The following is a 144,179-nucleotide window of genomic DNA, read 5'->3' on the forward strand; positions in this document are numbered from 1 at the left end:
CCACACTGCATGCACTTAACTGTTTATAGACATACACATTTTACTTATACATATAAGTAATGTTTATGAATTATATATATGGGCATACAACTTATATATGTGTGAATATAAGCCAACTTATTTATTGTAGTATCCAATATGGCTGGGGACCAGGGAAGATAGCCTATTAGTGTGGTTAAGGGCACAGACTGAAGCCCACTTTCTGGGTTCAAAACCCAGTTACAACAACTTGTAAGTTAGTGCGCTTCTTTGTACATCAGTTTTCCATATTTACAAAAATGAATAATAATATTCAGCTGGGGAGTGGTGTTCTTAGGAGGATTTATTGAGTTGATACTGGTAAATCGGTAAGAAAAATACTCCCAGCACAAGACAAGACAACCTGTTTGCTAATTAAATGTCAGCTAAGATCATTGACTTTGTCCAAGGTGCTGATGTTCTGAAGCTCTCAGTCCTGCTGGGCAGACAAGACTTGTGTGGCTTTGAAATGGCCCAACTCCCTCAGCTGAGTTTTTAGATAAAGCCAATGTTAAGGCCTATATCTAGATGTCCAGCAAAAGCTTCATGCACTCATTGGTGGGGCCTGTGGGAGTGACTGGATCATGGGGGTGTGGTACTAGATCATAGGTGTGTGACACTGGATTAGTCCACTGATTGCTTTTGCATAGTTCTGGGTCTGGATAATGGATTTACTGAAGAGGGAAGACCCACCCTGGTGTGAGGGTCACCAGCCAATAGTTTATAGCCTGGATGGGATAAAAAGAGAAAGTAAGAGGAAGTTTTGCTGCTTCCTTCCTGTCACGACATGAATTATTTCTCCTCTGTGATGCCTCTGTACCATTATCCTTATCCCAGAATCCAGCTATTGATTTAAACCTGTACAAACTGTGGAATAAAATAAATAATTCCACCTTCAACTTGTGGGTATTGGGTACTTTGTCCAAGCAATGAGAAAGTAACCAAGACAGTAAGGTGCTCCTGTGCCATGGTTCCCTTCCAACTCCAAAATTTAAGGAGATATCTGTGCATTTGTGGAGCTCGGGCACCTCCTCTTATCTCTGGCACTTCTTGGTCTGACTCTACCATTCATTTGACATGTCAGAGTTGCAGAATCTGAGTAGCCAGACCTCCAGTATCAGCCCCCACCCCATCTCTGCTCCCTGGTGAAAAGGCTTTGTGACTCTCAATTGACTATGAAAAATGATCTGGGGCTGGAAACTACAAGGAGAATTCAAAGATGCAAGAAGAAAACTGTTAGGGTCCAGGACATGGGTTTGGGGAGGGCAGCAGGCAGGTCTCCTGTTTCTTGGCTGATTGTCCAGGGTGCAGCTATTCTAGGCTTCTCCTCATCTGACTCTGAGTCTGTTGTCCCTGCAGCTGCAGCGGGGCTAGCTTCACCTAGCAGCTCTTCTCCACAGCAGAGTGCATGGATCTATGGCTTCATGTGTAGGCCACGGCCCTTCCTGAGACCTTCTCTGGGGATGAGGCTGGCCTCCTGGATTTCCTGCAACCAAACCCTTACACTCATGCCCTGCTGCCTTGACCCTGACCAGCCTTTCCCAGGCCCAAGACTGACAGAGCCAATATCTGACTAGCAGACACCAGAACCCAGTAGGTATGAGCTCTTTGAGGAGTCTCTGCACACATGCCGCTGTCTGCTCAGTCTCTGGGCTGAAGCCGAAGTCCAGGCCTGTGGAGGGAACATATCCTTTGATGGCAGGCTCTCTGGGGCTGACAGAGAAGCATATGCAGGGCAGCTGGGTCCTGCAGGAGTGATGCTCAGACAGGCTGCTCTTTGCTGAAGCTTAAACCTACTGCTCAGGTGGTCACTCAGACCCAGGGAGACTCAGACTGGCTATGCAGACCCACATTCAAGCCTCAGGACACCACTTAATGGAGGATGAGCAAAAGGGACAAAGGAACAGTTATTTTCCTAGCTGCATAAAACATCAGTAGCTGGGCTGCCTTTGAAATGAACAAAACTGAGTTGAGAGGAAGAGAAAATCAGTCTTCTTCACATAGCCAATATGGACCAAATAGAATAATGCACAATGTTAGCAGGTCCCATTCTGAATACAATGTTAATAAGTAATCTTGCCTGGGACTCGATCAGGTGGCGGTCACTCTTGTCATTCCCATTTCTACATGGTTAACTTGGCCAAAGGGAGGCTGAATAACTGCCTGTGGGGTGATGGTGCCAACATTTGGATTCAGGTGCTGCAGCTCCAGAGCGGTTACTGCTAAGTGTCCACTGCTTGGTTCATCTTCCTGCTAGTCACTCACAATGGTCATGTTCTTGCTTTTCAGAAACAAGGCCTCAGAAGTTTTACATAATTTGTCCAAGATTCTGTAGCAGTGGGTAGTGGAACTGAAGGGCTGGGAGTGTAGCTCAGCGGGAAGAGTGAGAGAGGGAAGGAGGCATGGAAGGTGCAAGAGAGGGAGGGAGGAGGGAAGGGAGCGAGGGAGGGAGGGAGGAACTCACCGGTTCTGTTCTAAATTCAAATATTTCACTCTCTAGTAAACCAAATATCTGCAAACCGGACTACATCTGTGATCCAGCCTACAACTTGTCTTAGAAATAAATTTTCTTTCTTGCTACTAAAACAGAATAGTTCTAACAGAGATCTTTACAGAAAAAGTGTGGATGCCCACAAGAAACCTATAATATGGATAAAAGCCAGCTGCTCCCCCTTCTATCAGTCAATGTCTGCCTGGTGAAGCAGTCTTTTTCCTCTTGGCATGAATCAGTTCATCAGCTCTGTGACAGCCCTTTCAGAGTGTCTTACAGAGTTAAAAACAGAAAGGACTTCATAAAATCACTTAGCCCAACATTCCCTTTTTACAGATAGGAAGGCCATGACTTTATTGATAACTTGTCCAATATGACTCAATCATAACATAGGAGTAGCTGGTCTCAAGTGGGTACTAGGGATGCAGAACTTTTCGATAGTTTTGACTCTTTACCTTAGAGATCCATCCAGACCAACTTGGACTGTCCTTCTATGTGACAAAGTGATCTTTCCTGATCCCTATAACTAGCTCCATCCAGATGAACTTGTCCGTACAACCCTGCTGTCCTTTCCTCCAGATCTGGGCCACTGTCAGGACTTGTCAGATCCGTAACCCTATTTTATTTCCAAAGGACGCTAAAAATAATAAGGAGAGTATTGACCCAGATGCTCAGTACTTGACTGTCCTTCAGCTGCTGTGTGACTTTCCATGGGTCACTTCTCAACTCCAGCCTCAAATACCACAATTGTCCAGTGGGCATTTCGCTTGTGATACTGCTGCCTCATGGGATTGTCTTCAGGACAGCAAGCAAGTTGTCCAGAGTGGGATGAGTTGAAATAAAGTCAGCATAACGCAGGTGATAGAAATGCAGAAACCAGCTGTACTGACACACTCGTGTAGTGTGGGCTGCAGGCAGAGACTAACGCCAGGTCCCACCAGAAGAGAAAGACCCCCAAAGCATCACAGTTGTTCCTTTGTATCCTTGAGGGACTGAGTCAGGGAACCCTCATGGATACTAACATCGGTGAATGTTCAAGCCCCTTGCATAAAATGCTGTGGCGTGGCATAGAACCTACTCACATCTCCCACACATACTTTAAGTTATACAGTTACCTGTCATACCCAATATAGTGTAAATGCTTTGTAAATAGTCTTCATACTGCACTGTTTAGAGAACAATGACAAGAAAAAGTCTGTATGTATTCAGCACAAACACATTGTCTTCTGGTATTTTCAACCTGCAGTAGGTAGAATCTGCAGATATTGACTCCCCAACTAAAGAGGACCAACTGTATATACCTGTGAGCTTTAAACATTTGGCCATCTGGTAGGTGTATTTCTCCTTTCCTCAGAAAAATTGGACATGGACTTATCTGAACAAAACTTTACACTGAACCTCAGAAGGGTCTGAAATGCTAGGAAGCTCCTCCCACGAATGTTCAGCTTTGATGGCTCCTAGTCCTTTGTTCAGATGAACGAAGTGAGCCCTAGAGAAAGTGGGTACTAGGGATGCATTTACCAGTGCCTTTGGGAAGCAGATATTGATGAAGCTGTGTAATTTCCTCTGCAGGACAGGATGTAATTAAATCTGGGAAAATTCAGAAGCCCACCGGGTGCTGCAAGTGAGACCCAAATTCACCGTGTTGCTCTGGCTTCTCTCACCACATTTGTCAATGTAGGGATAGGGAGGCAGCCAGGTTTGCTGGACCCATCCTCACCCCTAGAAGAGCTGCTTACCCTTCTGGCCAGCTCCAGACCCCACACTCTCAAGCACAGTGGAATACCAGAAACACAACTCCTTTCTGTGTGTACTGTAATACACCCAAGCTCCAGTGCTGCATTGAAATAAATGATTGGAGTGATACTACTTTCTCTGGGACGTCTGCCAAACCCCATATCATGGACCAAACCACTCCTTGTCCCTGGATCTTTGGCAAACATGTATTTGCCCCTCCCACTGCTGCACGCCAGGCTGGCTTTACGGTTGTCCAAAGAGAACTCAGAAGCCCAGAAGAGGAGGGACCTCAAAGGACCCGCAACATCTTTCCTTCACCTCCCTCCATCAGATCCAGGGGAACTTTCCTGCTGTCTGATTGTACATCTCCAAAACTTAGGGGTTCGCCACTTCCAGCAATGGTCCATTCTCTGTCTGGTCTAATCTTGATAGCTGACTCCCCAGACTTCCTACTTTGGCCTCCGTTCAGCCCTGGGGCCCAGCATCTATTTCCTGGAAGCTCTCAGAAACCTGAAGGACTAAATTGTTATTTTATATTTTACTAAGTTTTAAAAGAATTATTATTTTCCATGAAATATCAGACATCTATTTAAGACATCATGTTGACATCCTTCTACTCAGTGTCTAGTTATTTAGACACCTCTGCGAGAGTAGTGTCATCGTCCACCTGCTAACTTGTATTAAAAACAAGGCTCTGTCAGTTTACATCTTTCCCAAACCAGTACTGAGCTCCCAGGGCCTGAGTGGTACAATATCCCTCTTTCTAGAAAAATCCACCCATGCAGTAAATTGCACATCCAGTTCAATCCAACTGAAGGTCTTAGTCCCTTGAAAGTCAGCCCTAGAGATGAAAGAACAAATCAAAACTATGTAACTAAGCCTGCCATCCCTTGATATCCACTTTGTGATTAAATCAAAATACATGTCAGGCTGGTGGTGCAACTCAATCTCTAGCACCACACACACACACACACACACACACACACACACACACACACACAGGCAGTCAGTCTCAGAGCTAAGATTTCACATTTAACCCCCTATAGTCTCCAATTCCACAAGTGATTTTTTTTAAAAAAGGTATTTGGCTACCAAGCCGGCCACTATGACCAAAAGCTCTCCTTTGCTAGCTGGAAGCTGATAAACAAACCCACTTGTCTCGAGTAATTCACAGCATTTGGCTTTCATGGGAAGATGCATTCAAAACTCCATAACCAGATACATGGCACAGGAAATATCATTTATTATTGTTTACATTTATTTTTCCATGAAGAGAACAACTTTCAAAATAAATCCAAATCAGACAGTAGAGATTTGCAGGACTCTAGAATACCCATGGCACAGCGAGGACACAACTGAAATAGTCTGAATTTTCACAAAAGCGGAGAGACAGAGAGACACGGGCAGGCACCCTCACAATGTCTTCACAGTCCCCAGTACAGTCATGCTGTCTGCAGGCATGACAGAGTGTCACAGTCCAGTTCCACAAAGAGAAGGGCTCGCGTTATCTTCTTCATTCAAATACCAAGTATTTCTGGCATCAGCTGGAGAAATATATCAGAAAGAGGAACTACTGAATGCCTTTAAAAAAATCAAAGTTCTAGAGGCCAGAAATCTGATATTTCTAAGCAGTCTACCCATGGTTGAGGTTCATTTTGGAAAATCTTACAGCAAGTGATGTATTTTCTTCCTTGTAAATTTAGCACGAGAATACAGTCATAGAGACCCAAAAGGGGTTTTTTTTTTCCTTGCTTATTTGTTTTTAATTGGATAGGACCTTTCACTATCAGACCCAATCTCTGATTTTGCAGGCAAAGAACCTTGAGCCAAAAGGTGTAAAGCTCTTCTTCCCAGGCCACCCAGCTGCAGACCCAGGTGTGTGCAATTGTAAATGCTCTGCTTTTCCACCACACTGTATACCCTGTGTTCTTTCCCATTCTGTGCCTTTCAAATGAAATTAACAAACATATAAAAGGAGTCCAGTGGGATTCTTTACTAAGTGATGGCTTCTTTGGTAAGAATGCTTCAGTTTTTACACGCTCAAACATGGAAAACAGATCACATGGCAAGAGACAGGGTCCCATCTGGGTAAGAACCCCTCTTGAATTAAGGCAGATTAGGGAATTTTTTTCAGCAAGATATTTGGCAAGAGTTGGCAGCTCCCCTTTCCCTTTGTCTCATTTGCATTTAGAATAAAGAGTAACATGTAAATGCTAAATAACTAGACATTGAGTAGAAGGATATTAATATGGATGGTCTTAAACAGATACTTTACAATTCATGGAAAATAATAATTCTTTAAAAACCTAGTAAAATATCAAAAGTGTCAAGTGTCATATACAGTACACAGGAGTACCCTGGTCCTGGGTAACTTCTATTAAAAAAAGATTACAAAAAAGAAGTCAAGCATTACTTAGGATGAAGCACATAATCCTTCTCAATTACATGTAGGTGGAAAGGTGAACCCAGATACTCTCCCAGAACCTCTGTGAGAGTCTTCAAGGCTTTTCTGGGTAGCCCTATCTTCCCAGGAGACCTAGGATTGGAACCAGGAACCTCTCTATCTACCCCTAACTCAGGAGCCAACTTCACCACCAGGCAGCACCATGACATTGGTTTGATGTTCTTTCAGCTAGCACCACTCCTCAGATTAGCCCCTAGGACAATGCCTGCGGGCAGAAGGACAACATGCAAGTGACTAAGAAAAGAATAGCAGGCTATCTGTGATCTAATGCACATGGGCCTTTCTGATTGGGTGCTCAGATCAGCCACGTGGATTTAATTTCTCAGGACCCACTGTTCAAAGAGTGGTTATTTTCATTAAAAAAAGCATGTAGCAGCTAAACAATTTCCTGGCTGGAAACCAGCTAAGTAAAACTGAATGCCATTCTTTCCCCTCTTCCCTTTGTTCCAATATGTTGTTTTGGCTAAAACGTACTCCTTTGCTTTTGAGTGGATTGCTGTGTATTCTTTTTCTTATGACAGCCCAGGTGGGATTGACCATATGTTGAGAGTATTCCTGAATTCTATGGGCCAGAGCTGAGGTTATTCATGGAGTATTAACTCAGTTCCTTGAAGGTCAGTCCTTGAGCAACATGAACTGAAACGTCAGGTCTTAGTTTTCTCATCAGGGAAGTTGGGAAATAGGAGCCAGCCCTACTGTACTCGTCAGGCAGCTGGGAGGCAAAATGGTTAATATATCAGAAAGAGGAACTACTGAATGCCTTTAAAAAAATCAAAGTTCTAGAGGCCAGAAATCTGATATTTCTAAGCAGTCTACCCATGGTTGAGGTTCATTTTGGAAAATCTTACAGCAAGTGATGTATTTTCTTCCTTGTAAATTTAGCACGAGAATACAGTCATAGAGACCCAAAAGGGTTTTTTTTTTTCCTTGCTTATTTGTTTTTAATTGGATAGGACCTTTCACTATCAGACCCAATCTCTGATTTTGCAGGCAAAGAACCTTGAGCCAAAAGGTGTAAAGCTCTTCTTCCCAGGCCACCCAGCTGCAGACCCAGGTGTGTGCAATTGTAAATGCTCTGCTTTTCCACCACACTGTATACCCTGTGTTCTTTCCCATTCTGTGCCTTTCAAATGAAATTAACAAACATATAAAAGGAGTCCAGTGGGATTCTTTACTAAGTGATGGCTTCTTTGGTAAGAATGCTTCAGTTTTTACATGATCAAAGATGGAAAACAGATCACATGGCAAGAGACAGGGTCCCATCTGGGTAAGAACCCCTCTTGAATTAAGGCAGATTAGGGAATTTTTTTCAGCAAGATATTTGGCAAGAGTTGGCAGCTCCCCTTTCCCTTTGTCTCATTTGCATTTAGAATAAAGAGTAACATGTAAATGCTAAATAACTAGACATTGAGTAGAAGGATATTAATATGGATGGTCTTAAACAGATACTTTACAATTCATGGAAAATAATAATTCTTTAAAAACCTAGTAAAATATCAAAAGTGTCAAGTGTCATATACAGTACACAGGAGTACCCTGGTCCTGGGTAACTTCTATTAAAAAAAGATTACAAAAAAGAAGTCAAGCATTACTTAGGATGAAGCACATAATCCTTCTCAATTACATGTAGGTGGAAAGGTGAACCCAGATACTCTCCCAGAACCTCTGTGAGAGTCTTCAAGGCTTTTCTGGGTAGCCCTATCTTCCCAGGAGACCTAGGATTGGAACCAGGAACCTCTCTATCTACCCCTAACTCAGGAGCCAACTTCACCACCAGGCAGCACCATGACATTGGTTTGATGTTCTTTCAGCTAGCACCACTCCTCAGATTAGCCCCTAGGACAATGCCTGCGGGCAGAAGGACAACATGCAAGTGACTAAGAAAAGAATAGCAGGCTATCTGTGATCTAATGCACATGGGCCTTTCTGATTGGGTGCTCAGATCAGCCACGTGGATTTAATTTCTCAGGACCCACTGTTCAAAGAGTGGTTATTTTCATTAAAAAAAGCATGTAGCAGCTAAACAATTTCCTGGCTGGAAACCAGCTAAGTAAAACTGAATGCCATTCTTTCCCCTCTTCCCTTTGTTCCAATATGTTGTTTTGGCTAAAACGTACTCCTTTGCTTTTGAGTGGATTGCTGTGTATTCTTTTTCTTATGACAGCCCAGGTGGGATTGACCATATGTTGAGAGTATTCCTGAATTCTATGGGCCAGAGCTGAGGTTATTCATGGAGTATTAACTCAGTTCCTTGAAGGTCAGTCCTTGAGCAACATGAACTGAAACGTCAGGTCTTAGTTTTCTCATCAGGGAAGTTGGGAAATAGGAGCCAGCCCTACTGTACTCGTCAGGCAGCTGGGAGGCAAAATGGTGAAAGTGCTCTGTTTAGGAAAAAAAAAATCACAACACTTAGGAAGCAATTATCACTCATGGAAAGAGTCAAGGGGTCCAGACCAACACCTGACCCACTTCATTTGTGTGCAACTGTCCTCATCTTTCCCAAGGGCCCAACACATGTTCCACTTAGGAAATCTCAGGCCTTAAACTGGCCTTTGTTAAATGAAAGATAAAAAGACTGCTCATTTTCTCTCTTTATGATCTAAAGAATGACCTAAAGATCTTGACTCAGCAGAAAATCCCCAGGACACTCAGAGATAAGCCATCTCTCTCTCCAAATGGCTCCAACTCTCCCTCTTCTCACAGCAATCAAAGGGCTCACAGACATCCTGGCTTCAGCCACAGCACAATCTCAATGTGCCCCGCTACACTCCCAGTAAGTGAAGGGGCCTCATGTGCAACAGGGGCTCCCACAGTCAAAACAGGAATCCCAATGAGTGCATAAGAGACTCAAATCATAAGCAGAAATCTCCACTGAATCCCACCAGTTTTTCATATTACCAATCATTTCTCAGTGAACTGAAACTGAAACTAACCACCACTACTTGAGAGTTTTGTCAGAAGTAAACCTATGAATGTCCTAACTCCACCAACCTGGTTTCCTCCTGAGACTAATCTCTTAGTGACTGGGTTGTGCTTAGCCCTTGACAAGAGACAAAGGGAATGTTCAGGTCCACTCCCCAGCACTCAGGACCCCTGGTCTGTGCTGATCCCCAGGGAAGGATTGCCTGACGTCTGTGAACAGTAAATAGTCAGGACAGTTTGTCACCCACCTGGCCCCATAAGAGCAGCAGAGAGTCTTATGGTGTGGCTAGGTATTTGGCTTCCCCAAGTCTCTGTCTCATTTCCCCCAAGATCTCAGGAACCACCAAAGGGTTTTAAGGATCCCATGTGCCTCACGGGACTAGCATGTGGCTTCAGTATGCTTGGTTGGCCTCTCCCTCATGCAGATACTTTAGGGACCCTACTCACTCTGGTTCACCTACATTCTTTAGCTGACCTCTATGTCTCTGGACCATCTGAACACCAGAAACCAAAGAAACATTCTCAATCATACACAATAAATTCAGACCGCCATAGTGAAAACAATGAAGGTTTCTGCTCAGGGTTCCCAAAGCATCAATCTGCTGATTTCATTTTTGGGGCGAATAAATTGAAATTCCCAAAATGAGGTTCAGACACCAGAATGCTACTGAGGTGAACAAGAAATGGGGGAATCTATGAATCCCTGATCCATACATCCATACAACAAACTGAGCTGGACTTTTTGATGGAGTTTTGGTGTCTGATCTAGAGCCCATCTTCTCTCAGATTGGGTGAATTGAAGATTTCTTCTGTGGCCCAAAGTAGAAGTAAATGTGGTGGAGGATTCTAACTGAGCCAGGAATTTTAGCTTGGACGAAATCTCACCAATCAGTGTTCTCACAAGTCATTTTTACTGTTTACTACGCTCCTCCTCTCCCTCAGGGCTCACCAGTCCTTCACACTCACAGGCCCTAGGCCAGATGAACAGAGGCAAACAAAAATCATTGTCACTAAGTCATTTGTAATCAAGAAAATAAGAGAAGGTTGGAAAGGGCATCTTCCAAGACAGTGCCCAGGGTGGGAGTGAAGCAGAGGCCTTTGACCCGGACGTGGGCACGGTGGGTTCCTCCTCCTCGGGGTCAGACTCAGATAGCCAGCCAATGTTGCAGCTGCAGAGAAAGATGGCAAGGTCTCTATGACAGGGTTGTGGCAGGTGGGGGCCAAAGGCACAAAGTCTAGCTGGGTGGCAGGAAAAGAGGAGGCAGAACAAACAGTCCCATCCTTTCACAGCCCTTTGAGTACAAGCAGTCTGATGCTCCACTTGTCACTGGGCCCAGAAAGTGCAAAGCAGGAGGCATGGGTGGCCCTTGCTACACACCAAGAGCCTCTTCATTCCCAAATCCTGGTATTTTTAAGGGAAAAGAGGATAAGGGTATGGCCTAATTTGATGACACTCCATAGTGACAACTCACAGAGGCAGAGTAGAGTTGTAGGAGAAATTAGGCATTTAGTGACCCAGGACCAAGGAGCAAGGGCAGGAGAAGGCTGGGCACAGGCCCTTCTCCTCCTCCACTACAACACCACAGCCTACAGACATGCTTGGTTTTCTGGTTGTGGGGCCCTGCCTTGGGCACACAGCAGGGAGCTTCGAGGGACCACACCAAGCCCTGGACACTGCCCCAGTCATTAAAGTTGTACGAAAATGTTGGCGGGGTTCAGGAAAGAAAGGAACCCTTCTCCATTGTTGGTGGGAGTGCAGACTGGTGCAACCACTATGGAAGTCAATATGCAGATACCTCAAAAAACTAGGATTAGAGGCTCCATTTGACCCAGCCATCCCTCTGCTGGGTATCTTTCCAAAAGAATTAAAAGAATCATACCACAGTGATATAGGCACACCCATGTTTATAGTGGCACAGTTTGTAACAGCTAAAACTTGGAAGCAGCCCAGTTGCCCATCAGTTGGAAACTGGATAAAGAAAATGTGGGTTTTCTATAAAATGGAATACTACTCAGCCATAAAGAATGAGAAAGTAGATTCTCATTCATAGGTAAATGGGTACATTTTGAGGATATACTCCTGAGTGAAATAAATAAGCCACACATGTGTAAATAACAAATAGTTTCTCTGGTGTGAAAAACTAAAATAGTACTCAATATCCTAACGGGTTAATCAGCAATGTGAAACAGGAAGAAAAGGACTAAAGGTGTATGGACAGTGAAAAGGGTAGGGGAAGGGGAATAAGGGAAAGAAAAAATATGTGGGGTGAAGGGAGGGTGGGGACAAGGGGAAAAATGAGAAGAAAGACCTGTCATGTAAAGGTACAAGATCCCAGTAATGAATGTTGTACTGTCTACATAGAATGTCCCAATAAATTCAGTTAAATAAATAAAAAATAAAGGAAACAGGGCCAACCCTCAAAAAAAAAAAAAAAAGTTGTACTACCTGGAACTGCCTGATTTCCCTCTGGGCCACCAGGTGGTGCTCATTCTCCGGTGTGATGCCATAAGCCAGTCTCTGAGGAGGGAGAAGGAAGGGGCCTTAGTCTGGTTCTGGTTCTGGTTTCCCCCCCTCACGCCAGCTGACACCTGTGATTTGGTTTCCTGTTATTTGCTCCTGAAGCCCCACATAGATCCATGTAAGACACCCATCCCAGCCCACCCATGTTTGGGAAGCTGGTTGATGTATTTTGAATCACACATCCAATGACTGTTTCTCAAGCTGCCTATTGTGGTTGACACTGGCTGGCCCTGTGGACCCTGAGCTGAAGGAGCCCTGAAGTCTCTGTCTGGGGGAGCTGACAGCCGTGAAACGGACTGACACACAAATACACTGTAAACCAGTAAATGTTACAGTGAGAATGTGGAAGGGGCACCCAGCCCTGCAGGAGATCAGAGAAGGCTCCCCGGGGTATAGGGTGCCAGGCACTGTACTAAGTGCTTCCTTTTCCTTATCAAGGTACACGGCATTAGCTTCAGGTTACAGATATGGAAACTGAGGCTCAGTGGGATAGCAACTCAACTGACCGCCATGGGATGCCACCTCCCCTCCTGTCCGTCCCAGCCCCCCCAGCTCTGTGGCTGGCCCAGAGCTCACCTCCCGAAGGGAGCCCGGTGCGCTGAGGCACTTGTAGATGATGTAGCCAGGGACCAGGGCCATGGATGAGAGGGAAATGGCCCATCCGATCCAGTTGGCCCAGGCGGGGAAGACGTAGTCATCATAGGTGAGGGGTTTGAAGTTGATGATGCTGACCACCACCACGAACTAGTAGGAGGAAGAACAAAAGAGACAGGTGGTCAGGGGAAGAGAGGGAAGAAAGGAGAAGGAGGAGGAGAGAGAAGAGAGACAAGCAGAGCAAAGGGAGGAGGAAGTAAAAGGAGAGACAAGCAGAGAAAGGTAGAGAAATGAGAAGAAGTCAGTGAAACGGGTTATAGGGAAAGGACAAGGCGAGAAAGGACACAGAGAAAGAAGCCCACCATGGTACCAACCAACAGACTGAGCATCCCAGTGGTCCTGTCTACATGACCAGGTCTTCTAGACCCCAGTAACTCCCCCATTAAGAAGCCAATATTCCCACCCCACTCCATCCTGAACACACCCTGGACACAAGCTACAAACCAGGAGGAAGGCCGGGCTGAAGAACTTCCAGCACAGTCTCCAGTACAGTCCCGGCTTAAACCCCATCATCTGCTGGATGTCGTTGCTGAACCTGTCCACACCTGTACGCACAGAAAAGGCCCGTTATGGTGGCCCACACTGACTCAGGGCCCAAGACCCATGAGGTTCTGGCCCTAAGGTGGACATCAAGGCAGTGAGTGATCTGCTGGGACTTGGGAGACCTAGGGACTGGGCACTTAGCTGATTCAGAACAAGGAAGAGGACAATCTCAAGGGCAGTGTCACCCTTTATGTTTCACCCCAATTAACTTGTAAGAGGGAAATTAGTGTGAAGGAAGCTTGCCTCAGGCTACAGAGCCTGGTTGTCCTGGCTCAGAATTCCAGCTTTTCCTTCTTGCTCACTCTTTCTTGGAAAATGACAACACTGTATACACAGTCATTATTGTACTCACGTGTATGCACATGTAAAATCCTGACGGCAATCACAGAAGAGGTTAGGTTCTTACATTGCATCCCTTCCTAACCCTTCCCAAGGGAAAATAAAAAACCAAAAAATCCAGGGCTAACACTGATGTCTTAATGTCTTACGTGGGATAAGGGAGGTAAACAATTATTTTCTCAGTTCGGCTCTAGAATAAGTTTCAAAATACAGAATAGCCAGTTAAGTTTGAAATTCATATAAATATTGTAATGGGAAAACATTAACATAAGTATATCCCATGCAATATTTGGGACATACTTATACTTTAAAAAAACTATTCCTTTTTTATCTGAAATTCAAGTTTAACTGGGGGTCATGTATTTCGTTTGCTAGATCTGGCAACCATATGCTAGAATGATTTCCATGACTCGAAGACCTACAGATTCTTTTGGTCTCCTCACCAGAGGCTGACACTCAGCATCTTCAGAAGTGTTTGTAGCCTCCAACTAAAGGGAGTGTGTTTAAAGATGAGCAAAGGTTAAGCAGATTTATTCTCAGTAAGCAGACTGTCCACCTCTGCAGATCCAGGGGCTGCCCTGGGAACAGAGAGCCCTCTTGCATCTCCAGGTAAAGGGGCTCCATGAGCACTGGGGACCAAGGCTTTGCCACATACTCACGCACCATAAAACCAGGAAACTCCAATGGCTTCCATAAGCACCGCAAACAGGATGGAGGTGCCTGCTGCAAAGGTGTCCAGTAGAGTCAGGACGTAAATTCCACCCTGGGCCATGGAGAGAAAAGCCTTGAGGCCATCTTTCACTAGAACTGTTGCATCCACGACTCTTACCTGTTTCCTGTCCCACCTGTTCAGAACCATCTGAGAACTCAGGTGACAAAGTTTGGGTTGCATTCTAAGAGCTCTGGAAGCCCCTGGATCTAAAGGTAGATGTTTCAGCCTACACAGTAAGAAGAGTTTCAAAGGGATTTTTGCTTCCCCAAATCAAACAGTTAACAGGGCTGCCTAGAAATCTTCAGGCAAAGATGCAGAAGGAGATAGCCATGGGTCTACTCAGAGGGGAACAGGTCATACAATTGAGGATGATACCAGCCTTTCTTCCACAGATCTCCCCAGGCTCAACCTAACCCCAACCACCCCAGCTCCAACTCTGAAAATGCTTTAACTTTATTAAAATGTAGTCTGAGAAGTCCAACCCCTTCTCACCTTGGTTATGCAAAAGAGGGCCATAAGAAAGGTACTAAGTGTGACGCCCAATGTGAAGAGTTTCCGGTGACGCTTCAGGACTTGGAAGTCATCAGCCAGGCCTGTGATGACCGCTTCCATGCCTCCCATCTGGAGGGAACCAGGGAGATGTGAAGCCGAAATGAGGCTTTATCAAGTACTTGCTGAGGCCTGAGATTCAAGCACCCTGGATACTGCCTGATCCTTGCCTTTCTCCCCATCCTCTCTTCCCTTTTCTGCCCTGATCTCAACCTAACTGAGAAAGCATCTGGGAAGGTGAAGCGATAGGTGAACTCTGATATGTTCCTAGTAACAAGTACCTGCCTCCTGCTAATTCATTCAGCCTCCATGGGGGCCGATAGGTTACATAGAGTGAAGGGACATAGGTAACACATTTGAATGTAAATAGGACCTTTTGGAAACACATATCAAAGAAGCACCCTAAGACTTTTGCCTGTTTTTCTAATTATCAAGCAAAGTGGTCACCTCAAACCCAAGACGTTGAGTCTGAAAGGCTGTCACATATCACTGCTATGGGCATATACATTGCTTATGAACCACTGCTGTAGCAGACAAGAAGTGAGCATGCCCCACACTCCCCTCATCTATTAGACCATATTCATCCAACTAGGATCCTCTCCCAGGAGCCTGAAAGCAGCCTCAGAATCCTTCCCAACACACCAACACACTGATCTCTGTGGATCTAGCAATTGAAAGGCCAAGGCAGAGAGAGGAAATTATTGGACAGCCTTACCAAGAGACTTTTTCCAAACCTCCAATGGTAGACAGAGACATAAAAAAATGTCAAAAATTCTATGCTTACATATAGGTAAAATAATCTAAGAAACTAAGGAGGTTCAAAATATTTTTGTTGCTTATTGATGATGAACTCTAAATGAATGAGAAAGTGCCTAGTTAAAGAACAAGACACTATCTGTGTCCTCTCTGAATGTCTCTATCTGCAAGAGAACAGTGTTAGGCTGACTTATCTTAAATCCCTTCTGACTTTGATTTTCATGTTGCTACTGGGGTTACCATTAGTTCTTGACTTTGACTAGCTCTTATCTCTTTGCATTAAATAGGGCCTTTGAAAAAAGCTATTAACCAGGAGTCCAAATTGTGGGAAATTCAGGCTGAGTACGCAGTATGTGTGTGTTGGGGTGAAGGTTGGAACCAGGGGAGGGGAGGGGCTGTCCCAAGTGGAGTCACTCACTGAGCTGTCAAGACCCAGAGTCAGGAGCATGATGAAAAACAAGATGGCCCAGAATGTAGATCCTGACAGGGTAGAGATGGCTTCTGGATACAGGATGAACACGAGGCCAGCTCCTGTAAAAAACATCAAGGACCTCATGAATGGCTGGGACTGTTGATGAAAGCTGCAGATGAGAGAGGAGCATTCCAAGGCCCAATCAGCTCCCACCAACCCCCAGAACACTTTTGAGCACTGCCGACCAAGAGTCCACAGACGAAGCCAGTGAAGACTTATAGTTCACCTGTGCTCATGTTTCAATTATTAATGTCTTCTGAAGGACCTTGTATTAAAGGCTTAGACCCCAACTTGGCACTACTGGAAGGTGGTAAAAACTTTAAGAAGTAAGCCCTTGTAAGATGACTTCCAGTCATTGAGGATGTACCTCTGAAGGGGATAGTGAGATTCTGGCCCCTCTTTCTTCTTTCTCTTAAGTATTCCAGATATGAAATAAGAATTTATTCCACCTACAGTTTCCCCACCATAATGAGCTTGCTTGTTACAGGCCTAAAGCAACAAGGTTAATCCATTATGAACTGAAAACTCCAAAACTATGAGTCAGAATAAACCTTTTTTAAATAATATGTTTATCTCAATTTGATTATCCCAATACAGTGAAAGAAAGCTGAATAACACAATATGTACATGAAGGAGGTTGACCTCAAACAGCCAGTCAGCGAGCAGTATATAAGCTACATTCTAGATACCCCATCTCTTATATGCCATAAAAGGTCTACTCTGTTTCTCAAACACTTATGGTTCTGAGAGCCTATTAGAAGCAGTTGCTCCAAAGGTCTTGACTTCTTTGTGGCAACAGGAATCTAGAAAGCAGTGGAGAAGGCCACAGGTTCCAGAGTCAGACTACTGGGATTTGTACCCTGGCACCATTGCTCACCGAAAGGGTGACTTGGACCACAGACTTAGCCTGAGTCTGAGTTTTCTCACCTTTTTGTGGAATCTATTAACACTTGCCTCACAGCATTGGGAGAATTAAACAGAAGTGTCTTTCTATGGTTTGAATAGTTTGTCTCCACCAAAACTCACGTTGAGGCTTTGTCCCCAGTGTGGCAAAGTAGAGAGGGGATGGAGCTATACAGAGGCTACTAGGTTGTTAGAGGGATTAATTTTCTTACAAGAATGAGTTCTTGCTCACTAGAGATTGGATCGGTTACTGAAAGTGGGTTGTTATAAAGTGAGGCCACTCTATGTGCTTGGCCTCTCCTACACATAGCTATCCTCCTCCTTCTTTTCACTTATGACTTGAGCTGTATATTGCTCTCACCCTTCGTCAGGAACTCAGCACATGCTGGCACCATGCCCTTAGACTCCCAGAAGTGTGAACTAACAGAATCTCTTTCATGTATACATCACTTGGCCTCAGGTATTTTTCAGTAGCACCAGAAAATGGACTAAGATATATGATAACTGCTCATCACAGGTGCTAGTAGGAAAGGAACTCCAAAATCTTTTTCTCCAAGCCTGACACAGGGCCCAAGATTGCTTATTATTTTGAATGACAAGCCCCAAGGGAAAGCCCACCAACTGGGTAGTGCAGAAATGTCTGTGGTTAGCTTTTTTAGTCCCACACTCACAGAAGAGCTGTGCAGTCAGGAATTAGGTGCCTTTCCAAGCCTGTACTTCTCTGAGGCCAAAGTTCTGTGCCCACCTACCTTCAGTGGCAACATCCTCAATATTGACCTTGTGTTCATGAGCCATGTAACCAAGGATGGAGAAGATGGCAAACCCAGAGATGAAGCTGGTGACACAGTTGATGGTGCTGGTCAGCAAGGCATCTCTGGGGGAAAGAAATGATGCTGGTTTAAGTGTACCTGACTCCCACACCTGAAGCCTGCTCATGGATCACTGGTCTTCTACAGAAACTGCAGTTTAGACCCAGTATCGAATGTAATTGCTCTTTTCTCTTGCCTTGCCTCCACATGGACCCAGACCCATCATTACTGGACTAGAATCTGCTGGTGTGGGAAGTAGACGTATAGCTTATTGACACCAGAGACTAGGGTCAAACTCTTGTTAGAGAACTGAATCACTAGCCTTATTAGGCAAATTTTTCATGGCTCCTCAAGGCCTCCAATTCCTCAGCCTGCATTTAAAATCTTTGCTAAGATAACCTTCTGTCTGGGCTTATTTTTCATGACTTCCAGTGTAATTTCTTTGAATAAACAAATTCAGTCAACTTCCTGGTCCATAAACACCGTCTCTTTGCCTTTGTTCAAGCTGTTTCTCACCACTTATGTCATCCATTCCCTGCCTGCCTACTATAATCCTACCTGGTCTCCAAGATTTGCCACAAATACACCTCCATGCTCTTGCTGGTACCCTACCAAGGAGCTAGCCACCCTATGTCCTTACCTCCTAAAGCCTGACATACTTCATGCACCCACCGTATTCTTTCTTGTGTTAAAAACACAGATTTTGCCTTACCCCAAGGATGGAGTAATGAAGATGAGCTGAAAGTCCCCATCTCTGAAGCCCTCACAACCCTGGCCCTGCAGGAGGCAGCAGTAAGTGTTTATTAATCTGAGATGGAGCAAGTAGCCTGAGTCCCTGTTTGTCTTGAAGTTTTACCTCTGATAGAGCCACTTCTCACTAACCTGATTACTCTACCTCTGCCTGCTGCAGCATCCAGCGGACACTCAGGTGGCACCATATGCTCTGAAAGGCACACTGCGCACCTCTGTCCAAGCTATATAGCTTCATGATATCCTAACCATAGTGACCTCACCTTTCTCAGCTTGGCATCTTTGTGTTATGGTTTAGATGTAAAATGTCTCCCAAAAGTCTATGTTTGGAAATGGGGCCTGGTCAGAAAACATAGGTCACTGGTGGCATGATTTGGAAGGTTGTATTCTTGTCCACAGGTTCTACCTTCCCTTTCTGCTTCCTGGCTTCGATAAGGTGAACAGTTCTGCTCCATCATGCCCTTCTACCCTACAATTTCTGCCTAGGAGCCGCCTAACCATGGACTAAACCCCCTAAAACGGTAAGCTAAAGGCCTCCTGGGATGAATGATACTCATTAGAACCCCATAAGCCATTTCACAGTTAGAGAATGCCTGGAATTGTCCAAAAGAAGAAAATTTGATTTGGGCAAGGATAGTTGGCTTTCAGATCAGTCAGTGTCCTCTCTCCTATCTCCATAAGAGTCAGTCCTCAGGATTCAGTTTTCTATAATTCTGAAAGAAGCTTACCTATAACAATTGTTGTCAAATTTGTTGTAGCTGGCAAATGCAACCAAAACTCCAAATCCAGCCCCCAAGGAAAAAAATATCTGAGTTGCAGCATCAATCCACACCTACAAACAGCAGACAAATGCCATTAATCTCTTCTTCCTACATATTTGGACTATCCTAGTGCATGGGAAAGGTTTTAAGCTCTGGGGATACTTTGAGAACAAAGAACATGGTCTGAAGCAGAGATGGGTGGGCCTTCAGGGAACTCCCTTTCCCCACCAGACAGGATAGGGTCTCCGTAATATCTCCTAGCCTGAGATATTTATGAGTTCCCTGGAGGAACTCGCTGAGTCAATTTAATATCCCAATTTTCAAAGAAGGTAAATAAACTGAAAATTGTAGGCTGGAATGTTGTCTGGACAGTTCAAGAGTTTTGGAGAAAACTTTTACAGAAAAGGATAATGATTCATAGTAGACTACCAGCACACAGATAGTGGTTACTGTGGAAGAGCGTCCTGGGAAGCAATGAGATTTACTTGTTCCATCCTTTTGGTGATGAAAGCTCATGGTTGGAGGTCTGAAGACCTGAGCCACTCTCCAGCTTCTCTGTTTCATTAGTTATCCCTGGTCAGTTTCATCTCTCTGAAGCCTCAATTTCTTCATCTGCATGGTGGGTGGATAATTATACCACTCCAACTGAGAGCTGCAAATGATTTCTGTCATCTCCCAACTTGTATTATCCCAGGTTTTCTCAACGTTGCAAACATAATGAGAGGAACTTCTTGATAAGGGAAGATAGATCTATCCCTTGAGACTACACTAACCGTCTCATTTCTACACATTTGAACAACTGGGAGGAGCTAAATAAATGCAGAAAAAATAGAAGTATGCTGTTGTTTCACAAATCTGAAGACTGATTCGTGTCCTATGCTGTCATCTTTTTGACAGTTACTAGTGAAATAGGTTTTCTCTTGGTCATTGATCTATGACACAGTGATGCATTGGGATTAGAATTATGGGAGAGCACATTGGGGTGGATGTTTTCCTCCTAATCCTATGTTGTTCCTGCCTGCGAGTATCACTGTGGATTTAAATTAAATGTAAAGAACCCCTTGCGAATTGTGAGGAAAAAATGTTGAGGTTTTCTTCCTGAGGTGGACCTGGAAGAGGAGGCTAGACATAAGCCCAGTTTTTATTTGAAGATGTGATGGTCACTGCTTCCACTCTCACCCTGCCACATTGGATTCTGTTACCAAATTCACCTTTCTTCATTGAAATTTGGGCCTCTGGGCAGGATGGTGAGCTAGAGGAGGCTGCTGCATGACAAAGGTGTCATGCCCATGTCTCCCTGGTGGCTGAGGCTGCTCTTTACAATAAGGGTGAGCATGGGATGTTGACAAAGGCCAGGACTGAAGATTAACAAAGTAGAAATAAGACAAGAATGGCTGGTATGAGGTAATATGCCATGGGCACAAGACAGGAGTAAGTGCCAAGGACATCATGTCCCCTTCACAGGGTATGGCTCTCCTTGCAAAGGGTGGTTTGTGAAGGCCACTAAATGGAACCACAGAAGCCCAGACCATCAAAACCAAATGCGCTCATGGAGATTTTCAATCCAAATCTGCATGTATCTCATGGAGAAGCTCCTGCTCAGAGAAGGATCTTTTTCCAAGTCTAACTCCAAGTTTGTAACAAAGCTGGGGCTAGATTTTTCCAACATCAACCCCTACTGAGAACCCTCCCAGCACTCTGGCCCAAGGCTGGGTGGTCACCAGCACTGACTTACCGTGGCTTCCTTCAGACGGTAGAAGTCAATATGCAGGTAGGCGCTGATGCCATCGGAGGCACCGGGCAGCGTGATGCCATGGATCAGGAGCACAAACAGCACGAAGTAAGGCAGCGTGGCAGTGATCCACACCACCTGGGCAAAGCACAAGCTAGCTATGAGAGGCTCACTCTGACTGTGACTTAGCAGTAGTTAGAAGGGACCTTGAGGGGGAAAAAGGGTTCTTTCCTTGAAAGAATATTGTGCCCTCCCACCACGTTTCTTTACTCAGTGCACATGCCACAAGCTCCATCTCCAGGCCAGGTCCTGAGCCAGAGTCAGAGACAGAAAAGTCAGTAGACATGGGTACACTGTGGGGAGGCTCAAAACCAAATAAGCGAATCACTAGGTGAACAGTGTTGAGATGGAAGTGAAGGTCACAAAGATGCAGATGGCCCCTCCTCTGAAAAGTGCCTCCTGACCTCTCAAGTTGTTTCAGGGAGAACTAGTACACCCACCTTGTTGTTTTTCCCTTTCCCTGCAGTCCTGTATCCATTAAACCATTGGTATTGGCTGCTTCACCCATCTTTTCTTTTCCCAGTACTGGGGATTGAGCCCAAGATCATCATACTAAGATACATTCCTAACCCCTTTTCATTTTTTATTTTGAGACAAAGTCCTACTAATTTTCCCAGGTTGTGCTCAATCTTGTAATTCTCCCACCTCAGTCTCAAAGAGTGCTTAGATTTCAGGCATGCACAACTATGCATATTTTCTATGTATAACTCTTTCTCCTCTCCTTTCTCTTTTCTCTCTCTTTTTTCCTTTTCTTTACTTAATTACATACACCCCCTTAGCATTGCCCAAGAAACAGCAAAATCTTTGGTCACTGCCTATCTTGGTGTGAAAAAAAATAGATGATAGATAGATAGATAGATGATAGACAGATATAGATATTAAATAAAGATAGATAAAGACAGCATTTTTGTGATCCAAAACACAAAAAGGAAAAGATTATCCTCAGGAGTACTTTATCCAGTGCCTTGTCCAGGTTGGAGGAAAAGAGAAAGACAATAGGGACAGGGGAGTTTGTGTGGGATTTTCACTCTTCTTTATGCTCTGCCTACACATAGGAGCACTCTGGAAAAAGTTCTTGATAAGAATGTAAAGTGCATTGAGGCACTGCGGCATATACCTGTAAACCCTGCTACTCAGGAGCATGAGGAAGGATACCCAAAAGAGAAAGAGGAGGAGGGAGAGGAGGGAAAAAGAAGAAGAAGGAGAAAGAGGTGGGGGAGAAGAAAAAGAGGAAGTGAAGGAGGAGGAGGAAAAAAATTGAGGGGGTAGGAGGAAGAGGAAGGTAAACCTCAGTTCTCAGTCTAAAGTTTATGATTTAATTAGTGGAAAATGAAGCCTTAACATCAGTATTTTTCAAAAGCTCCTCTATTGACATCAACATACAACTGAGGTTAAAAACTTCATTATAAGCGGATACAGCTATGGGCAGCCTTATAGAATAAAGGAATGTACCCCAAATAGAAAACCACATCAGGGCCAGAGAAGCCAGACCCAAGGAAGACTCAGCTGAAGCACATCTTAAGGACAAGATGGTTTATCCCTACAATACTCTGGCACTGTGAAGTTCCAAGTGTTTTCACATAAACCCTGCAGGAAGAAATGGAAGTCTTGAAATACAACTGAGGGTAAATAAAGTTCTTTGTCAGCCTAGAAAGACATGGGCTCAACAAAAACTGAAATGTAGAAAATAGAGTCATATTTTCCATATTTATGTTTAAAGACTATCTTCTTTCCTTATTTATCATGAGCCCCTTAGAAGAAAATTCCACATTTTTTCAACTTAGCACTGATGGGTCCTTTAAAATGTGTGTTGAATGAATAATTGAACAGTTGCACAGATGAACAGTTGGGTTGTAGATAGATGAATGGATGACTGGTTGCATAGTCATGTTGGATGGTAGATAGGTGGTGAGTGGTTGAATGGATGGATGGACATGTGGATGAGTGGATGAATGACAAATTACAAGGTTACTGGGTGACTGAACTAGTTGGAGAATGAATGAACACATGTACAGGTGAATGTATGAGAAAATGGGTCAGCAAGTAAGTAGACACATCAGAGATGGTCACGTCTGGGATTTGAGGGAATCGAAGAAGTCTCCCCTTTCTATGTTATTCCATTGTCCCTCTATCACTCCCTTCTTCTATGAGGTCTTTGTGGACTGAGACTCTTGGCTTCATTTTTTTTAGGAAGGAAGGAAAAGGGAAGACAAACTTCCAATGACAAATAAGGAGAAAACCATTTCCTAGAAAGTGAAGCTGTTGCAGTCAAGGGGCCTCACACTGGTCTTAGAATCAATTTCCCAAACTGAGACAAAAGGATCTAAATCCTTGGCACAGACACAAAGAAGAGCTTTGAAATAGCCTCGTGATGAGTCCTAACTGTGGTCCCCTACAACTCATGTCAACAGTTGCAGTCCAGCTGCACTGCCCAGCCCAGCTGGCTGGGTGGGACCACGCTCCTCCCATCAAAAAACAACACCCCAGCCATGTCAAAGGAACCCTTCTTAAAGAGTCAAAGGAATCTCCCATGGGGCCTGAAGGGAGCCCTGCACAGCCCATGTGTGAGGTTCCAACATGGATTGACTTTCTCTGAGGAACATACCAGGACTTAATGGAGCTATGACTATAGTCAAGCATCAAGAAGGGGAAGTTTGTTTTTAGAGCTAAACCATTAAAGTCTTACTGAAGGCTCTCAGAATTGATGGCAGATGTGAGTTCAGCTGCCTAAGACCTTGTGTCAAATGTACGGCTCCTAGATCCTTGGGCCACAGCTCACTCAAGCTCATGCATACCCTACATGCACCCTGGGTGAAGACAAAGGACATTTGAGCTCTTTCATCTCAGGCCCCTCTGCTCTCAAAATTTCATCTTATGATGTATCTGTGGCCACAAGAACCCAGATTTGGCCCAGTTTTAAGCTTTACACACACAAAAAAGACGATGAATCAGACAAAGTTGGGCACTCCCATAATCCTAGCTACCTGAAGACTGTAGGAGGGGGGTTGCAATTTCAAGGCCAGCCTTGGCTGGAGATGTAGCTCAGTGGTAAAGCACTTGCAGAGTATGGACAAGCCCGTGGGTTCAGTATCCAGGGCTAGAGACAGACAGAGATGGAGACAGAGATAGATAATTAGAGCCAACACAGTAATGGGAAGACTTGACTAGAATCATGATTCAAATATGAAAGTGATGAAACTATCTATTAAATAGAACTCAGGTTTTCTTTGAATCAGTCTGGCTTTCCCTTTCCTCAATTCCACCAACTCTGCCAGGATTCAGAAACCTAGTTCCATCTATTCCCAGTCCCCTCAGATCCTAAAGGCTAGCAGTGAAAGGGCAGAGTTGTGATCCCAGCCAGCTTTGTTGTCTTCACTGATCTCCAGTCCGAGGGTGAGCCTGAGGTTTCCCTAAGTTGACTCCAGTATATAAACTGAGTGGGTGGCAAGTCTAGTGACTGGAAGGGCTCAGCATTGCAAATACTGAAGTGCTCAATAGGCCAGCATGGTTATCAGCAACCCCTTTCCCTGGCCCATACTGTACCCCAGCCCACTCCATTTCAGGGGCCTGTACATCTGCTTCTTCCTGAGCACAGCCTTTTCTTGCCAAAATGGGAAGTGTGTACATTTGCAAGTCATTTCAGGCTGGCTCTGGGGCTAAGGAAGTCTGCTAAGGAAAGCTTGGTATCCTGTTCCAGACACACTCCGGGAAGAAATAAGCAACACTTTTGGCTTTCTCATGAGAGAGTTTATGAAATCAACTCAAGAGAGGGTATAGCATTCCAGAAATACCCTCCTCATGGACTGCCTAGGGCCTCTTCCTGCTCAGCTGCCAGAACACTAGGGGTCTTACGCAAAATGTGGGTTGTGGCTTTAGTTAGCTCATGCAAGGGCACTCATATTACTCATTCTTCATGTTTCCACATGTGGGGACTCCCCTCGTGTAATATTCTAGTCCTGCCCCTTACAACACTCCTTTGGACCTCTCTGTAGCACTACTCAGCCTGCAGACTACTAATACTCTACTCTGGGAATGCAAAACTAGATGGAGTAGGTTTTATCCTTTTGCCAATGGTTGTGGGAGCTTTATCTTGGGTTGCAATATTAGGGTAGATGAGAGTAGGACATTCAGGACAGTAGGCCATATATCTGCAGTTTATACAGGTGGACTATGACTCACCTTGGGGCCTCTCCAGAGGCCAAGAGAACCCTGCTAACCAAGAGAGGCACAGAGAGGTACTAGCATTGTGGAATTATGCTAGTCTGGGGCTTCTACATTTCTGTGGCTTTGCTCACTCCATTCCTTCCACTGAGAACCTCTTCCTTCCTGCTTTTTTCAACCCACATCTGTCCTTACAGATCCAACACAAATGCCACCTTTTCCATAATCTTTGCTGACTGTCTCAGTCAAAAGAGCTTTATCCATTAATGTAGCATCTCATACCTTTTGACCATAACCCATGTTAAGGAATATTTTTTACCTCATATGAAACTGCACATAAACACATAGCCTGTCATAGCAAACATAATTCCACAAGACATCTCTCATGTTAATGTGTGTAATGTACTCTCATTAGTTAGCCTATTTAATTTTTAAAAATTGTGACAAATTGCTAAATTTACTTAATGATAGTTTAAAAGCCCACAGCTTATAGTTCTGTTAAGCTATAACCTGGCCATCTGATGTTAAATCATTCCCAAGGTAAAATTAAGTTTAAAATAAATGCAAGATATACAATAGCATTTAGAGCTTGTTACTATTGATCTTGATTTAAAAGGGGACATGCAGATATGTCTCTGAATAGAGACCCAAGACACTGGCTAATTCATAACCTGTCTGTAAGCAATGAAGAAAGCATTTATCTTATTCTTGTTTCACTCATATTAACATATAATTGGTGTCCATAATGTTTAAAAGTTGAACTGAATTCCAAAGAACACTTAATGTAGTTCCCCAAAGTTATTTATTTATTCTTCATCGATCTTTCAACAAATATTTGCTGCAGACTGACTATGTGCCAGCCTTTGGGAAGGCAGTGATCTTAGATTGGTTTTACTCTGCTCCAGAATCCCTCTAGTCCCTGATCTTTATTTTGTTTGGGTACTTTCCTAGGGCTCACACTGTATCTCCAACATACTACTAGGAATTCCATCTCTTACTCTTGACAGACTGTGTCCTCACTGTCTGCTGGTCCCCTGTGCCAATCTTTGTTCCCAAAGTCCAGTTAAAAACCAAGATTTGGCCCAGGCAATACCACACAAAGCAGAAGGACCACTCAGACGACCTTAGTCAACTCCTGGAATCATCACAGACAATAAAATGGTCGTTATTTACATCACTGCATTTTGGAGTGGTTTGCTACATAGCAATAGCTAATCAAAACACAGGAAAGCACAATTCCCAGATATATCTTCTTTAATACAGTCAAGTTCTAGGTCTCACAGGGCCCCAGTTGGTCATTGATCCCTGATGTCTCTTAGACTAAGAGTCAGTGGAGTTGTTTCTTTAAGGTACCTAACTCTGAAAGGTTGACTATTAGAGGGCAGTGTAGCCCAAGTTCAGAATTTCACCTTTCTACTGCTCTTCATAGGCCAACTGACCCTGTGTTTCTTTCTCTAAACTACTAGACCCTTGGTGATGCTCAGGACAATGTTCGAGGAAACACAAAACCACACCATCCATCTAGATATCTTCTGGGACATTCTCTTTTACTCAAAAATTTAGGGGAGAAGGATTTATTGATTTGAAAATAAAGTAAATGGTTATATTTCAAAATAAGCTGCAACATTTGTGCAAAGTTTTAGGCCAGAATTCAAAATATATCAAAGACATGTCAACAGTAACATTCGGATTTGGCTCAAGGCTCTTGTTCGTGCCCCATGCCCTGACCTTTGCTTTTCGTAGAGCTTAAAAGGAAACAAGTCCTGATCTACCTGCATCCACTCCTGCTTTCAGGGCAACTTAGACCTAGGAAAGGGAGGGGTTGTCATTTTAGAGGCAGAACCCAGGCTGACCCAGGCTCAGTACTTTCCTAATTGCAACTTGGCTTTTCAACAATGATATGGTTATAGCTAGAAAAATGTTTTCTTTTCAAGACCAACCTCCCCCAAAATAGAGAAAGTAAGAGGCATTACCTTCCCTGATGTCTTCACTCCTTTCCAGAGACTGAAATACAGGATGATAACGATGACCATCAGACAGAGTAGGAGCTGCCACTGGGGCAGGCCAATGTCATGAATCCCGCTGCTCTCATGAAGATGCAGGACACCACGCCTAATGAGAGGAGAGGGGAGGGGACCAGGGAAGGTGGTGTCAGGGTAGATGTTATGGTTTCTATCCAGAATGTCCAGCAAAACTCTCATGTACTGAACTTTGAGAAGGTGATGGGGTCGTGGAGGTGCTGAATTTATTAGTGGATTCATTGACAACTGAGAGTACTGTTGGAAGGTGGGGCCTGGTCTGAAGAGGAGGTCCACTGGGGGCCTGAGCCAGCAGCTATGTTTCTCCCTCCCTATGTCCTCCCTTTGCTCTCTTTCTTGGTCACCACGATGTGAGAATCTTTCCTCTACCATCACCGTGCATTTCTGCCTTGAAGCCAGCCAACCAGGGACTGTCCTAATGGGCCCAAATTAACCTCTCCTCTTTAAGGGTGTGTCTCACTGTGTCTCAACAAAAAAACGCATGACTAAGATGGAAGTCAAAGCCAAAAGAACACAGATGAGGCAGAAATTTAATTCCATTCATTTAAAGTGCTACAAAACTAAAGGTAAGATTAAACTTAAAGATTAGAAGTCAGAAAAGGTATAACCTGGGATGGGAAGTAAGGGTTACTGCCTAGAGGGGACCCAGGGGTTTTTCAATAGACTTGTCATGTTCTTATTCCTGATGTGGGTGTTGATCACATGTTTATGTTCAGTTGGTGACATTCAATGACCTGTTGCTTGATGACTTTACTTCTCTGAAATATTTTATCCTTGAAAAAATGTGGTGTTTTAAAATCAAGGCACCAAACCACAATAAACACCCTGGAAGTTTGAAAATATTAATGTCCTTCATACACTGTACAATGAGGGAATCATAAACATAATTGCAAGCAAAATGATCATTTACTAATTAGAAGCTAATCATTAAAGTCACTTAGGATGCAGGTCAAATAAGACTAATTGCTGAAACAGTACAGCAGGACCCAAGGAAGGGAGGTCCCTCCATGCTGACAAATCCATTCCCTTGAAAGATGAAGCAGGAAGAGTGGGGACGCCTTGCTTTGTGTGACATTTGTTATGCAACCAAATCATGCCCTTATCTCTGAGGGTTCCCCACTAGCTGACCCTCGGATACACTGCTGCAAACAGCCTTGCATCAGTGGGCTTAAATTCTTTGTCCTGAAGGAAACATTAAATTTAATTAAGAATAAAATGTGGCAAGGTTTGGGAGAGTCCAGGGAGCTTCAGGGGGTCCCCAAAGTGCATCCCTACCTTATTCTCCTCTCAGTCTTCCACCCTCACACTGTAGTTTGCTATCAATTGCCCAATGTCTTTAAAGGCTCAGCTCCAATGTCACCTCCTCCTAGGGGTATCCCTGGTCACCCTTGTTACAAATCTTTAGTCTTTTCAGTTCCTGGAGCTGCTGTAGCATCAGGTTATTTGTATGCATGGAGGATGGCGCCAAGATTTCCTCACAGACGCCAAAGTCTGTGGATGCTCAAGTCCCTTTTATAAAATAGCATTGTATTTTACACATATTCTTCTATGTACTTTAAATCATCTCTAGATTATTTATGATGCCTAATAGAAAGGGGATACTACACAAATTGTTGTTAAATTGCATCATTTAAAGGAAACTGTATCAATTGTCTGTACATGTTCAGTACAAATGTGATTTGTTTTAAAATATTTTCAATCACTGTGGCTGAATCCTGGAATGCTCACAGATATAAAGACAATGTTCTCTTGAGATGCAAAGGTAAATAAAGCACTCCCAGGTCCCCAGTGTTCAGCCAGGAATAGCAGCTGTACCTGTTAGCTCATAGCAGATTACTGGGTTAGAACCTAATTATTGTTTTTAGGACCCAGTTATTGGCTTAGGACCCCTAACTTTTCTTACAAGCCCCAACAATCCATTTTCTATAAAAGACGAGGCCACCTCAAGGAGAACTTCCAAGGAAAGGAGACAACTTCTTGCACACTCTCACTTCTTCCTTTAGCACCTCCTCCCAGACTCATGGTAAATGCCCAACATTGTGTTCGGGGCAGTTCTTTCATACTGCCCAGGGCAACCTTGCACTTTTCCATGCAGTAACTCAATTTATTTTATAGGTGTTCACCCTTGGCCTGAGGTCTGTTCAGAGGCTGATTGATAAATCCATACAGATGGGCTAGAGGCAAACAGTGATTTAATATATTGTCCTTCCCCAGAGTGATATCTTAATCCACAAGGATTTATTGATGGTAAAATGTTACACACTGCAATGGATAAGTCAGTTGACTCTCTCTCTCTCTCTCTCTCTCTCTCTCTCTCATCCATTCTTCTTCCTCCTCTTCCCCTTCTTTCCTTTCTCCTCCTCTTGTAAAGTACAAGTAAGGGGGTCAATATAATTTGAGGCCTTTCAACAAGAACAGTGCTCTCAACCCATACATTAGAATCACTTAGGGAGGGTTTAAAAATTACTAGTGTCAGAATAAGACTTTAAAAATGTTTTTTCATTAGAAAATTACTGCTATCTGCACCTCATTATCTATCAGTTAAATTGGAATTCTTGAGGAATGAGGCCTGGGTACCAGAATCCCGAATTTCCCAGGCGATGCTGAAGGACATCACTTGGACCTGAAGGGTCAGAAGCCAAATTAAATGAGAGATCTACTGGGGCAAAACACAGCTCATTCATTCACAAGAGATGTCTATTGTTTGTAAGAACATGAAGGAGAGTAGAAGAATGTGGCACAGAAGTGATTCAGGCTTTGGAGTCAGATAAACCTGATTCTCATTATGGCCCTGTGCTCAGAACCTGTGTGACCTTTAGTGCATTCTTGTGTGTGTGTGTGTGTGTGTGTGTGTGTGTGTGTGTGTGTGTGTGTCTGTTACTGAGGATTGAACCCAAGACCTTCACATTTAGCTACATCCCATCCCTTTCTCCCCCCACTCCCTATATGTTGAGACAAGAGCTTGCTAGATCACCAAGTCCCCCAGGCTGGGCTTGAACTTACTATCTCTCTGCCTCAGCCTCCCAGAGTGCAGGTTTAACAGGTACCTGCCACCATACCTGGCTTCCACAGACTTTCTGAACTCTACTCTGAGCCATGCAATGTGCAGAAGGCCGGTGATATGGCTGTGGACAAGTAGATGGTGGCAGAAGTCCACGTGGAGCTCCCAAGCAAGGCTTACGCAAACATCCCCCATCTCTGAGCCCTTTTCTACTTCAGTAAATGGCTCCCAAGAGGATTAAATGAGTGCGAGACACTGCAGGAACCTAAGAAACAGTCCACAAATGGCTACTGTAACTATCAGTATGACTGGATCCACACCTCAGCAGACATCAGCAAAGGAGCCAAGGAGTGGCAGCAAAGCTCAGCCTAGAGCGTCAGTCGGGAGGCTTGGCTGAGAAGGTGGCTGGAACTTTCTCTGCTGGCCTTTGGAAGAATAAGATGAGTTGATAGGGGTGTGTAGGTGAGAAGGAGGGAAAGGAGCATAAGAACACATGTGGAACGGTGAGCAAAGTTGTGTAGGTGATAGTGATCCAAGACAGAGGCTCCTCCCAAGAAAAGCCTCTGTCCACAGAGCCGCAAGCCAACTGTTGTGGCTTTGAACAGCTCACTGTGCCTCGTGGCCCCTGCAACTGGCCACTGTGCCTGGCCATCCTAATCCTATCTCTTGATCTGCTCCCCACTTTCCCCCAAACTCACTGTCCCTATCCTAGGCCCAACTCATACTCTCTCCCTCCAGGACAACTGAAAATTATCTCCCATCGCTCACCAACCCTGGTCTCTACCTCCTGCTGGCCTCCTTCAATCCACTCTTTGTACACTTGTATGGCAGCCCATCTGAAGTGTCACTGTAACTCTTCTGATCCCAAATCCTGTACCGACTCTTACCACCTAGAACAGTGGTTCTCAACAGGACAATCCTGCTCCCCAATATCCAGATAATTTTTGGGGGGCTATTATATATCTGGAGAGGAGGAAGATGGTGCTGGTACCTAGTGGGTAGAGGCCAAGGAGGCTGATAACATCCAAATACACAGGAAGTGCTCACCCTGCCCCAACTTCCCAACCCCAAATCAAAAGCATCAGGTTTGTGAAATTCTGGTCTACAGGACAAACGTAAGCCTTTCAGAATCTGAGGTCTGTCATAATCCACCTCCTGCCAAGTTTATCTCCGTTTTGCCACACCCTGTGCTTTTTTCCTGGCACTAGCAAGTCACTTTTCCACAATCATCCAATGCTCTCAGAGCTCTGGGGATGAGGACTTTCTGTTCCTGCAGCCTAGGACACATCCCAACCCAATTTGCCAGCCTGTAAAGCCCTGTCTTGCTAGTCTCAACTCAAAAATCACGCCTGACTTTGACCCTTCCCCAATTCCAATAAAGACAAGGAGGGAGGAAGAGGAAAGGAGAAGAAAAGAAAGAAGGGGAGGGGAGGGGAGAAAGGAGAGGGAAAGGAAGGAGCAGGGAGGAGAGGAGAGGAGTGGAGGGGAGGGAAGACTGTAGCTGGGTGTATCCAGAGATAGAGAACGTCTTGACTCCACCTGATGCTTAATTCTTCATCATCCCATGGTTTTATGTTCCAAGTATTAAGTATTTCACTGCTTTCAGTATTAAAATTATATAAAAATCACCAAATCACCCATGCTTACCCTAAACTTGCTAAAACGCCTCTGGTGACCAAACAGATGGCTGAAGAACACCCGCTTCAGTCTGGCTGACCCCACGTGCATTTGAAGGTCATTCCAGAGCGACAGTGGTTGTCTAGCTCTTCCCTCAGTGAAAAAATCCAGACTCTGCAGCTGATTGCCAGGAGAAGAAACGAGAATCCATTCTTCTAGGGGGCCCAAGCCAAGGGGTTTGACATAAGTAACTTGGGTTTGTTTCAGTTTTCCAGCAATTTAATGAAAATGAATCACCATTAAAGGAACTATCCAGACTTTCTGAAGCCTATGGGCCAAAAAGGCTCAATTTCTCACTTGTCATTGAAAAGCACAGAGAGTTAGTATGAGGGTAAAGGGAGACCTCTCTTCCTCACCAGGAGCTGGCATGGTATAGATGTTTTCTACTGAGAGACACATTTCCCCAAAAGTGTCTTTTTACAGATAAAGCCAGGGCCACAGTGTCTCTTCGGAGATGTGGGGCTCTTTGGCTTCCAGCCCAGAGCCTGGGGAGAACAGCAATTTTATTCTCTTGAATGATATGTTCACTCCGTCATCCTAAATGAGTACAAGATGGTAACAGAGTTGGCCAGGAGGTCTGGGGAAAGAAAAAATTATCTGATCTCCTGAGGGTTGGCACTGAGAGTCCTATTTTCTGGCTTCACAAGCTGAGCTGAGTGGTGTTTGAGAAAGAAACATTTAGACCAAAGAGCCACCTTTGACGTAAAAAAATGCAGAGGCAGCCCATGAGTTAGTGTTTTCCTCTATGAAGCACACAGGCAGGGCTGAGGTGTAAAAGATGTATGAGCAGATCTCCCATCACCTGCAGACACCACTGCACTCCTGTCTCCAGTACTGCCCCACCGGAGACTCTAACAGGATCGAGCAGATAGACAAGACAGGCTGCATATGTGGTACGAGCCTCGGGTCAGACAACGTGGATTCAGATCCTAGTTCTGCCACTTGCCTCAAACTCCACTGTCTTTTCATAAAGTGGGAGTAACTGCCACCTCCATGAACCACTGAGATTAAATGGTATTTGGATATGAAGAGTTCCTGGGTCCTGGTTCAGGGTAGCTATGAGATTGTAAGAGCAGGGGTGAGTTAAGGAGAGAAGAGAGGTCCACAGGGCAGGAGACTACAGAATTAACACTTCATTTTTTTCCCACTAAAATCTCCCAAGCCACTTCAGCCATGCACACACACAAAAAAAATGTTCTATTTTCCCACTACATTCTGCTCACAGGTGGGCGTGGAAGCAGTTTAGGCTACAATCAAAGTGACCGGGACCTCCAAACCAAACTCGCTTCTTCTTTCTGGATGTCTCTGCTAGAGTAGACATGCTGACCATAAAGATGTCAGAGCAGGAATCAGATACTAACTACACTAGAGGTGATAAAGCTATCTATTTGTAGTTTGATTTATAAGAACTGAGATTGCCAAGAGCCAAAGAAAAATCATGCTTTTTCCTGTCTAAGAGGACAAAGGGGAAAGTGTGAAACAAATCACATGGGTTAGTGGCCTCCTTCCACCTCCATCCTCACCATCTCCCGTCTCCCTATGTAAACCACACTCATAAAATAGGAAGCCTGAAATCTCCACCTGAAAGCTCTCCAACTTCCTGAGATCTTCTGAGGTCATGCTTCTTGGGAGAAGAGGAAAGAAGGCCCTTGATTTTCCATGACACTAGACTGTAGAAATGTCAACCTGACCCCTATGGGTATCTTCTTCTGAGACAGGGGAGTGCCATAGCGAAGACAAGGATCCTGAACACTGGCTCCATACAAATCCACATGTTCTTGTTGCACCCAGACGTGTGGGACCGAGTCTCTGGGGCAAAGGATCCAGGTAGTAGTGTGTTGTAAAGCCCTCTAGTTGATTCTAATGCACAGCCAAGATTGGAACCACTGGGCTAAGAGGTTGGGCCTTGCAACTGACTGCTTGGGTTCAAACTCACTTTGAATGTCATTTCTAACCTGGATGACCTTGCACAGGTCATTTACTGCTCTGTGCCCATTTCTTCATTCAAAAAATAAGAATAAGCTTGAGCCACCATGGTCATTTTTAAGAGGTAGTATAGAAATGTACTTTGCACAATAACTGGGACAAAAACTAAGCAATGGATAAATACAGGTTGAGACTCTGGCAACAACTCTCAATAACAACCATTTCTAGTACACAGCACAGCACATAAGTTAAGGGCACACGCTTTTCAGTTTTGCTGCCTGATGCAGCTGGGGCCAAAGTGAAGATAGTCAGTCCCCCATCTCCAGAATGAAAGCAGATGTTCACTTTCAGCAGCTTCATGAACAAGGGAAAGTGCTGTCTGGGTCCAAATCTTGTCTCTGCACAGAGTTAGCCACTTGGCCATGGGCTTTTCTGTCTGGTCAGTGAAGCCTCTTTGTGTGTGCAGGAAGGATAAGAGTTACAGAAACTTTAGTACATTGGTATGAGGCGTCAGTCAAAATGATTCATATGAAGAAGTTGGCAGACTGGTTAGCTGTTAATATGTCAGTAAAGAAGACAAGAATTAGTATGGTTACTTATACCAGATGTTCACTTTACATAACAGGATCCTTTGGGGAGTTAGAGAGGCATTTGAGCACAACTATGGGCTCATATAATTTTGCACTCGCCTTCTGGATGTCTATCGGAATCACAGATGGAGGCAAGTGGACATGCTGGGAAAGGACCCTATCCAAATTCTCCACGATGGCCCACTGAGGGTAGTTCCTGGATCCTAAGGACACTGATACTCCATGACTTAGGAGACACCGGACTTTACAGGGATCATTTTTAACCAAACAGAACCTCCTTGGTCCTGTTGCACTGAGGTGGCAAGAATAGAAATGATTGTAGGTTAGTTTCAAGCTCTAAATAATCAGGACTCATTTCTAGATCTTTGGCTTAGGGAATCCACAAGATGAAGCAGAGTGACCCTAAATCTTTTTCTCTTGCTCTACTTCTGTGCTTCCCCACAAAATAGAGACGGGTCACATGTCTATTGAGAGGTAAATGAATTGAAATAGAATACATTAAATCCTCAGTTCCTCAGTCACTAGCTGTATTTTGACTGCTGAATACCACACATGATGACTGACTACTGCATCAGACCATGCAAGTCTAGAATTTTTCTATCACCTCAGAAAATTTATTGGGAAATTTTGCTCTAGACCTGGAATCAGCAAAACACGCAGCCCCCTGGCCAAATCTGGGTTAAGGCCTATTCAGATATGCCATGTCAGCTAATGGCTTTTAGTATTTTAAGGGGTAAAATTAAACAAGATTATGTAACAAGGAACTATATAAGCAGAAAGGCCCCAACAATGTAGAACAGTGTGGGAACTTTTGCTCTAGATCATATATACCATGAAGATAAAGTTCCAGTGGGATTTATCTGCCCTTCCTCACAGTTTACGACCTGTACTTTGTACCTGGTTGCTAACATGTATATAGGGGTTGTTCAAGTGGGATTCATGTATATGTGAGTGATCAAGTGGATGTTGCATTTTCAGCACAGCACAAGGTAACTTTTTATACTGGGGTACTGGGCAATGAACAGAGGACCTTGCACTTGTGAGGCATGTGGTGGTACTACTGAGCTAAATCCCCAGCTACATGGTAAATATTTAAAATTGTTGGGGGCTAAGACTAATTTGACTATCTCCTTCCCCAAAGACAAAAGGACACAGTAATGTTGAGAGGACAGAAAGGGCAGCAAGTTAAATGAGGATGGTCATAAACACATACATACATATACATACATATATACATACATATACGTACATATATATACATATATATATGTAGTATATACACATATACTTATATATACACATATATATGAATTGTAATCAGCTAATATAGGAGGGATGATGGAAATAGAAATCATAAAAGATAAGCACTATTGTCTTGATTCTTGCCTGACACCATGTCCTTGACAAGATGCATTGAGAAAGGCACAGAATTTTCTCCATGCTCTTCTTGCTCAAAATGCATACCCTCAGTCTAATCATGAAAACACAACAGGCGAACTTGAATTGAGGGATATTTCACAGAATAACTGGTCAATATTCTTTAACAGTGTCAAGATCAGGAAACTCAAGGAAAGAGCAAAGAACTCTCTCAGACTGGAGGAGGCTAAGAAGACATGATCACTGCATACCAGAAGATGGCATTAGCAAGGAAATGGGGGAAATTCACAGGAGATCTGTAGTAGACTGCCTAATATGTATTATGTGAATGATAACTTCTAGCTTCCATAACTGTCCCCAGTTATATAAGGTGTCACCATTAGGGAAGTTGGGTGACAGGTAAGTGCACTATTGTTAAAACTTTTCTATGTATACAATCACCCCAACTTTTCCTTCCTTTCCTTAATTTTTAACAATTTTCTATCTTCCACCAACAGCTAGAGTCCCTCTCATATACATGCAACTCAAGCACTCTCACTAAGCTGCCTGCTTTAATTTTGCTCTCAAGATCCAACCACTTTCCTCCTGGAAGGCCTCGAGGGACAGCAGCAACAGGTAGGTCAGAAGATAACTCCAGGGTCCGGCTGACTTGGGTTTTACCTGTAACTCCCTAAACCTCTAGGTCTCCTTGGCTGACAGCATCAGTTCTTGTGTCACCACCTCTGATAGGCTTTCCTGCCCACCCAAGCTAAAGTCCCTTATCCTCCCATAATCAACTTCTCCCACACTCCTGGTTTTAGTTCCTTAAGGAAGCTTCCCTCTCCAAAGTGCCTGCTACTTTCTAAAGCGTGCATCTACTCTCTAACATCTGCTTGCTTCCTCATCTGTTTGCCAGGATATTAGCTGTCCACCTCTACCCTCCTGCCCCACACCAGAAGCTCCTTCAGCTTTTGTATCCTTGTCCTCTAACTGCACCTATATCATTATGAATGCTGACTAGTGAGCTACTTCCTTCTGGTTTTTCTTAGTGTTTGATTCAGATCTTGCCCAGGCCTCAGTGCATGCAACATGAGGAGTCCATGACTTACTCATAAAACTCTGCTGCCGGTGTGAACTTGTACTTGGAGTACTTGGTGTGGTTGCCCAGGGCGGAGCTGTTGAAGAGCTTGGGGTCAGTGCAGTTGGGGCTATTCCAGGTATGGCCACAGTCAGTCCATGGCAGGTTCAAAGTGAAAGAGGCAAAGAGGTAGTACAACGACCAGGCAATGATGGCATTGTAGTAGAAGCCAACGTAGAAGGCCATGAGGATCACAGCATAACCAACTCCTGTGTGGGGACACAGATGTGGCTCCCCTAAGGCCCAGCCCGAGAGCCACTTTCCCAGGGGAGTTGGCTCTAACAGCTGCACTCCCCAACACCTGCCCCCTCTTTTTCTGTAATAGAATGTCAGAGTTCCCTCATATTCCACAGGCACCTACCAGCCCTTTTCTTGAGGATTCTGTCTTGCTACTCCAGCCCTCTTTACCCACTTCTTGGGAGTTATACCCCAGGGAGCAGCTGTATCAGGAGTCGGAGTATCTGAACTCCCTCACCCCTTGTTCAGAAAACGTGGTGGAACATTTCACACTCCATCACATTCAGGGCGGAACTGACCCTATGATGTACCTCTTATGGGCTGCTTCTCCCTCCTTATCCCTGGAACCAGCTCCGCAAATAACTTGCTACATCTATGTTCTTGCCTCAAGATCTGCTTCCAAGGGAGTTCTAACCAAGAACTCCCTGATAAGAACTCATCCTCGTGTGCTCAGTGGGTCCCTCTCTCAACCACCTGCTTCATGGGCTGATATCTTACCTTTCTAAATGTACTGGCAGCCCCATTAGGATGAATTCTGTGGCTTCATCATAGAGAATACATTTATTTTTCTTCTCTGCCCAGTGTTGCTTTAAAGTGGTATCCTTAAGCGAGTTTTGGCCTGTGAGGTTTGGGTGAGGGTAATCACCCAAATCCTCTGTCTAATCATGGTACATGATGCGGGCCTGGCCAAACAGGGAGCCACTTCACTGTAGCCACTCTGATTGGTCAATAGATGAACATATGAGTCAAACCAAGCCAATGAGATTCTTCTCTGGGACCTTTAAAGAAGCCACAAATATAAAGTCGGATGTGGTGGGGCACACCTGTAATCCCAGCACTAGGGAGGCTGAGACAGGAGGATCACTGTGAGTTCTAGGTTAGTCTCAATTACATAGTGAGACTTTGCCAACCTCCCCCAAAAAGAAGCCATGAATATGTAATGTATTTTTGTTAAACACGGCCACTTTCTACAGATATGCTCTAAGACTCAAATCCAAGTAGACTCATCAGAGATCCCAGTTGCAAGCAACAAGCTGTGGATTTTATATTAGAAATTTCATGTGAGGCAGCTTTCTGCCTGAGCTCTAAAAGATCAAGCATCAGTTTATCATGCCTGCCATGGTGGCAAAAACAGAGTAGAAGGATGTGTGATGAGTACTTCTGCCACTTCTCTAAGTATTTCCTATGCGTAAAAATAGACTCTGGCCACACAGCTGGCAGAGCCTGGACCAGAGCCCAGGTTTTCAGACTTTCTATGTTAATACTATTCTGTTAACTCCAAATATTCCTTGGGTGATTTTGAATAGTGGATGCTCTCAACCTTATCAATACTTGTGAATCTCACAAGAGAGTTGGTCTGTCTTATATCTCACCTTTGGGACAGATTTTCTGGGCTCAACAAGGAAGGTGTTGGGCAAAACTTTTGACTTCCCCCAGGCTGGTTGTTTACCTTTGAAGAAAGGGCAGATCTTCCACACCGTGGCTGCCCCCTCCCGGTTGTACTGCCCCAGAGCCAGCTCCATGTAGAACAGAGGCATCCCAGCAATGATGAGAAACAGTGTATATGGGATCAGGAAGGCACCTGGGGGGGCACAAAGGCAGAGTGCGATCTGTGAGATTTCAGTGCTTCAGAGTACTTGATCAGTGTCCACAAGAGCTGCCAGGATCCCCATTCACCTGTTCACTTGGCCATTTCCCAGGGCATGTTTTATGCAGCTAAATAAAGTCATTTATAACAGTTACTACAAATCACAGCAGAAAAATAATATCAGTAGTAATTGTGGTCACAATAATGAGGTTCTGTAGTCAAATTAGTAAAGTCTAGGTTAAGCAAAGCTAAGTAGGTTTATTTCTGGCAGACTTTTCCAACGGAGCACAACAAGGGGTGTTCTAAGTGTAGCCTTTACCAAATTCACATAAACACAGACGCCTCTGAAATCACCCTGGGAATGTCAATTTAACCCAAACCTTTCCTTTTATAGGTAATAAGACTGAGTCCAGGGAAAGCCTAAAGTTACATATGATCAGGTTTCTACTTATGCTCATATTGATACCATTAGTTATCAATGGACTGCGTGGCTGGGACCTCACTGGATTCATCTCAGAGTCTCACAACAGCCCACAGATATAATATGCAGCCAGGGTCATTGTGACCCCTAGAGAATGGAGTGGCAGAGAAGAGCTAACTCTGCTTGGTGGTGTTACGGGTACATGACAGAAGCAGGATTCACATTCAGGTCTTCCAATCAGTGGACTTACCCCATTGCCAGCAAAGGCTAATGCACAGGGGACAGACGTTCAAGGCTCTGACAAGGGCAGATGGCCACATAGAGTATGGCAGAAACCCCATGGGTTCCTAGGCAATGGGCAGGAACTAATCTCTGGACAAATCCCTGGTGAAATTAAAAGTATCAGAGTTCTAGTGTCAGCTCTTGGTGTGACCTGGCAGCCTCGGGTTTACTTAGTGGATTCTGGCACTGCAAGGTGAAAAACTGCCATCTCAGTGTAGGCTGCAAACTGCCAGCTCCTTCTCCCACAAATCCTATTTTACAAGCAAGGAAACTGATATTTATAAAAGTCAAGTTGCTGTCCAAACAGTTCAGTGCCCAGTGTACAAGCCTGGATCTGCCTGAACCCCATGTACTTCTCCTCTTGGATGCATGGAGCCAGAAGGAGGAGTAGGAAGTAACATAATAAACAGTTTCTTAGGTCTGAAGACTAAAGTCACTGAGCCCAGGGAACAGGGGAAAGTCACAGTTCAAAAGTTGGCACTGGGGCTTGCTACTGGCTAGTGTTCTCCTCCACACAGCCAAGGAAGAGAAGCATACCATCTTCCAACTAGAGGTCTGGCATTGGCCCAAGTTCACAACTCGAAATCTCCAGGCAATGCTGCCAAGAAGCAGGTGAACTGCCCAATCTGAGAGCCATCTCCTCTCGGTGGCTGAAAGTCACAGTAACAATGAGGGGTCTGCCAGAGGCCTCAGGTCTCCCCCAGGAGTGGCTTTGATGTAGGCCAAACTGAGCTTCATTCCAGTGAACATAGATCACGAAGACTCAAGAACGATGGAATGGCCAAGTATGAATGGAAACCAGAAAACTGACCAGTAAAGAAAGTCATGGCTGCTTTATAATCCTTCTAAAAGATCATCAACAGCTGGCTGGCTCAAATCCTCTTGCAGAAAGAAACAAGGCAAAGCTGAAGAGTTAGAAATGGACTTCAGGTTAACTGAGGTCTGCCAAGAAGCAGCCTACAATAGCTCTGTGAGGCCACGGCTCATTGTAACCCTCCTAGAAGCCACTGCCTTGCTATGCTCAGGGCTGCCACATTTTTGTGTTCCTGATGCACTTCATGTGTGTGTGTGCCGCTGCAACCAGCCTCACACAAACCTGGGGGTCTGGGGGACCCAGAAGCCTTAAATTCTGTCTTGGATTTTGGCTGCTCTGGCTGTGTTGGTGCTGGGCTGACTGGCACAGCTGGAAAAACACAGGTAGGACACATTAAGTGAAAGGCTCAGTGCCAGGAAATGTACCACCCTACCCCCCAAAATATATACATTCACAAAATGCCTACCCTTGCAAGGGTACAGCTAAAGTTTGGTGCATCAACACTCACACAGTCCTACAAGGAGAAGTGCCCACTGTGAAAGAGATTCTGATTTGTTTTGGGTGGGTGGGGGGGATTTAGTTTAAAAAGAAGAAAAAAATCACTGTTACATGAGTGTAACTCAAAGTGCCAGACGTCATACCATTAAATCCCTACTAGCCACAGAGGGACTCTGAAATCTTCCATGCAAATGCCAAGCCCTCAGGAGGGAAGCCAGTGGCTCCTCAGATCATTCAAGTGGTCACCTGTATAAGTAAGAGAACCTCAGGAAAAGGGAGAGGGTGGGAAATCCACGGTAAGGAATGGAGTGGCCCAGGCCTGATGGGGAACTGGGGAAAGTAGAGGGAGTACAGTTAAGGAAGAGTGTGAGGTAAGAGAGGAGGGTCCCCTGAGGATAGTCTGTCGGGGATGAGATTTCTTGGGCTGTGAACTCTGGCCACACTCTGATATATCCAAGAAGTGGATATCTACAGAGTTGTTCCCTTGATGCCTATAGACCACTACAATCACTGACTAAAGAAAAGTTTGGTCAATGACTATAGTAGCCAAGTTTGTCCCCCTTCCTCTAAACCCTTAAGAACATAGTGAAGAGAGTGCAAGAGGGGATGAGACATCAGTCAGGACACAGCTGCCCACAGGGGCCCCCTGGAAGGGCTGGGGCAAGAGCACACAGGGAGGTCTACAGTCCTCATGTCAATATAGTTAGATCAAAAATCAAGCCACAGCTATTAACTAAAACACATTCTATCTTTCTACACTGACAGTGAGACCTTGATAATGGTTCTCTTATAAAGTTCAGGTTTGGCATTCTCAGTTCTTGGCTCTCTGGGCTGGAATCTGATTATTCAGAGTGAGTCCTCCTGAACTTGTCCTTCTTGCTCCCTCACCTCGGCTCCATCCAGCAATGTGAGAGGCCTTTTGGACATGCACGTGGATTTTCCCACATGTATCCATACATGTGTGAGCTGTCCACAGTCCCTGCAGACAAGCCCCCTGACTTCCCCTCAGAGTCAGGGTTGTACAGACATTAAGGAAGAATAACCGAGACCTGTCATGTAGAGGTACAAGATCCCAACAATGAATGTAACTGTACTGTATCCCTAAAATGCACCAATAAACTCAATTAAAGCTGAAAAAAAAAAAGAATAAACCAAGCAGGGAAGCCATGCAGACCTGGAATGGGGCTTGGGGCTGTCTGGACAGCGGGGTCCAGAGTCTGGATACTTGGAGCATCGCGTAGGTGGGAGGCAATGTTCTAGATAGGAAGGGGAGGAGGGCAGAGCTAGTAGGTTCTTTAAAGTCCAGGGCCCAGGATATGACCTCTTGTCTGGAGCCAAGCACAATCCCTCCTGATCCAAGTCCTGCTATTTACAACCAGGAGTCCTTACACAAATGTACCTTCTCGAAGCCTTAGCTAGCCCCACCTTTGTAAGTGAAGACAATAACACCTGAGCTACTGGTTTGGTGTGATAATTTGGAGGTAAAGACCAAGACACTGGTTTAGTGCTCTGTCAATGGAAATTGTACCCTGTCGTCACCCACAGGGCTGATGGGACACACCTTTATCAACTGGAGACAGCAAGTAAGGGCTCTCCATGTGACTAACAGTAGCCAGGCCCTTTGCAGGACACAGCCATACACACCAGCCAGAGGCTTAGCAATGCAGGCCTTGAGATGGTCCTTTGGACTCTTTATGTCCTTACCTCTAGCTATCCAAACAAGAATGTTGAGGACAAGCAAGAGCACAACAAAGGATACCCCAGGTCATTTCTAAAAGGGGCTCCCCTAGTACTATCCAGAACTCCCAGGGAGCATGAAGGACCTACTCCACTAGTTGGAGGGGAGTGCTCAGTCCTTAGCTCGATTCCTTAGGGTCTTTACTGAAGAAAGCCTCCTCACACAAGACAACATAGCAGCTGGCATCCAATGACTCATTACACCAGGGCATAAAGCCCAAGCCACTCACCTCAACTCTCCACAAGTCAGAGAGCCCATCTTAGCTTCAAAACCCCCTGTGGGGTTGACTGAGGCTGCCGAGCTGTCCATCCTCTAGTTACCTTTCCCTAAATCTGCTGGCTACCATTCCCTAAATCTCCCCTGCAGCTACACCTGCTTTTACCCTTCTAGTTTCCACTTTCTGCTTCTATCTATGGAGAACAAAATCAATGAGTCTTTCTTAAATAAATTATTTATGCCTTTGGCATCAGGGGAGGGTACCCCTCAGAATCATTGCCAGGCACAGCTGGGTTCCTACGGCCCTTTCTGCAGGAAAACTCTCTGCTCATTTAATAAACCAAGCCTAGATCATTTAAGTTTGGTGATACAGGGACTCTCTGCTGAGGGTAGGTAGGAAGGCTGAGTCACGTGGAACATGCTCTAGCTTTCTTGTGTCCCAGATTGATCTCCTTGGGACCCATGATGACTACTAAGGGCCCTGTTAACTGGCTTCAGAGTCCCTGTAACCTCAGCCCAAATGGGGTCTTTGCTACTTTCCCTGGACTTCATTGACTAGCTAGGACCATCTTCATAAACCCTCTACATTGCACAAATTCCTGGTGTCATGAGAAGGAATTCTACACAGAATGATGAAAACTGGCCTTTCTGGTTCAGAGAAGGACCACTCCCTCTTCTTCATCTTCATCTTCATCTCCTGCTAACTCTGCCTTAAATTTGAAACCTGGAAACAGGCTCAGAGAGGAAAAACACTCAATCTCCATTAAGGAAACCCAGCTCATCTAATGAGAACAGGGTAAAAGTCAAGGAAATTAGTGTTGGGGCTTCTTCTTCGGAGCAATTTTTTTCTGTCAAATTTGGACTTGATTCTAATAAATCTGCAATGTATTTAAAAGTTCTAGAAGACTGTCTTTTGCTCATCTCTGTATTCCTGGCATATGATAAGAATTTAGTAAAGGATTTTTAATTAAGTAAACAGATTCCAGAAGTGAGTTACATAGAGGACACAGCTAATGAAACCCCCAGGGCCATGTAGTTCAAGCTGGCCTCGAATTCACTAAGTAGTCCAGGCTGGCCTCTAACTCTCAGTGATCCTGCTGCCTCAACTTCTCAAATGTTGGTATTATAGGAGTGCACACCATACACAGATTTGTCTGTGTCCTAGTCCTTACTGAGGCAGTTGGGTTTAGAACCACAGGACATAATGCAGCATTTTTCCATATTAAATTATTTCTTGATGGCAATAGCCTCTCCAGATAGTTTTGGCTGGCTCAGTTAATAAGCCAAATCATGCTCACGACCCTCGATTGAGGTCCTAGATAAGTTCCTCATTATTACTGCAAAGGGGTGTGCAAACTCGTCAGCTGGAGCACCACGCCAGATGGCTGGCTCATTGTGCATCTAAGCTGAACAATGTGAGCTCTTTAAGCTCCAGAGCTGAAGACCCCCTGCAACCAGGCTGCATGTGAATACACTGAGTTGAGGAACGCCAGTTTTCTGTACCAGGCACCACCTCAATCCCAGATACTTTGACCAAGAGAGTCCCCAAAAGCTTAAGATTCTGAGCTTGTTTGAAGAAGGATGGAAAGTCAACTGGAAATTCAGAAGCACAGCATCTCGTGAGACCCATGGGAGTACCTGCAGCAGTGTGAACACCACTTTCCAGGTGAGAAATCCACAGTGAAATAAGGTTAGAATGTCTGCATATGGAACTAAGTCCTCTGCCATGCTCAGGCCTCAGGCTTAAGCAGGACAACTTTCCAGCCTTATTAATCTTCATCGATTTGTTCTCAGGATAAATTCTCCTCCCTACAAAATCAGGATATCATCCCACTTCTAGAGTTAGCAAGCAATCAAAATCATCAAACAATAGCAAAATTGTAGTATGAATACTTATTGAGCCCCTATTATGTTATATCATTTCAAAAACTTTGCATATATTATCTGGTTTTATCATACAGCATAAGAAGGTGCTGTGGCTTTTCTCTTTTTCTGTACAAAGAACCTGAGGCCCAGATCAAGGAAAGTGTATGATTCATCCAAGACCACATTTCTAGCAAATGTCAAACTTGAATTAAAACCCACTTCTGTCCAAAACTAAAAGCCACAAGGTACACTGCAGAGCAGTCAGCATATGTTTCCCAAAAAAGAAGGAGGAGGAAGAGAAGGAGAAGGAGAAGAGGGAGAAGAAGCTACATGCAGAACATAATCCACAGTGACCTCTTGTTTCTCAGAGAACCAGACATGGGCACCTGGTCCATTTGCTTGCTTCTCTCCAGGGACTAGCAAAGACCAACATCACAGGTTCAAAAGGAAAATACAACCTTAGATATAGCCAGTGCCTGAACTGTCTTCCCAAGGGGCCTCAGTACTTGGGAAGGTTCTGAACAAAGCCCTGAAATTTCTGAGGGAAGACTGCCCTCCCACAGCTTGTCATCCTAGCAGCTGGTCTTCGGGAAGATGTTCAGACAGGCTGCTCTTTCCCAGAAATTCATTTGGAAACATTAGCCAGGGGCCTAAACAATTGGCACCTTGATCTTTTCAAACACCTTCCAGTCTGGGCCAACACAGATAGTCAGACTTAGAGAGGTTTTGCTAATATTGGCATCAGGAGAGCACATAGGCTAGGAACTGTTAAATAACACGGTAGTAAAACTGGCATGGGTGTATCCCTAAACCAGGGCACTGGAGACAAATTAATTTGGGGAGTCATTTAAGCTTATGTCCCTCTCTACCAGGGAACTTGATGCTCAGAGAGGGACTGTATGATGCCCAAGGTTACACTGGCTGAGCTGAGATTCAAACTTATCTTTGGACTACTTCCACAATTGCAGGAATTCCAGGCCAACTTGTCCATCTCCAAAGCTGATTACAGAATTACTGAATGAGAATGTATTCACAAGGAATAGCCAGGGGGGCTTGGAAGAGATCAAGCCAACTTACCATCCCTGAGTAAGTTAGAAAAGGAGCTGCTTCATACTCTGAGAGGGAGGGCTACACTGCTCCCCCATGTCAGTCGCAGACATGATAACCAGAAATGGAAATTCACCAGGATAGCATCCTTACCCTTTAGCCTTGCATTCAAAGCCTATGGTAAGCAGCCTCAGAGTGTCTCTCTGCACCTATCTTCCCTGTCTTGCCCATCAGCCAATCTTCACCCCCATTCTGAGATGACTTCATATATTCTTGGCCTCAACACATGGCTGGAATACTGGCTCCCCTCCCAAAGCTGCCACATCCTTCCAGTTCACAGCAGCTGAACTCCAATCACACCAACCTCCCCTCAGTGTTTTCTAAGCCCCACCTTCCCACACCTTTACAGCATTTATCAACTTTCCCTTCTATTTCATGCATCATCTTAATGATGCTAATGAAAGCAATAGCCAGTTTCCCTAAGCCATACTCCATGCCAGGCTCACCCTGGGCATGAATATACTTAGTCCTTAACCATGATTTGAACAGCATCATTATTTCCATTTGACAGATGAGGAAACAAAGGCTTAAGGAGTTGCCCAAAGGCACACAGCAAAAAACTGGAACACAGAGTTCCACAGCCAAGATTCCTAACATCAAGGCTGCTGGGGACCCTACACACATGCTGCTTCACTTTACTAATTACCACCGTGTTTCTATTGTGTTTTCTGAATACAACAGTAAGACCATTTCATTAATCTAGTTCATCAACAGTGAAGTTTATTAGGCACCTTCTACCACATTCCTAGGACCCAGGCCTTATCTTAGGTATCAGAAATACAAGGATGAAAAAGATAGAGTCTCTGCCTTCAGTGTGACCCAGACTGCTTGGGAGAGACACACAAAGAGACAAAGTACTAAACAACTAAGGATAAGCCATTGCTAAACCAGCAAGCCTGGGAGAAGAAGTCAACCTCTCCTAAAAATTGGAACTTGTGACAAATTTTTTTTCCATTTTATTCCCTAAGTACTAGTTTCTCCCATACACAGCAAGTGTTCTACTGCTGTAGTGGCAATGGCCAAGTGAACACAGTGTCAGTGAAAGCCCTAGAATATCAATCTAGCTCATGTGTCAAACTGGCCATCTGGGGTGCTTTTAGTTTCAACAAACAGATATAACAATGGAAAGGAGTTATCCCAGCATGACAATGAGGACCTTTGGTGATTAAAGCTCCTGGCAGGCCAAAGTGTTGGTTCATACATCTAGCTGACATTCATGGAGCTGAGCATTATGCCTCACACTGAGCAGACCCAGATAAATATCCTGATTAATGATGGAGACGTCAGCTGTTCAGGGACACACAGTCTCGGACAATGGTCACTGAGGACATCCTGGGTGGAGTGTCCTAAGGTTTCTCAATCTGTCTTTCATTCATTATCTTCCTGCCTGCTAAAAATATAGAGAATCTGCATTTTCTCCTTCTTTAAGCCCTAAGGGATAGAATGCACAAATCTCCTGAGAAACCTCTGAGAAGATATGGCCCCCAATGTGAAAACAACGTCTTATCCTTGGATTCTATTTCTCTTTTCTCTACCCTTGATCATCCTAAAGCCGGACACAAGTGCTGAATATCAACAGCCACCAGGGATCAGATCCCAAGCCCCAACTTCTCCTAAAGTTCAGGACTCCTGGCCCAGATGCCTCTTCTTGCACCATCTGACAGTTGCAGACTTATCTCGGAAGGTGCCATAGGAGATCATGGACTCTCATCTGCCAACTCCAGACTAGAATTAGCTCCCTCAGAAGGAGAGCTAAGTATTTCCATATACAACATCCTTTGTTAAAAGCCACCTACTCTGCCTGCCCTCTCTTTGCCCATTCCAAAGCAAATGTCCAGAGTACACATGAACACAAGAGCCATGTGGCACAAGGTCATCAGCTTTACCTTTGCTCAGCTCCAAACTCTCACCCTCCCTACTACTGATCTCTCTCAAGTCCTGATCCATCACCACTGCCAGGCAGGGTGGCTCAGGGAAGAGAGAGGTTTCTGGAATTGGGTTAGTTTCTTCCTTTGGAAAGTTTTTCACTGTGTGCTCTGCAGAAGAATCCTGAGCTAATCATAACAACAGTAGCAGGACTGGGACTTCAGGGGCAAAGTCACTTAGGAAGGATCTAGAGCCTTGGGGGGCCCAAACCCAGAGATCTAGGGTTTAGGCTACAGGGCATCTGACTGCTGAGCTGTGTCTCTGGGGAATCTACCTTATTCTGCCCACTGGAGCTTAGGTGACTTGGAGGCTCTTGCTTCAATTTAGGTGGATAATCTAACCACCCAGCGGGAGTGAGAGAGCAGACTTCTCCATTGTATCCTGCAGACCACTCTCACATTTCACCCTGCAATGTGGCCAGAAGCTTCAGCCATTCCCCCATGCCTTCTGCCCCAAGGACCAGGCCAGTTCTTGGCATCTACTAATCCAATCCCACCTAGGCTGTGTATGCTGATTCCTGCGCCAAAACTACTGCCCCTTTAAGAGTGGCATTCTTTCCAACACTGGCTTCTCTTACTATGTGTCTGTGTTCCCAGGGCCTCTCCAGGTAACTTCCAGGAACCCAAGTCCCCTATCATCTCCTGGTCCTGCTCTCGGACACAGAATACTGGATTTGGGGTTACCTTGCCTCTGGTTGTCGCATCCTCTACACGTCAAGAACTCTTTGAATCTCTGCTTCCACTGCTGGGACCATCATAGATCAGAATTCCTCAACCAACTAGTTTCCGGATTCTATCCCTCCACCCAAGCACCTATCCCTGTCCAAGGTCCTGTCTCTATTTCTCTCTTTGCTGCCAACTCCAGTGTTTTGTTTTGTTTTCTCCGTGAGTTGTTTGTCCCTTGCCTCCTTGTTCTTCTCCCGTGCGTGTCCCTTCTCTCCTCCCAGCCCTGCGCTATCCGCTATCGGACAGGTGACCTCCCAAGTCCAAAGCCGTATCCTGACCCCACACTCACCGCCACCGTTCTTGTAGCAGAGGTAGGGGAAGCGCCACACGTTGGCCAGGTCCACCGCGAAGCCGACCACAGACAGCAGAAAGTCGATCTTCTTGCCCCAGGTCTCCCGGGGCTGCGCGTTCCCGTCCTGGGAAGCCAGGAGGCACTGGACGCCGTTGCGCTCCTTCACCACCAGCAGCTCAGCAGGTTTGCACCCCCGCAAGGGTTGCGAGGACTCCGGCTCCTCTCCGCTGTTCTCGGGTTGCACCTGCGGGCTCATCCGCGCCAGGAGAATGGGTGCGGCCGGCGAGAGGGACTTCATGGGTACTGGGCGGGGCACGTCGAAGCTCTGCTCGTATAAAAGGAAAAAAGGTTCTCACCGGGGGCTCCTGTCTGCCCGCGCCAACCGTGACCACCCAGGAGCACCGGGGGCATCGGGATCCCTGTGCGCTGAGAACTCAGTGTTAACCAGAAAGGGGAGCGTCTGTTGGGAAAATGTAGAAACAGAGGTTGTGACGCGAAGGACTGGGACAGGACTGGAAGTTGGGGACCGCCCATGAGCGCCGAATGGGTCGGACTGGAGACCCCGCGGCGCTCGCTATAGTTCACCATCGCTCTGCAGCTTCTAGACGTCTGGGCTTGGGCTCCCGAAGCTGAAGTTTCCCGGGGCAGTGACAGGACCCGGTGCTGCCAGCTTGCTGCCAGGCTCCACGGCTCGGGTTTGCTCTCCCTCCGACAGTCCACAGCAAGACTCTCACAGCTCTACTCTTCAACTTATAGGCGGTAGAGCTCTTGAAGTTCACCGGGTCCTCCCCGCCCACCTGGTCCCGAGACACTCACATGTCCTGCAGCTGGGGGATCCGGGCGCCGGGGCGATGCGGGCTGTGGGATGCGGGCCGGCCGAGCTCCCCCGCTTGTCACAGGGGCGCGGCTGGAGAAGCGCTGGAGGAGCTGGGCGGCCGACCGGACGCGGGCTGGCTATTCTGGCCGCACCGGGCGGGGGGCGGGCTGGTAATGTAGCCTTGGGGGTCGGGCTGGTAATGTAGCCTGTGCCCCAGGTAACGCGCCGATTGCATTAACCCAGCTCCCAGCCCGCTCGGTCTGGAGCCTGTTAGCGCTAATGGAGACTGACAGCGCAGCCGGGCATGGGCAGGGGCGGGGGCGCGGTGCGGGTTCCTGGGCGGCGGGGCAGGCTCCCAGGAACTTCAGGGACCCGGGGAACCCGGTGCTTGCTTTTGCTATCTATCCTGATCTGGAGTAGCACACAGCACTCCTACAGTCACCAGGAGCTGACTTCCGTCCAAAGGAACAGAGCCATAGATTCCCAGGATAGGATCCGCGTCCCATCACAGAGGGACTGCAAAAGCACTAGGGAAGCAGCAAGCCAGCTCTGTCGTTTGCTGTCATCAGGCCACTTACGCTACCTAATCAGAGTCCATCAACAAAATGGGAACGTTTTGCTGGGTTCCTAGAACTGCAATCTGATGCTCCCCCCAAGCCACCGGGCAGTTATTGTCTGTTTTGTTTTGTTTATCTGATTCGAGGTGCCCAAAGGTCACAGCCCAATATTTCCCTTCCACTTCTCTGTTATGAGCAGCTAGTAGAACGAGATTGTGACCCGTCCTAGGAGGCTGGGAACTGTCTATTTTGTTCCTTCACTCTTTCGTTTTTACATCCACCTCCTCTGTGGCGGGCTGTTGTCTGGAGTCCCACGTGTGGACAATACCTTTAGATAATCCTGACAACATAGTTTTCTTTCAGCTAGGGAGGACAGGGGAAAATAGGACACATAATAAATACACACATTACATGATAGCTGAGGAAGTAATCTGTGCCATAAGAAAAAAGGGAGGAGGGGATGGGGTTTCCATTTGAACAAGGGGTGAAAGAATTTGAAATGGTAACATTTAAATGTGCAAAAGCCTGGGTCACTTGGACTTAGTGGTTGTTAGCTCACTGGTTGCCTTATCCATTGATCATCCATCAGGCAGAGTCTGATGGCCTGCTGCATGCCAGTACAGAGCCACTAGTGAAGCTAAAGGGGTGCGTTCTGCCATCCAGGAGTGCCCAGTCCAGAGTGCGGAGTTGCACAGCTCTTTGCAGTCAGGTTGTGCCCACAGGAGCATGGGCGGGAGATCCAGATCAGCAGGTAAGGATGGAATGGGTAACAGTTTGTATAAGCTCAGCCACACTGATTTTTCTACCTTAATGTTTGCTATTCCCTCTGCCTGAGAAGTTCAGGTCTCGGTCCAGAGGTCCTTTCTTAACCTCTCTAATGTCAAATACACCTTCACTCTCTATCACACCACTCTAATTTATCCCTTCGTTACATCGCTAACCAAATTTACCTGTCTGTTTTGCATCTGTCCTTCTGCAGCATACGAGCTCTATGGGAGCAGAGACCTGACTGTCCTACCTGTCACTGTATTTCCAGCACCTGGCACATGCCAGGGCATCTATCAGTGATGAGATGAGTCAGCGAGTGAGTGGATGAAACATGAGGGTGTTTACAGCACTTTCATCAGTGGAACCAGCCTAACAGACGTCCTCGGAGTAGGATGCAGGAGGGAGAGGAAGGGAAACCTGGAGAAGGCTAAGTCTGTCTGGCCTTCTGGGGACCAGCAACCAGAGGTGGGATGCCAAGGAAAAGATGGAGCAGAGGTTTTAGAACAAGAACTGGAATGAATCAGAAGTTTCCATCCCTCTTCTTGGGATTATAGACCACAGCAAAAAGCCTGTGAGGAAAGAATGCATGGAATCATATTTCCATTTTTTCAGTTCAGGACACTGGTTCTAAAGGTTCAAGGGATCTGTCTGAGGTCTCATAGTTTGGAAGTGAAAGAACTGAAATGTGGACCCAGGTCTCCTTGCTCCGAGCATTTTCTCTCTTCACCAACTTATGGATGGAGACACACAGAACCTCTCTAGGAGTCATATTCCCTTCCTTCTACCCTATGTCCTGTCCAACTGGTCGTCATCAGGTCCTGGGAAGCCCACTTCTTAAATGACCTGTGAAGCTCCAGGATTCCCACCACACCCCACACAGAATGCCCATCACCTTTCCCTGCACCAGCATCCCCGCTGGCCATGCCACGTCCAGTCCAGTACCTTCCCAGAATGAATGCCAGCTTGCAGACCTCTTTTTTCAAGTCTGGCCACCTGACTTCTGTGCCTAAAACTCCTCTGGCACACACCAACACATCACTGTGATTTAATTAAGCCTGGATTTAAGGTGTTTTTTATTCTTTATGCCAACTTTTCTACAATGAGCATTTGATACTTATGCAAGCAGAAAATGTAGCCTATAGTTGTTAAAAATCCTCTAACCTTAAACACCTTCAGCATTACAGGCAAGAGTCTGCCTATCTATTCAACTACATATATTCATATTCTAATTCTTTTTTCATTTTCTCTAAACATCTTACCACCCCCAACATATGTTTTATTTTATAGCAATGTAGGAGATATTAAACTACTGGTAGTTCCCTGAACCTTATGCTTATACTTTTGCACACCAGTGGATTTTTGAACACACTCTTTCCATCTTTTTATCTACTTGGAAGACTCCCATTCATGTTCCCAAACCTACCATGTCACTTCCACTGTGCAGTCTTCCGTGATTACCACCTGTCAGGGCAGTCACATCCTCTTTTACACTCATTGTGTATTTTCCTGATACAGTTTTATGTATGACTTCCCTGCTAGGGACAAGAAGGGTGACTGATATATCCTGTCACACAGAAAGAACTCCAGAAATATATACAAAACAGAACTAGAAGAGGTATCATTCTTTGGTTGTGTTGGTTGTCTATGCTTGGGATTGTTTTATATTTGATTTCTCCAGAAGCAGAAACTGAAACAAAGATTTAAATGCAAGTAGTTTATTTAGGAATCCTTGAGAGCACTGGGAGAGAAGTGAGTGAGACAGGAAAGGTTAGGAAACTGGTAGATGGTTAATTAAGGAGCAGTCACTGCTGTGGGCAAGCAGCATGCACGATCCTAGGCAAAGAGCAAGGCTCAGCTGGGATCAATGGAGGGCAAGGAGGCAAAGTGTTTATACTTTAAAGCTATTCCTGAAGTGTCGGCTGTGTCACATCTGCAGCCTGCATGATATGGAGTGAGGATGTTCCATGAAAAAGGAGAAAGGCTTCCAGCAGAGTTTAGGGACTGACAGACAGCCTTTGGGTTGGGTCTGCACTGGCAGGCAGTGAGTGGTGAGGGTGTGGGCAGCACCTTGAAAGCATTTGCTACAAGAGCAAAGGGAGGCTTGTCTCCCCTTGACATGCAACCCAATAGAGAGCCAATCAGCACATCCTTGGAGTCCCCCTGTGACTTCAGAAATATCAGGGGATAAAGCAGTGAGGATACCAGGCTGGAGCTTAGCTGAACAGCAAGGCGTCTCTTCCATGTCCGGCCCAGACTCTCTGGCCACGGCTCCAAGAGCCATGGGGCCATGTGGCTTCTCTCGGTGCCCTGTATCCTGCCCCTGCAGGTGGCCTGAAGGCAAATGGTGGGCAGGAGACTAGAGCATTATCAGAGCTAACATGGTCTCTGGGGAAGCGTCATTTCCACTTACTGTGGCACTTGGTGACACAGGCCATGGGATGCAAGGCGAAGGCTGGTGCTGTTAGTCCAGCTCTGGCCACTTCTATGCAGACGCCAAGGCCTTGAAACACACAGGCTGGGCTGGGTCCTAAGGACACTATCAGAACCTGCTCCTCCATTGTACCAGTGGGAAACTTTAAAAAGACAAGTTTCTCTGTCTCTGTCTCTGTTTCTCTCTGTTCCTGTGTCTCTCTGCCTCTGCCCCCAACCAGTTCTTTTTTTTTTTTTTTTTTCTCCTGGGATAGAACCCAGGTCCTTCCGAGGCAGGCAGCAGTACCACTGAGGTAAATCCAAGGCCCACTCTCTCTCTGTTTTATTGCAGCTGACCTGCCCTGTGCTTATTAGTCATTGATCTAAGCTGTGCTATATTTACAAAAAATATAAAAATCCCTTCAACACCACCATGACCTGAAATCAGTCTCCTTCAGGACACTTTCCAGTAACATACCAGGTATCTGTGAAGCTTTGACCTACCCAGATTTGGCTCAGGCCTTAGAGTTTTGCTATGAATTTCCTAACCCAATTGACACCATTGAGTCACTGGCATTTTTATTTTATTTAATTTTTTTCAGTGAGTTTACTGGTACTTTTTAGGTATACAGTACAATTACTTTCATCATTGGGATCTTGTACTTTCACATGATCTATCTTGGTTCTTATTTTTTCCCCATAACCATGCCCTCCCTTCACCCCCTCCACCTTTCCCTATTTACAGACTTTGTTTCCATTTTTTTCCTTTTCTCATATTTTTTCCTTTCCCTTCTTTCCTTTCTCCTGTCCTTCCCACTTCCCTTACTCCTTAAGCCCTTTTCTTCCTAATTCACATTATACAATTTGAACCTTATTTACACTTTTAGTTTTTCACACCAGGGAAACTCTTTGGTATTTACAAGTTTGTCCTATTTATTTCTCTTAAGAGTATGGCTTCAATATGCATCCATTTAGCTATGAATGACTCTAATTTCTAATTCTTTTTTAAGAGAAGGAAAAAGTTATTGAGGGAAAGAAAGCATCTGTCTAAAAGAGTCAGAAGAGGGACCAAAAAGTGGGATACCTGCCCACCCCACTTCTCAAAGATGTTTTCATGCAGCCAAGCCATGTGGTGAGGCAGTTACAAAGTGGGACAAATCTATATGACCCAGTGGAAAATTACAAGGTGGACACGAGGTGGGGCAAAACTATGACCAACCAATAAGATTACAAGTACAGTCACCCAGGTAATATTGGTTAAATGAGGATCTTTTCTCATTCTTTATGACTGAGTAGGACTCCATTTAATAGAAAAATTACATCTTCTTCATCCAGTCTTTAGTTGAATGACACATGGGCTGTTTCCAAGTTTAGCTTTATTACAAACTGTGCCACTGTAAATACGGGTGTGCATATATTGCTATGGTATGATTCTTTTAATTCTTTTGGAAAGATACCCAGCAGGGGAATATCTGGATCAAATGGGACTTCTAGTCCTAGTTGTTTAAGGTATATCCATATTGATTTCCACAGTGGTTGCACCAGTCTGTGATCCCACCAACAATGGAGAAGGGTTCCTTTCTCCCCACAACCCTGCCAGCATTTGTTATTGGTTGATTTCTTGATAGCAGCCATTCTTTCTAGGGTGAGATGGAATCTCAGTGTTGTATTCATCTGCATCTCTCAAATAACCAGTGATGTTGAACATTTTTTCATATATTTGTTTGCTCCTTTTACTTCTTTGTCTGAGAAGTGTCTGTTCATTTCAGACGCTCATTTTTGAATTGGATCTTTCTATTTGGGTGGGTCTGATTCCATTCATTAGGAACAAAAAAGGTGAAGACACAACAGACCCAGGAGAAATCCAGAGGATCATCAATACCTACTTTGAGAACCTGTACTCTAATAAAATGGAAAACAAAGAAGAAATTGACAGATTTACCAAAGTTGAACAAAGAACATAAAAAACAATTCTAAATACCTCAATTGCAATCAGTGAAATTGAAAATGTAATTAAAAATTTACCAACAAACAAACTTCTTGGTTTCAAGTCACAGTATCTCCTGGGTTGGCCTCTCAGGGATGGTTTCTCCCAGCTCTCCCCTTGCCTTTCCAAGCCTGAGCTGTGCACAGCTTCCAGAAAGATCTTTTAGAAAAAGTTCAGATCCTATGACTCTCCTCAAAATTGCTCCTTTGTTGTTTAGAATAACACCCCAAGTCCCCCATGTCATATATAGATGAATAAGCAAGCATACCTTTTTGTAGACTTGTCACTCCAACCCCAGGTAAGGCCCATGGTCCCCAACAGAAGACAGATCAGGCAGGGATAGAGCTGCTAAGGGAGAGAAAGGAGTGGCTGATGGTATGGCTGACAAGACATCTGTGTCCTGACCTGGGATCTGCTATTTTCAGGCTCTGTGGTAATGGCCATGTCCCTCAGCAAGATGAGATGGACCATGAGATGAAAGACAGATAGACAACCTGTCAGAAGAGCCAGGGAAGAAGAGAAATGAAGCATCCAGACAGTCTCCAGGGAGGAAAGGAGCACCTTTCCTTACTCCTTAAGGCCCCAGATGCGAATTTGCCCTTACAGTAGGCATAAGGGTTACAGGGACAGAGGTCTCATACCTGGTTCATATTCCTTTCTAAGGCAGAGAGGGATTGTAGGCAGCCCACAGGAACTCACATGATCATCCTGCCATGAGGGCTCTGCCCACTTGAAAATAGCAGAATGAACAGAAGCTCAGAAACCATCATGCCTATTTGTCTTCTGTTAGAAGACCAGGTGATAATCAGATAGATAGATAATCATATGAAAAGTGGACACCTCTCACAGAAGCCTGCCTTCTCGGCATTTTAAAATTTGTTTTGAAATTTACCACATGTGGAGAAGTATATAAAAATGCATGAACAGCTCACATCCTAAATAATAATAATGATTATTATAGGCACTTATAATACCCCACCTGGCCCTCCATTCCTCACCGGCTCTCCCGTGTGCCATCTTCAGCATTCTGCTGCTTTCCTCTGCCTCTTCCAGCAGCTATCATGATTTTAATTTGCATTCCCTCATGCTGAACATCTTCTCACATGTTTGTAGATCATTTATGGTTCGATTTTTTTCTGTGAAATGATGAAACATATTGTTTGCACAATTTTCTAATGACTTATTTGTTCACCTCCAATTCCTGGGAGTTTACAAAATATGCTGGGTGCTAATCTGTATATTATGTTGCAAACATCTACTTGGTTGTGGTGTAAAGTTTTTTCTTTTTGCTTTATGATGATCTTGACAGCTTATTTATTTTATTATAATTTAATGCAATAACTTTCTTTTACTTTGTATATTTGTATATTTGTGCCCAGTGTAAGAAATTCTCTTCTGCCTGATATTTTCCAAAAATATATCTAAAAGTTTGTCAGTTTTGTCATTTATGTCTATGTGGCTCTAGTCCTCTAGGAGGTCATTTTTATATGGATTCTGCTTTGATTTTTAATGTGAATAACATAATCAATTGTTGTGATTAAGTAGTTAAGTGGTTTATATCTCTTCTCAGCAGAGGTTTCTCTACCTTTTTTTTTTTTTTTTTTTTTTTTTTTGGGGTACAACTTTTTTTTTTTTTTTGGTACTGGGGATCAAACTCCGGTCCTTGCACTTGCAAAGCAGGTACTGGAACCACTGAGCTAAATTCCCAGCCTCAGAGGTTTCTCTGTCTTAAACAAAGTCTCTTTGTGTGGTTGAGCTTTTCCTGGGCTCCCTATTCTACTCTATTGCTGTGCTTGCACCATAACATGTTTCTACTTTGCTTTTGCTAAGATTTCCTATCTGATGAAGCAATAATGTTCTTCAGGTCTTTTTCTTCTGAAATATCTCAACAATCCTCTTCTCTGCATATTTCAGAAGTAACTTGTAGAATTCCACAAATACTCCCATTAGAATTTCAATAGAAAATGTTTTAGCTTTTTAGATTAATTCAGGAGCAATTAATGTCTTCACTGCATTCAATGTTCTCATCCAAGGACAAAGTATATACCTTCATTTTTTTTGTCTTCCTTAATGTAAAATGCATTTTAATGCAGTTTTGAGGAATTTGCAGACTGTCACATGAAATTAATCTCAGAATCCTTTAAAAGTATTGTCCATAATTCCGGTGCCCTCTCGTCTAGTTCTTTCAGAAATATTTCCTAAGGACTTCACCAATAAAAGGTGAGCTCCATGCGATTTTTACCACCATCTTCTGACTGGAGTCATTGGCTTTCTGCTATTTGTTCCTGAGAAGCTTACCAAATTAAACTTTCTTTGTGGATTGGAAAGACAGAATGGTTCAGAGGTTAGAAACATGGATTTAGGTGCCACATTGCCCTGGCTTGACCACCAACTGCTTGTGGAATTTTAGCTAAGTTCCTGTATTTTTCTGTATGTTAGTTTTCTCATCGGTAAAATGGATAAAATGATGATGACGATGATGATGATGATGATGATGATGATGATGATGATGATGATGGTGCTTAGCTCATAGAATTACTGAAATGATTAAATGAGTGAATATATAGAAAGAATTTAAAACAATACCAATATAGTATACGAACTATTTGTTGCTGTGATTGTTATAATTTTTAATTCTTTTATATCTATGGGAAACCAGAATCTTTTCCAGGATTTTAAATTACTTTTACCTGGCTTCAGATTTCAAGACCAGGATAAAACAACAACTGTAGATTGGTATAAGAATTGTGTGTGGCTTTTGTTGTTTAAGAGAAAATGTTGTTATCAAAGTCTAGCATCACTACTTACTTGCTGGGTAACCTCCAGCTTCTGAGACTGTTTTTTCACCTGAAAATGGGGTTGGCTGTACCTATAACGGTAGTCAAAGGATCACATAAACCAACATGCTGTGGTGCCAGGAGTGATCGTATCCTCAAAGGATCAAATCCTCAAAGAATTGTACCACTTGCACAACTCACACCAGTCTAGCAGATTATTAAAAATGACAATTCCTGTGTCCCACTCCAGAAATTCAGATCCAGTGGGTTCGCTGGGGTGGAGAGGGGACAAGAACCTGCATGTTTGTGGAATGTTTATTGCTATTTTTTAAAAATCCAGTATTTGTGACATATATTTCATAACAACTATCCCAGGCTGAGAGTGGCTTTAATGATTTAATTCACACTTGCTTTGCCCAACCAAAATGCCTTCTTTCTGTAGCCCTGGTCTGGCAATGACTAGAGGAAAACACATGGCCATTTCTTGGCTGAGCTATCTTTTCTCTGGGAGTTGTGTCACCCTCTGAGTCATGGAAGAGAAAAAAACTGCTGTGTGTTTACTGTCTAAGGGATCATCTGGAGGTACCAGCAGCATCCGTAAGTTGGGTGGAGCTGGAGGCATGGGCTGCTCCCTCTTCAAGGTAATGGCACAGTGAGGCTGGGGGATGTTGCACTCAGTCTGAGCTGCTCCTCCTCTGTTCTCCTGCCCAGAACTCTGAATTGATAAACTGCTTAGTGACAGTGGCATAGGAAGTAGGCTATACTCTGTGGCCACACACAGAGAACATCTGGCCAAAGCATGTTATCCCCCTCCCCCGTATTTGCAGCCCCCAAGATCAAAGATGGATTGTCTTAAGGTAAAGGCACAGGACTAGAGAGCAGGGCTCTGGACAGTGGCTTGTTGATCTTCTTTATGGCAAGCATCATCATCTTTCCCTTGCAATTTCTTAATGGACCTCTAACTTCCTGGCCTTAACGTGACAAGAAGGCACAGTTGCTCTCAGGGTTGATATTAACTGTATTGGAGTTAAATATTGGCTCTCATTTTTACAAGTTGTGTCACTTGGGGCTGCTGTGTGCCTCAGTTTCTCACTTATAAAATGAGGCCCATAATAGAATCTATCTGATAGGGTAGTTCTAAGGTTTAAACCCATTAATGTACAAAGAGCACAAGCAGTATTTGGCACGTGATAAGTACACTGCGGACATATGAGAGGATGTGTGTAGCATAGACCTCAGTCCTTTATTTATTGGACAAATTGGTACTATAGTAGGTACTATGGCACCATGGTAGGCACTGTTTGATAGATATTATTCACTACTGATATTCTTACTGTGCATATTAAAGAATGGTGCCCAAAGTGGCCAGATGTCTTATCATGCGTTATAATCTAGTGGGGGCTCAGGAGGTGGGATTGGGACTCAGATCCAGGCTGGATCCAGTACACATATTTTGCCAGTTCTGTTCCAGAGTTTTGGTGGCTTACTTCTTGGTCTCCCTTCCCTCACCTGAGCTTCCCTTCTCAGCAGGTCCACTCAAGGTTTTGAGCTAGGAAACTTGAGGCCTCCTTGGATGCATTTCTGAATTCTAGCAGAGTCTCTCTCTTAGTGCCTTTTCTGCCTGGTCCCTCTCCTTGCAGAGATGGAGTTCTTCCCTCTCTAAGGCTCACTACCCATTCCCCAGCCCCTTTGGACCACCCTTCCTACCTTCAAACACTATTCTGTTTCACTTCATCCTCTACATATGTCCAGGGCTTCAATGTCTGGTGACATCTTCCCCTCCCTATTGTGTACCATGCTCCTCCCCTTTCTACAGGGAACTAGGTAGACCTCTCCAATTCACCACAACTCTGGAGGTGTCTGGGCCATATGACCCTAAGATATCAGAAACTGGCCCTGAGACTTGGTCCCAGGCTCTTCCCACATCCACATGTCCTCTCTATGGCGCATTCATCAGACTAAGAGACCACACCCTGAAGGAATGAGACACAGGAAGTGAGCTCTGAGAAGGAGGCTAAGAAGACCGGGACGCCCACCTGGGGTCTTTACAGTGACAAATGGAGAAGGGTCCAGGCTTGGCAGGATTTTTGGTGGTGACCAGAGGAGCTCATCATAAGCCACCCCCACTTCTTCCAAGGGTCATAGATACACCACTGACCTTCCAGGCACACCCTTCCTGCGTGGAGGCACAAAGGCAATTTAGTGGTTATGGATGGATGGAGCACTGAGTTGAAGTCAGGTTCAACACTCGGTCCCAACCATCATACAAAGTTATTCACTCCTGGGAGAGTCCTTCCTGCGTGGAGGCACAAAGGCAATTTAGTGGTTATGGATGGATGGAGCACTGAGTTGAAGTCAGGTTCAACACTCGGTCCCAACCATCATACAAAGTTATTCACTTCCCTGGGAGAGTGAGGACAGGCAGGTGGGAAAGGTCCTTGTGTCTCAGGAGAAGAATAAGGGGCAGATCCACTCAGAGGAAGATTCAGACGAATTCGGTGTAACTCAACAGTAACACCAGTACCCATAACACACTTCAGGGAGTCAGACTACAGCTCCATGTGGCACAGGAGAGAACTTTAAAGTTGTATCAGAGGTCACACAGGCTGCCCTCTGATAGTGCAAGTACTCTACTTCCAGAAGCTTCCAAGGTAAGCCTCAGAGTAACAAAACGTCACAGGAAGAGGACTGTGATTTGTTGGACCCACAACCCAGGGAAAGGAGCTAGAGGCAGAAGCTTTGGGAAGGAAAGAAGCTTTTCCTCAAGTTTTGCTAATAATTTACCTCTTCCCTTTCCTCCACTCTTCTCAAAGATGACCTCTCCAAATGCCCCTATCATAGAAGTGAAAACAATCAGAGGTTACAGGAGCCCTGCAGCTACTTCTTAGGGGCCATGGTTTAGGGCTGCACAGGCCCTTCCTTAACTCACAAATCTTTTAGAGATAAAGTTCAACCCTTTTTATTCTCTCTTTATGGAAGAAACAAGGCTCAGTTCAGAGTTAACATGCCTATGATTCTGTCACTTACTGATCACCATTTTCAACAGGGGGAAACCTGGCTCTTGGTCGGATTTCTCTGGCCAAGCATTGTCAAGCTAGAATTTCCTAGCCATTTTCTTATCCTTGCTTTTATTTGCAGTTACCATCTATTGGTAGCATGGGATCTTCATTTTAAATTTATTTCTTTCATTAGTTATTACTTTGAACCTAAATTTTAAAATTATGCAATATTGAAGACCTATATAAAATATAGAAATAATATAACAAACAGCCAACTAGTATAATAACATATATCAGACATATAGTATATAAAAATTAACATATATGACAGATTATTCTTAGGAAAAATCAACATTATATGCACATATAATATATATCTAATAACGTTAAATATACACTATGCATTCATATTAAATATATTATATGAATATACATAGATATATTAGATATATATCCATAAAGTATTATATAATGTGCATATCATTTGTGTGCATGTGCATATGTGTGCACACCTGCTTGCACGCACGTGTGTGTGATGGTTAAACTTCAATGCTGACCGGCCTGAGAGCCACGCAGAGGATTAGTAGAGCGTGTTTCTGAATGTCTGGTGTGTCATGGATCTGTGACCTTGGGTAACATGTCTGGTCCCTCACCCCTTCCTCCCTGGTACTACTCTGGAGTGCTGCCTGGAAGTCTCGAACTAAGCAGCATGCTCCACCACACCCTTCCACCATGATGTTCCTGCCTTCGAGCCAGCTGGCCAAGGACTGAATCCCCTGGAACTGTGAGCCAAATTAAACCTCTTCTCCTTTAAATTGTGTCAAGTATTGTGTCCCAGCACCAGGAAAGCTAATATTGTGTATAAGTCTCAATATACACACAGAGAAATGAATGAAGTCATTATGAGTATACAGTAAATTCATCCATGTAATGACAACTAGGCCACTCAAAACAATGACCGACCCCACAGAAGTTCTCTGTGTATCCTCCCAATCAACATCTTCTCTCTTCTGCTCAAAGGTAACCACTCTCTTGAGCTCTAATGGATGCATTTGTTCCTATCTAAACAAGAGAAAGCATTAGTTTTGTACGTTTACAGTTTGTACAAAGGTTGTCATTTTCCATGAATCCTTCTGCAAATGTTCTCGAGAGTTTATGTGTTGATACTTGAGTTTCCTTTTTAAAACAAGTGTATTTAATTAAGGAGTTGATTTAATTGAAAACATCGAGTGCATACCAGAACAAGTTGAGCAGAGTGCCAGAATTTAGGAAATCTTGCACTGAACTCTATTTTTCTCCCCTCTCACAGGTGTGCAAACTAAGGCCGGAGACGGTAAGAGTTGTGCACCAGGTCACTGTGTTCCTGGCACAACTGGGAAGAGGCTCCAGTAACAAGTGCCTAAGGCCAAAGATCTTTCCTATTATGTCATATTGGCAAGAAACATCTTCTACTTCATCCCATCCCACAGCCACAGATATCAGCTCCATTTCCTAGCCAAGATTAATTCATAACCTTGAACTACTGAAAGTAAACTGTTGAAACAATTGTTTTAGAATTAAGCCTGGAGTGAGGATGATACTGTCTTTGGGGATCCAGTCCCACCAAGACAGCTGTTCAGCCTTCAAAGTTATGACAAGTCTCCCACTCGGCAGCCCACCTCAGTGACCTATATTTTAATGTGTGCTATTAGATTATTGCTAATGAGACATCTTACAGATAAAAGAATTATGCTTGCTGCCCAGGCTATGGTCAAAGTACAATTGAATTAAAGGCTGAAATCGTTTAGGACTCTGCTAGACAACCTGTCCCCCAGGCGGGGCCTGAATGGAGATATTAAGCATTGGAAATTACACAGGAAAAATAAGTATAATTGATCTAAGGTAACTTCACTCGTCTAAATTAAATAATGTGATTGTTACAGGCAGAAAGGCTCGGGATGAGGAGCTGGGGGAAAAGGCTTGCTATCTACAAACAAAGTTATAAGTAAAAGCCCCAGGGAATTGACTTTTCCCTGATGAGCCAAACACCCTCCTGATGGCTTCTGAGAGTTGACTTGGGCATCAGCAGAAATGAGACCTAGTCTAAATGCAAAGAACCTGAGGTTTGCCATGCACTCCAACCATCTTTCTTGATGTCCCCTTCCCAATACCCAAGCCCACTCATGCCCCCAATCAGGATGCTTACACAGCTTCCTGAGGAGCAGAGAGTTACCTGCTGGTGGCTGGCCAGCAGCATCTGTGTAGCTTGTGTCTACCTTCCTAAATCCTGGCCTCTGGAATACCAAAGGTCAGTGCCATCCCACCCCCCTGGAACAAGCCTTCCCCTCACCTGCCATTATTTATCATCACACAACCATGCAAAGAATGCCAACCTCTGGCCAGTTCTTGAAGCGGAAACCCTGCATTTGCAGATCTTGGAAAGAGGAGTTCTGTCCCCAGAGAACTCCTTTCTGTCTCTGAGGTACTCCAAACGTGTACCGTACCAGCTCTTTCACTGAGTGTAGGTTATCTAAGGATATTTCTATGCCTGTTGTAGTTCATGGGATGGCAGGCACTAGCCTCAGACATATCCCAGGCAGGACAAGAATTGTGCACTTTCAGGTTGCAGACCTCTCATCTCCTCCATTCCACCCTCACTGAGACCTACCTAGGGCTCACTTGGCTTCTGTGTACCTTTCACATGGCAATTCAGCTGGCTACTTGTTAGGGTAAGAGATGGGGCTTCCCAACTATTCTTGCCCTTCCCCAGATACTACCTTTGTTAAAGCCCATAGATACGCTTTTGAAATGTCACTACCTTCTGGCTAAAGACCAACTAGAATGTGTAAATACTTCCTCTCAGCTGGGCCTGGTAGCACATGCCTAGAATCCCAGCTGCTTGGGAGGCTGAGATGAGAATCATAAGCTCTAGTCCAGCTTGGACAACTTAGCAAAACCCTGTCTCAAAATAAAATATAAAAAGGGCTAGGAGGTACCTAACTGGATTCAACCACCAGAACTGCAAAATCAAACAAACAAACCAATGTGTTCTCTCTCCTTCCATCATGTTTCTTTTCCTTTTCTTGCTTCTCTCCTACTGTCATTCCCTTCTTCCTTTCCTCCTTCCTTCCAAATATTTCCAGAGTAACTACTACGTATCAGGAACCATCCTATGAACTAGGACTACAGCAGTAAACAAGAAAACAGGATAGCTGAAGTGCCTTCTTAAACTCAAGCAGGGAGAAAAGTCTTCATAAGTACCTTGAAGAATATATCAGAATGGTGGGTTAGATTTGGAAAGCCTTAGAGAAGACCTTGGCCAGCTACTCAAGGACATCTTCTCCATGTCCTCTCAAGTTGAGAGACAAAAAGATAAGGAATGAGCCCTGCAGGGAGCCAGGAAGGATTATCTTAAGACTCAAGGATAGCACCATGGAGAGCCCTAGCTGGGTTGAAGGGGGATAGAGCTGCAAGCAAGGCAGTGCCCTGCACAGTGGTGAGTAAGAAAAGCGCACTGTAAAATTAACAGGTGACCATGGCCTGATTTTAAGATACATTTTGGTCACCCCAAGATTAAGGCCTTTCCCCTGAACACAGTGAGAAAACCACCAAGGGCTTTACAACTGTGCAGCATGATCAAGTTTGTACTTTGAGGGGTCTGGCTGGCCTCTGTGTGCAGTGGACAAAGTGTGGAGCAGGAGGCTCTGGAAGGGGCTGGGAGAGGTGAGGAAGAAGAAGAGGAAGAGAAAAATTGGTGAGAAAACACAAGGTAGGTGAATGCCATTCTGAAACCCACAGTACAGCGTCAGTCTGGGACATTTTCTGATTCTGAAAATCTGTACCAGAATGCCTAAAGACTAAATGAATGTGCTCTCTCTGACGTTTTTGGGATCAAACTCGGGTCCATGCACTTACAAGGTAGGTGGCAGAACCACTGAGCTAAATCCCCAGCCTCTCTCTCTGATGTTTTACTGAAACACTACCCTGTCTCAGAAACCTGTGTCGGACATGCTCTCCAGAAACTGTTTTGGGATTTCTCCCTCCAACATGGGATTTCTCCCTTAACTTTCTCCCTTGAACTTCAACAGGGTCCATTCAAAGGCTGCTTGCTGGCCCTTTGTAAACAGGACAGACACAGATCTTAATTATTGTTAAGCACAACCTCAAATCTCATCCATGTTTAATATGTGGGAATAGGAGAAATCCCTTTCCCGCCAAAGCTGGTTATGGACTTTGAGACACTTCTCCACATTAATCTCCAGAGACCATGTTTTCTAAAATACAAGCACAAGCTCTGACGTTTCCAGTATGAACTTATTTTTGTATTAATTCAAGAGACAGAATAACTTGACTCCTATATGCCTCAATCTTCCCCATTGTGCTTTGAGCTCCACCCACTCTCTGGGCCTCAGCTTTCCCTTTGGTGTTATGGGTGAGAGGGTCCCAGCATTCATTTCCATTTTGGCAAACAGTCTGTACCAAAAGGGGAGTGAGCAGATGAGGACTCATCAGCACCATAACCAAGAGCGATGGAGACTGATTCAGAGAGGGTGAGCCCCACCCTGCCCATCTCATTTAGGCCTGACAGGAAGAGGGCTGGGGCAGGAGAGTCTGATGCCACAAAGGACGCACATATCAATTGGTAATTACACCTTGCTGGCTTTTTTCAGATGTTTTAGCCACCTGGGGTCTGCAAAGCCTTTATTACTTTCCAATTGTCTTATTTTCCTGTTACCTTTATACTTTGAAATGAGTTCAGTGACTCAGCTGTTTGACTTCTTATTAATTTTAGGCTTCTACATGCTATCTGCTTGTTCCTGGTTTTCAGAAGCTTATCTTATATTTTAACTCTTTCCTGGCTACCACAAACTAAGCTGCTGTCAGTTACGTCCTGTACCTCTAATGTATCACTCGTCCCATTTCCCATGGTGAGAACTCCAGAGTCCCATTTCCAGATTAGAAAGACAAATCTGATGTTTCTTCACATTTTCTTCTAAAAAATCATGACCCCCCAATTAGAGCAGGTTAGTTTTACATCATAAGCCATTGCTATTTAAATAATCCACACAATTTTCTGGGGGTAGAAGTGATTTCAGAGTTCATCCATAGCAGCCCTCTTCTCCACCACATCAGCCTAAAATCATGGCTATTTAATATTTCCTTGAATTCCTCTGATGACACAGGGCTCACTACTTCCAAAGGCAAATGATTCCAACCTCAAACAACTTTGTGATGGTGATTCAATTCTTTAGGGTAACATCTGTGGGCCTTGTAGCTTCTACTTGCTGGTGGCCCTGGTTATAGCCCATGAATTCATACACAAGAAGTTGATACCTACCATAAATAGGTTGTTAAGTAGACTTAATGACTCTGTGGGTGTTTAAGGATGGGAATAACAGGTCTCTGCTCTACTCCGTCACCACCACCCATCCTGAATTATCTCTTCTCTGGGCCTCTCTGCTACTCAGGGTGCCTTCCTAAGGCATTGGTTCCAATTCGAAGCTCCAGCATTGCCTTTGGAATTCAGCAGCTGCCAGCAACATCAAAGGTAATTGCTTAAAAACCAGGGGGACACATCTCAAGCCTGCCTCAGTCATTGACTTTTTCTCAGGTTTCCTTGATTTGATTTGTATCTATTTCATCCCTGTGAAGTACAAACACTTCCCCCACTCCACTAGCCTGAGAGATCTGTTCCTTCTCTCTCACAGGGGATAGGACATAAGCATTCTGGATTACTTGGGAAGTTGCCCAAGGGTAAGACTCCTTAATTTCTGCCTACCTGCCTTTCTGCCTGGCCTCTGTGAGGTTTAATTTGCAATCCTCACCTTTGACATATCTCCCTCTTTGTACTAGCACTGTCCTGTGGCTGTGGTGCTGTGTCGAAAGAATCATCACTTTGACTTTACATCGGCATCTAGCATTCTCTGTGCTCATCCACCTCCTCAGTCATGCCTGAGCATCCACCTGAACTCCTACCTATGTGAGCACTAGCAGCTGTTTCATGAGAATGTCGGGCTCCTTTGGCCTTTTTTGTCTTTGCACTCTAAGGCACCCTACCTCTCCTTTCTTGTCTGTGAAACAAACACCCAACCTGCACGATCAGCTGCCATATCCCCTTTTCAAACTACATGGTGCTGACCTTTTCTCCACCAGGCTCCATTAGAGATTTTGTTTAATGTTTTCTTTTTCTTTTGCATCTTTTCCACAGAAAATAAGATGAGTAAAGCCTCAGACCTCAGCAGGGCTTACTATCTTAGGGATCTCAGATCTACATATATGGAACAAAAGAATACATGATTTGATAAAGTTATTTTATTGTTATTCTTAAAGGACTTTAAAAGCTTCAGTATGTGTTCACATTAATGGTGTCTTTCAATACCATCTAACTGTCAAGTGGAGAGACAAAGGACAAAAAGTGAGACAGGTAGGACAAACCAGAACCAAAATCCAGTGTGATGCTACTTGGGGAGGGATACAGCACATCACACAGCTGGGCCTGGTGTTGAGAGATTGTGAAGTCAGACCAGGACTGGCCCAGCTCAGCACATCCCGATTACCTGGAACATCCTGCTTTCAGTGACCCAGCACAAATGACATGTATCTGAGAGTCAGCTATGTTTTAAATGGGGGCCCAGAGCGACCTTGGAAACAGACGCATTGGGAAATCCAGGCCAGACATAGGGAGTCCTAGGTAACAAGTAGTTTCTCTACTTTTACAAGCTAAATATGGGACAGGGACAAATTCAAATGCAAATCAGCCAGTGGTTTCTTTGTGCTGCCAGAGGAGGAGGAAAGGATGTCGTGAAACTATGGTCTGTACCATTTGCAGTGTAGTAGTAGTTCCTGTAAGCCAAGGCTGGAGTTGGCATTGCTCCCTGAGCCTGGCCCACTCTGCTCTAAAAAGAAGTTTTTTGGTCATCCTTTTAAATCTTACAAATGGAAAGCAATCCACACCCATTCTTCTTGTGATGAAGCAGCAAAGCAACCCAAATGCAGATACAAATGGGAATATCTGGATAAGATCTTGCTCCAATAGACTGATTCTCCCCCTAAAAAGAACAGAAGTGATTACTTTTAGTACATGTTTTCTTTTTAGGTTTTTGCTTTCTACAGAAAATCAGAAAGATTTCCCATTCAGCAGCTTCTTCCCCCAACCCATGGTGTTAATAGTTTATTCCCTGTTGCACTAACAAAATATCAAAGATTAGGTATTTCTCTGAAAATTGAGATTTAGTTCGCTTTCAGTTTGGAGGATGACAGTTCAAAGAACAGGAAGCTCCATATTTTCTATCTCTGACAAGGGCCTCATGGTAGATGATGTCATGGCAGAAGTGGGTGTGAGAAAGAATCTCTACTGTTGGGCAAAGAGGCTCAGAAAGACAGAAGCAGCTGAGAATTTAGAAACCTGGGACAGGGGGTCAGAAAGAGAGTTGGCAGATGGTTAGCAGAATAGAGTTGTGAGGTGTGGCAGCATCCCTTGGGAATTACCAGAAAGACTAACCCCAAAGAATGACCCATGAGAAACATGGGTTTTTAATAGTTCCAGAAAATGAAATCTCTTGTGAGTGTATGGTGGTAGAGATCAAACCAAAGCTTTGTACATGTTAGGCAAATACTCTACCACTAAGATATATTCCTACTCTCATAACTGATATCATAGTTTGCTCTCCCAGCCTGTGATGAAGATTTAGGCACTGGCAGTTTTGTGTGCAAGGTGGCTCCAGGAAGCAGGAGTTAAGGAACAAGTTGAGCAAGCCAGAGAAGGAGAAAAGACCAAGATCAGCAGGTGTTAGAGGGTAGTGCTGTGAGCAGCAGGGGCTCACTTCTTCCGGTTCCTCAAGAGCCCTGTGTAAGGAGCACGATTCATCTTTGTCCCCAGAAGGATAGAAAGCAAGAGGTTTGTCGCTTGTTAGGGAGTTACAGATCCTAAGATCAGACTGTGCTCATTTCAAGGGGACTTGCAGCCTCTTAGAAGCCCTGAATGCAAAGCACAAAGGTGTGCTATACCCCTTTTGAGCAGTGTGTCATTTTGCAATAGGTGAGTCTGAGCCCTTGGAGAATTTTTCATGGTGGCTAACACAAAATTCAGAGGTGGGTGAGGCAGTCATGGTACCAGGCACCAAAGATACCTCTGCTGTTGGGTATAATAATGGGATGGTAGCTTGTGAAGAGCTGGAAGGTGCTGCCTGCTCCAACCCAAATTTTCTGTCACTGGTGAGAGCCTCATACTAGATGGTGTCATGGCAGAATTGGGTGGGAGAAGGAGTTTCTACTCTTGAGCAAAGAGGGAAGCAGAAAGAGGTAAACAGCTAAGAAATCAGGAACCTGGGACAAGCTCCCACCACACCCAGCAATGAGAACCTGAAAGGGGTGGTAGTAACTGCTCACTCCATCTTCTTCCATCCTCGGGGCTGGGCTGGAGGCACAGGTTAGGTCTGCAACCAAGAGCATGGTGACAGGCTAAGATCTTCCTGAAATGGCTCAAGTAGCCTGAAGCGTAAGGCATAGAGAAATTCTTCCTGAGCTGAGAGGCATAGGGTAGGGGAAACAAGGAATGATTAATAAGGTTTTTGTTTCTTCTCTCTCTCTCTCTCTTTTTTTTTTTTTTTTTTTTTTTTTTTTTTTTTTGTACCAAGCATCAAACTCAGGACTTTGCGCTTATGAGACAGGTGGCAGAACCACTGAGCTAAATACCTGGACCAAGGGTTTTGCTTTTAATCAGGGCAAGAAGAAGGAAGAATAAAATCTTGGTTGTAGAGAAAATTCTATTGGCTCAAAATCTTGGCTAAAGGTCATGAGTGGTCAGTTCTGCTGGGAATCTGCACCTATCACCACGTAGCACTTAAAAGCACTCAATACCTGGCATAAAGTCTCAAAACCTTGACCAAGCCACAAGTCTCCTTCACTGTCTTTCTAGTTGCTTCTCTCCCTCTCCCCTGTCCTCACATACCTCATTCCAGCCACAGCGTTTTCCCTAATTTTTCTACTCTGCTCAGGCCCATCTTATCCCTTGCTGGTACAGATCTTTCTCCTTCTTGATTGGAGTATTTTGCTTCCTTGGGTCTTAGTCCCAATTTCTCTGACTCTGCAGATTGGGTAAGAACCCCTGATACATGTCCCATTTGCAACCAGAAACTTTAGTCACAGACCATATCAACCATGTACCTGGTTAGAACAAGAGCTTTTAAAGGCCAATATAAGGTCTTGTTCACAACGTACTTCCAGCTGCTAAAACATTGCTGGCACCAACCTCTGGGGTTGACTGTCTGACGTGGCACTCAGAGTCTCACCAGGTCTGTTAAACAGTCAGGAGGGAATGGGGAAGGACCCCGCGGATTACACAGTTTAGCCTGCATGCTGCCCATGCCCTGAGAGAGTGAGGAGCACATGTTTCTCAAGTGGAGGCCTAAGGATCCATCCAGAAAGCTTCTGCTGAAGCTTGTTGCTCTATATTTGGAGACAAAACATTTACCAAAATATTGTTTGAGTTTCTTAAGGCTTTTCTAACAAAACACTACAAATCAGTGGCATAGAACAACAGAAATGTATTTTTTCAATTCTAAAGGCTGAAACTAAGGTGTCAGCACAGCCATTGTCCTCGAGGCCTGTAGGGAGCCTTTCCTCACCCCTTTCAGTTTCTGGGTTGAAGGCAGTCATTGGTACTCCTTGGCTCTTAACTGCACTGCTCAAATCTCTGTGCTCATTACCACATGGTTATCTTCTCCCTGTGAGTGTCTATGTTCAATGTTTTCTTTTCAGGACATAAATGTTATCAGATTAGGACCACCCTAATGGCCTCATCTGAAATGAATGAATTACATCTACAGAAACCTTATTTCCAAAAAGGCTACATTCTTGAAGTTATGGAGGCTAGGACTTCAATATATGATTTTGGGGGGACATAATTCAATCCATAGCAAATATCAAGATGTCTTTCACTTCTAGCCATTGCTACCTCCAAGCTGATGACCATAGGATGACTCCATAACAAAACCATCTGAGATGTTGCCATGCATGAGCCAAGGCCAATAGGGCTCCACAGCCTACTCCCACTTCGGTCCACCCAGAGCTCCTTTACCCTTAAGGGTAACTGTGGATAAAACAAGATGCTGACATGTCATCTGTGGCATTTCCTAATCTTGTTTAATCAGTATAATGTGGCTCTGGCAAAAATCTGCATGTATATCAGACCCATCAGTCCGATCTGTAAGTAGCCGGGTGATAGCAGTTCAGGTTCCTAGAAGTTATCATATAGTCTTTTTCTTCCCTAAAGAAATGTAAATGTTTTGAGCTGTTTCAAATGTGAAGCTTCTTGATGGTATTCCTCACTGGGCTGTTGAAAGACCCTGTAGCTCTGGGGATGTCCTATCTGGTGTGGTCTTTCCTTATGTGATACAAACAGCCTCAGACTACATCCATTCAATTCAGGTAATATGACATTTCATTTTTTTCTAGTACACTAGTTATTGGGCGGGGGAGGTGATTCCTTTTGGAATGGATTTATGAGTAGATCTTGAGGTTGAACAAAAAGCTATAATTTAATCTCCTTTCACTACAGGAGAGTGAAACTACTACTTTGATTCAAGCATAGAAAATAAACTTGATTTTACAAAATTTGGAGTTCTAGGTCACTTGCCCAAAGCAGTCCATTGAACAAAACTAAAAATCTTGCTTTCTCTGAAGAAGGCAATTTATCCTACTTGGGAGTTGTTAATAGGATGATGAACACCAAGAATATAGTAAGCACTCAGTACATCCCCCACACTGCCACTCAAGCACACCACAACAGGAGCTGCCATTTGACAATCCTTGGAATTAATTTGAAAGGATTCCTTCATTCTCTTTTTCCTTCACTGTCTTTTGGAGGTGGTTGGGGAAACGAGCATCCATCTCTCTCAGTGGGGCTTAGAAACTGCCTTAGCTAAGATCACTGACTTATCACTTGGGTCTTTGGATGCCCAGTGGGTAACTCAAAGCAGGATAAAGCTGTGCATCTCTGCCTTCATTTTCTATCTGTCTGCCTTATGAGTCAGATTTCTGCTCAACTCTTCATGTAGATAGCGAAATGTTTGTCTAAAACTGATAGTGCAGCATTTATTAGCTTTAAATTTATCCAACTTCTCTTATCCTCCTTCAAGACTGAGTGCACTAAGAGTAAATAAAGTATTATCAACATATTGTCAATTTCTAGCTTTTACAACATCCTGTACCAACCTCCCTGTAGTGGTGCCTAGAAGTCTCCAGACATTCTTCTAAACTTTCAAGGAGCCAGTGGAGCCTTGCCGACAGACCACCCTATGGTCACCTCACCTTCCCCAAGTAGGAGAGATTCTCCCATGGTGGGAACGAGGGCTGACTCTGAGCAGAAGCGATCATCTCATGGGAACCAGATTGTCTCTCAAGCAAAGACAGTGATAATGACTTCTCCAGATCCACCTCACAGAACCAGAACTGAGATAGTGATCAACCAGACCAGTCTGACCCAGACTGTTTAATTATGCATCCTCTCACACCCTACTCTATTAATTTACCCCAAAAGCTCATGTCAGTACCCCTGAGGATAAGGATAAGGAAACTTGTCTTCCCAATATGGCCATATTGATTACATTTCTTTCCTACCTCACCATTATTTTTCAGGGATCAAATGGCCAGACCTAATCTGTTAGGGCTTTGACCTTAGACTCCTGCAGCATTACTTCTGACTCTCTCCACATATCTTTAAAATGGGTGTCCCCACATATTTGAAGGATAGTCCAGGCAATATCTCTACTGAACTCACAGGTTTTTGGGATAAAAATATCACATTATACCTATCAGATATTCTATATTTCCCAAAGCTTAGATAATAATATCAACTTTAAGTGAAATATATTACATTGGCATAGAATGTTGCACTTAACAGAGTTTTCTCTTACTCACATTCTCAGTCTCTGTCTCCCCTTTCTGTCACATGCATGTTCACACACAGACACACACACACAGACATACACACACACACACACACACACACACACACATTTGGTCTGAAGTGACATTCATAACATTTCAGTAGGTGTATGTAGAAAAATTAATATTTGCATGTTACAGATGAGGAAACAGTCCCACGGGGATAAGAGTGTCACCAGGCCTAGCACTTTAGTATCTTGATGCCAACAGATAGTCCTTTCTCCTCACTACAAGTTGGTTAGAGGAAGGTAAACTGAAGCAAAACAGAGGCAAAAGATGGGGGCGGATTGAGAATCCAACCTGTTTCTTTCATTAGCCTCTTCTGGATGCAGGACCCATTCTCACTATGGTTAGACATCCCGGCCCCAAGCCTGGCCATTAAGCTCTCTAGGAATAAACAAGGCTTTTCCTCCCAACCATTAGAACATTCCACCTCCCCTGTCTGTCTTGGTGCCGGTGCCAGTGCAGGGTGCCCTGTGTCAGAGCTGTCAGTGCACTGGGGTTGGTGATCTCCACAGGAATTTATCCATAAAAGTATAAACAATGGCTCAGGAAGCGAAGGTCGTTGACTTGCTTAGGGCTGGTGAGGGGTGGCTCCATTCAAAGTCATTTTGCTCCTTCTGCCTGATACGGCTTCAGAGCCATCTCCTATCTCATCTTGTCTGATCTGTCCAAGGCCCTGCTTGGCAGACCAAACCATGATAATGATTTCCCTTTAGAGATATGGAAACAGAAGCTCAGAGACATTGGTCCTGCATGGTTGTGCTGTACAGATAGCCTAGGAGTTAGCAGGCCTGGATTCTGTACTACCTCTGTCTCCAGAATTGGGACCAAGGAGCCACTCTGCCTCCCAGATCCTTGGTTTCCTCATTTGTAAGAGTGTTATCTCTACTTTTCAGACACTGTTGGGGTCCAAAATTGTCTTTCTATGATACACTATTTAAGAACCACTAAAACAAAACTTTTTGTCTCTATCATGCCAATGAGCTACTCAATTAATGAAAGAAGGCAAAGCTTAAGCATATTTAAAGCTCTGGTTTAACCCAAGCTAGCAATCAAAATCACCCTCCAAAACCCTACTCTGAGGAGCAGGGAACCATAAAACATTCCACAAAGCCCACTCTCTGGTTCCTTTTTTCCTGAGCCATCCATGAACCCTGTTGAAATGAACTTGTTAATGATGTCCATGATGCAAGTATTGCAGGGAAATGATTGAAGAGAGACAGCCTTACCAGTGCTAAAGGCCACTTAACCACAGGTATTTGTTTATACATCACTTAAAGAAAAGCCAAGTCACTATTGGTGAATGTGACGGTACTTTCCTTTCTGGGTTTTCTGTATTTTTTTTTTTAACCAAGCTGTTTTCAGGTTGAGAGTATCTGGTTACTGAGTTACTTAGAAGTAGCATAGCATGAATAAGATGACATCTAAAAAACATGGCAGAATTTGGAGACAAAGGATATGTAATCTGTAAAGACAAAACCAATATGACATGATAGAGTTGAGGGACTACTGAACAAAAGTTGGGTCTTAGGGTAGTATTCTAGTCAGCTTTCTGTCTCGGACAAAAATACCTGAGATAGTCAATTTACAAGGAGGAAGGATTTATGTTAGCTCATGGCTTCTGAGACTTCAGTCCATGGTTACTTAGCCCTTTTACTTTTGGGAATGTGGTGAGGCCGAACATGGTGGCAGAAGCATAGAGGAAATCTATTCACCTTATGGTAACTAGAAAGCAGAGAGAGAGAGAGAGAAGTGGGAATGGGCCTCCAATATTCCCACCGAGGGCATAGCTCTAATGGCCTAAATTCCTTGCATTAGGCCCTACTTCCTAAGAGTTCATCCACCTCTCAATAAAAACAACTGAGACCAAGCTTTTAACATGCAGAACTTTGGGGAGCATGCCAGATCCAAACTGCAGCATGCAGTTTGAATATACTTTCTGAACAAACACTTTTTTTATTATCAGAAACCTGTTTCAACTTTCTAAACTTTCCTCTATTTATTTTATTTGCCCTTTGACCAGCCACTTGATTTCCTCCAGCCTATGAATCTCAAAGTAACTCCAAATACAATGAAAATTGATTTCAGCCCTATCCATTGCCTGTATTTACCCTTACAAGAAAATGGCTGTTTCTAACAAGTCCCCAAGCACAGAGATTTTGCTTCAATCATCTCAGTTTCATTTGGGATACCTTGTAGCTTGAAACAGTGATAAGGCAAAGGGCCCAAGAAATCTAGAAAATTTTGCAAGTTTACATTATGACCTTGTATGTGTATTTTAGTCAGTTTTCTGTCATTGTGACAAAATGCCTGAGGAAAACAAAGTAAAGGAGGAAAGATTAATTTGGCTCATAGTTTCAAAGTTCTCAATTTATATTCAATGATTTCTGTTGTTTCTGGGTCTGCAAAGCGTCAAAATATTACAGTGCAAGAATGTGGTGGAGGAAGACTGCTCACCTCTTGGTGGCCAGGAAACAAAGAGAGTGAGAGAGAGGAAGGAGATGGGCAAATGGTATACCCTTACAGGGCAGAGCCCCAGTGACCTACCTGCTCCAACTAGGCCCCACTTTCTAAAGTTTATCTTCATCTCCTAATATCTCTCCTAATATCCCATGAAGTTATGAACCTATCAATAGATTAGTCCCCAAAGTCTCTCCTCGGAATATTGCTACACTTGAAGGATGAGGTCTTGAACACATGAGTCTTTGTGAAGTATTGCAAATCCAAACCATTACAAAGTATATAAAATAAATTAAGAGAAAATTTCCATTATGGAGAAATAGATTGAATCCCACAGTAGTGATTTGAGCAACCATGCTGCAAGGGGTTCTAGCCTCTCCCAACTTCAGCTCCCTAAGTTTCTGATCCTAAATTTCAGCTGACCCACTTAAACATTCTTCACCAGGGACACCACAGTTATGTGCAATGATTCCTAAAGCTCTTATTAGGGAAATAATCTGAGAAACAGAGTCTTGGTGAATGTAGATGTCTAATCTTAATTGTCCAAGAGGTCTTTCCATTTCTGCTATTGGTACCTATCTTTCCACACTTAATAAAGTGATAACATGATAGGCTGAAGCTTAATATTCTTTAGGCTATTACTGGTATGTTGGTCCACCAAGTGTTCCTGTGGAGTGGGGTGGATAGAGATGGGAGGCACCATTTTCTTTCACTTACTCTAAGTTGCTAAGGACTGAGTATAATGCTGCCCTGTAACCCTTTCAAGTTCTAGAATGAGTAGATACAGACATCAGCTTTAAAGTAAATGGAGGGAATATGAAGAAGCTAATTTACACGTTACTTTAGGTTGTTCTCTAGTCATGGTGGGGCAGATAGAGTTTGGTAGCCCAAACCTGAAAGGATCAGACTTAGGAGAAGAACTAGAGAAAGGGATTCAGTACCCAAAAGGGTAATGGTAGATAGATCTCCAGTTCATAAAAAGCTTTTCTGACATCAGGATAAAAAGCACCACATCCTGAGGCATTAATTGCTTTAGGTTATCTTATTACTACCTTGTTAAAGCCAGTCATTTATTAATTTTTATGATTTTTCTGAGGAGATAAAATTTGTGTAATTATTAAAAAAAGAAAAGGTATAGATAAAAATCTAACAGTGAATTAAAATTGAATACTAAAAATAGTCACTTAATCTAAAAAAGGTAGAATAAATAAAACAAAATATAGTAAAATGATGCATCTAAATTCAACTAGCTCAGTAATTTCACTAAATACGAATGGACTAAATGCTCAAATTAAAAGACAGAAAATGTCAAACTAGATAAAAAAGCAAGACTCAATATGACATTTATAAAATATTATTTGATATCCAGAAGAAACATACTAGGACGGGCATGCCTATAATCTCAGCATTTAGGAGGCTGAGGCAGAACAGCCTGGGCTACATATGGTGAGTTCAAGGCCAGAATGAATTAATTACATGGTAAGACCCTGTCTTAAAAAAACAACCAACCAACCAATGAAACAAATACAACAACAAACCAATACAAGTAACATACTATAAGTACAAAGACACAAATAAGTTGAAAGTAAAAATGAAATAAAATTATAGTGTTCAACCAGCAAGCATTAGAAATCCAAAGTGTCCATATCAGCAGAAAAAGATAGACTGTGAGAAGAAAAGTGTTAAAGAGACAAAGAATGACATTTCTTAATGATAACAGGGTTAATCAATCAGAAATACATAATAATTGCAAATGCTTATTTACCTAATAATAGAACTTTAAAGTACATGAAACATCAAGGAAAATTAAAATACAAATCAGTAAATCCAAAATGATTGACTAAAATGTTCAAAACCCTCTTGAACAATATGAAATACAAAAAATTAGTAAGATGACAGAGGGCTTGGAAAACATTATCAACTACATTTAATTATCTGACTATGCACAACAACAGGGGAATATATATTGTTTTCCAGTGCAAATGTGAACTACTCAACAAGGAAAACATTTGCTCCACTATAAAAATATAAATGAACTTTAAAGATTAATATATTACAGAAAATTATGTACAATCACATGAAATTAAACTAGAAATCATTAAAACTAAAAAAATCTAGAAAAAGCCAAAATTGTATAAAATTAGGCAATATACTTCTACATGAGTCATGAGCCAAAGAGGGAACTACAGGAGAAATTAGAAAATATTTGAGGCTAAATGATAATGGCACAAAATTTGTGAGAAATAAATTATAAATTTAATTCCCCATGTAGGAACTATTAAATAAAATTTATGGGAGGTCACTTTTTGGGACTGAGCTTCTGCAGTAAGAGCCGATAGACAAAACCAAAATGACACAGCAAAATACAACTTTCAGGAAGCAAGAGAATCTTCAAATAGACCAGTTATTTCTAGAAACAGTGTATCACCGAAACCAATCAGAAAGGGCCCAGGCAGATACGATAATGAGGTTCCTTCTGCTTTAAACCCTTTCAGTGAAAGTTATCTGGAGTAACTTGATGTCAACTAATCTTTGTACTATTCTATTTCCTTGTTTCTGATCAAGCTACTTATACAAGCCAACTTTAGTTGTTCCCTACAGCAACTTTCTTGCCAAGGCTAATAAAGAATGAGAAAACATTTATTAATGTTAGGAATAAGAAAGAGGCTATATCGAAGGTTGTACAGATATTAAAAGGATAATATAGGAATATTATCAACAACATCACTGCAGTAAATTTGACATCAATGAAATCAACAAATTCTTTGAAAATCACAAGTCATAAAATTAAAAATAGTAATACCATCAAATATTAAGACCGCAGAGCAAAAAGGCCTTGTATCCACTGCTGATGAGAATGTAAATGGATATATATAGCTACTTTGGGAAAATATTTTGAAATTTCTCCTAAAGCTAAACCTATAGCTACTCAATGACCTAGCAATTATACTTCTAGATATTTCCTCAAAAAATACATAAAAGGCTTGTGCATGAATATTGTAAGCATCCTTATTCATCATAGTAAAATCTCAAAACAACTCACAAATCTAACATTAGGAGACTGGATAAACAAATTTAGGAGTATGCAATGGGATCTTATCAGTAACAGCATTCATCAATATAGATGAATCTTATATATATGCAAAAGAAACTGGACACCATAGAGTATATGTATGTATAAATTTTTAGAATTATCCAAGTTAACCTGTAGAAGTAGATTTAAAACAGTACTCATGTCTGTGATGATAGAGATTATTGAGTACAAATGAACTTGAATATGTTTTATATAGGAGAATGGTTTACCATGAATATAACCAGTTAGAGTTGTGAATTTCAATATGTATAAATTTTACTTAAAATAACTACAAAAATAACAAGTAAAAATGCATTGACTAGCTTTTCTTAATAGTCAGAAATTTTGTAGTATTCCTGTTTCTCTTTGTATTTCCATGTCACAAGTTTTTCTTAAAAATGTTTTTAAGAGTATTTATGATCATTCTATCATAAAACTCTGTATTTTTGTATATAATTCAGTTATACATTTTTTTAAGTTTCCAAGTTATAAAAGTTAAAAATAATTTATATTGAAACTGTTGAATTGGATGTATTATAACTTTTCATTGATACCGAATATAAAGGTAAACTTTCAATGGCATTGTATTTTTTAATGAGATGAACATGATTTCTTTTTAATTAGTTTATGTATCTGTTCATGAATACCACTTGTTGCTGAAAAGACTCAAGGTCCATCATCATTACTGTCCTTATTTTTATTTATATATATGTAAGCACTGGAAAACACTTTGACACATGTAAGAGATGGGAATGGGAAAATTTGTTGTAGAAAATTCTTTGAAGTATTTTCAAGTTATTGGTCAAAAATCATATGATTATTATTTGTAATAATGCACCACTTAACAAGTTGATTGGTTCTCCTTCCTCTTCCTCTCAAATTGTTGGAACAAGTAGAACCATCTGACTTACAAAAGTATTTGCTAAAGGAATCAATAAGCAGGGTAATGAGACACCCTACAGAATGGGAAGAATTTTTGCCAGCTGTTCCTAGGACAAAGGACTAAAATCTAGAATACGTAAGGAAATAAAAAATATTACACCACCCAAAATGAAAGAGCCAATCAAGACATGGGCAAGTTAAATGAACTGACATTTCACAGAGGAAGAAGTACAAACGGACAACAAATATGTATAAAAAAATGTGCAACATCTCTGGCCATAAGAGAAATGCAAATTAAAACATTAAGATTCTATTTTAAACCAGAAAGAATAGCAATCATCAATAAGTTAAAAAAAAATGCTGGTGAGGCTGTGGTAGAAAGGGAACCCTCGTACATTGTTGGTGGGAATGTAAACTGATATAATCATTATGGGAAATACTATGGAGGTTTCTCAAAGAACTAAAATTAGAAATTCTATATGACCTAGCTACCCTCCTTCTAGGTATCTTCCTCAAAGAGCTAGACATCACAGTACAGGTGATACATGCATATCAATGTTTATAGCAGCACAACTCATAATAGATAAGTCCTGGAAGCAGCCTGTATTCCCATCGACAGGTGACTGAATAAAGAAAATGTGGTGTTTATATGTAATGAAATACTACTCTGCTAGAAAGAAGAACAAACTTGAGACATCTGTGGGAAAATGGATGCACCCAGAAAATATAATGTTGAGTGAAATAAGTCATACACACGTTTAAATACCATATAATATCTCTCATTTGAGTAAGGCAAAGTACAAACGAAGAGCATACTAAAGGATGGGCAGGAGACAATGGAGTAGTGAGTCTCTCACACATGAGAAAGGGTTCAGGAGAGCGAGGGTGGGGGAGAAGGAGAAATCATTAGAATAAAGATATGCCATGTCCAAAAACCTAAAACCTTAGAGAATGACAATATTCTATGTCATAAAACTTGAGCTAAAATTAATAATCCCAACAAGAATGACAATAGGCAAAGGGGATTTAGAAAAGGAAGGGAGGTGGGAGGAGAGGACATGGGAAGGAAGGAAACGGAGATTAACAAAAGAAATGACCTGTGTTATGTACATGTACCCACTCCCCACAACGACTTTAAACCTCATGTAGTGCAAACATATACTAATAAAATGGGATAAGTAAATAAAAGTATCTGTTAGATAAATATTTCCCATTCCTATTCTCAGCACTTCAAATTGCTCCTCTGTTCTACCCTCAGAAAATTCTTACATCCCTGGTGGAAGGTTTAATCTTAAGGTTCCAAACAGTTGAAAGGTGTCTTTGTTTTCTGTAAAGTATAGGGGAAAAGCATCTTTCTTGTAGGCCCTTGAAGGCAAAACCAACTTATTTTTAGAGGTCACTCTCCCCCTTTACTTTCTTTGCCAACCAAAGTAGATTTCTCCTGGTTTCAAGAATAATTTTTCCCCCCTGGATGTCTTGTTCTACCTAAAGAATCATTCCCTTCTCCGTTCTTTGTTTAAATTATTACTATTCATCTTCCATGACTCACTAACAAAGAAAGGACTTCCTCACTCAATATTAGGTACAGTTTCCTTTCTGCATTGGTCCAAAGTATTTCTTCCATTTTTGGTAAACTTATCACGTGTATCATTACAAGTACTACAGGTTTATCCAAAGTGCTTGAGAAAAATTTTGAATTAATTTTCAGATTTTGAGATACTTGCTAATCAGATTTCTTGAGAATGAATAAAAGTCTAAACACCACATTCATTTGTCTCATATATACCTTATATCCATAGCCCAAAGGCAATTTTATACCATGTTTTTAGTGTGCTATATTCTGACTATGACCCATCACTGAGGTCAAATATTGACTTTTTCATTTGTGGCACCATGATGGCTTGCAAAAGGTTTCAAGTTTTGGAGCATTTTTGCTTTCAACTTTTTAGATTAAGGATGCTCAACTGTATTACTTTTTTTATTATTTAAAGAAAAATTTTTTTCTCATTCAGTTTATTGGTACATTTTAGGTGTACAGCACAGTTACATTCATCATTGGGATCTTGTACCTCTATCAACCATATTACCTTTTAAATATCTCTCTTCCTCATTAAACAATGTGCCCTGTGAGAATAAGGACAATTTGCTTTATTCAACATTCTATCCCTGGCATCTACAGTGATTGTTACTATATACTAAACAAATATTTATTAAATGAATTTAAATGAATGAAGAAGATAAGAAAAGTAAAGTAAAATCCTTCACTGGCCTCACTTCTATCTATTGGTCTCCTCTCTCCTAGTGTGAACTCACTCTGTATTACTACAATAATTGCAATGATTTTATAATAAGGTTTTATATCTGATGTGGCAAGTCTCCCCATATCAAATTTGGGTTTTTTCTTCAGAATTTCTTTCCTCCTCGTAGCCCTTTACACTTCTAAATACACTTTATAATCAGCTTTTTAGACTATGCTTATCAGTTCTATACACACATATAAATATTCACCACTTAACAGAAGGAGCTTTATTGAAATTGCCTGAGATTTATGAAATATTGAAAAGAAATGTAGATATTTATTATATGAAGTCAGACTACAAGTGTAATCAAACATTCCTATTTTTCCTCATATTCTTTAATGAATGTATTTTAATACTGTTTCATAATTTTTTCAATAAAGTTCTTGTGAATTTACTTTAGATTTACTCTCTGATATCTTTCTTTTAAACATTTCCTTTTCCAATAGTCGATGGCTAGGGTACAGAAATTAATTTATGCATAGAAGTCTTGCTAATTCTATTATTAATTCCAATAATACATTTGTCAATTCCCTTAAATTGTGCTGAAGCTTGTTCTTCCCACTCCTTGCTTTCACTCACCTTCACTGCAGTGGTGCTAGGAATACGGACAGTGGACTCTTGTCTTCTTCCTGATTTTAGAGGAATGTTTGCATAACTATGAATTTTTCCGGAAATTTATGGCAATCAAGTTAAAGAGGTTTGTTTCTATACCTAGATGGTAATGGTAAGAAAATAATTCTGTAAACTAGCTTTCCTGCATCTATTGCGATTGCTATGATTTAGATAAGTGTCCTCCAAAGCCCCCTCTGCTAACATTTTGTTCCTATCCATGGCACTATTGGGAGGTTGTGGAAAGTTTAAAACGGAGAGTCTGATGAAAGAAGTAAGGTCACTACAGTGTGCGTCAGAAGGGGACATGTGAATTTCAGCCCTTCCTTGTTCACTCTTTTTGCTGCTCGGCCACCATAGGTGAGCAGCTTCCTCCACACATACCCCTCACCAGGACACACTACCTAACTACAGCCCCAAAGGCAACTCAGTCAACTGACAATGGACTGGAACTTCCAAAGCTATGAGCAAAATAAACCTTTTCTCTTTTTAAATTGATCATCTCAGGTATTTTGTTCAATAACCGAAAGCTTTTTGTTTCCTAATGTATATCGGCAGATGAACGGCCCTATAGATGCCCATTTCCTATTTTCTTAGAACCTGTGAATATTCTACCTTATGAAGGAAAGGGAATTAATTTTGCAGATGAAATTAAAATTGCTAATCAGCTGTATTACCTGGGATTACCTAGGTGGACTTTTGAAAGCAGAAAAAGAAGGCAAAAAGATAGAATGATGTGTTATGAAAACAACGTGACTATCGTTGCAAACTTTGAAGATGAAGAAAGGAAGCCATAGCATGTAGTAACCTCTACAATATATAATCACAAGGAAATAAGAGTCTCTGATAAACCCTCAAGAAGAAAGGAATGCAGCCTTGCTGACAACTTAATTTTAGCTCAGTGACCTCCATAGTAAGAAATACTGTCCAGCCACCTAAGCTTCCAGTGATTTTCTATAGAGGCTACAGGAAACTAGTACAGTATTAGTTTAATTAGACAAAAATGTATTCTACTATTAAACTCTCCTTGATTTCCTAGGGCAAATACAATTTTATGATAAATTCATTTTCTTTATATATTTTTACTGTTTCTGATAATTCTATCTATACCCCTAAATGAAACAGAATAATCACAGGTCATTTTCATACTATCTTGTTGGGTTTTGATATCAAAGTTATTTTACTAGCCTCTGTTAAAACGTGTAAATACCGAATAGTTTCCCTGGTGTAAATAATCTGCAACAATGCATAGGATTCTAATAAGATTACTGACATTTAGAAATGGGAACAAAGGAGCTAAAAGTGTAGGGAAGGTGGGATGGGTAGGGGAAGAGTAAAAAGGGAAAAGAAAAAAATGTGAGATAATGGAAAGATGAAAATAAAGTGTTTGTAGATGGGGAGGGGAGGAGGGGGTGAAGGGAGGGCAGAGGTAAGGGGAAAAAATGAGAATCAAGACTTGTCATGTAGAGGTACAAGATCCCAACAATGAATGTAACTGTACTGTATCCCTAAAATGTACCAATAAACTCAATTAAAGCTGAAAAAAAAATCTGTATAATGTTGAGATTGTCTATTTCTTGAATGTTTAAAATTTGTATCACCACCTTCAAATTATATTGGGGAGTGGTTTTAGACTACTAAATACATTTTTATAATGATTATAGAGTTAGTTGTGATTTTTCTGCTAAATAGTTTTATTTTTAGTTGGTACGTACTTATGGGTTATAACATAACATTTCATGCATGTGTATGATGAATCTTTTAAAATTGTATTTATTAGATCTTTCTTCACTTGATATGAATTTTTAAACACATTGACAGAATGTGTCTCATAGTGTTCTGTTATTTTAAAAATGATTTCTCAATATATGGTTTTGTCTCATTTAAATTCATAAAATATTTTTTCTTTTAATCAGATTTCTAAGATTTTTTTAAATTGATCTTTTTATTTGGAGACAACTGTAGACTTATACCACAGTTATAAGAATAATTCAGAGAATTCCTCTGTATTCTTTATTCAGTTTCCTGTGTGTAGAATTTTGCAAAATTATGGTACATTGTCACAGCCATGGTGATGACCTTGATGCAGGTATAATATAGAATGCTTCCATCACTGCAAGAATTTATGTTGCTGTTTATAGTTAGTCCACCTCCCTTCTTCCATTCCTCCTCCCCCACTTCATCTTCTTGAAATCACTAATCTGTTTACCATTTCCATAATTTTATCCTTTCAAAAATGTTATGTCTACATGATCCCAACAATGAATGTAACTGTACTGTATCCCTAAATGTACCAATAAACTCAATAAAAAAAAAATGTTATGTCAATGTAGTCACGATTAACTTTTGAGGATTGACTTTTTTCATTACATGAAATCTCTCTTTTCATTAAATTTGTTTAAGTTGTTGATTATATCAATAGCTTGTTCCTTTTTACTCCATAATGTGGATGTACCACCACTTGTTGAACTATTCACTCACTGATGGACAACCGAGTTTTTAAAATTTTTTTTATTATGTTGAATAAAGCTGCTGCAAACATTTACATAAGCCTTTGTGCAAACATAAGCTTTCATTTCACTGGAATAAATTCTCAGGAGAGTAAATGCTTGGTGATAAAGTATCTGAATGTTTTTTTTCTTAAAGAAACTGCCAGACTTTCTCCATAGCAGCTGTACCATTTTGCATTCCCATAATCCTTTTTTTTTTTTTTTTTTTTTTTTTTGTACCTGGGATCAAACTCAAGACCTTGTGCTTGTGAAGCAGATGGTGGAACCACTGAGCTAAATCCCTGGCCCTGCACATTCCCATAATCATATGATGATGCAGTTTCTCCACATCCTTATTAGTATCTGATGTCACCATTATTTTTTTATTCTAGCCATTCTTATAGATACATAGTGATTTCTCATTATGTTGGGTTTTTTATTCATTAAGTTATTGGCACATTTTAGGTATACAATATGATAACATTCATCACTGGGAATTTGTACCTTTACATGATATATCTTGGTTCTTATTTTTCCCCATTGTCCTGCCCTCCCTTCAACCCCTCCACCTCTCCCTATTTACAAAGACTTTGTTTCCATTTTTCCCTTTCTCATATTTTTCCTTTCCCTTCTTTCTCATTATGGTTTTAATTTGCATTTTTCCAATGACCAATAATGCCCAACATCTTTTCATGTGCTTATTTACCATCTGCTATATTCTCTATGGTGAAATGTCTTCATATATCTTTCTTGTTTCCTCATTAGATTATTTTGTTTTGTTTTAACTGATGAATTTTAAGCGTTCTTCATGTATTCATTTTCTCCCAATGTATAGCCTATCCTTTCTCTTAATTTTAATGAGATCTCCCACAGGACAAAAGACTTTAATTTTGCTGATGCCAAATTTCTTAATTTAGCTTTTTGAAGCCATATTTTTGTTGTAAATCTGAAAACCCTGCTTATGCTTAGAACCTCCTGCAGTTTGGATATAGTTTGTTTTCTATGGGTTTATGTGTTGGAAGCTTGGTCCTTAGGGTGGTCATCTTAAGAGTCAGTGGGACCTCTAGTGGTGGGGCCTCCTGGGAAGTTGTAGGTCCTGGGTTTGTGTCCTCAGAAGGGATTAACATTCTCTTAGAACCTAGTCATTCTTTGGCTTCCTGCTTTTGATGTGATCTTTCTCTCACACAAGAGGTCCATCCATAACGTCACTACCATTCAGTGATACAGCAGAAGGGTCAGCGAGGGCTATCCCTAGAGCCAGAACTATACAGTTTGGACTACTGGTCTCCAAAACTGTGAATGAAATAAACTTATTTTCTTTATAAATATCTAGATGTACTCAGATGCAGGTTTTTAAGTATAGTAACAGAAAAGAGACTACTACAGAACGCAACGGTTTTCTCCTAAATTTTTCTGGAAAGTTTCAACTTTGCATTTTACATTTAAGTCTGTGATCCTTTTGAACTATTTTTTGTATAAGGTGTAGGTTTAAATCAAAGTTTAAGTGATAATTTCTACTTAACTGGGCCATGAGATACCCCGATGTTGTATCAAACACTATTCTGTGTGAGTGTTAGAGAATATTTCTAGATGAAATTAATGATTAAATCAGTAAAGTAAGCAAAGTAGATTGCCCTCCTTAAAGTGAGTGTGTTTTACCTAACCTATTGATTATTTAAAAAGAACAAAAAGGCTGAACTTTCTGCAAGTGAAAATTTCTTCCTGCCTGACAGCCTTAAACTGGGGCACTTGTTTTTTCCTTATGTCCATATGTAGCAAATAATTTTGGTTTTTAACCCTCTATTACCTTCAGGCTTATTGTCTGTTATTCCTAGCACTGAGCAGATATTCCTGACATGTAGTGAATATTCCTGATATATATTCAATATTTGATAAATTAATAATTAACAAGATATATTTTGCTAATTATGTCTTACATGGCATAGGAACAGGGAAAACCTTTACAATAAACATGAAAACTTGCAGTTGGCAGTGGCACAATGCCTATAATCTCAGCTATAACGGAGCATGAGGCAGGAGGATTGCAGATTCCTGGCCAGCCTGAGGGACTCGATGTTACCATTCTTGTCTCAAAATAAATTTTAAAAGGCTGAAGATGTACCATAGTTTACTGTAGAGCATTCCTAAATTCAATTCCCAGTAATACACAAACAAATTCACCCCAGAATTATGATTTCTAAAATGTACATATAAGATTCAGAATGTTTTATTCTTTGTTCAGAATTACATAATGGGTGAATACCAGGGCTGGAATTCAAATCCAAGGTTATATGTTTCTAAATGAGAGGACATTTGTTAGGCCAACGTAAACTGAATCCATAAAGTAACCAAAGAACTACATGCCAGTGTTTAAATTCAAAAAACATGGAAACAATATAATCTAAATATATTTTGAAACAATAAATAACTAGGCAGATATTATGGGGAATCTTCCACAATCAGAATCATAAAGGGAACTGAAAACCAGAACAGTGAGGCCTAAAAGTTATAGTTGTTCTCTGAGCATTTCTCAATCAGAGGATCAAAGAGCCTTAGTATTTTTTGGCTATGGGAGACAAAAATTAAGGTTTTTAAATAAGGTGGGGATTTGAAACTGAGATCCTAAGGGTGATGACCATATTTGAAGGACTATACTTTCAATAAAATATTGTACTGGAAAAGTCCATCCTCTGGTAAAGAAAGGCAATAAGGGAATTGTCGTCTTGGCTTGGGTTCTGGGGAGGAAACACTTCTCAGAATTTCCCTTAATTCTTTCAAACGTTTTGAGTGTTGTTTTAGTCCAGTCCATATATGTCATAGTAAAGTTTCCTTCTTCACTTAAAAGAATGTATAATTTGCAATTATTGAGATTAACATTGAGTAGTGTTCCATAAATGTTAGATGTTAGTTGAGAGTGCTGTATTAAGTCCTCTATATATTTAATGATTTTTTTGCCTGTAGTTATTGAAAGAGGAATATTGAACTTCCAAATCATAGTGTGGCTTTATAATTGTCAGTTTGATGCTCTGGTACTAGGTTTATAATTTTTATGTAATCTTGATGAATTGACCTTTTTATCATTGTTAAATATTCCTCTTTAATTCTGGTGACATTTTCTGTCCAATAGCCATCCCATCCATGCCAACATTCTTATGACTAATGTATGATTTGTCTTTTTCTGACTTTTTATTTTTAACCTGATTGTATTTTTATTTTTAACATAGGTCTCAAATGAGTATTTTGTGGCCAATTTGGGCCTTAGGTTTTATCTTGTCATAATTTCTATCTTTTAATAGGATCACTTTGTCCACTTACTTGGAATATAATTATTAATATGGTTAGATTTGAGTCTATTATCTTGCTTTTTTTTCTGTTCCATCTGTTCTTTGAACCTTTCTTCTTCATGACTTCTTTTGGATTAATCATTTTTCAAATATTTTTAATACTTTAAATTTTGTTCACGCATATTAGCTTGCTTTATTTATTTGTAATGCTGACCCAGAGTGATAAATATATATTGCAGCTTACTGTCAAATAATATACTTATAACTTGTGAATTTGACAATATTCATTTTGTACCACCCCATTTTTTGTGCTGTCCTAAACCCCTCAAGATACTTTTGTCACTTTTGATAAAACCCATAAATGAAAGCAAGGATTTGAGAGGAAAAAGTGTTTGATATTTATGTACATATTTATTATTTCTGACACTCCTCTTTTTTGTGTGCAATTCCAACTTTCCATTATTTTTCTTCAGGATGAAAAACTCCATTGAATAACTTGTAGCACAAGCCTCCTGAAAATAATTTCTCTGCTTTGTCTAAATATGTATTTTACTTTCATTTTCTAAACAATATTTATACTGGATAAGAATTATAGATTGACTTATTTTCCCCTTTAGGAATCCAAAGATTCCTTTTTTCTTATGATTGTCTGTGATGAGAACATGGGATGAGAGAGGGAGCACCAGTGAATACCAGTGTCCTTTGGTGTCTCTCCTCTTCCTACAAGGACACCAGGCATAAGAGCTCCACTCTTATGAACTCATTCAGCCTTAGTTAGCTCCTCAAAGGTCCTAAAGCCAAAACTAGTCAGACTGATTGTTAGGGTTTTAACGTATCAGTTTGGGGAAGACGTGATAGGGAGACACAGGGCATTCCCAACAATTTCAACCAAAAAAATGTAACGGCTTTCTTATACAGACTTCTGTAGCTCCTTTCCTAAACAGTTTCTTTTTTCTTGGCACCATATTCCATACTTTCCGCCAGCTCTGCCTCGCCAAGCTCCAATATGTCTCCTTGCAATGGATACCCTATGACAAAATTTAACTAGAGAAGTGATATCTGGTTTATGGTTTGAAATGAGCATTGTGTGTTTTGTAAGTCAAGAGAATTAACTCAGGCAGAAAAGTACAAACAGCAAAAAAGATATTCCAAACAGCTAAGAATGCCTGCCAACTATGACTTAGTTTTCCGTTCCCTCAAGCTCAACTGATCACAGATTCAAGGCCACCTAAGTGGAGGGACTAAGAAGTAGAGAGTTCATGTTCCACCATTATACACAGAGGAAAGACAATAACTATAGGGCCAGGGATGTAGCTCAGTGGCACTGAGCCTCCTTGGCAAGCACAAGGTCCTCAGTTCAATTCCCGGTACCGGAAAAAAAAAGATAACTGTATTATCCTAAGGTCCATTCTCCTTTGATTTACAACAACCTGAATTATTCATATAAGAAAGTTGCAGCATTTTCAGCTAACCTGTCTGGCCATAATGCCATAATTAAAGTCCAGAGTGTCATTCTCCATAGATTAGAGTTTATCAATCTTTTCCTCAATGCCATTATTGTCACAACCACTCTGAACCACTTTTGTCTTTCTTCTACTTAAGAACTACATCAAAAATTGGTATCTAGGAAAATATAAGGCACATGTTAAATCTATAAATCTATGAATTAGGTTGCATGCTGCTTTATAAAAATGATTAAAAGTATGACCTTTGGAATCAGGCAAATGTGGTTTAATCCTAACTCTACTATGCAATGAAAAACTCTGGAAAATTCTAAATTTTGTTCAGTAAAGCTAAGCACAAATATATCTGTGCTTAATTGGGTGTTCAAATGAGTTGATTCCTGTAAACCACTTAGCATGATGCCTGGCACACAGTAAGAACTCCAAGTTGGTAGCTGTTATGATTGCTTATTGTAGTCATTAATATCTGTTACTTTATTAAATCCACTTATCCCTAGAAGACATGAACATGTAAACCAGTATATGAAGTTAAAATTACAATCTATATACTCTAGGATAACAATTTTTTGTAATAAAATTAAAACAAAATTTAATGATTGTAAAATTTATAGTGGATTTATATTTTAGATTTCAGGAAGTATAAACCTTATAGTAAACAATTTCTAATTATAAGCTACTATGTAGTATTACGTTAGTTGATTTTTAATAGCTCAAAATGAAAATCCAAAATTATCATATTCAACACAGTCTGAATTTATATTATTATATAAAGATATTAAACATAGTGTATTGCAGTTTTCTGAAGAAATATTAGGTACACAGTTTAAACTTACATTCTGAGTTTTGTTTTTGGGGTAGAGTTTGGTACTGGGAATTAAACCCAGGGATCCCACATAGGGTTGTATTCTAGACCATTTGTTTGTTTATTTGTTTGTTGACAGGATCTTGCTAAGTCTCTAAGTTTTCTAGGCTGGGTTCAAACTTGGGATCTTCCTGTCTCAGCCTCTCAGAGTGTTGGAATTAAAGGTGTACAACTCCATGTGTGGCAATTTCTAAAAAGCTTAATGACAATGAAAAGGGTTATGCTGCAAGTGAAAAAGTAGATATAAAACAAAATATTCATTGTTATATTGAGAATGTAAGAACAACTAGACAAAAAGGTTAAGTTACTAAAAATAATTAATTGAAAGTAGTGGAGGTAAATGTCACTTCTTTTTATTCTTTTTTTCATTCTTGTAAATGTACATAGATTCTCTCATAGCAATAAGAAATGATTAAACTGACATGTCATTTAAACATTAGCAATCTGACTGTCAAAAGGCAATGGAGACAATTCGTTAGAGCTTGCTGGTCTTTAGAGACAAGTGAGAAGTGTGTTTAGAGAGAAGGTCGACCTAAAAACAAGTTACGTGAAATGGGCCAAAGCCCTTCGGGCTATTTACAGAGGTTTGTGATCTGTATACTGGATTTGTATCAAGAACTTTGTAAGGGTCTTCACCCCTATCAAACCACAGAAAAACATTTATTTAACACCCTGATACAACAATTTAACAACAACAACGAAAAAGAGAAAGTTATCCAAGTGCGCGGGAAAGTGGGGGGGAACCCCACAAAGCTATAGATACGCTTGATTTCACAAGGAATTATTTTTTACTAGTACGTTTTTATCCTGTTTGGTGAGTATGTAAAAACAAATCCGCAAGGACTTTCGTAGTAGAGAGCCCATCTGTTCCACTATAGTCATTGCCTCTTTATTTGAGCATCGGATATTGCCTTCAGTTAACCACCATGCATTTGTAATAGTCTGCAGGGGAGAATTCCTCAGCCTGGGAGTCAGATGGCTTTACTGTAGTGCCTCATGCTGAGACAGACCACATGTCTTCTAAAAGGGAGGGAGTCTGCTTTAAATATCCATTGAAGAAATCACCACTGACTGTCACAGCCAGCCTTCCAAAGCTCTCAGAGCAAGGCAGGGGAAGAATAAATGTATATAATGCAAGCACCTTGGTTCATAAGCATTCAGTATGTCATTATCTTTCAACAGAACAGTTTTGGTTGAAATTTTTATCATTTATAGGTTTAGGATCTAGTATTTTTCCTTTCAAAGAGTAACACCTCTAAACTAGTACATAAAACTGCAGTGCATTTAGCTGATTTAATGAAACTTAATCTCTTATCTTAAAATTTAAGGAAAGACTGGTGGATAGAAGGAATGGTCAGCTTGGAATGCCCAACTGAACTGAGTGAGTGCGGTTCTGGGCATGGAAGACCCACCTGAAAATTACTGTCAACGGCATAAAAGACCTGGAGGGGAAGACTGTGTGCTGCTGGTTTTCCTGGGGGTGGAGGGGGGGTGCCAGGGCTGCAGCTGTTTTTCCTATTGAGAACTTGGCTGTTCTCCTTGTCCTAGCAGCTTAGGTTCATGCTGTCAACGGGGATGGGTGCTGTTCTAGTCAGGGGAGCTCTGGTCTTCACCTTGAGCTTCGCTTCCTGGCCCCAGTGCAGCTCCTTCAGCCTGATGGCACAGATCCTTTACCCTGCCAGTGCAGACTTTCTAGCTTCCACCACTGGCCTTTGGGCCTTTCCGGTACAGATCCTCCATATGGACTTACATGAGACATTGCCATGCGTTCTAGGCTTTTGTCTGGACTTGTGCAGGACATTACCACGGGACCTAGGCCCTCGGCTGGATTCTTTAAGTCTCTGGTGTGTAGACAGATCTCTTGTGCTCTCTGCATTCGACTTTTTGAGTGAATATGAAAATAATACTGTAAATTAGGCGTCCCATATTAGATCTATTTCCTTGCAAACCCTGACTACAACAGACTCCCTGAAAAGAAATTCATTAGGAGCCCAAATGAGTAAAGACCTGGCCTATTGTAATACTGATCATAACTTGTATTATTATCCATGATTCAACCAGTAAAAATTCAAGTTCTTTAATAAAAACTTAATAAAAATTTAATAAACTTTAATAAAAATTTATGATTCTGGGTAAAATCTGAGTTTTTCATCAGGGTAAAATTATGGCTGACAATTCATAAAGCTTAACTATAAATAAAAATGCTTAATCATATTTGTTAATTTGCAAGCTTATTCTCAAACTATGATAGTTAAAGGTATATTTGAGAACAAACTGGAAAAATGGAATTTTTTAATTGTCAAGAATGCTACGTAATAAGTTTGTTTATTCAGTAACACAATAAAATAGGAATATTCCATTCACAGAAGAGGAGTAAACAACATAAAATATTATGATAAAACAGGAAAACAATGGGACCATAATTAAGAACCTGATAGCTTTTAATTTACAATAGCACTTTTATTATTAATAGGACTAAAATACAGTAGACTCTCGAAGTACAATTGGGCTGACATATGAACAACTTGGGTTAATTAGGTTAATGGAAGATTCATCTGCCTCTAGTTACCTATAGCAGGTACCCATGTAAACATCTAGATCTCAGCTTTATTGACTTAGTTACAATCAGCCGTTGGGAACCAATCGAGTTTATAAGTCAAGGGTCCACGGTATATTGTTTTGTTGGTGAAAAACAGTGATAGTACTTGAATATTTACACCTATTTACCACGTGTCAGGCACTGCTATAAATTACTTAATAATTACTTGTGCAATTTTTATGCAATAAGTAATAATTAAGTATGCTCATTTAACACCCTTTTAAAATGCTTTAAGACATATAAAAAGCAAATAATTACACATAATTAAAATTGAAATTTTCTGGTATTCAATTATTCAAGTACATATTTATCTATGAAATTAGAACACTAAGTGCTTAATATGTAAAACTAGTTTAAAGTCGCGACTCTTGATTAAATATAATCTCCAATACTCTCATGAGGCTTCGCAGCTTCGAAAAATGAACTTTAAACAACTAGCTGGAGGGTGAATCACTAATACATTCTAAAACATAGCCAAAACAAAGAGTTTGATTTCAAAGACTGAAGTCAGTATAATAATCCACTATTTTTATAATTATATTAATAAACTAGTTCTTTGTTCAAAATCTCAAACATAAATGACATTAACAATATGCATGCATGAGACCTAATAAAAATGGCACTTCAGGGAAATTATTGCTTAACCTAGAGAAAGAAAATGTTAATGTTGGATTCCTGCCTAAGGCATAAATTGTGGTCATGCACTAATAAAGTAGGTTTTCTTTTTTAATTCTCTAGCTTTTAGAGATATTTTGGAACTTTTTATGTTTTCTATATAGATATTTTAGACAAGCTCTAAAATTTGAGAGGATAATTGACAAAATAAAATTCCCTCTTGGATGGTAAAATATATTAATTCTACTATTATATAAATAGAACAGATCTGATTCATTTATTGGACAAGTGCTAGCTTCTGAACCATCCAGTTAAAATTAAATTAAACTCTATGGCAAACAATTCATTTTCTCATTAGGTAATCAATGTTACTTTCAATAAGGCCATTCCCACTTAGTCTCTTCTCTCTTGTCACAGCAGTCATCTTTAAAACCAAGTTCTAACCCTATAGATCACGTAAAAGGAAACAATTTCCTTAACAGGTGGTTTAAGGGAATCTGCAATAGAGATGCATTTAAAGAAAATGTAAGTTCTTAAGCAGTCTAATTAATGGAGCTCTTTCTTCCCATATGAAACTGATCTAAAAAACTGAAATTCAAATGCAAACATTAATCTATGAAGTTAACAATAAAACAGTCTGCAAAATCTCTGACTCATACTATTATTGTTTTTTAAAGGAAAATGGACTGCAGTATTTGTACTGCATTAAAATCTTTACAAAGTTGATCAATGCTGACCAATAAATAGTAAGACCAACATATTCATTTGGTTATGTAAATTATACTAGAAAATCCATAAAAACACAAAATATTGATCACCAGTAAACCAAACAGCAAAATACAATGCAACACAAAAGAAAAGAAATGTTACTTGGTAAACACCAGTTAATAAAAGCAGCTTCAGTAAGAAAATCGATCAGCGTTACATAGACAATTTCTTCTTTAAACAACCTTACTCCACAAGCACATTTAAAACACAATTAATAAATGTATTTTTAATTTTAAGCAAAAACCACTGTATTCTCTTCTCTGGGTGTATGTGCTGTTCTTAGTCATCTTTTTTGTCTGAGGTATTTTCTTCATGACTTTCAGGGCTGACTTTATTGCTTGCAACAAAAGGAGCTGTCTGTACTTCATTTGGCAATGAAAACACATGGCACGTCTGGAGGTCTAAATATGTTGTGAATATCTTAGCATATTCTGGATGCCTCAGGGCAAAACTTTTGAATTCCTCTAGAAGACAAGAAAAAAAAATCCAATAAATTAGGGTGAATCTCTTTTGGCACAGTATGAGGTAGCAAATATCCTTAATCATGTCATATGATTATTACACAATTCTGTTCCCTGGCTCACAAATACTGCCGGTGAGAATATAAATTGTTCAACCACTTTAGAACTTTTCCACTCACTACTAGTCAGGTCAAAGACAGGCATACTGTATGACCTATTCATTCTATTCTGAGGTACACAACCTAGAGGAAGTGAGCATATTGTATGCAGGGAGATATGTACAAGAATGTTCACAGCAATATTGTTAATACTAGGTTAAAATTAAAATAGAATATTTAAAGAGGTCTATTTCTGGGCTAGGGGTGTAGCTCAGTGGCACAGTACTTATCTCGCATGTGTGAGGAACTAGATTCAATCCCAAGTACTGATAGGATGTATACTTCTATGATGCAATGGTAAAGTAAAGCAAGGCAGAGATTTCTTTTAAAGTCAGAGTGCTGTTCCCTCCTGTAAGAGGGAGGAAGGGGATGTGGTAAGGAAGGGACACACAGGGAATTCTGGGGCTTGGGAAAGTTCTATTTCAAGAATAGAAATGGCGGTGATTACACAGATGTTCATTTCATAAAATTTCATTGTTCTCCACATTTATGTTTTATCCCATTTTCTGTATTTATGTAATTTTTAGCATAAAAATGTTTTTAAAAATTCTGCTGCAAAGGACTTTCTATTACTGGCTTTCAAAACTATTTTAGCCCTTAATTCTAGCATACAAAGATGCAACCTTGAAAAGCTAAGCTTTAGCTTATACTCAATACAGTAGTGGCCAATAAAATATATATAACATTCATTTCACAAGACTTCTGAGTAGTGATTCTTTTTATATCAACTGTTTAAGATTCAGGAGCTGACAGAAGTATAGAAGGCTTACTAAGTTACCTATGAGGTCTTGGATCTCAAGCCTCCAATAATCAGGAGTTTCTAAAAAATGACACTATCTTCAGTTTTTAAATTACTCTATCCTTGCCTATATGAATCTATTTCAATGTTGAAGAGGAGGACTTAGATGACTTCTAAGGAAAGAGAGCATGAGGATTGATTTACTGAAACCAAGAATTTTTAATTTCAAAACTTGTACTCTTTCTAAAAGGCCAAAATCCTCTGGTGGGGTGTCAGTGGCATTAAAGAGTAACTCATTTCTAAAAGTGCTCTAAGTTGGCTATAAGTGGAATTTGGGCATTAATTTGACTAATGGAAAACCAAGAGCAAAAAAGGCTCACATTCATGACATGTCAGTATGTCTTTTTAAAGTAAAATTTACTTATATAACCTCAAACATCCCTAAAAAAGTTGAACCTATACAATATTGGGAAAGGGGATTCTTGCTTTAATATTCTGAAAAGAAACAGGCTGAATTCCAAAAAAGCAGACTTCCCTAAAAAATTACTTAAATTCAGAGTTTAAAATTATGACTACTTATAAATCATTTTTAGTATCATCCCCTGAAAGTTATTCCAAGTAATTTTGAAAATTTAGTACTTCAAAGTAATGAACAGTATTACATATGAAAATGTTCAGAGAAGAATTAGTACACATGGATTTATTAACTTTTATATCAATATGTATACTTTGTCATTTTATCCTTTGTTTTGTTTTGTTTTGTTTTGTTTGTTTTTTTAATAAACTCAATAAAGGCCCGAGGCACTTAATTACTCAGAAAAAGAATATGTGACAGCCTAAATAACAGTAATTAAAGACAGAGTAAGAGGAATCTGTGATCTACTTCCCTGTCCAGTGAAGGTTATCAAGCTGAAACTCCTTGAACACCTAGGGAAAAGTAATTAAGGAAGGAAGGAGTCCCTTCCAGCCTGAGAGGAAAGGTTGAGAAGATAAGCCAGCCTAACTTCTTTTAACTAACATCAAAGTCCAGGCTGGAAGCAATCACCGAGGCTTCTCCACTGTGTGCTTCTGGATGACCGCACTGTGAAGAGTAGGGAAACTGATTTACCCTCCTATGGCTCTACTCAACTTACTCTGATGTGTGGGACTGAGCCATCAGGAGAGAAGACAGTCGATGATGGAGGGTCCTGCCGTACACCAACAGACTTGTGGATGTTTTTGTAAACTGCTACAGTGAACATCCATAAATGGTTTAGCTACTATTATTGTTGGCACCTGGGTCCACACTCCTCTATTGTAGTTACAACCCAGTTTGATTAATTTGCTGAGTGTCTCCTGGCTACACTGACAGGAGATAGGAGAGGCACTTAGGTATAGAGTCAACATTGCAGGCTGTAAAACCAAGCTGGCTTGGATTTTGGAGCCTGGTTCTTGTAATTTTAGCTGGAGGATGTAAGGAGAATTATTTAAATCTTTTTACTCAGTCAAAGAACAGAATTCTAATTAAATAAATAGGTTTGCTGTAAAGATTAAATGAGTTAATGTATACAAAATGTTTAAGAGTGCCTAAACATGTAAGTCCTCAATAATTAGCTACTATTACTAACACATCACTACTATCCTCAGTCAGCATCAGCAGCAGCATCATTATCATTACTATTATTTCTACTATTAATATAATTAGTAGAGGGAAATACTCTTCTATAAGCCTCAATTTCATAGTCTGGATGCCCTCCTTCTAAACCAAGAGGCCAAACTTCCACTTACCATAGGAAATAGAGTCCCCTTGGGCGATTTCCTTGAAGAGACCAGAAACATCAAGATCAGGAACTCCAAGAGAAGCCTGCAGAATGGTGGAAAACTCTTTCTCTGATATACAGCCATCCTCATCAACATCAAAGAGCTGAAGTAGAAATAAAGTAAGAGTTCCCTCAGGAGACTAGTGTTATGGGATGGTCTTGGAAATAGATTCATTAATGATTCAAATATTTATTGTCAGGGGCTAAGATATGTATATGAAGAAAGTATGATCTCAAGCCAGGGATTTAGCTCAGTGGCACCATGACTAACTTACAAGAGCAAGGTCCTGAGTTTAATCCCTAGCACCCGGGAAAAAAAGAAAGAAGAATGGTTTCTGCTGCTTTTACAATATTAATAGTTTAATGGTACAGAATTAAACTAGCGGCTATTGCAGTACTAAGTGCAAAAGGAAATGGAAGCCTTATGGGGAACATGATGAATCCTAATAAAAGAGGTCCAAAGAGGCTTACTAGGGGAATTGGTATCATGGCTGGGTTTTAGAACATGGAAAGATGTTACCAGAAGATATAAGGAACGTCAGGTGACCGCCTGGGGTTAAAGTCAGTAGACTGAGATTAAGTAAGAATTAGGATGGTAGGTATATAATGCTTCACTTAATCTTGTACGACAGTGATGGAAGAGAAGGTAATATGATCACATGTGAACCTAAGGAAGTCTTTGAAGCTGAACATGGAGGATGGGTTAAGGGCAGGAAGTTGATAAGACTACAGGCAAGAAAAATACTTCTAGGGTAGACAAGCAGGAAGAACAGGAAGACAATAATTTGTAAGCAGCAAAAATAGGACTTGAAGCAGAAGTGTGTAGTGATGGAAAAGAAGAAGCCAAAGATGTCTGAGTTTTCTAGCTTGGGTAACTGGGTGAATGCTGGTTACATTAAGCAGGAGAGGGAAAACAAGGACAGGTGCCAAATGAGATGAAAAGCTGGAACTGAATAGTTGAAATGAGTCAACAGTGGTTAGAAGTAAGAAAGAGAGTCAGATAGCAATTCAGAAGATTGAGGAATCCTGTTAAGAACTGGAACAATGGGTATGTTTGAGCTTCTCTGTAGAGAATGTACAAAGTAAAGCAAAGTAAGAACAGCAACAGTTGAGATGTATAGGGAAGAGGAACTGACAGACTTAGGAGAAGCAATTAAAGAACCAGAAAAGGAGAGTATACATTCCAGATAAGTTGAGGGAGGGTTTTTATGTCAAGGGAAAGAGACTCTGGTAGTAGTAATGGCAAATAGAGCAAAATGCCACAGACAGGTCAATAAGAAGCAGAAGGGTTTGCACTTAGGAAATTGTGATGACTTTAATAAACAGTTTCAGGAAAGAGGAAGCCAGAGAGTAATGGAAATCAAGGAAGGAATGGAAGCGAAAAGTGAAGGGAACTGGCATGGACACTTCTTCTTCTTTTTTTAATTATGGAATGAAAGTCAGGAGATAACAAATTAGCAGCCAAACTCAAAAGGAAGTTGTCTTTAGGAAGCACTACACTGAACAGGAGAGGAAGAGGCAGTAGAGAGGGGATAAAAAATCAAGCTGAAGAACAGGTATAACTGATAGATAAATAATATCCCATAATCAAAATCTTCTCCTGGATATTAAGAATTTTTAATGGTATAAGAAACTACTCTTTCAAGGCAATGACCCAAAATATTCACATTACTTTGCATGTATTAGGCCCTAACCTTCCCAACAGTCTTATGTCAGGTAGACCATTTGGACCCTCCCTGGAGTTTGAATTATGAACTGAGTTGCCTAGTTTAACTATAGTCCCCAAGGAAGGGGATAGGGCAGTTCCTGGAGCAGGGAACGTGAGAGCTTCTTAATGCTGAGTTTTCTCTTGAGCCTACACCCTGACCTCACAACCATTCCTCGTTGGTGTCACTCAGCCAGAGTCTACCCTATCACTTACAGCTGAAAAGCTCTGAGTCTAACTCTAAAGGTCACTGTAGGAGAAAATAAAAGCTAAGAAATTAACTATGAAATGCTGTCCAAAGAAAAGAATGAAAAAGGGCCCTATATATAAAAGGATACTACTAAATGAAAAATAAAGTATGTAAAAATATTTCTGGGCCAGATATTTAGCTCAGTGGTTCCACTGGCTGCCTTGCAAGTGGGATTGTCTTCTCAGAGAAAGTCAGAGTTTGATCCCCAGTAAAAAAAAACAAAAAAAAAAAAACAAAAAAAAAACCAAAAAAATAAATATATATATTTCCAAAACATAAAACACACCTGCATCTAAAGATTAAAAAATAAACAATGCAAAGTATGACCCTTTCCTTACTGAAAAAAAAAAACAACTAATTATAGTTGTAAGGCTTCCTTTTTTCTTTCTCCCATCTCAAAACCAAGGTCTAGGCTAGACGAAAGTCTCACGGCTTCTTTAAAAGCAATAATTACTGTGATTAAGGGCCAAGTTTTCTATCAGGTCTTTCATCGGTAAACCAAAAGTGACTATTTGCCTAGCTTAACTTGTAATTACACATACAATTTCAAAACAGAAATATCTCCATTGAAATAAGTTAGCTATGTGTGTAATTTTAGGTTTTATGATGAGTAAGTCTATAAAAGCTGAAGATCTTAAATTTTGGAAAATGTTCTGGCTCCTGCCTTATGACCATCTGTTAGGCATCAACCACGTAGGTTCTTTACAGGCCTAGACGTCAATTCAGTGGAGACCAATACAAAATAAAAAGTCAACTTAAAACTTTCTATTAATGACAGAACACTTGGAAATTCCCAAGGCTATCCCTGGGGGCCTATAAGAACCCTTGGCAGAAGAGACTTTCGAGATAACAAAGGGGAAATAAACTTGATGGAGTCACAGTGGGATTGTCTTCTCAGAGAAAGTCAGAAAGGGGTGAGAGTAGGAAGCAGGGAGAGTGAAGGTTCTCAGCTCTCATTTTATTTGGATGGAGCAGAAACTAGGTGGCTGCAGGAGAGCCAGAGTGGTAGAACAAATAGGGAGATTAGGACTCTGTTATACTTGAGAAACAATCACAGGTGCTTAGAACTCAAAGGAAAGATCATATTTCAATACTAATACATGAAGCACCTTTACTCTCTGATGAAACACACTTTGGATGTTCTTTCCTCTCCTTTTAAAATGGCAAATAAAATCTGAGACTGCATAATTCAAACTTTCATGAAACTCTACTGGGGACTGGAGACAGACATTTTACTCATTCTCTTCCAATTTATATCGCTATATTGTTGGGAAAACATATGTGATACGAAGGGAAGATGTGCAGGGTAGAAACTTGGGACATTTACGGTGGTTTGACACCTCCATAACAAAATAAATTCTAGCAGCCAAATGCCACTTAAAATATCTCTGACATACCAGACTGAGAAAAATAAGGACAGATCAGAACTTTTCACATAGTGAATTAGGATGACGAATGACAAGTGGTGTTTATTTATAAACCTTACTGGGGGCTTCAAAAGGAGGAGGCTGAAAAGAAATCATTTTTAAGTTAATTTGTTAAATCACCTGCTCCTCCATCTTGATGCCGTTACCTAGGCTGCTTCCCTTTCTGCTTAAATGAATGCTTGTGTTTTCTTTATTCTCAGCAGCAATTGACTTAATAACATTATTCTTCTGTACATGTCACAGCAGATCTTCCAATTTTCAAATAATACACTTAGAGTCAACACTTGTTTACAAAGCAGACAGAGATGTTGTCAGTGGAGTTGACAGTACCTTAAATGCCACCTGGATGATCTCCTCTGTGTTGGCAGGGTTGCACAGGACAGCCAGGCCAATCACATACTCTCGGAAGTCGATACTGCCATCATTATTCTGTGAAAGGATGGGAGAAATCAATTAGGAAACCTACCAGTTAGAATACTGTTAACCAGCCTGCAAGCTAAAATCCTAGTATTCCTGCAGCTCAACATCCTAATGCTCTGAGTCCTTCTGGACAAAAATTCTCACTGAGATGGAACAGCAAGCAAATGACCTCCCCATTCTCAACTCAAAAGGAAAAAAAAGAATATGCTCTCTTTAGTAATAAATACAAACATTTTGTAACTGAGGCCATTTAGAGTGGTCCTTCAGCTCCCAGTGGCAGTTCTTGAGCTCAACCTTTCCTTGATGGAGCATTTCCAGGGAAGTCTACATAGACTTTCTTCTTTAGTAGGACCAAAGCATTTATTCCACAATTAAAAGTAATCCTGCCACAATGGCCAGCAACAAATGGTGCTGGTCTTAAAGTGCTATGAATCAACCCTCCACATATAGAAAATAAAGGGTAAGGGAAAGGGTAAACTTGGGCATTAATTGTGCTACATTCTTTCTTTTTTCTTAATTTTCTTAAACCTGTAGCAATGGAAGCAAACTTGGGAACTTCAATAATCCTCTGGGGGTATCACATCTCAGAAAATCCTACACTTCTAAGCTAATAAAAATTAAACCTAACTAGTATGATCCACCTCAGGAGTCATTTCATGCTGATAATATAAAAGAAAGGATTGATAAGTCTAATCAAGGTTTACTGAATATAGTTTTTTCCTTACTTTAACCATTCACCTAGACAAAACCAAAAAGAATAAAAACAGAATGACAGCTTAAGACAAGGGAGAAATGGGGGGGAGACAGAGAGAGAGAGAGAGAGAGAGAGAGAGAGAGAGAGAGGGGGGGGAGACAGAGAGAGAGAGAGAGAGAGAGAGAGAGAGAGAGAGAGAGGGAGGGGAGAGAGGAGAGAGAGAAATAAGGCAGAAAGTGAAGGAGCAATGAAGGAAGAGGAAACAGCTTAAAAGAAAGTGAGAAAAGAAAAAAAAGAGATAAGAAGTGGGAGAAGTGATGGAAAGGAAATGGCAGGAGAAACAAGAGCAGTTGTAAACAAGCACTGTGAATGTAATCCCAGGTGTTAGAATGATTTTGGCAGAAAAATCTTCAAGTGATGAATTCCCAGATAAAGCAGGAGCCAGTAAAACAAAGATGACACAATGCTGAATTTGTCAGGCTAACAAATAATGTTTGGTATCAACCAAAGACTGATCTTTAACTGTGACTAAGTCTCTACACTTCACTCATGAAAAGCTCCTTTAAGGCAAAGATTGCTTTCTTTGTGTGGTAGTATATACCCATTGGCTAACAGTAAAAAAAAAAAAAAAAAAAAAAAAAAAAAATTATTTTCTTGCCTGTGTCTCCAAGTTTATAGAACCTTTACTTTAAAACACTATGGCAAGCATTCATCACTGGGCTTTCATAGATGAACTTAGGAAAGGGGGAGATTGTGAAGCTCCCAAAAATGGTGTACAACTTTTGTATGTACATTTTTCTAGGAAAAACAATTTTAGGAAAAATTTTCCTAAATTCCTCAGACAACCAATACTCAAAAAGTTAAGAATCACTTTCACTATATTATTTTATTTTAATGCAGGGTAAAAATTAAAAGGAATAATAATTTAATTCCAGCTTCCCACTAGAGAAAACAGAAACAGAGGTTTTAAGATTTCTCTAAGTAAGAGTTTATTCCCAAGGCAAAAACTGTCACCCAATTTTCTATTTGTTTGAAAACCAGACTACAAGAGAACTGTGATTTTTTTCTTCCTTTCTTTAATCTATTTCATTGTTGTATTATTTACACTCAACAGAATGCATCCATTTTAAGTGTACAGTCTGATTAACAAATGAATGCATAAACATAATCATTACCAAAATCAATATCTACATTTCATCACCACAGAGGTTTAAGACAAGGAAGAATTTCAAAGAAAACAATTTCCTTCTTCTGCCACTATCAGTTAGCTTTTTAATATACTGTGGAGGGCTGTTTTTAGTAAGCTTTAGATGTTACGGAGCTTTTATAAACAGGTATATTGTTCAACATAAATAAATTTCTTCTGTAATTGGGTTTTCCCATTAAGCAATATAGAAGTTTTGACTAGAAGCTCTAAAGAATACATCTAAAATATGTTGTATGCACACTAAAATTAATCACATATTATCTGTATGGAATAGTCCTTTGCATCTTTACTGTGAGACATCCAACACTACTAAACCCTATGTATAACACAATCCAAACATTATAACTCATTTTGCAGACAGAGATATGTAAATGTAATGCAACCTTAATATTACCAGTAGTCACAGAACAAGGTCACATTACAGACTGCTTATTTTCATTGAAAATATTATATATTAATGGTTTTGACTGACAAGATTGAGTTAAAGCAGATCCTTAATTCAATCACATTAGAAAATGTATGGAAGTTTTGGTTCTAGTAAAATGAAGAGAAAAAGTAGCATGGAATTTTTCTGAAAGATTCTCTTTTGGATTAATAACATATACACTGTTAACGTTCCAAATTCAGAATAGCACAATTTCAAACTGGAACACATATTAGAAATCAGCCATTCAATTTCATCATTTTTACTAATAAATAAATTGATGTACATAAGTTTCACTTAAGGTTACAAAACTCACTATTACCATAACTGCAATTAAAACTTAGGTAGTCTGAGAGGCTCACTAGATTCCACTGGTAAGTGCATGCAGACCCAGCCAGAAGCCCTAGTGGACAACAGGGACAGGTGTCAGGATCCCAGCCAGGGTCCTGCCCAGCCACCAGGGGCTTGGGTGCACAGCCCCTAACTAAAAGTCCTCCCAGACAACAGCTATGTAGGTGGGCAGGCTCCAGCCAGCAGCATGCCCAGATACCATGCTAAATGTGTGCAAGCCCCAGCCAGAACCACACCCAAACAACAGCACAGTGCAGGGACCAAGAAGGCCACCATTCTAAATCCAGGAATTGGTATACTGGGTGAGCTGCAGAGAGTAGGGCTCTCTGAGGCTTTCTGAGGATTGAAGCCCACTGGGTGAGCAAAGGGTCTCCTCAACAAAGGCACGGCAGCCTGCATTTTATGAAATGAGAATACACATAAAGAAGCCTCAAAACCAGACTTCCAGATCACCTAAGGCAACCCCAAGGGCAAACGATATGGAACAATCTGATACTCAACCACCTGGACTCCCTGAACTGGCAACAAAAGAGGATCTAGAAAAAATAAAATATGAAATAATTTCTCACATAACAACAGAGATTATGTCCACAGTGAAAGACACGATTAATAATTATAGAGCAGATACAGATAAAAAAAAATAGAGGAGCTGAGGAACATGATGGAATCCCAGCACAGGAAACAAATGGAATCTATAAAACAGGTACAAAGAGTAGAATGAGCCAACGTGAGGACAGAAATCAGAAAAAGAAGACCGGATTGCAATTAGTGACCAGGAAAAGAAAAATTTCTTTAAAATAAGGGACCATGAGAAATCAATCCAGCAGCTGCTATATGATGCGAAGAAGAATAATATAAGACTGATCGAGTCAATGAAGAAACAGGAGACAGTGCAAACATTTTAAAAAAACTGTTCACATAAGTAATGGCAAAAACCCTCCCAAGCAGGGAAAAATTTTGACATACAGGTAAGTGAGGCATATAGGACTCCAACTAGCTATGATTAAAAAAAATCTATACCTAGGCATATAATAGGTAAGGCATATAAGATTCCAAAAACCCAAAAGAAGAACAAAATACTATAAGCAGTTAGAGAAAAGTAACAAATCATATACAAAGGAAAGCCTATCAGAATCACAGCAGACTTCTCAACCCAAGTTCTGAAGTCAAGAAGAGACTGAAGTGAATATTTCAAGCCCTAAAAGAAAACAACATCCCACCCAGATTGATGTACCCTGAAAACTTATATTTCAAAATTGATAGAGAAATAAGATACCTTCATGACAAAGAGAACCTGAGGGACTTCATGAATACCAAACCAGCACTCCAAAAACTTTTAAACAATATCCTAGGAAAAGATAATGAAGATCACAACCCCACAAAGCCCTACAGAATAAATCCATCAGGTAAGACAAGAAAATAAATGCAAGGGGGAGAATCCAACAACAGGAAAAGGTCATCACAAGGTTAAGTCAATACATATCAGTTATAATCATTAATATTAATGGTCTCAATTCACCAAAAGAAACAGACTGGCAGAATGGGTCAAGAAGTAAAATCCAACAATATGTTGCATACCAGAAATGCACTTAATTCAAAAAGAAACTCATAGACTGAAAGTTAAAGGGTGGAAAATAATACTCCATGTGACAGGAACCTGAAAACAAAGCAGGAGTAGCTATCTTATTTGCAGATAAAATGGATTTCAAACCAACACTATTTCAGAGAGACAAAGAAGGACACTATATCCTTTTAAAGGGAATAATCCAAGAGGAAGAGATGAAAATCATAACCATATAAGCACCAAATACTAGTGCACCCAACTTTAAAAAACAAATATTAATGGACATGAAAAATCAAATAAACACTAATACAATAGTAGCAGGAGACCTCAATACCCCACTGCTACAAATAGATAGATCAACTAAACAAAAAATAATGTAATAGTAGAACTCAACCAAATTCTTGAACAAAGAGACTTAACAGATGTTTACAGTGTGTTCCACTCCACAAAATCAGAACACACATTCTTTTTGGCTGCACACAGTCTTTCTCCAAAATAGACCACATACTTGCTCATAGAGCATGTTTAAATAAGTGAAAAGGAATCAAAGTTATTCCCTGTATATTGTTAGAACATAGTGCGATGAAATTGGAAATCAATAGCAAAAGAAACCCCAAGAATTTAATAAACATATGGAAATTGAACAACACACTCCTGAACAATCAATGGGTCACAGAGGAAATTAAAGAAGAAAGCAGGCAGTTTCTATAATTAAATGACAATCCAATGCAACATATTGGAATCTATGGGACACACTGAAAGCAATCTTATGAGAGAAATCCATAGCACTGAGTACTCATATTAGGAAAACAGAGCAACCTCAACTAAACAACTTGATGCTGAATCTCAAGCATCGAGAAAAAGAAGAGCAGGATGACCCCAAGCTCATACAAAGGAGGAAATTATAAAAACCAAAGCAGAAATCAATGTAATAGAGCCTAAGAGAACAATACAAAAAAATCAATGACGCAAAGAGTTGGTTCTTTGAAAGAATAAACAAAATTAACAAACCCTTAAACAACCTTATGTAAAAAAAGGAAAGAAAAGGCCCAAATCCATGCAATTAGGAATGAAAAGGATGCAATTACAATTGACTCAGCAGAAATCCAGAGGTTCATCAATAACTACTTTCAGAACCTATACAACAGTACGATGGAAAGCACAGAAGAAATGGACAGATTTCTAGATACGTATGAATTACCAAAGTTAAACAATGAAGGCCAAAAAATTCTAGACAACACAATATCAATCAATTAAATTGAAAATGTAATTAAAACTTACCAACTAAGAAAAGCCCTGGTCCTGATGGCTTCACTGCTGAGTTCTACAAGGCATTTAAAGAACTATTGCCACAACTCTTTAAATTCTTCAATAAAATTGAAAGGGAAGAAATACTCCCAAATTCCGTCCTGGGACCAAGCATCACCTTGATCCCAAAAGCAGAGAAATACCCAGCCAAAAAAGAGAAGTATAATAAACATAGATGCTAAATAAACATAGATTAGGTCCCTAATAAACATAGATGCCAAAATCCTCAATAAGGTACTGGCAAACAGAACACAGAAGATAATCTAGAAGATCATATGCTGTGACCAAGTGGGACTCATCCCTGGGATGCAGGGATGGTTCAACATAGCAATAAATGTAAATACACTATAGTAGTAGAGCCAAGGACAAAAACCATACAATTATCTCAATAGATGCAGAAAAAGCGTTTGACAAAATCCAACACCCATTCATAATTAAAAAAAAAAAACTTACAGAAAACTGGAATAGATGGTCTCCATCTCAAGCTGATAAAACCCATCTATTAAAAAGCAACAGTCTATATCATACTAAATTCTCAAAAACTGAAATCCTTCAAGCTAAAATCAGAAACAAGACAAGAATGTTCACTATTACCACTCCTATTAAACATGGCTTTGGAAACATTAGCCATAGCAGTTAGACAAGAGAAAGAAATAAAAGGAATAAAGATAGAAAATGAAGCAGTTAAATTATTATTTGCAAATGACATAATACGCTATAAACAAAACTCTTCTAGACTTAATAACCCAGTTCAGTAGAGGAGCTGGATACAAGACCAACACACAAATATCAATAGCCTTCTTGTACACAAATAACAGACTCACTGAGAGAGGAATGGGAACAAGAATTCCTTTCACAATAGCATCCAAAACAAATGAAATACCTAGGAATAAACCTGAGAAGAAATCAAAGACCTCTACTCTAAAAACTATAGCACTCTGAAAAAAAGAGACTGAAGAGGACATCAGAAAATGGAAAGACATCCCTTGCTCCTGTGTAGGAAAAATAAATACAGTGAAAACGTCCATACTTCCACAACTGCTATATAGATTCAATGCAATCCCAATTGAAATTCCAGTGACATACTTCACAGAACTTGAGGAAACAATCCAAAAACTCATTTGGAACCAGAAGAGACCTAGAATAGCAAAAGTAATTCTAGGCAACAAAGAGAAGGTAGGGAGTATCACAATCCCCAACTTGAAAGTATATTACAAAGCTACTGTGATAAAAACAGCATGGTACTGGCACAGAAACACACCAAAAGATCAGTGGAACAGATAAGAAGATGCAGAAACAACTCCAGACACACAGCCACCTCATCTTTGACAAAGGAACCAAGCACCCTCACTGGAGAAAATGGTGCTGGAAAAATTGGGTTTCAATTTGCCAAAGATTAAAACTAGACCTATATCTCTCACCATGCACTAAACTAAAATTAAAATGGATTAAAGATCTACATATTAAAATAGAAACACTAAACCAGCTGGAAGAGAGGTTAGGTAGAACTCTTGCAGGCATTGGCATAGGAAAAGATTTCATGAACAAAACCTCAGTTATATGTGAACTAGCACAAAGAATCAACAAGTGGAAACTCATCTTATTAAAGAGCTTCTGCACAGCAAGACAAACCACCAACAGTGTGAAGAGACACCCACAATGTGGGGAAAAATTTTTTTACCAGCTGTTCCTCAGATAAAGGTCTACTATCTACAACACATAAAGAACTTTTAAAAATCAGGAAAAAAGAACCCCTTTCGACTCTTGGTGGGAGCGTAGACTGGTGCAACCCCTATGGAAATCAGTACAGAGATACCTCAAAGAACTGGGATTAGAGGTCTCATTTGACCCCGCTAGTCCTCTTCTGGGTATCTTCCCAAAAGAACTGAAAGAGTCGTACCATAGTGATACATGTGCACCCATGCTCGTAGCAGCACAGTTTGTAATAGCTAAAACTTGGGAACAACACAACTGCCCATTAATTGGAGACTGGTTTTAAAATATGTAGTCTTTTAATAAGATGGAGTACAACTCAGCCATAAAGAATGAGAAACTAGAGACATTTATAACTAAATGTTTGCACACTGAAGCCATACTCTTGAGTAAAATAAATAGGATACATGTATAACAGTTTCTCTGATGTGAGAAACTGAAAGTGTAAATAAGGATAAAAATATTTAAGAGATAATGTGAAATAGGAAGAAAAGGTGCAAAGTGGAAGGGGAAATGGGGTAGGGGAAAGGAGAGAAGGGAAAGGAATAAATATGAGAAAAGAAAAAAATGGAAACAAAGCCTTCGTAATGAGCTGTGGAGGGATTGAAAGGAGAGGAGGAGAATGGGGGAAGAAATAAGAAGCAATATAGATTATGTAAATGGTTCAAATTCCCGATAATGAATATCAGCATACTATATACCTAGAATGTACCAATAAAATCAATGGATTAGAAAATGTAGGTAGTCTTACTACCAATCACTCAAATTAAAGCAAAGAGTTTGATTAAATATATTCAAGAAAACAAAAAAGGTTGTTTAGCAATGCATGCTTTATTGTTTTTATTTTGAATCAGTTTCATGATAAAAGTTTTATTCCACAAGTCTGTAGTTCTTTCCTTTAAAAATTTACTGAATTCCCAGAAGAATCATGACCTTAATTTAAAAATCCAGACTAGAAACTATTTCAGTGCCACATTTCAAAGGAAGAGACCAGCTATCTGGAGGAAGACCCTGTTCCTTCCAGTACCAATCTGGAGCTCAGGAATGCCCTGGAGCTACACCGAGCCTCACTAAATCTCCAGACTTGGGGGTCTCCTCTTTTCCCTCGAAGTCAGCGGGATCAGAAAAGCTTAGAAACGCACGCGGGGTGCATATGGGGGCCACAATTACTCAGCACCTTTCCTCTACTCATCCACACCACGCTAGCCAGTGGGAAGCTCTAAGCCACTTACTCATACACTGTCCATTCAGTACTTCAGAAAGAATAAACGGTCTGATTCTCAAGGATCAGATCTTTCAGGTTGTTTCACAGTTGTATTTATTCAACATTTGTATTAATAAGAAATCGGATACTCTATTGAGCTTTTTAAATCCAGCAATATTTAAGGATATGATTTTCAGTCAGTGTAGTTATAGGAAAATGGAAACGTTCATTTACACAGTCTTTCACATAGCATGGATGTATCCATTAATGTAAATTTAAATGTTAAAAATGAGAATTTACTTCTGTTCAGTTTAGCCAAACTATTTTTTGTTGACAGTTTCAATAAATTTTTTGCTTTAGTTTTAGAAGAAAAACAACAATAAAGAATATGGTTTTAAATACATTTTGCAATGGTAAATTGCCAAGGATAGGGACTATTTTCTCACTGTGTGTTCTGATTGATGTAATATAATCTCTGCAAATGAAAATAATCAATGTCCTAAAAATAATTTTAAGTTGTTTATATGAAAGAATTTTCAGCAAACCACCAAGAGAGAATCTTTAAATATTTTAAGATAATCTATAAATCCAAATGAATATTATTACTAAAATACAGTAAATTATCAGCTCTTTAAAAGAGTCGGGAAAAGATATACTTTCCACCTCAATATTCTGACTACAAGTATATTTCTACCCACATACATAAATATATGTTTGATTACATGAATAAATCTAGGGTTTAGGTGAATTTTCTAGTATCCATGCTGGTGACTGACGTTATTTATATAAATTTTATACAAATTTGGAGGAGAAACTTAGGTAACTTTTGGCGTTTCTCCATGCATATACTGGGAAAGAATCATAAAAGTAGGTAATCCCTCAACTTGAGGAATAAGAGGCTTAATACCACCCCCAGTGTGAGATGATTATGTTAACTTTGAAAACTATTTAACATGAAATTTGGAACAAAAAATGCAACCACAAATTGTGCTTTCCTTAAGAATTATGTGAAAAAAATGAGTTATAAATTTAATATTCTGAGTCCTTAAAAGACATCTTGGCCGCTTTCTCCCTCTCCTGGCTGCTGTCCTAAACCCACTCCTGACATATTCCTGGGCTAATTCTAAAATTGGGAGATTGATATTAATGTGTGGTTGCTGGCAGCAACCTCTTGCTTATATAACCACACCTGGTCTAAGTATCTTGCCAGACCAAGCTAAATTACAAGTCCCTCGAGGGAAGTGAATGCGATTTCTGTGCTTGGCTCAGTTCAGAATTATGTATGCATGGAGTTTCATAAATATTATATGATGGCGATGATGGTAATCGTAGAGGGTAAACGCCAACTTCTCCCAATGTTCACTGGGGATTTCTAACAGGCATTTGGGGGCTCTTAACAGGCTAGTTACATCATTTCCATAGTGACAACCTTTTTTCTAAAAGAGTGAAAAGAAAAAAAAGAATTTATCTTTTGCTCAGAAGACCCTCTGAAGTAGCCTGGCACAGTGGGACTTTATTAAAAGAGCACCCAAAGGGGTGGAGACCAAGTAAATAGCAGGCACAGGAACTGAGCATTTGCAAATGAAGATCATGCATTCTTCTTTCTCCCCTATGATATCCAATATCAAAATTATAAAATAAAACTATGGGCTACACACAAGAAAGGCAAGACTAGTCCAGTCTGCGGGTGGCAGTTTTTCAGTATGCCTGTCATCCTCAACAATGGCAACACTGACTCTTCTGTTTGGCCTCAGTTTTAGCTGAGATACATTTGAAAAATATTGGGAGGACAGCTATACTTCAAAGCAGTTAAGGCTGTCAACTTTGGATGCTCATTAGACTCAGCAGAGGAGCTCTGAGAATATTCACCTGTGGGCTCCTCTTCTATAGAGTCACGTTTAACTTATTTGGAGTGGGACTCAGGTATTAATCTTCCTAAAGAATTCTCCCAGGGATCCTAAACTGCAACCTCGGCAAGGAACCACTGCAATAAGAGTCAATAATATTTGTTCAGTATATTGCTTTATATCCTATTTAACTGATTATCATTTGTACTTTTGTTTGTTTTTCTATCTGAAAAAAATTTTCAAAGGTAAGCAAAAGAATTTTCCTTGCTCTAAAGTAAGGCAAGACATGACAAGAGTTGGCTGGCCAATAACTGTTAGGCATGCCTCACTCTGCATGAAATATGTATAAGAGTGATGATTTTGATTCATTAAGGTGGCCCAAGATATTTATGACACGTGTGTATACCCTTTTATTCCTCAATGCCTTTGGTTCTCTCTATAAACATATTAAAACAAAGCTAGCATAGATTTATTTTATTAGAAAACAGAATCAGTAATTCCAGAATTTTAGATAGTTTGCTCCATCATTTTTAAAATGTTACACTTACATAAAATTGTTTAACTTCACATTTCTGAATCTGTTTCTATACAAATAGTTTCCTAGAAAGCACTTTCTTTCTTTTTTTTTTTTTACAGAATAGAAAGACCAGATGTGAAATTATGAGAAAAACAGATTTTTTAACTTCCCTCCACACCTTTGTAAAGGGAAAAACATATCACCTTAGTGCTTTCTTGATTTATTCCAGGATTTCATAAAATATTAATTACTAATAAAAGCCACAACAATGATAAATTTCCAACTCCTTGGAATCCACTCACCAAATAAGCAACAACTTTTAAAAATCTACCCCATTCCTGTCACATATATGTCTACATATATAAATCTAATATCTTAAAAAGCTGATATACAAACCACTCACAACTGTTTTCATTAGAAAATGTTTAATAGAGCTGTAAAAGGTAGCCAGCGATCAGAAAGGTGTGGGGTTATAAAAAGTCTCCAGGAAATGACAGCTGCTGGAAGGGTAACAACTGTGCACAGGGTGGCAAAGTACTCAGTAGTCTCGTCCCCCAGGGAGACCTTGGTGCTCTGCTCACTTCAGGAATACATGGTCAGCTGCAGCCATTCCCTGATAGACACCTGAATCAGGCCATCTGCATCTCTGTCCAGAGATTTGAAAGCACGAAACATGGCATCCAGGCGGACCAGGCAGCTGATGAAGTTGTTAAAATCCATACTTCCATCATCCTCAGCATACCGTCGGATAATCATTTGGTAAAGTTGTTCATTTAGCTGGAAGCCAGCTGCCTGCAGAGCTTCCTGCAGCTGAGAACTTTTCAGAAACCCGGAGTGGTCTCTGTCATACTGCTTATAGACACACTGCCACTTCTTGATGTTGTTCCACAGGTACTTAAATTCTTCAAAGCCCAGCTTCCCAGTGGTGTCACTGTCCATGACGGATACAATGCTCCTGCAGGTGTCAAGGCTAAAGCCATCAGTCTTCAGTTCCTTGTGCTTTGAAAGGATTTTGTTGAGGATTTTCATCAAGTCAGTGGCACCCACCTCCATGTCTGGTCCAGCCAGCTGTGCAAACTGTTGTCGAAAACGCCTAACTTCCTCACTTTCAGAAGCCTCCACGTTGGTGAAATGCTGAGGAGTGGGAGGCGGTTCTGGAGTGTATTGAGCTGCGGCAGCCTCGCTGATGAAATTCACAATTCCTCCTACTAGCCCTCCAATATTTCCTCCTCCTCTTCCTCCTCTTCTTTGACCACCTCCTCCCAGAAGGCCTCCCAGAGCTTCTCCAAGACCCCGATCGGCCCCTTCCAAAAAAGCCTTTGCAAGAAACATGCTTTCAGTTTAACAAGCAAGGATAAAGGCAGTGTTAATCTTGGAGACAGTGTGAAGAGAGCGGAATGGAGTCTAAGTGGGTTACATGTGGAAGAACTGGATTTTCTGTACCTGCTCAGGCACCACGCCTCACGGTGATGTTTCATCTTCAAATAAGGCTGCCGGATTCTACTAGGTCCTAGAACCTGCCTTATTTTAGAAGACTCCTTGAAACTGTTTTCCACTCTTACAGATAAGTATTCCTCAGTTATGTCACAGCAGATTTGAATATTTTAAATAGGAAATATAAAACTACCCATTTCTATATGTCATTGATTTCTTAGCAGCTAAAAGATGGCATGTATTTTCCTAACAGAAGATAAAGTGACTTAATGAAGATACTAGTTTCTTTCTAAGGGATATTTATTTTAAGGATAGAACTGGAGAATTCTTGGGCATTAGAAGGATACGAATAATGTCTTTCAGCAAAAATTCTCAGCATCAAACATTTCTAAGAAAAAGTTGGAATGGGGACTTTCTTTTTGAAGGTAAGGTTCTCAAGCAACACTACTAGATATTCTGATTCTGAAGATTTCCTGTGGGGCCCCATGACCAACCTTTTAGTGATAAGTGAAGTATAACACTTGTATAGAAAAATACACAAATTATAAGCGTAGAGCTCAAAGAGTTTTATAAATTATACACACACTTGTTACAAGATTGACATCACCAAGCCTGAGAAGCCTCTCCTTGCATCTTTCCGGTTACTCACCTCTCCTGAGGGTAACAAAAGTCCCCACATGTAACACCATAGACTTTTGTATCTTAAGTAAATGGAATCATACAGTATATACTTTTGTGACTTTTTGGTTTAAAATTTAAAATATTTTCAAATTGTGATTAAAATACACAATTTATCATCTTAATCATTTTAAAGTATAAAGTTCGGTGGCATTAAATATGTTCCATTGTTTTGCAACCATTATCACCTTCCATGTTCAGAACTTTTTCATCTTCCCCAAATGAATTTGTATCCATTAAACAATAACTTCTATTCTTCCTTCCTCTTACCCCCCACCACCATTCTTGTTGTTTCTATGATTTTGACTTTTGTAGGTAGCCTGTACAATTAGAATCACAGTGTATTTAGCCTTTTGTGACTAGTTTACTTCATTTAACGTAATGTCTTCAAGGTTCATCCATGGTACAGCATGTTCAGAATTCCCTTCCATCCACAAGACAGATAAATAATACATGAATACATAAATATACCACTTTCTGTTTTTCCCTTTATCCCCTGGCGGACACTTGGGTTACTTCCCCCTTTTGGCGAGTGTGGACAATGCTGTTATGAACACCGATGTATGCACACGTTTTGATCCTCTGATTTCAATTCTTTTGGTTGTGTACTTACATGTGGAAATTACTGGGTCATATAATAATTCTACTTGTACCATTCTGAGGAACTGCCACACCGTTTCTCACAATGACTGCCCCACTTTACAATCCCACAAGTGTTCCAATCAGTTATTTCACATCCTATTCAACACTTGTTACTTTGGTTGCTTTACTTTTTATTTTTATAAATAACTGCCACCCAAATGGGCACAAAGTGGTATCTAATCGTGGATTTTCTTTGTATTTCTCTAATAATTAGTGATGTGGACCATCTTTTCATGTGCTCATTGGCAATCTGAATAACTTCTTTGGAGAAATATCTTTTCAAATCCTTTATTTTAAAATCAGGTTATTTCTTCTTTTACTATGAGTTGTAAAAGTTCTTTAAACTTTCTGGGTATTAATCTCTCATCAGATACTGTCCATTAGTGTCCAGTGTTTTCCTCTTTTTTGTTCTTTACACTATTCTGTCAGTGTTATCTGATGCATAAAAGTTTTAAATTTTGATGTAGTCCAATTTATTTATTTTCTTTTGTGTTTCCTGTGCTTTTAATATCACATCCAAAATTACTGAGAACTCCAATGTCATGAAGCTTTTCTCATGTTTTCATCTAACAGATTTTAAAGTGTCAGATCTTATTTTTAGATCTTTGATCCATTTTGAGTTTAATCACTGTACAAAAGGGAAACATCTAACTTCATTCTTTTACATATGAATATCTAATTCTCCTAGAACTATCTGTTGAGAAGACTGTTCTTTTCCATCTTAATATTCTTGTTGAAAATTATTTGACCATACAATGGTTTATATGTCTGTACCTCACTGTTTTGATTAACTGTAGATTTGTAGCAAGTTTTGAAATCAAGAAATGTGAGACTTCCAAATTTGTTCTATATTTTCCAGATTGTTTTGGCTTATCCAGTGTCTCTTGGATTCCACATGAATTTTAGAATTGATTTTTCTCTTTTTGTAGAAGGTAACTGTTGGGATTTTTAATAAGGATTACATTGAATTTGTAGATCATTTTGGCTTGTATTGATGCTTTAAGTCTTCTCATCCGTGAATGTGGGGCATCTTTTCATTTATTTGGGCCTTTAATTTCTTTCATTAAGTCTTTATAGTTTTCAGTATACACATCTTTAGCCTTTTTTATTAAGTTTGTTCCTAAGCATTTTATTTTGATGGAATTTCTTTATTAATTTCTCAAATAGTTCATGACTAGTGTATAGAAATATAGTACTGATTTTATAACCTGCAACTTTGTGAAATTCACTGACTAGTTTTAACAAGGTTTTGTTAAATGTGTAGAGTTTTTATTGCTTTTCTTTTTCTTTTTCTTTCTTTCTTTCTTTCTTTCTTTCTTTTTTTTTTTTTTTTTTTTTTTTTTTTTTTTTTTTTTTTTTTTTTTTTTTTTTTTTTTGCCTAATTGTTCTGGCTAGGACTTCCAGCACTATGTTGAACAGAAGTAGTGAAAGTAGATGCTCTACTGTGATTACTTATCTTAGAGGAAAAGCTTTCAATCTTTCACTATTAAATATGACATTAGGTATAGGATTTTCATGAATAGTATTTATTATTTTGTTGAGGCATGTTTTTTCTTGTCCTGACTTGGGTATTTTATGCTGAAAGAATATTAATTTTGTCAAATCTTTTTTCTATGTCAATTGAGATGATGTGATTTTTTTTTCCCTTCCATTGTGGTAATATATGTGGTGTATTACATTGATTGATTTTCATATATTGCCTACTTGCATTTTAAGAATAAATCCTAATTGGTAATAGTGTATAATCCTTTAAATATGTTGTTCGGTTCTGCTTGCTGGTATTTTGTTAAAGGACTTTTATATCAATATTCATATGGCATCTTGCTCTGTAGTTTTCTTGTGCCATTATATGATTATACTTTCAGGAAAATAATGCCCTCATAGAAGAAGTCAGAAGGAACTCCCTACTTTTCCATTTTGGGGAAACAGTTTGAGAAGGACTGGTGTTAATTCTTTCAGTGGCTGGTAGAATTTACCAGTGAAGCCATCTGGTCCTGGGCTTCTGTTTGTTGAGCAGTATTTGATGGCTGATACAATCTCCTTTCCAGTTAATAGGTCTTTTCAGATTCTCTATTTCTTTATGTTTCAGTTATGAGAGGTTGTGTACTTCCAGGAACCTGTCCATCTCATCTAGGTTGTCCAGTTCAGTAGTGTGCGGTTATTCATAGTACTCATTTATAATCCTCATCTCTACAAAATTGGTAGTATGTCTTTTCTAATCTGATTTTTTGTCATCCAGGTTCTTTGGAAGATCTCTTGGTGAACTCAGGGAAAGGTGGCTAATGCTAAATGTCTAAAATATGATATAACTTAGCATTTGGGGTCACAATTTCAAATCTCCAAAATGATGATAATAATATCTCCACTGCCTACTTTAAAACAATTCAATCTGATATATTAAATATCAAGACTTGGACTCAATGCTTAGGAGAAGACAATAAATAAAACAGGATTGTTGTGCTCAAGCACCAAGTAGATCCATAGCAGACTGGTCAAAACTGTAAGCTAATGTTTATATTCACATTTCTATTATTAATATTAACCCATTACATTTGTATATAATATGCTTTAGTATTCAGGTTTCATAAAATTTCTCTAAAATACACAAAAGTATTCCTGATAAGGTAAAACACTCAGAAATGTTCAGATACTTAGTCAAGATCATGCCATTAATACGCTGTATTAAATTTTCAAACCAATATGGTTATCAAAGGTGGAGCGATGAATTCTGCTGAGGCAAAAGGAAGCCTTGAATACAAGCTGAATCAGAGTTCTCTAAATAGAAAAGGGATAGAAAAGGGCAGTATAGTAAAAACTCAGAGAAGTTAAGGGATATTAACATTCAAGAGATGGTGAATAGTATGATGTGATGAGAGTCTATTTCTGGAAGTAATAGGAAACAAAGAGAGGTCAATAAAATGGAATCAGGTTGGATAAAGCCTTGAATTGCCATGCACCAAAGACTAACAGAACTACTGACAGCGCAAATGTAAGTCCAAAGAAAATCAGTTGTGAAAGTATTTCAGAACCGTTTACAATGCTAGAATTGAATAATGACTATTACAGCTATTATTTTGGGAGAGAACAGCTACTAAAGGACATTGCTTTCTTTAGTGCAAGGAGTAGGCCTATCTCCTTCTATCACAACCAATGGTTTGTGTGAAACTCTACAGTGGCTGGCTTTATTCTCACGGACATAATGAAATGGCCTCTGAACATCAGAGTATTCAGAAAAAGTACCATAAAAGGACTGCTTTGCTTTTAGAGGATCACAAATGCCATCTGGCCTTAGACAGATTTAAATCCATTCATATACACTTCTCCCAGAGGAAATTATATGGGTTTTGTTTCTGTAATATTGCAAATTATCTTGATAGCATCTACTGTCATATACAATGTGCTTCCTTATGCCTATCTGAAGTGGTTATGAACTGCAGTTTAAATCCAATTCTTCTCATTTATTTTCTGTGAAGAGGGAGGGCATTTGGCTAATAGTTTCCCATAATCCCTGATAGGATAAAAGACTGCTATTAGATCAGTAATCTTTTTTTTCCTCTGGACTATTTAACCCCACAGCTACTTATTAGAACATTAATAACAACCTCAGTTGCTATCTGGGGGCAAACTCCACAATCCAGATTTTGAGAAAATGGTTAGAAAGTAGTTTCCAATTTAGCCCCAATTGGGGGGGGGATTATTAAGATTCAAAAGTAGACAATACATTCATGTTATTAGCCATATCATTCATAGAAGAACAAAGTGGAAATAACCTGTGTCCACTAACTAATAAATAGATAAAAGTGATATGTCCCCATAAAGAAGTACTACTTAGCAATAAAATGGGATGAAACTACTGATCCATGATACAGGGATGAACCTGAAAGCCTATGCTAAGTGAAAGAAGCCAATATAAGAAAGCATGTTGTACAATTCCATTTATGTGAAATGTCCAGAAAAGACAAATCTATACAGACAGAAAGTAGATTAGCGACTGTCTAGGGCTCGGAGATACTTAGGTGACCATAATTTACAGTTAATGAAATAAGGATTAATGACACATACAGAGTTGATGAAAATGTTCTAAAAATTATTGAGAGTAATGGTTGTACAACTTGATAAATTCATTTAAAAATCCCTAAATTGTGTGCTGGAAATGAATTATATGATATTTAACATATGATAATACTGCTTAAAGTTATTTTTTAATGTCAGGAGTGACAGCTTGTAGTAAAAAGAATATTGAACTAGGGATTTTAATCCCATCCCTAGAACTAACCAGTGGTGTGGATTATACTGTGTAACTTCCTTTCTTGGGCTAGCAACCTTGAAGATGATGGGCAATTTGATACCAAAAGTCCTATTAGATATACAGCTCTGAGAATCTAGAATTTCAGGTACCATGAAACAGTAATAGCAGCATCATTTTTATTTTGAGTTCAGTTTTCTAAATACTGTATAAAAATGTCTAAGCCTTTTAATGCTACATATTAACCTAATTCAATCATTTTCCATCTTGAGTGCAATTCTAAAATTTTAAAGATAGGCTCAGTTGTCCTTATTTCCACTTTAACATAACATCTCGTTTTCAAAAACTATTCCTGACTGCAAATTATTAAGTATGTTATTCCCCAGAATGACATTCCAATGTGGGAGGAGTAAACCTGGTTCAACTTACACAGAACTCAAAATTCACATTGCAAGCGAAGCTTTTGTCAAGTGCAGCTTTCACCCAACTGTAACACAATCTGGACCAGAAATCCTAAAATGTTGATAAGAATGTCATGTTGGTTGAAATAAAAAACCTTTCTAGAGTCCTCTTAGGTAATATCTAATTTTTTCCCTATCACCTTAGACTGTCACTCTGTCACAGAGTGAAATTAAATTAGTCTGACAGAATTTGTTCTCTACAAAGCTCTGCTCTTTACTTCTTTATGGAGATCTGCAATTGCTCACTAGTTCTAAGTTTCAATTGTACTCCTTCTGTTTCTTCTCTCAGTGCTACATGTATTGAGGAACCAAAAGTAAAGCATATAATTCTAATGTCTGAATAGTGTTATTTCCAGTATAATGACCCTTCAAAGAAATGCTATCATGGACCTAAATGGAAGAACTAAGTCAATCTAATAACTACAGATGGAATGATAAGCAATATAGGGCTACCAGACTTTCAGGAAAATTGAGAAGTTCACTAGTCCCCCTGGGAAAGTTATACTTTGTTTAAAAATTATATCATATGTTATAAAGTGGATTTCATACAGCAAATGATTGACTAGGATTGGAATCAAGATGAATTCTTCACATATAACTAAGGAATACTGTATTTCTTATCTTTGTAATTATGTGTAATAGCTAACCAAAACTGAAATTTAAAAAATAGAAGACTTTACAGTATATTTCTAACCATTTAAGTGTTTTGTCTTAATTTTCAGCATGATCCAAAAACCTACAGAAGACTGCACCTTACCTCCTCTAACAGGAAGAAGCCAGCAAGGACTTTTGTTATTACTGGCACTCAAGACTTACACTTGAACGATTACCAAGAACAGGGCAGACGGGAAAAACTTGGAATAAAGAAGCATTCACTCCACATAATGAAATAGTAATAAAATATTTACAGAAGTTTATAATAGACAAAAAGCCTGGCTTGCCAAAGTGCTAAAGTATACACAAAATTTTCCTGTCTAATATTTAAACAGTACATAGTAAGACGGAAGAGCTGAGTACTAGATAGCAGAAATGGGGAAAATCAGGACACTTGTCACATTGCTTTACAGACTGGAGATGTAACCATCTGAATTTTGCTACACAATGGCCTATTGTATACATAATAGTATTGGTAAGAAGAGAGTGAGCCCATGCCAAGCAAGCTATAGCTGAATAATTAGAAGTGAATCTCCTCATTATTTTCCTCTCATCTCTGAAGACGAATAATAAACCACTAACTAGAACTTTGGGAGGTTATTAACAGAGGTTAATAACATTTTACTCAAGTATAAAGATTCAAAGCAATCTGCTTTAAATCAGATGTGGAGTATTCCACAAATTAAAACGGTCACGGCAGACACTGACCTTCATCTTTCAACCTAGTCCTTTAGTGGGTTTTGTTATTATCAGCTTAGGAAATATATCGCTGCTCATCAAACTATAGCTGGTGGGTCAAATACAGACTGATGTCTGTTCTGTTAAAAAAGTTTCACTGAGATACAGTCATGCCCCTTTGTCTACACATTGCTTATGGGTGCTTTCATGCTACAAGGGCAGAGATGAACCATTCCTTGCAACAGAGACCATATAGTCTACCAAGTCAAAAATATTTCATACCTGATGCTTTGTGGAAAAACTTTGCCAACCCTGAAATACAGCCTTGTAATCACTGTTACAGGAACATCAGACGGACTATTAAACTGAATATAATAAGAGATGCAGTGTGGAAGACTGGTAGCAAGTGTTAAGAAGCAGATAACATGGCATGTTGGCAAGCTACGAACAAATACTATGTGTTACTAAAATATTTGAGAACTTTCTCATAGGTACATAAGATACTTCTGTCAGATCCAAAGTCTGTTCAACAGCACACTGCAAGACATTGCTATAACTGTGAAAATGACTGCCTTATAATTAGGTCTAATTTATCCAGTGCTGTTTTCTAATCTCGTTGACTGTCTTTAAATCTCTTCAAGTATGCTAACAAAACATCTAACATTTAATTTGAATTATGAATATAAAAATAGAGAAGCCACTGTTTTAAACCACTGTTAAGAACAATTCTAATTCATGTGAACATTTAATATCCAATTAATCTCTGATCTGGAGAGTTCAGTACATATTTATGAAAACCAAGAAGCTAAATTAAACTCAAAGATGAAAAAGTTCATTGTTATTGATGATGATGCTTTTCAAAGAGATAGGAAATTATCCAAAACTAGTGAACTATGCCATACTTTAGATTGTGCATGCCAGTTTTGTTGAAGCTTCAAACAATCTACACTCAAATATATGAGAATGTGAAGAGTATGTCAGAAGAACTAGTACCATATTTTAAAGGGCAAATGGAGACAAAAACCATTATGAAGTTTCTGTAGACTAGCCAAGACTATCCCTGGGACGAGAGAGTAAGGGAATGGTGGAGAGCTATGTAGGTCTTCTTTCCAGCCCCAAAATTCTAACCACAACTGCATAGGGAAAGACTTGGGGAAAGGTTGAGAAAAGAAAACAAGTCAGGGGGAAAGAAAGATAAAGTGGGAAGGGAACACAGGAGAGGCTTATAAGAGTTTTACACTTCAAGTATTTATAGCTGTTGAAACAGCAAACAGAATGCCAGGTCATTTCTCTTTCCCACCCTTCCTTCCTCATCCCCCACCCCTCATTAAGCACAGAATGTAGCAAGATAAGCTACTCTGAGAGAAACAAACTATGGAGTTGTTGAACTTCCTTGCTTTTCTCATCAAACATTCCCAGCTAAATTGCTTAAATGGAGTGAGAAAACAAGCTGAGCATGAAAGTGGGCATGTACACAGGTGTGGCAGCAATTGCTTAATTCTGCTTTTCAAAACAAAGAACATCCTCACAGGCACAGACATGCAGGTGTGGAGGTGGGGTAGAGGAGGTGGAGAAGGAAGAGAAAGAGAACAGGGGAGAAGGGAGGCAGAAGCTCAAATCCATTAATCATTAATTCTCCAGATTATTTTCTCAATCTTCTAGTATGTTGGAAATCAAAAGATAAGAACTTTATAAACTAGTTTCTGAGTTTCCGGGGTGGTTCAAGTTAATGGTTTTATTTTCATCTTTAACACTAGCCAGAGTCCAAAACAGGCTGATGTCCACTGATACAGTTTAAATGTTACAAAGAAAGAATTGAACTGTTTACACTGAGGAAAGGAAAGAGATTTTCTTCACACAGACCTTTCTTAGTTTGCAGTTTCTGATTAGTAGAAACAAAATACATTTTTGCCAAATCAGTCTAGGATGAATACAATTTTATAATCAACAATGTTCGCTGTATTTATGGATGAAACAAAGTTTTAAATAGGCGTCACCATGTTTACGGGTTGATGGCTGCATAGTCACCTGGCCCTCCTGTCTGGGCACCATCAGAATGGAGCAAGAGCATCTCCATGAAGCCCAGAGGGGACTTAGTGGCTGCGATGACCAAGCAGAGAGTTGGCCCTAATATCACAATGATGGTGGCTGATGTTCCTACACTCTCCCACTTCACGGAGAAAATTATTACTCATTCAAACAAACTGTCAGTAAGCCAAACACCTTTTTCAAAAAGTCAGAATGAAAAATAAAACATTTTCTTTTCACATAGAAGAGGGATGCTCCTTGAGCCTCAATTAAAGTGAATCCTGTGCTGAGTCCCTGCTCCTTCAGAAGGAGGAACCAAAGGTCGGCTATTGCTAGCAAAGCCGAAGTGGCTCCTTTCCCACCATGAAGATGCTTCATACAAACAGCCCCTGGCTTGGTTTGAAGCCCTCTGAGGAAAACATGGAGGAGAGGCACACTGGCCCTACAAGCCCCTCCTGGTACTCTTGCCGCTGGCTTGTGTCACTCTCCTGCTCCCGAGGGGCCCTAAGGTTCTGGACACCTGTGGGTTGGGCAGAAGATATTAGCTGGGCTGTTCAGGAAGGGACGGCCACCATGCTTTGCCAACCAGAACCTACGGAGCAGTAGCAGGGCAGCTTTGGAAAGAAGTATCACCTGATCGGAGAATGTGAACCAGTGCCAGGTCAGGTGGGCCAATATCTCTGAAACGGAGAAGGTGATCTGCGCAGAGACATGGAAGTGAGACGTTACATTGCTGCTGCCACCTCCTACTGCTACTGAGGCAGACATCAGGCAGTGGGAAGTAAGGACTGGAGGGATGGAAGGCACACTGCCAGGTGGCTTTCATTAGACAAGAGAGGACACTTAGGTGCACACCTGCCCTGGACCTGCTTGTTCTGCACCAAGTGAAGAACTTTGGAGCGTGGAAAAAGTCCCTGAGAATGGCTGGCATCCAGAGAATGGCAAGACACACACTGCTTCAGCAGTTCAAGTGCTACAGAAAGGTCACTGATGGTGCTGGCTCCTGACTGCTGAGACATGGGTAAGAGTGGGCGCTATTGCACTTTTCATTTTTAGGAAACATGGATTGCTCTACAGAGGTCCTCATGGTTTGAAGAGAACACTGCATATCAATGGTAAGGTGCAGGCAGAATCACAGGTCACCTCTGGCTCTCAAGGGAAGGATAGTCCGGGGGCAACTCCTGCATTGGGATCCTTGGGCCAACTGGGTTGTGTCTAGCTTGGCCCGTGGGTGACAGGCAGACTGGTCAACTGTAGATGTCAGGAAAGACCATGTTCCTGGAAGAGCTGGTGAGCCTTCCAGTAGGGAAATTCCAGGTACCAGAAAGGCTAGAGCCTCAATCCCCAGCTCCCATGTGCCTGACTCCCCTTCTCTTACTTTGAGACTGGGATGCCCCAGGGGCTCAGAGGTGAATAGCTGGCCTGGGAGTGCTTGTAGGTATAGCTCCAGAGCATCAAACTCAAGATAATAAAAGGGTCTAACTAGGGGTGGGAACGGAAAGAGAAGTTTACATATCGGATGGTGCTATTGAAATAGTCTTGTTGAGCTCAGGAAATGAGGCAGATAGCATGCAGAAAGCCCAGCCAGGCTGTCTGTCCATTCACCCTTTTCTTCTGAGAGGCTCAGAACATTTCACATATAAATAGGGTGGTACCATGTGGGTTTGATCTCCCTATAAACTGGGCAAGTGTTAGCATTCTTCAGGGAGTCTTGAAGGCATTGGCTACAGAGGATATGGCCATACTCTGTAGAGACAATGAAATCCGTTCTGCACAGTCTCCAAATATCCATCCATGCAGATGGGAAGGTGGTGATACTGGAGGGCCTTAGTTTCATGGATTCCCTTGTTCTTGGCATTTCTAGGAGTGTGAGTGGTCACATACACACCCCTCTGGAGGTTTGCAGCAAAGTTGAATGCTCTCAGCCTCTCATACCCACTGGTTACTCATCCTCCAGCTTACAAAGAATTTGCACCCAGGCAGATTTCCAGTATCTTGAAGTCCTCATCCAGCAGGCACCAACTCTCTGGAGCCCAGAAATACCTATGTGAGCTACCAAGGAGACCGGCTCAAGCGAGACTCTACTGTCTCAAAGCAATTCTCTTTTGCTCTTCAAGCATCTTCCCTGCCCCTCACCAGTTTATGGTTTAAATCTAGAGCTAAGTTTTACCACACAAAGAAATGAAGAAAACTCAACAGTTGCAAATGAAATGTGAGCCTACTGAAGAAATCCATAGAGAAATATGATTAACCAAATGACCAGTCTCCAATTTGCCTCTGGCCAACTGTCTCTCTTCTAGTTCATAGGGAGTCAGTCTAGTTAACTGAATTGATTTGCTTTTCACCCTTGCTTCACCTCACTTCCCCATTCCCAAATCTCCCTATACTTAAATGTGCTATCAAAACAACGGGCTCTTGGCAAGTATCCTTAACTATCAGAAGACAAAACTGGTGTCACAACAATTCTGTAATTGCCAGCTACAACAGTAGGACAACTAAAGGACAGTGCAACTTCAACGGATACTATTTTTAATTTTGATTAAAAATCCTTGTGAACATGATGTCTAATGTGTACTATAAACTTCCTCCTTTGTCCCTATTTCATATACTTTCCCATTTCTCCATCTCCTGTACTTCTATTTCTTCCTGTCACCACTTTCAAACATATTAAAATGCCTTGCCTAGTTTCTAGAGCCATAGTGAAAGTTGCTATATAAATCTCAGAAAAAGACTGGTGGTTACAAAATGAAAAGGTGTCTCTAATTTCCCAAACTGCATGGTTACATACAATAATTTACATTCTCTTCCCTTAATTCTTCATTATACTTTACAATAATACCATGGCACTGGAACATTATCATTTTATGCAGGAGGAAAAATTATTAGTGTGCTCTAAGAAGAGAGGCTCTGGCAACACATACAGAAGAAGGTTGCTTAACAGCATTATGTTAAAGAATAGTTAATCTATGAGATCACAGAATAAGACACTAGGAACATTAGGGTTCTCTCGAAGAAAAAGAAGAAATGCCTTTTCCTCAGTCATCAAGACATAATTTCTTTACAAAAGACTTTCTGGTGGTTAATAGAGAGCTGGGCCTTCTGGCACCAGCCAAGATAGAATAAGCCCAGTTTAGCCCCTCTCTCCCAACTACAACTAAAGTCTCTTAACAAAATACAAAAGCAACCACATCTGGACAAAATACCATAGCAGGAGAATTGGAAAATAAAGGTAAAACTTAAGGACCAGTGAGGCTACAAAACCATGAAGTCTAATGGCAAAAGGACATCCTTAAATCATTACAAGAACAGTTAACTCAGACTTCTATACACCACAAAAATAGCCTTCAGAACAAATGCAAAATACAGTCACCTTCAAGTAAAATACAGAGATCATACTCCTATTTACACAAGTAAAGTGACTTTAAAATCTACATTTATACAAAAACCTATACATGACTGCTTAGCTTATAACTGCATTCATAATTGACCCTAATTGAACACAAATCAAATGTTCCTGAGGAATAGATTAACTACAGTACATCCACCATATACTGGGACACCATTCAGCAATAAAAGAGAACAAATTACTGATACATATACCATCATGCCTGAATCACAAATGCATTATGCTAAGTGAAAGAAGCAGGAATCAAAAGACTAAAACAGTTCATGATTCCATTTATACGGCATCTGGAAAATGCAAAACTATAGGGATGGAGAACAGAACAGTGACTGCTAGGGATTACAGGTAGGGGAAGGGCATCACTGCATGGGTAGCTTCAAAGGAATTATCATTATCATCATTATTCTTATAACTTATAAATGTAGTGGTAATAATGTGCATTTATGCATTTGCAAGAACTGCAACCAGATATGTATATTTTACTACTGACTTCATATATTTAAAAAAGCAAATTTAAAAATGGAGAACTTGAAACCTTGACACATTTTTCCTAAGAAAAATTCAATTGACAATATAATTAGCTCATTGCCCATATTTACATATTCACGAGTAACAATCAATTTACTTAAAACCTTTGTTATAAAACATTATTTGAAAATAAAGCCTATTTGGTCTTCACATATTTAGGGGAAGTCCAGAAATCTTCAGAATAGAACACTACCATTCATGCCATCAGTGTATAAATTTTGATATACAAACTTTTCTGATTCCATACTGTATATTGGGCTATATGGTCACAATATTTATCTTTACCTAATATTTAAAATAAATAGATACTGTCATAAATGTTACTATACACACATTCACACGCAGAAATATTCATATTAATGAGAAAATTAAATCATGCAGTTAAAGCACAAGCTCACCCTTGATTCTTATAACACTAACCCAACAAGTATTTTGAATGTCTGCCATATTAATTTACAATCTATGGGGGCTGGCAGAGTAAAATGTTAAAGATCAAGTTTTAACGTACCCGGTCAAAGAGTGCAAAAAGTTGTCTCAAGACATCTGAAACGGGTAACTTTAAATACTCTGCGAATTCTTCAATTCCGATTCTTCCTCCCTTTGAGGAACTCGCAATAGATGCATATTCATCCAAATGTTTACGGATACCATCCCAGTCTAATCTAAATGAAGAATTACACATAAATATCATCCATATGCCTTTCAATGCATATAAACATCTTGTGAACCCTGATCACTAATTTGTTTGAAGAAAAAAATATGTGCTAGATTTGAAAAGGAGAATAAAGTGGGTAGTTCAAAGGACCTATGGAACACGTATGCAAAGCATTTCGTTTTTAACGGCAGATCAGTACAACTAATAAATATTCCAAATATCTGATGGAAAACAGAAGTAAACAGGAAGAGCAATGTAGTCGAATAATGAATGAATTATGAGAAAAAAAAATGAGAAAGCAAATTTCAACCTAAACACTACTAAGTCAACAATACTTATTTTACTAAGGTGTTAACAAAAGAAATTATAAATCATGTTTTCAAGGAACTCTCAGGCTGATACTGAATTCACGGTTCATGAAAGGTTGTGATTAGGGAGGCTCATTAGACCATATATACTTCCTCCATACTGGTTAGAAAAAATGAAGGTGATAACTGGAAAATACACCATAGTCTACATCAACATCCCATCATTGCCTTATAGAACTGAACAAGTGACCTAACACATTCATCTAACTTTCAATGACTTATTTCCACTTTTCAAATTTATGGAGATATTTTCCATATAATACCAAAATAAAAGCAAAACATTTTTATTATCTAAAGAAGTAAATGATTTTTATATCTATAGCAAAATATTATTATTTTATGTTATTTAATATTGAGTTTAATAATAATACCTGCTTCTGCAGCAACTTCCTAGGGAGGATGTTAAGGTCTATTAAATCAATAAGCTCTGCAAATTCCTAATTAGAGCTGAGAGTGGAATGAATTGTAGCAAGAGTGAGTTTGTAGTGTTATTTCCCATACAAGATAGCGCAGAGGGGATATTCAAAATGCTTTAAACTATATCATAGTGCACAAAGGTGAGTTTTTGACTTAAAAAAACAGATACCAAGAAAAAAAGGTTAATCTAGGTAAGTATTTAAAGATCAGTAATAGCCAGAATTGCTATTGTGCAAATTTTTTCACAAGTGGAAATGGTTAAGTTACCCTTCTCTTAAGAAGGCTCCAGGACTGGCCAACTACTCTGAACCATTTCCAAATAGGAAGGCGACCTATGTGGATCCACACTGACACCTACTTCTTGTTTTCATTCTGTGACTAATACACATCTCTGAGTTAACTATTTTTGAAAAAAATTTTAAAAACAAAATAACTGTGATGGGAGATAAATTCACAATCCTGGCTTTCCTTATAAATACCACCATAGTCCTAGAGCTGAGCAATAATAAAGCAAGATAAAATCAAAATAATATGATTTCAGATTCTTTTTGGAAAACTTTTATGAAAGTGCAATAATTTTAAAGTACACTTACTTCAATTTCTGGCTGATTTTAGTAAATTCCACCAACCCAGCTTCCATAGGCAACGTGAGCTGTCCTGCTGAGATCATCAGTCTGCAATCTTCATAGGTATGATCTGTTACCGGTAAATTAAAAAAAAAAAAAATATATATATATATATATATATATATAATGATTTTTCAGTAGGCCTGAGTTGATCAGAAAATAAGAGTAAATGGAAAGGTATTTAGTACTTTTTAGTTCAGTGACTGTGGCTTTCCTTGCCAAAGATATATTTTTCTAATTCTTCACAGACTTACAATGGCTCACGTAAAAGTCTTCATGCCTGTATGCTTCTGTCTATGTAGATGATAATTTTTGCTTCGTGTTTTAACAAGAACAATATAATAGTGAATGTGAAAAATATTCAAAAGACTTAGGTTCAAGTTCTAACTGTCTTTTACCAGATATGGGCCTTCTATTATTTGACTCTCAGCTTCATTTGTCTCATCAGTATATAGGAATAATTACTTTACTTCACAATGGTATTGTAAAGACAAAATAAGAATACCTGTCCAGGTACTGTTTAAACCAATAAGTGACATTTGTACATGCTGCAAGTGAAAAATCTATCCAAACCACTTTTTTTTTCATTTTTATAACTAGATTTTATAACTAGGTTACCTTCTTTCTACAGTCCTCTAAAAATACTGAAATAAGCTGAAACTAAGCTGATATTTCTTCCAAGCTGAACATCCTCTAGTCTCAAAGGAGACCATAACTCTGGCTTTCTACCTCATAACTTCTCAGAGTGAATGATATGAAACAGATTTATAAAAATATATGTATTAATAAGAACTTTAAAAAGTCAGTATCAAAAAGAAAGGGTGGGGTTTGGGGAAAAAAATGAGAACCAAGATCTGTCATGTAAAGGTACAAGATCCCCATGATGAATGTAACTGTACCATATACTTAAAATGTACCACTAAACTCAATAAGATAATAAAAAGAAAGGCTGCAAAATTATATGAAATAATTTCCTAAAGATTGTTCTTCACTAAATTTTTATTCACAAATATTCAGTGAAAATCACAAAATTGCATTTTTAGCCATATTTGATTTGGTTGGACCATTGTAAAGAATACTAAATGTTGAAAATGGATTTTCTGGCCCTGATTTGAATAATAAATATTTTAATATAAGAATATTTAAGATGAAAAATAAAAATATAAAATATTTCAGGAATTATAATGCTAAACCATAATAGTTAAGAGCTTGAGCTTTGGTAACAGGAAATGTGAATCTAAGTCCCAGCGCAGTTACTATTTGGCATAATTTTAAGCCAACTATTTTACTTCCCTGAGTCTAATCCCTTACCTCATAGAGTTGCTATGCAGGTAATGTTAGAAAACCCTAATAGACACCTACCACAGCATGTGTTACGTTATTTATTAGTAGTACTTTGTAGTTCCACCATTACCTTACATCTACTTTGCTCCTTATCATTTTCACATGCTTTCCTGGTTGAGTCTCATTAATAATAAATACCATGAGAGAAGCAAGGTAATAATTTTCATTTCCATTTCAGACATGAGGAGAAATTTTGAAGGGAACTTGTTCAGGTTTGTGCAATTAAACAAGTTTTTTTGTTTGTTTTTTTGTTTTACTCATTACACCTCTCCAAATTCAGAAAGGCTGCCTAACCAAATCCCTTCTCCTTTTTTAGGTACCTTTTGGAAAACCAAAATATCTGATATAAATTCTCCCAGTTCCTAATACTTACCTTAGTTCCTAACTTTTGAACATAGGCTGGGATGAAAACAGGAAAGAAAAGGAAGAAAATAACCTAAAAGCAAATTTTGTAGCTGACCTAGACACTAGATAAAGCAAGCACACTTAGTAATAAAAATCTTTTTGGCAAAATGTTCACTCTTTTCAAAAAAGATTTATTCTACTATGAAATATTAAAATATATGTGTGTATATATATATGTCAAATTATATATATTTATATATCCCAAATTTGGCTACAAGACCAAATTCAGCTCTGAAGCTAAATTCAGAAGTCCTGTTGAATTTTTACTACAGAAAAAAATTACTGCTGGCCTATTAGCTCCAAACCTACAGGGAAGGACTGACTGAGGGAGGTGTACCTGGGGAGAGGGTACACATCTGGAGGGCCCTGAGGCTGCTTGGGTGGTGGTAATGGTATAACACTTTCTTTCATTACAAGACAAGGGGTGATTTATCTAATCACAACACTAGCCAGTTAAAACTGCCTTAAGAGCAGGAAAGCACCTTCTGTTTTACAGTTTCTAAATCTTAAATTTATAGCCATTCGTTCCTAAGAGTAACTTTTTCCCTTTTCTGTGCATCTTTTCCCTTTGCAAACTTTCTTCATGTTAGTGCTATAATTCTTAATGCCTTTGAAACACTCCCTTGGGCAGGTGGATGGAGCTGAAGGAACAGAAGGCCGGCCTAGGAAGGAACTGCTGAGACCAGCACAGGCTTTGTCTGATAGTGAGTGACCAGCCAGCCAGGAGGCTTGCACCTCTGGAAGGCACTGCTCGATCTCTTCTGATTATTGTACCTGCCTCATCCGTCTGATAAAGATGCATTTCCATTACTTTGAGGCTGCAGCTGGAGAAATAGTTATAGAACATGTTACCAACTGTGTTCCTGGGCACATTACTTTACTTATCAAAATGAGTTGGGAAATGAGGCCCTCGTGGGAGGAAAAAAAAAAATGCCTTAAAGCTATGTTAAGTGACATTCACTTATAATTTTCGAAGTATTTACTGGTCATAAGCTCATACAGACACTTACTCTGCCATTAAATTCCGGACTCTACTGGCAAAAAGAACAGGATCCTTTTTTTCTTCATCACTTGGTACCTGAACAGGCATAAACTGAAAGACAAACATATATTTCCGTAACAATCTTTAGTCCTAAGACAGTAAATGCTAAAAAAAATTAGAACCTATCAATATATTTAATCCCTTACCTTTCTAGAGCATAGTTTGCATGATGCTTGGACTAAGCAAATTCATATCCAAGTCCTGGGTCTGCCTGTATACTGACTTTGATGAACTCCCTCCTCAACTCTAAAACGAGGGCTACGATCACCTACTGCCCTGGTTGTTCTGAGGGTAAAATAGCCAATGTCTGGAATTCTGGAAGTTTATGGATCTGTAGTTATTGATATACTCTCGGAGTTGCATTTTCTCAATTCTCACTCCTTTATGTAAAGGGTTTCTACTTTCTTTTCCTGTTTATTTTTATTTCTAATAGTTCTATCTCCTCCATCCACTTCAACAGCAACATATTTTTATGAACTGATTGAACTTTGTTATTTTTCCACTTTAAAAAATTATAGCACTGGCTTTCTAGATTTTTGCTTAACACCACATTTTGTTTTATCATTTTTTTCTAATTTTACTTTTTTCTCCACCTGCTATTCTGTGGTGCCTCATTTGTAGTCTCCTTGTTTGGACTGATGGTTTTCTAACATTGACAAGCTTTTGCTGCCATATTTAAGTCCTTACATATATTGGGGACACCTACAATATTTCAGTCAAGATTAATTACCCCCACTCAAAAGAAGATCCACATTTTAGTAGGACAGACAACACATCGATAACCCTATGCTGAGTATCATTACCCCTATGACCTCAACTAGAGATGGGACCAAGAAGCCTCATTAATTGACCCAATGTCATACAAGCTACATGGTCTGGGTTTAGCCCAAGATTTTTCAGACCTTATTTTCTCTAATAACCATCCTAGAGTATGAGAGCAGGAATAGGTAATGATTAATTGTGCCAGGGCCAGAAAAATGCAGCCAAAACTGCAAATGGTTCCTGGGGAGAGGGTATAGAAAAGAGCTAATTGTGTAGAGAGTTCCCTATAGAAGAGCCAACACGTTATCATGAATTTTTAAGGTTCAAAATGATTTTTGCCATCAGTTGGTTACCATATATTGAATTATAAGTGGTACCTCAGTTCACAAACTTGATTATTTCCACCAACCTGGTCATAAATAGAACTGGTTGCAAACCAAATAAAATTCAATGGCTATGGACAATATTGGCCTCACAGAGAAGTTTGATTTGGTTGCAATTAATTTGGTTTGTGTTCAGAATTGTGGAAAGAATTAAGTTCGTGAAACCAAGGTGCCACTGTAACTATAAACAGGCAACATGCTAAGTGTCTCTTATATGTATTATTTCATTTAATTATTAATTTTATAACAAAAAATAGAGCTTACAATTATTAAAATACTTGCTTAAGATATCATGTCTCAATTACATTCAGTAAATATTGCTTAAGCACCTATTTCATGCTAGGCATTGTACTTATTCATGAAACGTGGTAGTGAAGTCCTGCTCCCCAGAATCTCTCCATACACTACAGTAGAAATTTATGATGCAATGAACTAAGCAACCAAGAAGTGCTACCATCTATCAAACATCTACTATGTGCTAGGTTCTTTATATTCAGTCTTTATATGATTGGCTCTTGCAGCAATTTTAGCAAAGTTCTACCATTCCCATCTCAGAGGTGAAGAATGGGGCTTGAAGAAATTAAACCATATAGCCAAGGTCATCCATATACATAAATGGCAGGGCAATGCTTTGAAAGAAAAAGATTTGTATAAAGAAATGCCACTTTTTTCCAAATGGACCTATTTTGAAATCTTGTTAATCACATCAGGAAGCCTATGGCACCAGTGACTCATAGGTGAAGTTTAAGCACAGGAGGGACAAGACCAGGTCCCAGTTTTTGCGAAGTGACTTCAGTGGTAGGGAGTGAATGAACCAAAGTAAAAGAGTCTAACAGCAGCACCCCTGGATGGTCTCATGAGAAACCTGAGACCTGGTATAGAGGGTGTGAGGGTGGCCAGAAAGAGGATAGCTGGCATGCAAGAGAATTGTTTAACATTAAATATTTAGGACAGAGAATAACAACATTGATTTTGCTAACTCACTCTCTAAGGGAGCACTGATATGCTACAGAAAGAGTAGTTGGTCTTGGTTTTGCTCAGTGATCCTAGAAAAGATGTCTAACCTTTACAGGCCTCGGGTCCTTCTCCTGTCAAATGATAAACTCTCCTTAGATGATCTCTAACCTCCTTTCCAATTGGACTCATATATGTAGCTCTGCTGAGCTCTCAGCTGAGCTCTTTTTCAAGGTGGAAAAATAAACTAAACCACCAGAGGTCCCCACATCACTTAAATACCCAGAGCAACAAATTACAAATATATATTGATAAATAACAATTCCTTCCAACTTGATCTAGTAACATTTTCTATATATGTTTAATATTAAATTTCAAGGAAGAAAACAGGTTAAAATCAATGTTAGTAAAATATCTGACAAAATAGTATAAGAAAGTTAAATTGTAATTTACCAAATCATTCTGCATATTTAAGACAAATGACCACTTACATTATACTTGATTTACACGGGTCATAAAAGCACATACACATGAAAATCCTGAAAAATAAATCACTGCTGTGCTGTTAACCAAACATAATACAGTGAATTATGGGTTTAGTGTCTAGTAGTGCAAGTAATATTTTCCATTAAATACTTTTTAATGACTTTCTTATTTGCATGACATTTTATTCTTGAAGAAATAAGTTCCACTGAGAGTACAAAATAATTAGCCTGGATGTGACACTGTTCGCCTTGGAGGACCTGTACCTTCTAGGAAGAATTCCTAGAAATCCTAATAAAAAATCACCTCTCCTAGGGTAAGACCTGGCCCTCTACTGCATTTCCATTTTGTACAAGGCTCACACTGTAGTATGAACACACCCTCTATTTGGAAGGCAGCTATGTAAACCACTATGCTACCAACGCCTCTTCATACCCTTTATTTGGGAAGGAAGATGAACCACATAGAGAGGAACCTGACTACCATTATCTCTCATGGCTCCTCACACGCATTTAAATCCCCAAGGACTTTGGGACCCAGTTTCCTCTTCCACCTCCACCTTCTCTCATCCTCGGTACTGTGGCGACATGGGTCCATGTGACACCTAGACTTCACTTAGTCACAGATATTTTTCTGAACTCTACTTCAGCCACAGGAACAAACACTATGACCCTAGTTTTTTCCTCTGACAAGTTCCTCCATCACTTTCTCCTCGTTACCCATGAGTGTTTACTTCTCCCCCAACTGGTCTTGCAGAGACTGTGGCAACCTAGCGGTCACATCAGGGCCTACTCATCCCTCTTTCTCCTTCCTCTCTGGCATCATCTGCCTGCTTATCTACTGTGGACCCGGGAATCAGGCATTTCAGTATAGCTTTTCTGTCATGTTGAATCTCTCATTTCCCAGTGCCTATCACAAATCTTCTCAGTCACTTCCGATCCTGCATTTTCACTCCTGACAGTCACTAGTGAGGGAGACTCAACAAAATTAAACATGCTCCATGCTTTTCAGGTTACAATTCCCCTTTTACCTCATATTCTGGTCACATTTTCAGACAGAAAACAACCTAGGAAATTCTACTTCCTTTGACACTGCACTGGAGACTGGATCCATAGTTGTATTCCCCAGCCTACTTTAAATGTTCTCCACACCTTCACACACTTTACTCTGCCCCACCCTGCACCAGGTGGGCAGGACAAGCTGACAAGGCTTCCAGACTAACAGCGCTTGTTTGTGCTTTTTGTTTCAGAGTCTCCCACCTGTTCTTGGGCTTAAACTAAACTGCACAGAAGATAAAGTCAAAATTCCTCAGAAAGCTGTCCATTAACTAGAGCCAGCCCTCTACATCAATGATCAGTAAAACTAGTCTATTCATTGTTTCTCAACCACATCAAGCACATTCTTTTTTACTGAATAAGCAAGGAGTAGGAAAAGAAAGCTCAACAAGTGACAACACTAGGCCCACTCTTCTTTTTTTCTTGTAATAGAAAAGAATTTTAAAAGTTCAATCTCAAAGAAGGTGCAATTCTATTTCTTCCCATGTTTCTTCTTTTAAATCTTCAAAGAAAGAAAATGCAAAAGCAGAGAAACTTCCAGATGGGAAGGGAAATAAAAGTTAATGCTGAACACTTACCCCATGTCAGCATGTAAGTAATCTTATTAAATCCTCACAACGCTATATGATAGGTTCCCAGTGAGAACACAGGCTTAGAGAGGTTTAAGTAATTTTCTCAAGCACAAACAGGTATGTAGTAAAACTGGAACAAAAACTCCAGTTAATACTCTTTATAACATACCATTTTTCTACCATTACTTATAAAATTCCAGAACTTTACCAAGTTCCACAACAAATTAGCTTTGTAAGAACAAATACATTTGTGGGGTGTGTACGTGCACTCGAGATGGAAATTTTCTAAAAGGCTTGTTCAAGCATGTCTAACCTATAGCCTGTAGGCCACATGTAGTCCTAGACAGCTAATAACACAGGTCCACAAGATTATAAGATTTTAACATTATTGTGTGGTGGATTTGGGGGCGGGGGAGGTATCTGAGGAATGAATTCTGGGCCTTCACACTGAGCTATATTCCAGCACTTTTTAAGTTTTTTGAGACAGGGTCTCCTTAGGTCATAAAATTGCCAGGCTAGGCTTGCACTTGCCATCCTCCTCGACCAGAACTATAGGCATGCACCATGATTCATATGGATATTTTTCATGACTCATTTGTGCAGTGTACAAATGTTGACCATGTAAGCAACAATGGAATGGTGTTTAGGATGGCTCAGGCAGAGCTAACTCTGGCTTCTGAAGCTGCCAAACAGTCATTTAAATGAAAACCCAAGTATGTCGGACGTTACATGCATTTGTGTGACTTGGCAAGTAAAACACAGCTATTATTAACAATAGCATTTCAGCCTATCGGTGTGTGCCTGCCTGTGAAGTCAAGTGTTTATTGTTACTGAACAAGACACTTTCTTTTCCCTCCATGTGGCCCAGGCAAAACAAGATGGTTGGATGCCTAGTGCCATTCATACTAAGTGCTCTATACAGGGTGCACCATTTTTTTTAAAGCTTTACTGTTGTGTATTTACCATACCTTTCCTGTATTCAGATACACGAATACCACTATGTTACAACTGTAGGCAGAATAAAGTAACCTGCTAAAATGACTGTGTACCTTGGAGCGATAAGCTAAGCCACATAGCCTCAGTGTGCAGCAGACTTAAACAGAACTGGTCTCTGTAAGTTCAAATAATGATGAAAACACTTAACATTGCATTTCTCAGGATGAACTCTTGTTGTTCAGTGACACATAACTATGTTTGAACTTTCCCCAAGTAATTGGCTCTTTGAAGACTTAAAAAATAATACATGTGTATAGTTGTTGATGGTAACACTCATTATTAGTTACAATGATCATAACAATCATTGTTAGTTAAATCAGATATTCTTTTCAAATTAAGAAATTCCTTTCTGTTAAGGCTATGTTGCCCATCAGGATTTAGGCCTCATGACAGCCACTACAAGCTCTGTGAAAGAAATTTATAAGTTAAAATATGTCTATATGCCTATAGATTAATCATTTGAAAGTCTCTTAAATATACTGGGCAGCTTCTTAAGTCAACCTGCTTTGAAGGCACCCTGAGACATGTCAGATACATCCATTTTGAGGTCATGTTCTATTCATAAACTAACTGCTGTCCACATGGTACTACACAGTCTGACTTAGCATGAGCATTCTCTCATCCAGTCATCCAGCAAGCTCTTAATTTATGTCTCACTTTGCAGTGTTTCTTACCAGCTATCATGTTTCCTGTGCCTATAAGCCACATACTTCTAAAGGCAAACTTGAAAAGTAGTTGGACGATACAAGTGATCACTAAAAGACACTTAAGTGCATCCATTATGCAATGTCATGTTTCAAAAGAATAATTTTTGGTAGGGCCATTCTGTAAGTTACACACATCTTTATCATTTTTTTTTTTCAGTACCAGGGATAGAACTCAGGACCTTGTGCTTCCAAGGCAGGCACTGTGCTGTACCACTGAGCTAAATCCCTGGCCCCCACATCTTTATCATTGTTCAAAGGTGCCAGAGACCATTTCCTCATGAGATTTGGAACTTACAGTTTTAAAATCCAAGAAACAAGAAATTTTAACATTTTTCCCCCAAAATAATCTTCATATTAGAGAAGTGGAGAGGGATAGGGAAATGGAGGAAAGAAAATATGCCTAATATATTAAGTAGATTGTCAGTATCCAAGTTTTTAGTAATTAAAGAGTTTAGTAATCATCATTCCTAAAGGGAAATTTGTGAAAGCAAATGACATAGCAGTCAATATACCGAGCTGTCCTGTGGCTCACAGTAGAGTACGTGAAAGGGCACTTTAATAATCCATTGAAAGTCCACCTTTAAAATGATCAAAATAATAACATTCTTGAATAACCATACTGAATTTCCTAATATTCAAGAAGTTCTGAAAACATGTTTGAAATAGTAACCGGGATTTCCAGCAACTTTCAAATAAAACAAAAGAGCAAGGAAGACACCTGAAAATGGAGTTACAAAATGAACTAAGACATCTAATAGAGTTCCATGTGGGATAGCTCAAGCTCTGCCTCAGCAGAAATGTGGGAAAGCTTCAGTAGAGCCCAGCTTTTCAGAGCCTCAAGCCTGGATATGGATATATTAGTGCCTGAAGGGCTACTGGTACATATTTTTAGCAACATCCAAATGGTAGATATTTGAAATATTCAAATATCATAAAGCAGATAGGAGTTACCCAGGTGATAGCATCATAAATCTAGGATATATAAAATATGAATACTAAATTTAAACTCCATAAATTCCTGCCTTCTTGCCCTGCACAATTCTGATGCATCATATCCCTACTGATTGAAATATTTTCAACCAGCTGAAAGCCATTTTGTTTGCGAAGTTATAGAACAAAGGATACATTCTTTTCTTTGGCAGGAAATATTATCCAAACAGGTCTCAGGACCAGCTGGAGAATGCAAATATTGTAATTTTAAAAAGGAAAAAAAGAAAGCTGTGACATGGAAAGGAAATGTGGTAATAGCAGTGAGGGCAAAAAAAGAGGAATTTACATATCTCTGCTGTAGTGCAGTTTGACCACTGCCACATGCACTAAACAAAAAAGTACAGTTCTGTGTGTATGTCCACGTCTGTTGCTAGATCTTCTTTTAGCTAAAGAAGGAATAAGGTAATACAGATGAAAGGATACAGAGGTGTGGGTGGGTAGGTGTGTGCTTGCACATTTATCTTTCAAATTTGCAGGGAAGATAGCATGACTACTTCAAGTACAAGGTTTTTTAAAATTTTATTTCAAGAAAAGAAAATAGGATTAGACTATCTGAGCAGCTATTCGAAAAGGAAGAACAGTGCTCAGAGCACTTAGGAATAACATGATGCAAGACTTCTTGAAACATGTTCTGTGGCATACTAGTTCTAGAGATATCCAGAGTTGGAGGGGGGGTGTTCTACAATAAAGGACTTTAAAGGCATTGAGAAAGACAAGAAAAGAAACTTGACAGATTTGATTTACTCTGGTACTTTCTGAACTTGTTAGCACACAGTTTAAGGTTTTTTTTTCTAGAAACATCTAAGTATATCTCAAGAGGTAGTGCCATTTTAAAAATTGTACTGAAAGATGCTAAACTGGTTTTAGAGGTGTATGGGTGTGAAATAAAACAAACAAATATTTTTAAGGTAAGCAGACAATATGCATATCTCAAGAAAATTTTCACTAATTTCATTCTGAAATACAATTTGCTCCCTATATCATTTGGTGTTGCTGACTTCTGGATGGCTGAATGCCTAAGCTATCCATCAAAGCAAAATAGTATTCCTGTGAATTAAATCCCATATTCCTGTCACTTAAAGCACAAGCCTCCATTCAGAACTCTGTACTACATATGCAAATAGAAGTTTTTCTTTACATAATCCATGGATGCAATTATAATATCCAGGCACAAGTCTTTAGACACAACATCTTAACCCTCTCTTCAGTAGCTACCTGAGGCTGTCACTTGGTATCTGAAACTAACCTTCAGAGCCTTAAAAACATGATCAGAATTTTCCAAATGTTCTAATTACTCTCCTGCCACTACATCTCAAACTGCAAGACTGCCCTGTGATGCATGATATGTATGAGCCACTTTCCGGTATGATTTCCTGAGGGTCTCATGTGAGGAATGATTCCCTAAGAGAGGGATTCTGACCTCTATGTCTCTCCTACAGCCCTAAGCGGTGCCTCTTGGCTTTCACAGAACCTACTCTTCAAGGAGCTGGCTCCAGCAGCTATCATTGGCTCCTTTTGTCAGGGTGTCAAAGCCCTTCATTCAACTCAGCAAAGGTTAGCATTAAAAAGAGTAAAGAGGTGGGAACAGGGGATACAAATCTCGCCAGCCAGAGTGGTTACATGTTAGAAGTATTTCCTGACATGATTCCAAAAACTAAATCTGACAGCATGGACGTAGACACATGATTTGAAAAATCCATGGCTTATTTTAAAGGTGGCAGAAGTTTATATCTGGTCTCTCTAGACCAGAAATTCAAAATTTTTAAAAAGGCAAATCTCAAGTTCCATTTTGAATTGACTTACCTCAACTTCTACTTTTGTAAAGGGCTGGCAGAAAGTAAGCACACAAAGCTGGAGGCTAAAAAAAAAAAAAAAAGAGAGAGAGAGGGCTACCCTTATATGGTAATACATGTATTATCTACTATTACCCCCAGACTTCTGTACACACAGGTACCCCATATCATACTTTATTCATATATATATTTACGGTGTTTATAAATACTACACTGCAGTTATAACATGTCTTGGGCCTACACAACCATTCCTATTCACAACTATTCAAAAGTTAAATAACCAAATATAATACCATATATAATTTTGTGATTCTGAGCCACAGCTTAATAGACTGAACCCAGAATTTGCAGTTTCCTGAAAACACAGACTCATATGCCTAAATCCCTAGAAAATATACTTAAAGCTACATTATAAGGTACAGAAATATGTTTACAAGAACACACTTGAATAGAACACTACATTTCCAAAGTCGTCTGGTATTTAAAAGAAAAATCTGTGGGCCTTTCCTTAAAAGCAGAAAGTTTATCAAAATTGCCCTAGATATTAATACATGTTTTAGCTATAGGGAAATCTGAAAAGTTTCAAATTGTAACGCTAGACAAGGCTTTCTTTCTTTCTTTCTTTCTTTTTTTTCTTTTTTTTTTTTTTTTTGAGACAGGGTTTCACTATGTAGTTGAGACTGACCTGGAACTATGTAGCCCAGGCTGGTCCCAAACTCACAGCCTCCGGAGTGCTGGGATTACAGGCGTGCGCCACCATGCCCAGCTTACTAGACAAAGGCTTTCTTTAAAGTGGTTAACAAAACTTTCAGAGACAATTTTTTTTTCAGAGACAATTTTTGAAAATGATGTCCCCACTTGCAGCTTTCCCATAGGTATGTAGACCCCCTGAAAAAGATGTATGTGGGAGTTTTGATTTATACTCCTTAGATCCAGACAGCAGTAAGAGTGGATTAGATTATATGGTAAAGAAAACAACCAATCAACTTTTTCTTTATATTAATAATTTATTTATCTGTAAAAATTACCTTAAGGGACTTAGGGAAGCTGGGAGTTTAAACAAGGAATGTAGTTTTTAAAAATGAATTTAGGAAGTAAATTTACCACCTCACAACAGGGAGCATGGCACATGCCTGGAATCCCAGCAGTTGGGAGGCTAAAGCAGGAGGATTACTGTAAGTTGAGTTCAAGGCCAGTCTGGGCTACATAATGAGTTCAAGGCCAGTTTAAAACTATATAGTAAGAATCTATCTAAAGACAAAACAAAAATAAAAATTAATTAATTTAACACTTCCATATGAATTATAATATTTTGGAGGCAAGGTTTTGTTATGTTGTCTGTGTAGTCTCAAACTCACAGTCCTCCTGCCTTAGTCTCCCAGGTAACTGGAATTACATGTGTACACCCTTGCACCTGGCTTTAATTATAAATTTTCAAAGTCCATCTGAAAGGGTAAAAATCCTTTACTGTCTATAAATTCCAATCATGCTCAACCCACATTATCCATCATCAAGTACACCTTTTTTTAATTATTTAAATTGAGCTTTATTTGAACAGATACTTATTTGGTTATGAAAATTCTGAAGGCTGCAAAAGAAAAAAAAAATGAAGTCATACATAAAATGTCATTAAACCTGTCTTGTTTGCCCACAGACAAACCAGACACTTCTTCTACTGAGGGGAAACATTTTCCACAGCCATCTGTCTCTAAGCTTATTCCCTGACTTGCCTCTCTCTTAAAATACGACCGGTTTAAAATTTCTGTCTTGAATTCTGCACCTAAAGAGCAGTTGGAGGAGAGAAAATGAAATTAGAAATAGCAGATACCCATCTGGGGATTCAGCTCAGTGGTGCCACCGCCAGCCTGAAAGTGTAATGTCCTGAGTTCGATCCCTGGTACCACAAATTAACATGAGAAAAAGGAAAAATGGAAACAAAGCCTTTGTAGATAGAGAGGGAGGGGTGGAGGGGTTGGAGGGAGGGCAGGGGAATGGGGAAAAATAAGAATCAAGATGGATTATGTAAAGGTGAAAATTTCCAATGATGAATGTCATTATATTGTATACCTTAATTGTACCAATGAAATTAATTAATTAAAAAAAGAAAGAAAGAACAGATACCATGCTAATCATCACATTAGGTGGACCAGAAGACAAAGGTGGAAATGAGACTTGTCCAAGGTGAATACCACGTGGCATTTGGACAAAACAAAGCTATGCTTTTTAAATAATTTTTGTTTGTTTATAAGTCCTAAGAAGTCTCTGACTCTTAAAATATCTTTTACTTTCTTTCTTTCTTGAATGTTCTCTGATTTCCTTTTTCTTTTTATCACAGACATCTAGAAGGATAGATTAAATAAGCCACTCTATTTTCTCCCCTAAGCCACCTTCCAGAAAGTCACTTTTATTTGACCTCCACATCTGCCTGGACTGCTACATAAACAAACAAAAAGAGTTACAGTGAACTCACAGTCACTAAGTCACTATCTCCAGAGGGACCTGAATCTGTAAAGACACAAAGGATGATAGACAGCAGGAAACAGAAATAAGTACCCAAGTAGTTTTTAGGTATTTTTGTTTCTAAAAAGCTCTCATACTACTTAGTTCTCCTAATTCTTTCTCATGTGAAAAACTGTATGTCAGAAACTCAAAATAGTGGCATGATGGATATAGGCCAGTCTAATGAATAAATTGATTTCTTAAAGAGTTAAAAAAAATACAACCTACACATTTTTTACAATGAATGGGCTTTTATTTTTGGCATTTCCTTAATGTCAATTACCAAGAACTGAAGCATAGCAGGAACACAAACATGTCACATGTGTCAATATCCACTCTATTTATCTATTCTGATTTAATTATGTCAAAGCAATTTGCATACACACAAAAACAATGGAGAAATTATTCATTTTCTCTGATATCCAGGAGCTTATAGTATCTAAAGAAGCTCACAGTATGCTTGAAAGCAGATGACTTCCTTTTAAATAATTCCAATGTACTGTCACCTATCTAGCCAAAATGATATTTGAGATCTAGTGCAAGTCCTCACATCCAGGTGTTTCATATGGTTTTCATCAAAATTTAAACAAACTCAGACTTCTCTACTGGGAATTAATAGAAGAAAGTTTGCTTCTACATGTTCTGTTCCTTTTAGAGTTCTATTTCCCCTCAGCTTGTCTAATAGTGAAACCATATTCCTCTCCTCTCTTAAGGGTCTATAGAAACTTCTAATTCTTGTGCTTTGAAAATCCAAGAACGGAACCAAAATCTTGGTTAGCTATTTTCTCACTTCTATCAGACATATCACAACTATTTCAGGCCATATAACAAAATAGATCTGAACTGCATACATCAATGCTGTTCAACGTACGACTGAAGTATATAGTGAATGTTAAAAAAAAATTTTTAAAAGTCATTATAATAAACGACATCAATCCCCCTCAAGATACTTCCCCTAACTTTAAACATATTTTATACCATAACTTTTGCCACTTTCTGAAGCAATTCTGAATATCCATTCTCTTGAGTATCTTCAGTCGCACGGTTCTGGCTGTTTTACTGTCCTGAATTGATTCAAAAAAATTGATTCATCTACCTTTCATGGTCATTTTGACTCTCGAGGGACAGACATATGTTGCACAGTGCCAGAT

General features: G+C 40.3%; 3 protein-coding genes across 3 annotated transcripts in view; all 3 read right to left on the bottom strand.

Moving 5' to 3' along the window:
* Positions 1-5,744: 5,744 nt before the first annotated feature.
* Positions 5,745-49,089, bottom strand: Slc6a2 (solute carrier family 6 member 2). Its single transcript, XM_010629778.2, has 14 exons — positions 48,789-49,089; positions 38,769-38,900; positions 37,053-37,290; positions 27,328-27,466; positions 21,137-21,271; positions 19,369-19,472; positions 17,831-17,955; positions 16,125-16,237; positions 14,894-15,022; positions 14,353-14,452; positions 13,252-13,352; positions 12,730-12,897; positions 12,079-12,150; positions 5,745-5,790 (listed from the first exon to the last, which is right to left on the bottom strand). The coding sequence occupies exons 1-14, from the start codon at positions 49,087-49,089 to the stop codon at positions 5,764-5,766; spliced, it is 1,884 nt and encodes a 627-aa protein (XP_010628080.2). The 3' UTR covers positions 5,745-5,763.
* Positions 49,090-92,830: 43,741 nt separating this feature from the next.
* The window catches only part of Lpcat2 (lysophosphatidylcholine acyltransferase 2), a gene marked incomplete at its 5' end in the record, with an annotated part of 70,233 nt that continues 18,884 nt past the window's right edge, over positions 92,831-144,179 (bottom strand). The window contains 7 exons of the mRNA XM_010630005.3: positions 92,831-94,901; positions 97,563-97,698; positions 101,307-101,405; positions 127,486-127,639; positions 129,011-129,135; positions 131,802-131,885; positions 140,540-140,594. Of these exons, the coding sequence (XP_010628307.1) occupies positions 94,717-94,901; positions 97,563-97,698; positions 101,307-101,405; positions 127,486-127,639; positions 129,011-129,135; positions 131,802-131,885; positions 140,540-140,594 (838 nt within the window). The remainder of the gene's footprint in view (positions 94,902-97,562; positions 97,699-101,306; positions 101,406-127,485; positions 127,640-129,010; positions 129,136-131,801; positions 131,886-140,539; positions 140,595-144,179) is intronic.
* On the bottom strand, positions 112,808-113,557 carry Capns2 (calpain small subunit 2). Its single transcript, XM_010629773.1, has one exon. It carries the CDS (start codon positions 113,555-113,557, stop codon positions 112,808-112,810), a length of 750 nt encoding a protein of 249 aa, XP_010628075.1.

This window comes from Fukomys damarensis, unplaced genomic scaffold (genome assembly GCF_012274545.1).
Source record: "Fukomys damarensis isolate Sample0158 unplaced genomic scaffold, DMR_v1.0_HiC HiC_scaffold_32, whole genome shotgun sequence".
Classification (NCBI taxonomy): Eukaryota; Metazoa; Chordata; class Mammalia; order Rodentia; family Bathyergidae; genus Fukomys; species Fukomys damarensis.

Excerpts from the sequence above, each read along its gene's own strand:
- Slc6a2 (XM_010629778.2), bottom strand. The coding sequence starts at position 49,089 with ATGAAGTCCCTCTCGCCGGCCGCACCCATTCTCCTGGCGCGGATGAGC. Across the intron at positions 27,467-37,052 it reads CCGGCAGCAGAGTTTTATGA|GCGTGGTGTCCTGCATCTTC; the intron begins GTAAGTCATGGA and ends TCCTCTCATTAG. Across the intron at positions 21,272-27,327 it reads GAGTGAAGACATCAGGGAAG|GTGGTGTGGATCACTGCCAC; the intron begins GTAATGCCTCTT and ends TGCTTTGCCCAG.
- Capns2 (XM_010629773.1), bottom strand. The coding sequence starts at position 113,557 with ATGTTTCTTGCAAAGGCTTTTTTGGAAGGGGCCGATCGGGGTCTTGGA.